The sequence below is a fragment of the Dromiciops gliroides genome, chromosome 3 (genome assembly GCF_019393635.1).
Source record: "Dromiciops gliroides isolate mDroGli1 chromosome 3, mDroGli1.pri, whole genome shotgun sequence".
Lineage (NCBI taxonomy): Eukaryota > Metazoa > Chordata > Mammalia > Microbiotheria > Microbiotheriidae > Dromiciops > Dromiciops gliroides.
Genome location: NC_057863.1, coordinates 263,672,178 through 263,803,492, shown reverse-complemented (window position 1 = coordinate 263,803,492; position 131,315 = coordinate 263,672,178). Strand labels below are relative to the sequence as shown.

The 131,315-nt window shown below is 35.9% G+C and overlaps 2 protein-coding genes, 1 long non-coding RNA gene and 1 other non-coding gene across 4 annotated transcripts; 3 read left to right on the top strand and 1 right to left on the bottom strand.

Annotated features, from left to right (window-relative positions):
• The first annotated feature begins 12,094 nt into the window (after window positions 1-12,094).
• LTN1 (listerin E3 ubiquitin protein ligase 1) lies at window positions 12,095-93,705 on the top strand. Its single transcript, XM_043992978.1, is given in 45 exon segments — window positions 12,095-12,224; window positions 22,228-22,432; window positions 23,132-23,230; window positions 23,777-23,822; window positions 23,825-23,898; window positions 23,900-24,007; window positions 26,480-26,532; window positions 31,263-31,300; window positions 31,303-31,450; window positions 31,944-32,017; window positions 32,020-32,105; window positions 32,607-32,797; window positions 33,775-33,784; window positions 34,812-34,901; window positions 34,903-34,961; window positions 35,595-35,949; window positions 35,951-36,019; window positions 36,021-36,339; window positions 36,342-36,404; window positions 36,407-36,429; window positions 37,550-37,591; window positions 42,040-42,229; window positions 43,037-43,215; window positions 43,217-43,277; window positions 44,459-44,521; window positions 44,524-44,611; window positions 45,420-45,567; window positions 45,871-46,057; window positions 55,486-55,661; window positions 57,453-57,530; window positions 57,532-57,557; window positions 62,272-62,330; window positions 62,333-62,413; window positions 67,505-67,640; window positions 67,840-67,852; window positions 67,854-67,982; window positions 78,068-78,269; window positions 81,180-81,417; window positions 82,806-82,880; window positions 88,432-88,618; window positions 88,915-89,086; window positions 91,042-91,262; window positions 91,957-92,151; window positions 92,397-92,564; window positions 93,041-93,705. Coding segments are annotated over 45 exon segments (5,334 nt in total). The 5' UTR covers window positions 12,095-12,177; the 3' UTR covers window positions 93,104-93,705.
• On the top strand, window positions 40,438-40,543 carry LOC122752116. Its single transcript, XR_006355915.1, has one exon. It is a non-coding gene; the product is annotated as a U6 spliceosomal RNA (small nuclear RNA).
• A 5,391-nt stretch (window positions 93,706-99,096) lies between the features above and the next one.
• N6AMT1 (N-6 adenine-specific DNA methyltransferase 1) lies at window positions 99,097-113,219 on the bottom strand. Its single transcript, XM_043996500.1, has 6 exons — window positions 113,071-113,219; window positions 106,949-107,035; window positions 106,370-106,460; window positions 104,811-104,894; window positions 102,987-103,128; window positions 99,097-99,225 (listed from the first exon to the last, which is right to left on the bottom strand). Exons 1-6 carry the CDS (start codon window positions 113,217-113,219, stop codon window positions 99,119-99,121), a joined length of 660 nt encoding a protein of 219 aa, XP_043852435.1. The 3' UTR covers window positions 99,097-99,118.
• Window positions 113,110-114,566, top strand: LOC122749914. Its single transcript, XR_006355723.1, has 2 exons — window positions 113,110-113,246; window positions 114,269-114,566. It is a non-coding gene; the product is annotated as an uncharacterized LOC122749914 (long non-coding RNA).
• The last annotated feature ends 16,749 nt before the right edge of the window (window positions 114,567-131,315 follow it).

The following is a 131,315-nucleotide window of genomic DNA, read 5'->3' as shown; positions in this document are numbered from 1 at the left end:
AATGGGGATAATGATAATCTTTACTTTCTAGGGTTGTTATAAGGATAAAATTAGTAAAGTGCTTAGCATAGCACCTGGAATGTAGTACATGCTTAATTAATGCTTGTTTTTTTCTTTCCTTCCTGTAGTAATTACTGAAAGAGAATAATATGTGGGACCTTTACAAAAGCTGACTATGTACAGATACATCTAACCTACACAAGCAAAAGCAGAAAGACAAAAGTACTTAACATCCTTTACTGAACATGGTTCAATAAAAATTATGTCCTAAAAGGGTCTTTGAAGAAATAATTAAAAATTAATTGAAGATGAAGTAACCAACCTAAAGAATTGGTGATTCAAAGAACAAATCATAGAAATAATGGAAAATTTCATCAGTCAAAATGACCACAACTTAGGAGAAGCAAGAAAATGGATATCTCTATATAAGGTTTTATCAACAAAACAGGAGGAAGAACAAATCAATGAAATGGTTATGCAACAAAATAGTTAGACATGTGAGAATTTTAAAAAACAACAACTTTGTTTTGCTTGACTATGCATATAGGTTACAAAGGCTTTCTTTTTTTCCCCCCTAATAGAAGGGATGGGAAAGGCAGAGGGATGGGGCAGAAAGAGTTTTTTAGAAAAGGAAAATAAAAAGAGAAAAGTCATTGAGGCTTCTTTCCCAAAAATATAGCAAAAAGAACAGAAAGAATCATAGAGAAGCACGATAACTTTGCAAGCTACAGGCTCAATTTATATACTTAGAAAAAGCAAGCTGTAGATAATAGATATCATCAGTTTCATGTAGGATGTGCAATCCCCTTTATGTTCTAATATGTATATATATATATATATATATATATATATATATATATATATATATATATATATATATATATATATATATATATGGAAACACCTATTTTATTTGGTGTTTTTAAGTTCAAAGTGAAAATAAACATTTTCAACAGGAGGGAAAAAAGTGAAGTTAGGTCTTCCTAATTTTAAAAAAAAAAGCTTACTTTCCCTTCTGTGCACAAATGGAGAGTGTACTCCAGTTTGAGGGGAGACTATCTTATAACAACTCTTTCTGCTATACCACCTTGGTAAAAATGCCCTTCAACAAATTCTTGATTAAATTCAACTGATTCTGATTGATAATGGGAAGAGAACTGGTGGAGACCTGTGTACTAGAATGTACATGTACTAGAAATTCCAACCTGTCAGGGTGACCCCTAAAGATCTAAGGAGCAGTCCAGTGCCTTTGGGAGACCTGGCTTGTAAGAGTGACCCAGTTAGGAGATTATGTCAGATGAGGTGTGGGGCTCCTTAAGGATTTGGTAGGCTGTAAAGAATTCAGAGGAGGACAAACAAGGTGGCAAAAGACTCCAAGTCCAGTTGAAGGACTGATTGATGTTTAGCCTAGAGAAGACACAGCTCAGAGAGGACATGATTGTTGTTGTCAAGTATTTTTGAACTGCTGTCAAGTGGAAGAGCAGCGGAAGTTGTCCTTCTTGTCTTCAGTAGACAGAACTAGGAGAAATGAGTGATAATTTCAAAGAGTCACATTTAGTCTTGATGTCAGGAAAAACTTTAAAATAATTAGAATGGTACATATATAAGTGAGGCAGTGTTAAATTGTGGACAATGACCTGGCCCCAGAGCCAGGAAGACCTGGGTTCAAGGCCTACTTCTGATGTATATTGACTCTGTGAACCTGGACAACTAACCTTTAGTATTTGGACCACGTGCAGAGTTGCAGAGTATTGCCAACCTTCATTGGCAGAGGGAGCTCCTCATCAAAGAGTTTCATTACTAGTGAAATCATAGGTCTAGTTCCTTTCCCTAAGTGAAATGGGTTGCCTTAAGATGGGAGGATGAGAGTTTTTCAAATATAGGGCACCCTTTTTTTTGAAGAATAACATCTATTTTATGTTTAATTTTATTTTTCTCAATTACATGTAAACAAAACATTTTTAACATTAATTTTTAAAAATTTTGAGGTCCAAACAATCTCCCTCCCTCTCCTTTCCCCTCCTTAAGATGACAAGCAATTTGATATAAAATATACATATGCAATTATGCAAAACATTTCCATATTATCCATGTTACAAAAGAAAATGAAAACCAAAGAAATCCAAGAATAATAATATAAAAAAGTTTAAAAAAAATACCCAGTATACTTCAATTTGCATTCAGACTCTATCAGTTCTTTCTCTGGAGATGGATAGCATTTTTTAGCATAAGTCTTTTAAAATTGTCTTAGATCATTGTACTGCTGAGAACAGCTAAGTTATTCACAGTTGATCATCATACAACATCACTGTTACTGTGTACAGTATTCTTTCTGCTTATTTCACTTTGCATCAGTTCATCTAAAGTCTTCCCAGATTTTTCTGAAAGCATCCTGCTCATCATTTCTTTTTTTTTTTTTAGCAACAAACATTTATTTTATTTTTTCCAGTTACATGTAAGGGTAGTTTTCAACATTCATTTTCTTTTGTTTTTTGGTGAGGCAATTGGGGTTAAGTGACTTGCCCAGGGTCACAGAGCTAGTAAGTGTTAAGTGTCTGAGGCCGGATTTGAACTCAGGTCCTCCTGAATCCAGGGCTGGTGCTCTATGCACTGCACCACCTAGCTGCCCCTACAACATTCATTTTCATAAAATTTAGAGTTCCAAATTTTTTACCCTCCTTCCCTCCCTTTCCTCCCCCCTCCAGAAGATTGCAATCAGGTTATATATGTACAATCCACAAGTGTTCTTTTTATCAGTTCTTTCTATGGGGGTGGACAGTAAGCTTCCTCATTAGTTCCTTGTGATTGTCTTAGATCATTGCATTGCTGAGAGTAATTAAGTCATTCACAATTGCTCATTGAACAATACTGCTGTCACTATGCACAATGTCCTCCCAGTTCTGCTCACTTCACTATACATCAATGTTCATTAGTCTTTCTAGGTTTTTCTGGGGTCATCCTGTTTGTCATTTCCTATAACACAAGACAATTCCACCACAATCATATAGCACAGCTTCTTCCATCATCCCTCAATTGATGGACATTCTCTTGATTCTCAATTCTTAGCCTCCACAAAGAGTTGCTATAAATATTTTTTGTACAATTTTTCCCCCTTTTCTCTTTTTCATGATTACTATTGTTAACTTCTATTCCCTTCCCCATAATATTTATTCTATTATCCCTCTGCTTTCATCCTATCATTCTTCAAAAGGGATTTGCTTCTGTTTGTCCCCTCCCCCAATCTGCCCTTCCTTCTTTTACCCCTCTCTCTTTATCTTCTTCCCCTCCTATTTTCCTGCAGGATTAGATAGATTACTCCAACCAATTGAATGTGTATATTATTCCCTCCTTGAGCCAATTCTAATGAGACTGAGGTCTTAGAGCCAATTCTGATGAGTGTTAAACTCATTTACTGCCCAGATTAAATAGATTACTGCACCCAGCTGGGTGTGTGTGTTAGTCCCTCCTTGAGGCAAATCTGATGAGTTTAAGGTCTTTGAGCCTTTTCTGATGAGTGTAAAATTCATTTACTACTGTGGTAAAAAGTGAAAGTTTTTAACAGTCAGTTAGCGATAACGGAAAGATGCCAGTTTTTTGAAGGACCACCCTTTCAGGGAGGAGACCATGACGAACCACCAGGTCCGTCTGCTAAGCACTCCACTTCCGGGGTGCGAGCTTAAAAGGCAAGGAGAGAACGGAAGCAAGGTCTTTTTTTGTCGGCTCTCCTTGTCTGCTGGTTGCATTGCACACACAGACGCTGATGGAGGTTCTACTCGGCCTGGTTCGCCGTAACAGCACGTGCTTAACGTGGCTCTCAGCTTCAGAGGTGGTCTTGGGTTTTTGGTGAGTTTTATATGGAATATAGACTAAGCTTAGATTTAAGACTATTTGTTTGTATTTCTACTTTCCTATCCTTCTAATCAACATCACCTTGTGACTACCATACAATAAAGGCTCTATCTAGAAAACCAGAAGCTTCTTCCATTTACTAGTCTGGGAGATAAATTAAGGGAAAGGTTAAGTAGGGGAGATTTATGATCTAATATCCAATTTTAATCTCACAAGGCTCTAACTAAAGCTCAGAGGCTCCTTTAACTTACTAGTCTGGGAGATAAATAAGGGAAAGGTTAAAAGGGGAGGTTAATGCTCTAGTATCCAATTTTAAATCTCACACTACCCTGGTCCTCTCCCATCTCTTCCCCCACTCCATAAGCCTTTTCCTGTTACTTTCATGTAGGATTTCACCTCTGCCCTTCCCCTCCCCCAATACATTCCCCTCATCCCTCAATTTAACCCTAAAGATGTCATCATGGGACAGTTAGGTGACACAGTGGACAAAGCACCACCCCTGGACCCAGGGGGATCCCAGCCAAAGACACAAGACAGTCACCCATTGTACAACCCCAGGCATGTCCCCCAACTCCAATTTTTTACAGTTCTCTAGGGTCTTGTATTTGAAAGTCAAATTTGCCATTCAGTTCAGGTCTTTTCATCACAAATATCTGAAATGCCTCTTTTTCATTAAAGTCCCATTTTTTCCTCTGAAAGATTGTGCTGAGTTTTGCTGGTTAGGTGATTCTTGGTTGTAATCCCAATTCCTTTGCCCTCTGGAATATCATATTCCATGCCCTCTGGTCCTTTAATGTAGAAGCTGCTAGATCTTTTGTTATCCTGACTGGGGCTCCACAGTACTTGAATTCTTTCTTTTTAGCAGCTTGCAATATTTTCTCCTTGACCTGAGAGCTCTGGAATTTGGCTATAATATTCCTAGGAGTTTTCCTTTTGGGATCTCTTTCTGGAGGTGATTGGTGGGTTCTTTCAATTTCTATTTTAGCTTCTTCTTCTAGAATTTCAGGGCAATTTTCCCAGACAATTTCTTGGAAGATGATGTCTAAGCTCTTTTGTTGATCATGATTTCCAGGTAGACCAATAATTTTCAAATTATCTCTCCTGGACCTATTTTCCAGGTCAGCAGTCTTTCCCAGAACATATTTCACATTGCCCTCTATTTTTTTATTCATTTGGATTTGCTTTATTTTGTCTTGGTTTCTCATAAAGTCACTAGCTTCCATTTGTTCAATCCTAATTGTTAGGCAATTATTTTCATCAGAGAGCTTTTCCATTTGGCTTTTCAAGCTGTTGACTTTTTTCTCATGTCTTTCCTGCATCACCCTCATTTCTCTTTCCATTTTTTCCTCTACCTCTCTAACTTTATCTTCAAAGTCCATTTTGAGCGCCTCTATGGCCTGAGACCAATTCATATTTTTATTGGAAGCTTTAGATATAGGGGCCCTGATGTTGACATCTTCCTCTGAGGGTGCACCTCTGTCTTCCTTGTCACTGAAGAAACTTTCTATGGTCCTCACCTTTCTCTGTCTGCTCATCTTGCCTTTCTTTTACTTGACTTTTAGCTCCTTAAAGTAGGGCACTGTTTCCAGGCTGCAGCATCCCAAGGTTCAGAAGTCCCAGGTGGTATGATTTAAGGAAGATCACGTTCTTCACTCACCTGGCCTTTTCCCTGGTTCATAGATGACCCCAGACCAACTTACTAATCAACCAGCTTTGTGTGTTGTGGTTGTCACCTCCTATGGGCGAGCCTGTGCCCCTCCCCCACCTGTGCCACTGCTACTCAAGCCTACCTCCTGGGTCTCAGCAGGGGTGAAAAATCCAAGTTCTGCCTCAGCACCAGCATAGACCCCTGTAGTCTCCCCCCTGCCCAGGGCTCAGCCCTCTCACAAGACTGTGAGCTTAGTTCCAGATGATACTGGTGCTTCAGCTGATTCAGAGGCTCTGGGCATCTCCTTCTCTGGTGAGGCCTTCCTGGGACTGGATCTGTGTCAGGGTGGCTGTGGGGTTGGGCTCCACTCCTGTTTCAGCACAGCAGCTCCCTCCTTCTGACCTTCCAAGCCATTCTTAGTTAGAAGATGATTTCAGCACATTCTTCTGTGAGTTTTGCTGCTCTGGGCATTTTCCTATGGTGTTATTTGGATGTTTTTTGGAGCGATCATGTCATGAGTTCAAGAGCTAACTGCCTTTCCTGCTCATCATTTCTTATAGCACAATAGTAGTCCACCACAGTCATATACCACAACTTGTTCAGCCATTCTCCAGTTGCTGGGTATCAATAGAGAACAATTTGAACAAAGGCACAACACTACAACAGTCTAATGTATATTGTGGGGCCTTCAGGTTGACTCAAGTTTATTTTCTGAACATGGAATGCCTTCATTCAACATCTATCTGCCTTTTGAATGCCTATTTAACATTTAAATATTACCTCCTTTAAGAAATATTTCCTTGGAAATAACCTGCTCTAGGGCTCAATGTAATGCATTTACCATGTAATGTTTATTAAATAGCTTATTTTGTTAATGTCTCTTTGCCCTACTAAATTGTATGCCCCTTAACAGCAGGGTTCATGTGCTATCTGGTCTTATCTTGCTCATATGTAGCAAAATGTTTGTCATATACTTAGCATTTAATAAATGTCTATCCATTATCTTATTGATTAATAGACTGATTAGCACAAAGCTTCTTAAACCGTGGGTTGTGATCCTATATGGGGTCACATCACTGAATGTGGGGGTTGTGAAAAATTTGGCAACAGTAAAAGATTATGAATATCAATCTTATATACCTATCTACCCAGAGTCCCGTAAAAATTACTTGGGCAAAAAGGGATTGCAAGTGGAAAAAGTTAAAGAAGCCCTGGATGAGGAGAAAATTTATGTGTGTGTGTGTATATGTGTATGTATATATGTGTGCGTGTGTGTATGTATATACAGACACATATGTATATATACCTGGCATGGGAATTAATGTTCATTATTTGCAGAAGTCACTTTTTTCTTATGGGGACCAAGTCACTTGGTGCTTAAGCATTCCCCAGTTGATAGGCATCTACTTTGTTTCCAGTTCTTTGCTAAAACAAAAAATTGTACTGCAAATGTTTTTGTATATATGAGTCCTTTCTCTTTCTTTGGAGTATATGCTTCACGATAGGAGCAGCTAGGTAGTGCAGTGGATAGAGCACTAGCCCTGAAGTTGGGAGCATCTGATTTCAAATCTCACCTCAGACATGTACAAGCTGTGTAACCCTGAACAAGTCACTTAACCCCAAATGCCTTAAAAACATCCAGGGTTATTCTCAGTCATCCTGATATATATCTTGCCACTAGACCTAGGTGACTCTGGAGGAGAGAATGGGGTTGATGACTTTGCATAACCTTCCCTCATTTAAATCTAATTCACTGCAAGTCATGACATCACCCAAATGTCATGGTCCACTTCCAGAATGAAGGACAATCACAACAACTCTGATGTCTCATAGTGGTATCTCCTAATCAAAGAGTCTAGTAGTGGGAATATTTACTACAGTCACTTGCCAGGATTTGACTAGTTTCTTAAAGATAATGAAAACAATGAGAACATATCAAAATTTTTGGGATGTAGCCAAAGCAGTACTTAGCAAAAAAAATATATATATTTCTAAATGTTTACAAGAGTTAAAAAAGAAAGAAAAGGCAGATCAATAAATTGGCAATTAAAAAAAAAACAAGAAGAAAAATATTAAAAAATGCCCAATTAAAGACCAAAATAGAAATACCAACTATCAAAGGTGAGATTAATAAATTGAGGTAAGAACCCCCCATTAAATTAACAAATAAAATTAGAAGCTACTTTTATGAAAAAAAATAAACATAAAAAACATCACAATAAAATAAATAAAACACTGTTTAATTTGATTAAAAAAAAAAGAAAACCAAATTACCAGTATAAAAAATGAAAAAGGGTTGGATGTACCACGTATGACTATAGAAGGAAATAGAAAACAACTTCAGTATTTTTGCCAAGGAAACTCCAAATGGGGTTATGAAGAGTCAAACACTACTAAAAGAACTGAACAACTACCATCACCACTAATTAAGATGAAATTAAAGCAATTATTAGGAGCTATGTTGCCCAACTATATGCCAATAAAACTGACATCTTAAGTGAAATGGATGAATATTTTTAAAAACATATAAATTGCCCAGATTAACAGAAGAGGAAATAAAATATTTAAATGACCCTATTTTAGAAAAAGAGGTTTAAGAGCCATAAATAAGCTCCTTAAGAAAAAAATCTCCAGCAATAAATGGTTTACATTTATGGAACCATTAATCCCAATACCATAAAAAAAAGTGAAAAAATGGAGAAATGAGTCCAATCAAATTTTTTATGACACAAATATAGTTGTGGGTTTTGTTGTTTGTTTGTTTGTTTTTTTGGTGGGACAGTGGGGGTTAAGTGACTTGTCCAGGGTCACATAGCTAGTAAGTGTCAAGAGTCTGAGGCCAGATTTGAACTCAGGTCCTCTGGAATCCAGGACTGGTGCTTTATTCACTGCGCCACCTAGCTGCCCCACAAATATAGTTTTGATACCTAAGTGAGGGAGAGCAAAAACAGATAAAACCATAAACCAATATGCCTAATAAATATTGATGCAAAAATTTTAAATAAAATACTAGAAAGGAGAATACAGCAATATATCACATGGATCATACACTATGACCAGGTAGAATTTATACTAGGAATAAAGGGCTGGTTAAATATTAGGAAATGTATAAATATAATCATGTTCATAAGAATGACCATATCAGTAACAAAACTGACAAAAATCATATGATTTTTGAAAAAAACCTTTTGACAAAATACAATAGCCATTACTATTAAAAAACACGAGAGAGCAAAGGAATCAAAGGAGCCTTTCTTAAAATGATAAGTATCTAAAAGCAAGAGCATACATTTTCTGTAACAGGGATATACTAAAAGCCTTCCTAATAAGATCAGGGGTGAAGCAAGGATGTGCATTATCACACTATCATTCAATATAGTATTAGAAATGCTAGCTGTAGCAATAAAACAAGAAAAAGAAATTGAAGGAATAAGAATAAGCAAAGAAGCAACAAAACTATCACTTGTTGTAGACAATAGGATGATATACTTAGAAAACCCTAGTGAATCAGCAAAAAAAAAAAAACCTACATTAAATAATTAACCACTTTAGCCAAGTTGCAGGATATAAAATAAACACACATATATCATCAGCATTCCTATATATTACCAACAAAATATAGCAAGAAGAGATAGAAAGAGAAATCCGAATCTACCTGGCAAACCTAGGAACAATATGAACACAATTACAAAACATGTTTTACACAAATAAAGACAGATCTAAACAACTAAAGAAAATTAATTGCTCATAGATAGGCTGAGCCAATATAACAAAAATGACAATTTAACCTAAATCTATTTACTTATTCAATGTCGTACCAATTAAACTACTAAAGAATTATTTTACAGAGCTAGAAGAAATGATAACAAAATTGATCTGAAAGAACAGAAGGTTGAGAATATCAACGGAATCAATGAAAAAATGTGAAGAAAGATGGCTGAGCACTTCCAGATTTCAAACTATCTCATGGTAATTATCAAAACAATCTGGTTCTGGCTAAAAAACAGAGTGGTATATAGGTAGAATAGATTAGGTACACAATACACAGTAGCAAATCACCATATTAATCTAGTGTGTGATAAACTTAAAGATCTCACCATTTGACAAAAATTTTGGGAAAACTGGAAAGTAGTTTGGCAGAAACAAAGTACACAGAACAACAACACACACCATATACCAAGATAAGGACAAAATAGATAAATTATTTAGACATAAAAGGCTGTATCATAAGCAAATTAGAGGAGTGGGGAAAATGTAACTGTCAGATCTATGGAGAAAGGAAGAGTTTCTGACTAAAACAAGAGATAGCAAGGATGATAGAAAGTAAAATAGATAATTTTGATTACATGAAAATTAAATTCTTTTTGCACAAATAAACCAATACAGTCAAAATTAGAAGGAAAGCAGGATACATTTTTTACAATAAGTTTCTCTGATAAAGGCCTTTTTTCTCAAATATATATAGTGAACTGAGTCAAAGTTATAAAAATAGGAGCCATTCCTCAACTGACAATTGGTCAAGAGATATGAACAGGCAATTTTCAGAAGAAATCAAAGTTATCTATAGTCATATGAAAAAAATCACTATTGATTATAGATATGCAAATTAAAACAATTCTGAGGTACCACCTTACACTTATCATATTGGCTAATATGATAGAGAAAGAAAATGACAAATGCTGGAGGGGATGTGGAAAAATAGGGACATTTACACTGTTGCTGGAGTTGTGAACTAGTCCAACCATTCTGGAGAACAATTTGGAACTATGACCAAAGGGCTATAAAACTGTGCATACCTTTTGATCCCAGCAAAGCCATTACAAAATTTGTTCAAATCACAGAAAAAGGAAAATGACCTATATGTATAAAAATGTTTATAGCATCTCTTTTTGTGGTGGCAAGGAATTGGAAATTCTTGGGGGGATGTTCATCAATCGGGGAATGGCTAAACAAATATATGACTATGATAGAATACTATTGTGCTATAAGAAATGACAAGCAGGACTTTTTCAGAAAAACCTGGGCAGATTATATGAACTGATGAAAAGTAAAGTGAGCAGAAGAGAATATTGTACACAGTAACAGCACTATTGTAATGATGATTAACCGTGAAGGACCTAGCTATTCATGTCAAGACAATAATACAACACAATTCCGAAGAACTTATGATGAAAAATGCTATTCAGGGGCAGCTAGGTGGCGCAGTGGATAGTGCACTGGCCTTGGAGTCAGGAGTAGCTGAGTTCAAATCCAGCCTCAGACACTTAACACTTACTAGCTGTGTGACCCTGGGCAAGTCACTTAACCCCAACTGCCTCACTAAAAAAAAAAAAAAATAAAAAAAAATGCTATTCGCCTTCAGAGAGAGAACTGATGAATTCTGATGGCAAATAGAAGTAATGTTTTCCCCAATTTTTTTGTCTTGCCTTTGGGGGGGTGTGTGTGGAGCAAAATGGCTCTTATGGAGTATGATTTCACATATATCATATTGCTTGCCTTCTTAATGAGTTGGGGAGGATCTGGAGGGAGGAATTTTGGAACTCAAAATATATTTTTTTAAATGTTCAAAATAAAAAAAAAAAGGCAGCACTTGCTTCAGCAAAGGGGAGCTCAGGGCCTGGAAAAGCAAAGTAACACACTGGACTGCTGCTGAGGCAGTTGGGGCTGTTCTGGAGTCATTTTACCATGTCAACTCTTTAGGCCTTGGGATCCCACTTGTAAAATAAGGATCATGGAGTAGTTTCAGTACTCTTTTATCTCTAAAGTTTTGTGACTGTGATATTGTGCCAGTGCTTTTCTTTGAAAAATTTTTATTATGAACTTAATTATCGACAAGAACATTTCTGTATGGAAAGGAGAAAGATTGCATATGAAACCTTAAACTTGTTATAGTTTTAAGAAGTATATTTAAAAGGATAGTAACAAAACCGACCTATCTGTGTCCTCTCCTGACTTTTTTGCTTTCTTCTGTTTATCTTTAAATGTCTTGTTGGTGCTTTTTTTTTTGTTCATCTCAATCATTACTCACTAACTTATCCCTTCCCTCAATAAAAGCCCTACATTTTAACCTTTAGTGAAGCAAAACAAATGAACATTCATCCTGTATGCCAGTACTTTTTCACCAGCGCTGTGCAGACGTTAAAAAGAAAGGAATAAAACCCACCACTGCACACTAGGTCCAGAGAACGTCCCAGGGCAGAAGCTCACGTGGCCAAAGGTAAGGGAGACCTAGGAATCTCGGAAGTGACGTATTTCTTTCTTGTCCCTACATTTCTTTCCCCTCCCCACCCCCCCCAGCCCCTGCCCCTGTCCCTGTCCCTGCCCCCTGCCCCTCCCCTCCTATCATACCCTAGCTACCTATCTTTGGGTTTCTATTGGATGAGAATGGTTATCTTGCCCCTGGGCAGGGCTTTACACTATGACGTTTCCTAGGGCAAAGGAGAGAAAGATAGGGATGGGGTTTCTAGAGGCAGGGGACGGGAGGCGGGAGGCGGGAGGAGGGAGGGGGGGAGGGAGGGAAGCGGGAGGAGGGAGGGGGGGAGGGGAAGGGAAGGGGGAAGGGAGTTTGCTCGGCAGCTCTCTTCCGGCGGGCGCTGCGTGCCCGGAAGTCGCTCTCCTTGCTGAGTGATTTGGTTCGCCGCGAAGTCTGGGTATCCTGGGGGCTTAGTGGACGGTGGCGGATGCCAATGGGGGGGAAGAACAAGCAGCGGACGAAGGGGAACCTGAGGTGAGTAGAGTGGAGGGCTTCGGAGAGGCGGGGCTCCCGCTTCCGGGAATCCGGAGACGGTTGGGCACCATCCCCTGTTTTCCACTTGGGTTGTTGCTCCGTCATTCCCAGCGCCCTGTTGGCACTGGAAGGAACTTTAGAGGCCATCTTAGGCCAAAAGTCCTCATTTACAGGAAAATGACATATCCGTGGCTTGTTCATGTTGCGGTCCTGGGGTCACTCGATTTCTGAGAGCTGGTTGCAAGTGAAGGCATAATCAGTCCCTTAGTTATCTTTTACAAACTCCACCCCCTGTTCCTCCCTTCCTCCTCCTTTCTAAGTTAGGAAATTGCACAGATTTTGCATCCTGAGTTTACCTTTCACAGCCAAACATCCTGAAAAAGTTTTTACACCCAATGCTACTTCCTCACAACTCTGCTCAACATCCTAGCATTCACTGCCAATACTTTCCCAAATAGCATTAATGACATATTCTCATTTTTCCTCGACTTTTTCCGCAGCAATTTACTATGTTGATTACCCAATTCTGGATACTCTTCTCCATTGCCTTTCAGAGAGACTAGTCTCCTTGGCTTGCTTCTTAGTACTACTACGAGTTGCTGGCATTTATATATTTAAATCCTTTATAGTTTGCAAAATCTTCACAGATTCACTTGGTGATTCTCATCATCCCATGGATTTAATTTTAATTTTTCCAGTGATGGTTCTCAAATCTACCTCCCCAGCCCTAACTTCTCTACTAATCTCAAATCTCCCAACTTCCTTTCAGACATCTCAAACTGGATGTCCAGTAGATGTCTGAAATTCAACAGGGGGCAGCTAAGTGACTCAGTGGATAGAGCACTGGTCCTGAAGTTGGGAGTAACCTGAGTTCAAGTCATCACCTCAGACACTTAATAGCTGTGTGGACCCCTGGGCAAGTCACTTAAACACCCCAATTGCTTTAAACATCTGGGCCCATCTCCAGTCTTCTTGATACATATATATTGCCACTGGACCCAGATGGTTCTGGAGGAAAGAGGGAGGCTGGTGACTTGCACAGCCCTCACCCTCACTTAACCTCAATTCACTTCAAGTCATGGACATCACCCGACTATCACCCCTACCCAATTTAATCTCTTCTAATCCCTATTACTGTTGAGGGCAGGTAACCATCCTCACTTCTCACGCTCTTACCACCGTCCTTAGCCTGACAGTTTACCTTTGGCAACATCCCTCTAATTAAGCAAAGCCCCTTTCTCTCCCCAGACTCTGGCCACCCACCCAGGTTTAGGCTCTCATCATCACATACTTGGAACTTATTGTAAATGTCTGCTGGTTGGTCTCCCTGCCTGTAATCTCTCCCACTCCAGTACATCCTCCCTTTATTCACCAAAGTTATTTTTCTATAGAGGCAGATCTGACCATGTCAAAACCAAGCACTTGGACACCTATTCAGTAAACTTAAGTTGCTATATAAAATCCTCTGGTTTTAAAACCTGGCCCCTTCCTACCTTTCCAGCCTTCTTTCACCTTATTCCTCTACATGTACTCTGCTATGCAGCGACAATGGGTCTTCTTGCTGTTCCCAAACAAGACACTCCATCTCTTGACTCTGTGCCTTTTCGCTGGCTGTTCTTCATGTCTGGAATGCTCTCCCTCCTCATCTCTATCTCCTGAATTTCTTTCAGGTCTCAGCTAAAGTCCCACATTCCTACAATAATCTTTTCCCAGTTCTTAGTGTCTTCCTTCTGAGATTATCTCCAATTTATCTTGCATATATTTTTTTGTCCATAGTTGTTTATGAGTAATCTCCCCCATTAGACTGTGGACCTGGGACTTTTTATTTTATTTTATTTATTTTTTTGGTGAGCGCAATTGGGGTTAAGTGACTTGCTCAGGGGTCACACAGCTAGTAAGTGTCAAGTGTCTGAGGCCGGATTTGAACTCAGGTACTCTTGACTCCAGGGCTGGTGCTCTATCCACTGTGCCACCACCTGCCCCTGTGCCTTTCTTCTTATCCCTAATGGTAGCCACAATACCTGGCACATTAGTAGGTGCTTAATAAATGCTTGTGACTTGACTTCAAATCCATTGCTCCTACCACTGTATCACGCTGGCGTTCTTCCTAGCTCTTTTTTTTTTTTTTTTTTTTGGTGGAGGCAGTTGGGGTTAAGTGACTTGCCCAGGGTCACACAGCCAGTAAGTGTTAAGTGTCTGAGGCCGGATTTGAACTCAGGTCCTCCTGACTCCAGGGCTGGTGCTCTATCCACTGTGCCACCTAGTTGCCCCGCTTCCTAGCTCTTTTAATAGTTTCTTATTTTTTCTGGCTCCACTTTTTTTGGTGGTTTCTCAAGGTTTTATTCTTATTGGTTTCTTTTCTCCATTTTTACTCACTTAGTCTAAGCCATTTATTTTTCTGGGTTCAATAATCATTTCTAGATAGATCATAATCTAGAAATGGTCTTAGAGATCATGATGTTGACCACCTTTATTTTATAGATGAAGAAACTGTAGTTTAGGTAATTCCAGCACTGAGCTCTAGACCCTTGTCTCCAACTATTTTTTTTGGGGGGGGGGCTGGGCAATGAGGGTTAAGTGACTTGTCCAGGGTCACACAGCTAGTAAGTGTTAAGCATCTGAGGCCAGATTTTAACTCAGGTCCTCCTGAATCCAGGGCCAGTGATTTATCCTTTGTGCCACCTAGCTGCACCATCCTGTCTCCAACTATTAACAGAACATCTCTGTGATAGCAACAGGATTTCCTGTCTCCCATTTAAATCCGCCAGTTGACAGTAGAAGTTCCCGTTTTCAAAAAAATAACTACTTAAAAGTAGCTTCTATTAAAAAATGTGAAAAATTCGTGTCTTGAAATTTTGATTTTCAAATACTACTTATTCAATGGTTTCAGCAATTTATAAGTAGCCTTCCATCTGACTTTAACAAGCTATATGATGAAAACACTGTATAACACTATGTATTTAAAACGTTGAGAACAGAAGATTTACCCTATAAGTTTTCAAGTATTTCAACGTCTGATATATACACTTCATACAATTTTCCTTCTCCTTGCTGAAGTGACTGTATTTTCTTTTTCATTCCTCATGAAGATACCTTGACATTAACAGCATTTGAATCTGAAAAATAAAGTCAAACCTTAGAAATATAAATTAGATTATACGTTAGTGCAGGTTGGATTCCGTCCTCCCCCCAATTTTGGGATGACATTTTGACTGAAATTTTTTTCAACCAAACCTTTTTACACACTGCTAATGTTTGAAGTTGATTTATGCACAGAGATGGGTGGCTAATCTCAAAAAATATTTTATCAAAGTTGTAACGATACTCTCTTACAGCAAATCAGTCCTGGTTTTCCCTTCAGTGAAGATCTTATATTCCAATCTTAATAGTATTTTGTTTTGTTTTGTTTTGTTTTTTGCTGGCCCAATGGGGGTTAAGTGACTTGCCCAGGTCAACAAACGAGCTAGTAAGTGTCAAGTGTCCTGAGGAGGCGGATTTGAACTCAGGTCTTCCTGAATCCAGGGCCAGTTGCTTATCCACTGCGCCAACCTAGCTGCTCCCCTTTAATCTTATTTGTAAAAACATTTTTTCCAGTTACATGTAAAGATAGTTTTTCAACATTTGTTTTTATAATATTTTGAGTTCCAAATTTTCTCTCCCTTTTTCCTTTACCTCTCTCCTCCCCAAGACAAAAAACAATCTGATGTAGGTTATATATGTAACAATCACATTAAACATATTTCTGCATTAGCCATGTGAAAAAAAGGAATCAGAACAAAAGGGAAAAACCTCAAAAAAGAAAAAAAAAAGTAGAAATGGGTATGGTTCAATCAGCATTCAGATTCCACAGTTCTTTTTTTTGGATGTGGAGAGCATTTTCTGTCATGAGTCCTTTGGAATTGTCTTGGATCATAGTATTGCTGAGAAGAGCTGAGTCTGTCACAGTTGATCATTGCACATTGTTGTTGTTACTGTGTACAGTGTTCTCCTGGTTCTTCCCATTTTACTCAGTATCAAGTTCACTTAAGTCTTTCCATGTTTTTCTGAAAATCCACCTGCTTATTATTTCTTATACATTCATATACCACAACTTGTGGGGTTCAGCCATTCCCCAATTGATGGGCATCCCCTCAATTTCCAATTCTTTGCCACCACAAAGAGAGCTGCTGTAAATATTTTTGTACATGGGAGTCCTTTTCCCTTTTTATGCAAGATCTTATATTCCTAAATGTGAAAGTGGATTGTCCTCAGTATTTTTTATCTAGTTTAAAGAGGTAGCATAGTACAGTGAAAAAAAACACTATATTTCAAAAACAGATCAACTATGAGGAGATATACTAGTTTAGGCAAGAGAAGATGAGGGCCTAAACTAGAGTGGTAGCAGTAAGTGGAGAAAAGGAGATGAGTGTGAGAGATATGGAAGTAAAATCAAGCAGAACTGGCAGCAGATGGGGTTTGTGAATGTTGAGAGACAAGAAAGAGTTGTTTAAGAATGACTGAAATGTCAACCCAGGTACCTAGCAAGATTGTGGTGTCCACAGCAGAAAGCAGGAAATTTAGAGGAGAGGGGAATTGTTAAGAGTAGGAAATAATGTTTAGATGTGTGTGATTTGAAATGCCTTCCAGATTTGTTTCTCCCTTTCTCTCTTCCTTCCTCTCTCCCTTCCTTTCAATCCTTCCTTTCATCCTCCTTTTTATCCTCCCTCCTTCCTTCCTTCCTTCCCTCCCTTCCTTTGTTGTTCAATTTATCTAGGTCTGAGAGAAGTAAATTTTGATGCCCACACTACTATGGGTTTACTATTTCTTCCTATAAAATTTAAATTAATTTTTCTTTACCTTTTCCTTTAAGAATTTAGATACCATGCTATTTGTCATGTATGTTAGTATTGATATTAATTCATTGTCTAGGATTCTTTTAAACAAAATATAATTTTCCTGTTTATCTCTTTTACTTGCCTACTTAATTAATTAATTAATTGACTTGCCAGCATTGAGGGGTTAAGTGACTTACCCAAGGTCACACAGCTAGTAAGTGTCAAGTGTCTGAAACCAGATTTTAACTCAGGCCCCTCCTGAATCCAGGGCCGTTGCTTTGCTCATCTCTTTTAATTAGGTTTGGGTTTTTTTGCTTTGTCTGAGAATAGGATTATTACCTCTTTTTTTTTTTTACTTTAACTGAAACCTAATAGATTCTGTTCCAGAACCTTATTTTAATTGTTTTCTGTTTCAGGTGTGTTTATGGTAAATGTATTGTTGAATTCTGGTTTCTAACACATTTTTCTATCCTCTTCCATTTTATGGTAGAGGTTCATGCCATTCAGTTTCAGTTATGATTTCTAACCGTATGTTTCTCTCCAACCTATTTCTATACTTAGTCCTTTTCTTTCACTATTCCATTTAAGAGTATGTTTTGCTTCTTATACCTCCCTTACTTAACCTCTCCCTCTTACTCTCACTTTTTTTCTTCACCCCATTTCTTCTTGTTGGCTAAGTTTTTTTTTTACCCAATTATGTGGTTTTTCTTCACCTCCTTTAACCAGTTCAGATGAGAGTAAAAGTTCAAATGTCATACCCTTTCTCTCCACTACCATGGACAGTAACTCAGCTGCATTGCTTCTTTCTGCTCTGTCATCTTGGCCCTTGCCCCTTGTTTTTGTTTTTGAATTTCTTTGAGGGTTTTTCCCTCAGAAGCAATTTTATTTTGAAGATTTTTTAGTGTTCCTTGTTATGGTTGCTTCTTTTAGTGTTTCTATTACAGTTTTTAAGGGAGATTTTGAGGAACTAGGTAGGTTGTCTTACATATCCATCATCCTTTATCTTTCCCACAAGTCTAGCAGAAGAGAGTTTCAGAAAGGAGAGGACAGTCAACTGGTCAAATGATTGCTTTGGACATATTGAGGAAGAGAAGTGAAAAATAAAATTTATTTTTGCTGAAAAGAATGTATAGATCTTTGCATTGTGCACAAACCAATTAGATCATCTTACTCTAGTTGGTGTTTAGTTTTTTATAGTGGTGTTCTCTTCAATTTAATTCAACAAGTATTTACTGACAACCCACAATGTGCCAGGCACTGTACAATTTCAACTAGGCCACAAATTCTACTGAATGTTAAATGGAGGAAATGCACTTGGTTTGTTTGTTGTTTTTTTTCACTTTGATAGTTTCTTCATTGTTTTAGTCTAACCAATAAGAGGTCCTAACAAACTTTTGTCTTTATGCTTAATTCTTTGGTATTATCAGTATCTGAGGTACATAATAGAAAAAAAAAAGATCTATTTCTTTGATGAATAGAAAACGTGAATGAAAGATTATTGTGACTATTATATGGGGATAGTGTTTCTACATAAGATTTGTTGGGACTATCCAGAAGAACTCTTTATTCCCAATAGGGTGTATTTGCAGTTTTGAGTATCTTGAGTTCTAGTTTTTTCACTGTATGCCAGGAAATAGTGTTTCTCATAAGATCTGGCAATGCAAGTCTCACTATTTTTCTCTTTAATGAAGAAAGAGCATGCAGATAATGGGGTGTTTAATCATCGAAAAAAGAAGGTTCACATTAGGTTATGCCTGTCTTTCAGATATTAATCAGCAAACCTTTATTGGACATACATGGTGTTTAGCGTGCTTTAATGCAGGGCTTCTTAAACTTTTTCTACTTGTGACCTCTTTTTGCCCAAGAAATCTTTTATAGAACCTCAAGTATATAACTATATAAAATAGGTATACAGAAACTTTTAACTGTTGTCAAATTTTTCACAACCCCCACATTCAGTTATGCCCATATGGGGTTATGACCTACAGTTTAAGAAACTTTGCTTTAGTGGATATTAGAAGAATTGCAAAAAGAAGTGAAATAAAATATGAGGAACTTATGTGGAAAGACAAATAGTCAAATTTTTTTTTGTTGGGTGAGGCAATTGGGGGTTAAGTGACTTGTCCAGGGTCACACAGCTAGTAAGTGTTAAGTGTCCTGAGGTCGGTTTTGAACTCAGGTCCTCCTGAATCCAGGCCAGTGCTTTATCCATTGCGCCACCTAGCTGCCCCATAATAGTCAATTTTTAAAATAAGTTTTTATTATTATTCATAAGCACAGTGTCCCATGTATTGCTTATGTTCCATTCCCGGATAGCTATCCCACGTCATAAATAGTATTATTTTAGAGAAAAAAAATGCCGGCACAGCTGATTGATACATTGAGAAACTCTGAAAACATTTGCAATGTGTAACACCTGGGGACATTCCCATCTCCATGAAGGAGTAGGTTGGGGGTAGATGAAAAATATTTCAAGACTCCATTGTCATAGTTGGAAGGGTTCTTAGATGGCATATGGTCTAAAACCTTTCCTTTTTTAGATGATGAAACTGAGGCACAAAAAAGGACTTAATATAACCCCATGTGATAATCAGCATGTACTTTAAATTGTATCAAGATAATTATAAGAGCTAAGTAATCAGTAGTGTGGAAGGTTAAAGAATTGGAAGATTCAAAAAAAATGTTACTGGAGTTAATAGAAATGACAGAACTAATCCCAAAAGCCTTCAGAGCAGGGAGACAAGGGAATTTTGAAAATTTTATAAAAAAGAAATTTATTTTCTTTTTGTGGGTTAAGTTTAAAGTGCATTTCTGGCATCTTTCTGTGACATCTGAATGAAATTCGCTAAGCTCCCTATGCCCTTTGAACTAGGTAAATATTCTGTGTTGTGGAACGTGGGAAGCAGATTTGTTTGTTTCCTTGGTGACAAAGATAGGCCAATCTTTTTATTATTTATTAGTTAACTATTTTCCGATTATATGTAAAAACAATTTTAACATTTGCATTTCAAATTCTCTCCTTCCTCCCCTCCCCATTGAGAAAACCAGCAACATGATATTGAATATATATGTGAAATCCTGCAAAAATGTAGGATTCCAATAAGAGGCCTGTTGCCTCCCTCCTATCCCCACAAAAAGAAGTCAAGAAAAAAGAAAGTGAAGAAAAAAAACACTTCAGTTTGTCACTCAGAATTCATCACTTCTCCCTCGGAGGTAGATAGCATTTCTTATTATGAGTTCTAGGAAATGTGTTAAATCATTGTCTTGATCAGAGTAGCCTGTGTTTTTCAGTTAGTCATCGTTGCAATATTGTTTCCTACTTACTGCTGTTACTTTGTACAATGTTCTTGTTCTGGTCACTTCACTTTGCCTCAGTTTATATAAATTTTCCCAGTTTTTCTGAAATGGTCCTTCTTGAAATTTATTAGAGTACAATAGTATTCCATCACAGTATACCACAACTTATTCAGCCATTCCCCAATTGATGGGCATCCCCTCAAGAATTTCTTATACTTTGCCACCACAAAAGAGCTGCTATAAACATTTTTGTATAAATAGGTCCTTTTTTTTTCTGTGTTCTATTTGGGATATAGACCTTGTCTTGCTGGATCAAAGGGTAAGCACGTTTTTTATAGTCCTTTAGGCATAGTTCCAAATTGTTCTCCAGAATAGTTAGACTAGTTCACAATTCCAAGCAACAGTGTATTTGTATTCCTATTTTTCCACATCCCCTCCATCATTTTTCATTTTCCTTTTCTATCATGTTAGCCACTCTTGATAGATGTAAGGTAGTAACAAAGTTGTTTTAATTTATATTTCTTTAATACTTCTTTAGAACATTTTTTCATGTGATTATTGTTAGCTTTGATTTATCTTCCGAAAACTGCCTTTTCATATCCTTTGACCATTTATCACTTGGGGGATGGCTCTTATTTTATAAATTTGACCCAGTTCCATATGTAATTGAGAAATAGGGGCTTTTATCAGAGAAACTTGGTATAAAATTTCTTGCTATGTTCCTGTTTTCCTTCTATTTTGACTACATTACTTTTGTGTAAAACCTTTTAAATTTCATGTAATACAAATTATCCATCTTCCCATGGTTCTTTCTACCTCTTTTTGGTCATATACTCTTTCCTTATCCATAGGCCTGATGGGTACATTTTTCCATTCTCCAGTTATTTACTTTGTATCACCCCATATGTCTAAATCATTTATCTAGTTTGACCGTATCTTGTTATATGGTGTAAGTTATTGGTCTATACCTAGTTTCTCCCAAACTGCTGTCCAGGTTGTCCCAACAAATTTTGTCAAATGGTGAGTTTTTCGCCTCCAAAGCTTGATCTTTGAGTTTAGCAAACATTATGTTACTTTGAGCTTTATTACTGTGTATTGTGTACTAATCTATTTTCACTGGTCCACTACTTAATTTCTTAGCCTGTACTAGATTTTTTTCCTGGTTAATGCTTTGTAATATAGCTGAAATCTAGTTTTGCTAGGCTGAGATAGGCCATTTTGTAGAGAAGTGTTCAATACCCTAGCTCTCGGGCTAAAAAAAAAAAAAAATTCTCAAGTGAATATTACTATGTTAACCAAAAAGCAGTATCACAAGTCGATGAGTCATTGCGTTGCAGTTAGATTTATTACAAGAAATGAACGTGCATGTGGAAACCCTGAGCCAGGGCAAAGAGTTCACAATCCAAACAGAAGCTTGCATATTTATGCAATGTACACAAAGAGAGGGGGAGAGAACAGATCTCCACTTAAATGGGAGAGTGGCAGGGGAAGAAAAATCATGAATAATTAAGAAGTAGCTACAGAAGTAGCATTTTTTTCCCCTGAAAAACTGCCAGACTATGAAGAAATGATGATCTGCTTTTCTAGAAGGGACCCAGCAGCCCAATCAGTATCCCATTCTAGTGCAGACTGACTGGCACCTGTCCTTACTCCCAAGGGCCACAGGGAGGGGAGCTTGGGGTGTAAATAACAAATTATGTCAGCTCAGGAAGAGGTTTGTCCTTCATATGTTCGGCCCTACTGCATACTCCAGCTCTAGTGTTTCTGGAATATGTGACAACTCAAAAAGACAAGTTCAAGGGACCCCTTAACAACTATGAAAACAATTTAAGAAATTTCTTTATTAGGTCTTACAAGACAACTCTTTGATCTGTCTTCTTTGCTTTTCATCAGCCCTCAAACAGTGGCCGCGCTGCAGAACTCCTTGCAAAAGAACGTGGAACGGTACCTGGATTTATTGGCTTTGGGACATCTCAGAGTGACCTAGGCTATGTTCCTGCTGTACAAGGTGCAGAAGATATAGATAGCCTAGTGGATTCTGATTTCCGGATGGTCCTACGAAAACTTTCCAAGAAAGATGTCACAACAAAATTAAAAGCAAGTTTACTTCTTTACCTAAAATTAGACAAGAAAGCGCTTTTATTAAAATAGTGTTTCTATTAGAAAAGTAAAAAGCATATCTTGTGTTAACCATGCTATTTGTTTTTTGGTTTTTTTTTTTTGGTTTGGGCAATGAGGGTTAAGTGACTTGCCCAAGGTCACACAGCTAGTAAGTGTCAAGTGTCCGAGGCTGGATTTGAACCCAGGTACTCCTGAATCCGGGGCCAGTGCTCTATCCACTGCGCCACCTAGCTGCCCCTCTAGCCATGCTATTTCTAAGGGAAATTAGATTAGTCTTACTTATTCTGAGTGATTTTTCTTAAGCATAGACTTCAGAAACATAGTAGCCAGTTCTGACTCCAGGTGATATATGATTTGGTTTGTTGCCGTGATTTAAAAAAAAATTATTAGGAATTTTGACTACTTTGATACATATTAGGAAATATAATTGTGAATTCAAATTATTTTAAAAGGATTTTTATAAAATGTCAAAAATTCCTTATATTAGTCTGTAAGGGAAATGTATTAAGGTATTTTCCAAGTGGCAGGGGTGAAAATTAATCATTTACATATTTAAATTACTTTGCCAAACTGAACAAAATAAGCATGATAAATATGCCATGGAAGTGTTTTGCAAATCATATGTTCCTACAAAGAGTAATTAGTAACCTTGCATATATTGATACTTTGCATTAGGCTATGCAAGAATTTGGGACAATGTGTGATGAAAGAGAGGCAGAGGTTGTAAAAGGTGTTCTTCCATACTGGCCAAGAATTTATTGCAAAATCTCTCTTGTAAGTACTAAAATACTTTTTTTGTTTTAAAATTACTATTTTCTTTTGTTTGCAGTGATGAATACAGTTAAGTTTGTGTGATCTCCCTTTGGTGAGGTTTTGAAAAGAATAGTGAATTCTGAGGAACATCATGAAAGCAAAGATCCTAAATACAGACTTACACAAATATTTTTTGTCCTTTAATATTCTTGTGGGATAAGTTACTTATTCTAAACCCTTATTTGTTTACTTCTTGAAGAATCAGGGAAATAAAATGTAAGTTGTTTTCTTATGTAAGCCTTGCAATAAACTAGGATCAGAGCAAGGAGTAGATTCCAGACTTGCTTTTTAAGCCATGTTTATACATCATCTAATAACTACTTAAAAGTGAAAAATTCAGACAAACCAAATACTTGCCCTGTAAGATCAAAAATACCTTGGTTATTTTCTTGAGTTTTTACTGGTGTTTAAAAAGAAACACCTCCAGTTATATATTAGTGGTGCATGTAGCTACAGTCTTAGGAGGATCAGGCAATTATTTTTTAACCATATTTGTATTTTCAATAGGATTATGACCGTCGAGTTCGAGAAGCCACACAACAAGCTTTTGAAAAACTATACTAAAAGTAAAGAAACATTTGGCACCTCATTTAAAAAGTCGTATGGGATATTGGCTAATAGCACAATGTTGATACTTATGCCCCAGCTGCAATTGCAGCAAAAATAGCATTTGATGCAGCTTTCCCTCGAAGCAAGCAGTCTGAAGCATTGGTATTTTGTAAAGATGAAATTGTTAATGTAAGTCAAAAAAAGTTTATATCTCTATTAAAGTGTGTGTCTCTGTCGTGTGTGTCTGTGTGTGTGATTTTATTGGTGTGGAAACTCCCTTAAATGATGATGATGGTGGGCAGCTGCTCTGCAATTTATAATCTTATCTGTTTGGGGGTACTGAGAGGTTAAGATATAGAGTCATAGATTTAGAACTGGAAGGAACCATATAGGTCACCAAGTCCAACCCCCTAATTTTATTGAGGAAAACTGAGGGCAGAGAAGTAAAATCCAAGAAGACAGAGCCAGTTTGTATCAAAGGTGGACTTGAAACCAAGTTTTCTTGACTTTAAAGCAGGCTTTCTGTCAATTTTGTATTTGTTATTTATAATTCAATTCAATAAGCACTTAATGATGTGCTTACTACATGTTGTTCTAGGCATTGGGGATATAAAAACAAAAATGAAACAATCTCTAATAATTTTACTTTTTTATATGGGGTCAGCAATATATCCTCAAAAAGTAACTGGAGGAGGGTAAGAGACTTGTTGGGAAAGCGGCTTGGAAGCATTGTATCTGCCCTGATCCTCAAAGGAAGGTAAGGATTCAGAGAAGTTGGAGGTAGGGTTCAAGGGAAGAAATACATTCCAGATATAGGAAGATACTTGTTTAAAAGTACAGAGTTAGAAAATAATTTTTTTTTGTGGGGGCTATGGGGGTAAGTGACTTGCCCAGAGTCACACAGCTAGTAAGTGTCCAAGTGTCTGAGGCCGATTTGGACTCATGTACTCCTGAATCCAGGCTGGTGCTTTATCTACTGTGCCACCTAACTGCCCCAAAAATAAATTAGCTGTTTATAAATTTGGTGTGTTTTGTTGTTGTTATTCTTGTTATCCCCCGGGGCAATGAGGTTAAGTGACTTGCCCATGGTCACACAGCTAGTAAGTGTCCAAGTGTCTGAAACTGGATTTAAGCTCAGGTCTTCCTGAATCTAGTGCAGGTGCTTTATCTACTGCGCCACCTAGCTGCCCCCAATAGTCCTTTTTAGTGAGACAGTTGGGGTAAGTGACTTGCCCAGGATCACACAGCTAGTAAGTGTTTAAGTGTCTGAGGCCTGGATTTGAACTCAGGTACTTCTGACTCCAGGGCCAGTGCTCTAACCACTGTGCCACCTAGCTGCCCCCCCAATAGTCTTTTTTTTTTTTTTTTGGAGGGGCAATGAGGTTATGTGACTTGCCCAAGGTCACACAGCTAGTAAGTGTCAAGTGTCTGAGGATAGTTTTGAACTCAGGTCCTCCTGAATCAGGACCAGTGCTTTATCCACTGCACCACCTAGCTGCCCCCCCAATAGTCTTTTGTTTGTTTGATTTTTGTTTTGTGTTGTTTTGTTTTGCGGGGCAATGGGGTTAAGTGACTTGCCCAGGGTCACACAGCTAGTAAGTGGTTAAGTGTCTGAGGCTGGATGTGAACTCGGGTACTCCTGAATCCAGGGCCAGCGCTTTAAAACCACTGCGCCATCTAGCTGCCCCATCCCAATATCTTTTAATAAAGAAAGAGACTGCTTTTTTTCTGGAGTATAGAAATTTTAATCATATAGTTATGCTCTATTGTTGTTTTTTTTATTTACATTGTTGTCACTGTTTTACTGGTTCTATATTAGCTTCTTGTGTCCTCCCTGATTTTCTTGTATGTGGTATATCTTAATATTCCATTGATGTATCACAGTGTGTTTATCCATTGCCCCAATTTGAGGGCCCCATTTTGTTTCATAAAAATATTGCTATGAATATTTGGATTTATAATAGAACCTTGCTTTCATAGGTAACTTTTCTACCTGATCAGTTCAGCCCTATTGTAAGCATTAGTTATTGTACTTGGCAGCATTTGTACAGGTTAAAAAAACCCACCAAAATATACAAGAAATAAAAGCAGTGATGCTCTTTACAAGCTATTGTGATTTTTAGAACTGTTTAGTTCTCTCACTTTTCCACTATCCATTATTGTTTCTGTGTCAGTATGCCTTTATCAGTTGTACCTGATAACTGCCTCCTGTGTAATGTGAAACTTTGGAATCCGGTCAACTCCAAAACACAATGAAATTTGTTAGAATTGAGTTAAGGGGCTTGAGATATCATTTTTGTGGATAAAATATATGATCTTTTGTTTATGGCCATGGTGAATATATTTTGCCTGTTTATAGACCTTTTTTTTTTCTTCTTCTTTCTGGGTTTTTAGCTATATTACAGATATTTGAGATGATTGACTAAGTGGCACCTGTGTAAATGTGCATTCTGCAATCTATAGAACCCCAGAAGAAAGAGAACCTCAAATCAGTTTTTGCTACCTTGTAGCATCTCTGGAATTAATTTTGCCAAGGAACAGGTTGAAAATCTTACTAAAAATGAGTGTTATAGGATGAACTATAACTTCCATATATCCATGTTATTTTCTGCCTTTCATTGGACTATGGCAAAATAAATCTATTTTTTTAACCTTGTGTAGGTACTACAGGATCATCTTCTAAAAGAAACACCAGATACACTTAGTGACCCACAGTAAGTTATACTATGTTCTATTTATCCCATATTAAAGGTCTACTTTTATTACTATGAGTCCACCTAGATGTAAGCAGTTATTTATTAGACAATTTAAGTTAAAGATGGCTTCTAAATGTGTGATTTTGTTTACTAGAGTTGCCATACCAAAGTAATTCAAGAACACAAATTATTTTCATCCAAGTATATTTTCTCTATTACTCTGCCACATATGGAAAACAAAAGATGATAATCTTTCTTTGTTTTTTTTTTGGTTTATACTTTTTGATGTTTTTGTTAATTAATTCTTTTTGTCTTGTTTTTCCATTATATGACTTAAATAGTTATCATTTCTGATCCTCATAATTGGAACCTCTTGAGAATGCAAGACCTAATTTCCATAGTCCTTGGAACCTTGTTTTGGAAAGAACTTCTAGTGAATCATATGCCTGTTTGTCTTCCTGCATTGTACAAAATCACCCATTACATTTTCACTACAAAATATTTTCCCTTGTGTTTTGATTTCAAAAATAACATATTTTAATTTGTTCCACCATCCTTCTTCCTTGGCCAAATGTAACAGCACCCCTTCTCCCACCTACTAGAGCTTATAGGGAATGATTAAAGAATCCTAAAGAACCCTATGAACATAACATGAAATTGTTTAAAGTGGCATCAGGTAGATCAGGCTTTTAGAGTCTTCATCAAAGAGATATTTTATCCCTAGATTCACAGTGATTTTAGTGTCAATGTTCATCCTGTCATCAGCAACTTTCTTAGTTTTCTAACTTTCTAGAATCCCTTATTTAGTAATATATTATTGGCAGACAAAGTGGTGATAAGAGAGGGATAGTGGAAATAAAGGTAGCATATTACTATTAGTAGAAATGGTATATTGTAATTTTAAAACTTTTATAATAATATGTATGATATATGTGTGTATAATATATACTGTATGTATAATGTATGATGGGAACAAATCCTATCCCGTTAAGTGTTTCCTATGTGCAAGACATTGTGCTGAGTACTGGGCATACAAAGATAAAATGGTAAACAGCCTCTGCCCTCAAGACATTTATCATCTACTAGGGATATAATATTTAAATGGATAAGTACTACACAAGAATTTGAGGAAAAGGGACGAAGTACTTCCATAGGCAGATATGGAAAGTCTTCTCATAGGAGGTAAGACATGAGTTTAGCCTTGAAGTAAACTAGGAATTCTAAGAGATAGACCTGAAGAGGGAATGCATGCTTAGTATGTTGTTAACATGTGCTGTTACATGGAAGTTAGCTGGAACATAAAATGCATGAAAGGGTAGTGATGTAGAGTAAGCCTAGAAATATAGGCTAGAGCCAGAGTGCAAAGGGGTTTAAATGGTAAGTTGAAGATTTAAAAATTTTATTTTTGGAGGCATAGGAAGCCATTAAAATAGGTTGAGTAGTGGAATTATGTGATTAAACTTGTGGTTTAGAAGGATTTATTTTGGTAGTTCTTTGGAGGATGGTTTGAAGAAGAATCTTAGAGCTGTAGAAGTCTAGTTTTTATAGGCTTTTGAAATAGTCATGGTGAGGGGTAATGAGGACCTGAATTAGGGTAACCAAGTGTATAGAGAGAAGGCAATAAATACATGATATCTTGTTGAAATAGAATCAATGAGACTTGGCAACAGTTTGGATATGGGAGATATAGAGTCAGTCATTTAACAAGCATTTATAACATGCCTGTTATGTTCCATGCAGTGTACAAAATGGGGGGAGATACAAAGGCAAAAAAACACCAAACACCCAATTCCTCCTCTTAAGGAGTTCATAATCTAATGGGAGAGACATCTTGCAAACACCTGTGTACCAACAAGATATATGCAGGATAAATTTGAAATGTAGTAATATTAAGGGAAATTGGGAAAGGGAGAGGGAAGAGTAAAGGATGACCCCAAGGTTGTGAAGATAGGAGAAGAGAGGGTGGTGATTCCTCTCACAGAAATAGGAAAGTTCAGGCGAAGTGTGTATTTCAAGGGGAAGACAATGAATTTTACTGAAGGACTGGAAGGATTGTGATGTGTCCTCTACAGTTAAAAGGAAAGTAGGAGTAGGGAAGGATTTATGGGGAAAGATAATTGAGCTCAGCTTTGGACATGTTGAGTTTAAGATGTCTGTTGGACATAAAATTCGAGATGTCTTAAAAGGCAGTTTGGAAATGTAATATTGGAAGTCATCAAAGAGATTGGGCAGGATAGATAAATTTGAGAAACATGAACATAGAGATCATAATTAAATCCTTGGGAGATCATCACAGATATGGTACAGACATGTTCAGTTTGAGACACCTGCAGTATATCCATTTGTAAATGTTAAGCTAACATTTGGTGATACAAGACCAGAACTTGGGACAGACACTAGGGCTAAATATATAACTCTGAGAGCCATCTGCAGAGATGATATTTGAACCTCTGATGATCTCCCATGTGGTAATCTCCCACAGATTTAATTAGCATCTCTGTATTCATATTACTCAGATTTCTGTCCCACTCTCTCTGCTGACCTCCAATCTTGCTTTTAGGCATCTCAAATTGGATGTCGGTTGTACATCTTAAACTTAACATGTCGAAAACTGAACAAGTTTCCCCCCCAAACCTGCCCCGGCTCCCACCTTCCTTATTACTCTAGAGAACATCACAATCTTCCCAGTCCCTCAGGCTTGAAATGTAGGAGTCACTCTTGACTCCTCACTGTCTCTACCCCTCCCCCCCACCCCCCCCCATATCCAATCTCTTGCCCAGTTTTGGTCGATTTCATCTTTGCAATCACACCCCCTTTTCTGTTCCGATGTTGCCCACTACTCTGGGGCAGGCCCTCAGTCAACCGTAAAACCATACTACCTGCATCAGTTGGTTGGTGGGGTTTCCCTTCTTCAGTGTCTCACCCTACTTCAATCCTAACTTCATTCAGCTACTAAAGTGATTTCCTAAATTGGATAATCCAATGATGTTACTCCCCCCTGCACAGTAATGTCCAGAATCTCCCTAGTACACTTCTGGATCAAATACAGTTTCCTTTACTGCATTCAAAGTCCCTTATAACCTAGCTGCCTCCTATCTTTCCAGCCTTCCTGCCACATACTCTTTGATCCAGTGACACTGACTGAATAAGGACACTCAGCTCTTTGAATATGACATTTTCTTTGGTTGTTCCCTATACCTGAGCTCCTTGAGGGCAGGACTGGTCTTTTGCATCTTTTATATCCCTAGTATATCCTTGGTACTTAGCACAGTGCCTGACACATCTTAGTGAGGGAACTGAGGGTATTAGAATAGAAAGTGGTTGTGGATATTGAGGGAACCACATTGACTCAATCTTGTGACTTAATTTTGGAGTTAGTTCAATTTCCTTTCCTTATTCAGTTATGGATTTAGTCCAGTTTTCTGTCTTAATGTAGAAAACTCTTCAATTAGGGGAATCATGAGAGGACTTTATTGCACTGTTTAGAGCTTACTCTGTATGGCTAGGAAGTTGGGACCACTACACCTACTGTTTAGAGGACCCTTAACTAAAGACCTGGGTTATGCTGATTAGGAACTCAGTTAAATCCAAAGACTGTGCAAGATGTTTTCTCACAATTTCACATCCCAACCCATATTCTTGTCTGAAAAACTGGCCTCATACTCATCAAATCAGTTATTGTTTTCCATGTTCCTTTAATTGTATACAGCCACTTGTGGGGAATGGGACACCTGTTTTTCTGATTTCAGGAATTGTACCCTGTTCATTCTTTCCTCACCCCTACTTGGACAGAACCTAATCTTCCCTCCAATTAGAAATCAGATCATCTAATTTTGTACCCTGGGTTAATCATTTTCTTTTAATTAATGGGCCTTATTTGATTACTTTGGTTTTGTTTTTTAAGTGAGGCATTTTGGGGGTTGTGACTTGCCCAGGGTTACAGCTAGTAAGTGGTTAAGTGTCTGAGGCCGGATTTGAACTTCGGGTCCTCCTGAATCCGGGCCGGTGCTCTATCCACTGCGCCACCTAGCTGCCCTGATTACTTGTTTTTAATGAATAAAAGTCTGTCTCCCTCTGTATTTGGGGTCTGGTGGCCAAAGCTGTGGAAGGCTACAGCCCAGTTTTGTTGGGCAGTTGGGCACACATTGATTAATAAATTGATATGCTTGAAAGTTTGAATGTTTGTTTCCCCAGTCATTTCATTTTTTATTCACCACAGTAGGGTCTTAATAAATGTTTATTGATTGATTGATTATTCTCACTGAGAGAAAAGAAGAGAAATCTTTGGAGGTCAACCACAGTTAGAGGGTATACAGTGGATGATCCACGCATGTTGGCCAGCCAAGTACTGAAGGTTTTGAATCATCTAGGCCAGCCAAGCCTCTGAATATAAATTTTCATTTATCAGTAAATCTTTAACACCTATATTATGTAAGGCACTATGGCAAAAATTACATATATTATGTATAGGCTTATACAGTACATTCTGTCTCCCTTAGAATGTAGGTCCTTGAAGACAAGAATTAGCTCACTTTTTTCTTAGTATTTTTACCTTAGCACATTGCCTGATAGAGTAAATAGGGATACTTAATATATGCTTGTTGATGATTAATTTGGTAGTTGCTGTAATGATTTTATAATAAGCATTGTGTCTTGATACAAATAACTGTTACTTTTATTATTTGTTTTGTACATATTTAATACATTTTCCATTACCTCCCACCCTTTACTACCCCTTTCAAATTAAGAACCGTTCCAGCAGAAGAAAGAGAAGCCAAATATTTACGAATTTAACTTCTTCCCTGTTGGCTTTAAAGAAACTGCTTTGCATGTTGCCTCCTAGTGAGATTGCCTCTCTAGAGGAGAAACTCAAACCTCTTCTATCACAGAACAAATTTTGGAAGTATGGAAAGCATAGTTCACCCCAGGTATTTTTGTCCTTTTAAAATTTTAATACACATCTTCTCTCTTTTTACAGAATACCTTAAGTAAATGCCTACTTACATTTTCTCTGATCAGATTGATTGTTTATTTGAACTAAAATCTGTTTTTGTTTTTTTTTTTGTGAAGAATGCTTTTGCGTTGGTAAAATATATTGACATTTTACACACCTAATTTTCATAGGGCTCCATATATCTGTTCACAAGAACCCAGAGCCATTCATATTTTCCTGTACTGTTCTGGGAAATCAGAATTAATTAAAATTCTGATTATAGGGTTTGGAAATTGTTGTTCTTCAATGTGCATATTAATTGCTGTTTACTTTTTAACCATAATCAACAAACCTTATCCATGTATTTTAACTTGGATATTTAGATGTATAAACAGAAAAATGGAAAAAAAAACTAGGCCTTAGTTTTAACATAGCTTTTAAGTATTCATTAAATTTATATTATTTCTCCTTGTTTTCCTTTTTTAGGTTCGTTCAGCTTTTTTGAGTTAATTTCTGCCTTTTGCCAGTATATTCCTCAGTCTGTGAAAGCTGAATCATCCAAAGTATCTCCGCAGTTCTTGTTAATATTGATGAAAATGATCCAATGGTTTGTCCACCTCTTTGGGAAGCAGTGCTTTACATACTTACTACCATTGAGGTAGTAAGAGAATTTCATAATTATCTTGTCCCTTGTTCATCAATGGATCAATATCTACCTTTAAACATAAAAAAGTCCATTTTGAAATACTATAAGATGGTAGAAGAAACTTCGTCTAAATCTTGGTACAAATTTTAACCTGAATTAGAAATGAAATTCACAAAACTTGTATTTAATTTAATTTCATACTTAAAGCAGCAACCATTAATACCTAATAACTTGCAGCCGAACAAGGCAGCATATATGAGTCTTGAAAGGTAGAGTTGAGTTCTCATTTTCAGTAAGTAGCCCTAATAGAATTATTTTAAACCAAATGTTTGTCCATATGAATTCTGATCAATACTGATTTATGTTACAATTTGACTATATCATGGCTATGACTAATGCTTATGGTATGACTCTATCTGAGTTGTTGTTTTTTAATTTCATTTTATAAAGGTGGGAAGGAAGGGATAAATGGAATGATTCATTGTATCTCTATTTTTTGTTTGTTTTTGGTAGGACTGTTGGAGTCATGTAAATGCAAAAAAAAATGTGTTTCCCAAGCTATCAACTATTCTTAGTGAAGGAGGAGGAGGCCTAGCTACAGTTATATATCCTTATCTCTTGCCTTTTATTAGCAAGATCCCTAGTGCTACTACAGACTTGAACTTGGAATTCTTCAGAAATTTTTTCAGTTATATAACTAAAGGGTAAGATATCCTAAATCTTTATTGTTAAAGTACAAACAATTTTCTTTGGAAATAGAGAAGTAGAAAAAGAAATACATGTCTCCATATATAAAATGACATAGACAGTAGTAATATTTTTGTGTCTTGGACTATATGTGTAAATTTACAGGTGGTTTTTTTTTTTTTGGCTGGATGAGGGAGCACCTCATAGTTAATATACCTTATTGTTGGTAAGTATTCGGTGATACAGTATGGGAGCCTAACAAATGACTTACTGATCATTATTGAACCAAGAGTTAGAAGAGTTCTAATCCTAGTCCTATCACTGTGGTATCTTAGGCAAATCACTTAACTCTTCTGTGTTTCATTTCCTCTTCTTTAAAAAGAGGTTGAATTGGATAATCCTTTAATAGTCTGTAATCTTCTACACTTATACTATAGCTTTGGAGGTGTAGTGGATAGAATGATAAACTTGGAGTTAGGAAGACTTGAGTTCAAATCCTGTGTTGTACACTTGATAGTTATGTGACTCTGGACAAATCACTTAAACTTTCCCAACATCAGTTTCCTCATCTTTCAGAAGAGGTGGTTTAGCCTCAGTGGCAAGGTCTCTTACATCTCTAAATCTGTGATCCTATGATTAAGATTCTTCAAGTCTTTTTATATTCTAGTCAGTATAGTGGGAGTGTTGAATTTGGAATCATTGTTACCTGTGATTTTGAGTAAGTCACTTGACTTTTCTGGGCTTCGATGTTCTCATCTGTAAAATGAGGAGTTTTGAGGGTAGATGTAATCTGAGATCCTTTCCAAACTCTGTATTGTCTGATGTTAATATGTATCTATTGGATTTTTTTTAACCACAGTCTAATAATTCTTTTTGGGGGGAATTTTCAAAATAGCAGGTTACACAAAACAATGAAATCAATCACTTTGACAAATGGATTAGTTTGGTAACATTTTGAGGAATAGCACCCCAATGTAAACAAATCTTAATTAAGTGTTTCATCAGTATAACAAGTTTTTAAAGTGATGATTTCTCAAATAATGAGAACTCAATTCATTGTAGTGGTAATTAACCTAAGTTCTTTATTTTAATTTATTTTCTTTAAATTTTTCTTTTTTTATTTGTGCAGGAGTCACCACTAATTTGTATATGAGTTAGTTTGTGAGGCATTGTTGTTTAGTGGGAAAAGCACTCAGTGATTTGAAGGAAGAAGTTTTCCAATTCTAGCTTTATCATTTTAAAGTTTTGCAAGTGATTTCAGGCAAATCATTTAAGCCTTAGTTTCTCTTTAAAATGGGAATTAAAATACTTCAATTATCTACCCATTCAGGAGTGTGAATATAAAATGGGAAAATGCTTTGCAAATCTAAAATGTTACCTAAATATTAACATTAATGGAAATTAATGTTTTTTCAAAAAATTTTTTCTCCAAAATTTCTCTTTCTGTAGTTTTAAATTGTTATTACTTCCTTTTAAGACACTCAGCATAAATGAAAAATATTTAAGTTCATTGAATATGTCTTATTAGCTATGTGAAACATGAAATAAATGCAGTTAATCTTTTGGGGCATTAGTTTCATCATCAGTAAAGTGGAGGGAGTTGAGCGAAAGTGTCACTTCAAACTTGAACTGACTATGATTTCTAAGTACTTCTCATTTGTTTAGTAGTTTTAAGAATGTATCATTCTAGGGGCAGCTAGATGGCGCAGTGGATAGATGCACTGGCCCTGGAGTCAGGAGTACCTGAGTTCAAATCCGGGCCTCAGACACTTAACACTTAACTAGCTGTGTGACCTTGGGCAAGTCACTTACACCCCTATTGCCTCACTAAAAAAAAGAAAAAAAAAAAGAAAAAAAAAAATAATGTATCATTCCGTTGTTGGTCGAATGTTTTTCTCTAGTGCCATATTTTTATGCCATAATGTTTCTTATTCTCAGGTAACTATATGAGTATGAGATAAGTGAGTAGTCATTACTGCAAAATTATTGTTCCTTATCATTTTATTATTTTTAGACTATCAAAAACCCCAGAACGAATCCCTAACCAGCCGTTCAGAGCGCTCAGCAGTAATATCTGCATTTTTTGAATGTTTACGATTATAATGCATACAAAATTTAGGTTGTAAAAGAGATTCGTGTAAAAATGCAGAAGATGCTTATCAATGATCAGGTATTACAAAAGTAATAAAACTTATTTTAAAAATGTTTTACTTTTTAAGATGATGTTTATAATTTTTAACTTATCCTTACTTATTAAGAGATTAAATTAGTTAGATAAATGTAGAATTCTACAGTTATTATGTTGAAGCCTAAAATTATGGTGAAGCTGAGAATTAACCATACGTTGTATCTATCAGTGATCAGCCAATAGTGAAGTTAAAAGGTTTGATAGATTAGACATGCAATGAAACATACAACGAAACCTGCATTATTTTTTCAAATCTAAGAGAGGCCATGTTGTTTAATGAAAAAATAGAGAGCTGGCCCCAGAATCAGAAAAATGTGTTGGGTATGTGATCCTGAATAAATCATTTAACCTTTCATTACCCCCAGGTCGAATTAGTAGATGGAAATTCTTACTAGGAGCTCCCTACACTGAAGGAAAAATTACAGGTCTGGTTTAAAAAAAAAAGTTACAGAAGTAATTCAAACAGACTCTATATTATAACTGTAGGATCTTTAACTTTCAGAATTCGTTAGGAAAAATACATTTTTCAACAACTCCTATGTATTTTTATAATTTGTCAGGAATATATTACGTAAATTCTTTCACCTGAAAAAAAATTATGCTCTTTTTTTTTGCTTCATTTTTAGTTTGATCCCTTTTGTTGATACAGCGCTGAAAGAGCCAAGACTACAGAATGAACAGCTCTTTGATCAGTTAGCAGAAACACTAAATTCCTGGGAAACTAAAGCAGAAACCCAAGGAGATGTTTCAGTAGTTGCTACTTTGAAGGTTGTGCTGAAAACTTTTGGACTGAGTCTATCAGAAATTTGTCTTGAGAAAATTAATGCAGAAGAAACTGATGGGAAATCTATTATTGGGCATATCTACCTTATTAGAAGTTCTTCAGAGGGCGGAAGACTCATGAAACAAAGGAGAAAAAAGGTTTCCAAGGTCAGATTTATAGATGAAGTACCTGAAAATAGCACAGGAGAACAAATCGGAAGAGAACAAAATAGATCTATTTTCAGAAGAGGAGAATATTGAAGAGTCTGAATTGTGTTGGGATGTAGAATCTTCCAGTACCTGTATCTCCTCTAAGGCAAGGACCTTTGTATGACCTAGTTTGTAAACTTGCAGAACAGAGTATTATACATATCGGTGAACTGAAGTCAGAACTAGCATTAAGCTTTTTGTCTTCTCTTCTCAACTCTTTCTCTTCATGCCAAGTATTCCAAGTTCTGCTGGAACTTAGGCAAAGGAAAAATAATGCCAGTGAAAGCCTCACTCGCACTACCTCAAGAAATAGCAAAACCTATTCCGTGACAATCCTGCAATACAATTTCCGATATCATAGACTAATGAAATTGGCTTGGTGTGAAGATAAGAAGCAAAATCTGATTTTCTGGTTGATATTTTGTACAGCATCCTCTATTGCTGTGAAACTACTACAGAAAGAAAAATTTACTGGATGATTTAACAAAGGTATCTACTAAGTTGACTCTTACTTCTTGACACTTAGTAGATGTATATAGGTTATGGGCAAGTCACTTAACCTTCCTGAGCCCCAGTTTTTTTACCTTACGGTATGCTTGTAAGCATTAAGTGAGATAATGTTAGCACTTTGTAAGATATCAGATATTATTATTGCCCTTTTTTTGCTATTAGACTGGCATGTCATTCCATGAGCACTTTAAAAGTAGATGGATTGAGGGGGGGCAGCTAGGTGGTGCAGTGGATAAAGCACCGGTCCTGGATTCAGGAGGACCTGAGTTCAAATCCCGGCTCAGACACTTAACACTTACAAGCTGTGTGACCCTGGGCAAGTCTACTTAACCCCCAATTGTCTCACCAAAAAAAAAAGTACATGGATTAAGTTGAAATTCAGAGTTGGGTTTATTGTTTTTTTTTGATTACTCTATATTTTCATAATCAAGTCATTTATTAAGTCAAGGTTTCATTAATGTGCCTTCTGTGTGCCAGGAACTGTGTTAAGCACTGGAACACGGTTACCCATTTTTTGGCTAAGGCTATAAATTAAAGAATATGATATTGATCGTCATTGGGAAATTATACAAATGTGGGATATCTGTTAAAAAGACAGACTTAATAGCTGTCATCAAATAGCTGAGGGGCTTGCTCATGTGCAGGAGGGATTAAATTTGTTTTGCTTGGTTGTGAAGAGTAGAACTAAGAACTAGAGATAGAAACTTCACAATTAGAGCCAACCAAAAATGGAATGGGTGGGGGTGGCTTCTGTATGTAGTTATCTTTTACTAGAAATATTAAAGCAGATAGGGTTAGATATATACTTACAGAGAAGTTGTAGAACTTAGTTGGTTTATGAGGTTCCTTTCAATTTCACAATTCTCTGATTTCGTATGAGAATTTGGCAACAAATTCTTAGTTACTGCCTTCAGTCTATAGATTATGAATGGTTTCTTTCAGTTTAGGAAACCTCAATTGTCAGTCTTCTAACTTTAATAAGTGACTTTTGTAGTTTAATTAATTTTAATTCTCCTTTGTGCCATAGCAATTTTGACATTTCATAAGTTGTTTTGTCCTATTTGTGGATTGTAACTAACTTTTTTTCCCCCTCATTCAGTTGGATCTGAAATGGAATATTCTTCTTCGGATTATACAAAAGGTATTTTCTTTATTATTTTATGGTTAATTTTTTGTAATTTTAGAACAAATAAGTTTCCTTCAGACTTAAGAGTTGATAAGTCAGTGTGCAGTATGTCTGTTCCCATATTTATTTACCCATGTGGTATTGTGGCACATTTTGGCATTGCTAAATCTTTCCTCTCATAATTCAGGAACATATTTCCTGCCACTGAATTCACTAGTGGTAGATCTCGTTATTTTTATTTTTTTTTTTTGTAATTTGTCCCAGCCAGGCTTTAAGTAGAAATAAATGGAGAGTATGTTTTGAGAAATCCAGTGTGACTTTGAGGGGTGGGGGTGGGGATTTATTTTCTTAGTAGCAGTATGCAGCTTTTTAAAAAAAAATTAAATTTCAATTTCAATCAAAAATATTTTATTTCCTTACCATCACCTTCTCCATTGGGAGGAAAAAAACAAACACCTTATAGCAAATCTGTTTTGTCAAGTAAAATAAATTCCCTTGTTGGCCATGTCCAGAAATTATTGTGTGTTTTTTTAAAAATTCACTTTCATTTTTTACACTAAGACAGCAGTATTATTAATCTTTTTTAATTAAAATGTATGTCAGCTAGCAATTATTTTGTTTTTCTTTCTTTTCCTACCTTTCCCCCACCCAATGAAAAACAAAACAGGAATCTTTGTAACATATACATAATCAAACAAAACAAACTCCATATTGGCTAGGTCCCAAAAGGATATGTCTCTCATTCTGGCATCCTGAATCCATCCTCTTTAGTACTGAAGTAGATAGTTTGCTTCATCATCAGCCCTTTGGAGTTGTGCTTGGTCATTACATTGATAAAAAAAATTCTGTCAAAGTTGTTTTTGAATCAGTAAATTTTTAATAAGGGAGTATAATCACTATAATTATAATTTGCTCTAATCCCTTCATTTTCATTCTGTATGGAAAAGGTTTATGAGTGATAGTGTGACTTAGCGGATAGAGAGCCAGTCTTGAAGGCAGGAAAAACCTACATTCAAGTCCCACTTCTGACAAATACTAGCTGGGTGCTCTTGAGCACAACATTTAACCTCTCAGTTCTTCCGCAGGTACCTCTTTAAAACTACAAGGTGCACCAAAGTTAGAAAGAAAGCAGAAAGCTGGGAAACAATTTCTTACAGCCAGTGTTTCTGATAAAGGTCTCATTTCTCAAATATATAGAGAACTGAATCAAATTTATAAGAATATAAATCATTCCCAATTGAGAATCACACAACTACTAGGTCCAAAGAGATCATCAAAAAAGGGGAAAGGACCCAGATGTACAAAAAGATTTTAAGCAGCTTCTCTTTGTGGTAGCAAAGAATTGGAAATTATGGGGATGCCCAGTGTATCTGATAGAGGCCACATTTCTCAAATATATAGAGAACTGAATCAAATTTATAAGAATACAAGTCATTCCCCAATTGAGAAATGATCAAAGGATATGAACAGGCAATTTTCAGATGAAGAAATCAAAGCTATCTATAGTCATATGAAAAAAAATTTCTAAGTCACTATTCATTAGAGAAATAAAAATTAAAACAACTCTGAGATACCACGTCACACCTATCAGATTGGCTAATATGACAAAACAGGAAAATTATCAATGTTTGGAGAAAATGTGGGAAAATTGGAACACAGTGAATTGTTGGTGGAATTTTAAACTGATCCAACCTTTCTAGAGAACAATTTGGCACTGTGCCCAAAGGGCTATAAAACTGCATACCCTTTGACCCAGCAATACCACTACTAGGTCTGTATCCCAAAGAGATAATAAAGGGAAAAGGACCCACATGTACAAAAATATTTGTAGCTGCCCTTTTTGTGGCAGCAAAGAATTGGAAATCGAGGGGATGGCTGAACATGTTGTGGTATATGAATGTAATGGAATAATATTGTGCTATAAGAAATGATGAATAGGCAGATTTCAGAAAAACCTGGACTTAAATGAACTGATGCTGAATGAAGTGAGGACATTATACATAGTAACAGCAATATTATATGATTATCAGCTGTGATAGACTTAGCTCTTCTCAGCAATACAATGATCCAAGATAATTCCAAAAGCCTCATGATAGAAAATGCTGTCCACATTCAGAGAAAGAACTATGGATTCTGAATGCAAATGGAGGCATACTATTTTCACTCTTTTGTGTCTATTTTCCTTTCTCATGGTTTTTCCCTTTTGTCTGATTTTTCTTTTACAATGGACTAAAGTGGCAATTTGTTTAACATGATTGTACTATATAACCTATGTCAGATTCCTTGTTATCTTGGGTAGAGGTAAGGGAAAGGAGAGAGGGAGAAAAATGTGCAACTCATAATCTTACAAAAATGAATGTTGAAAACCATCTTTACATGCAATTGGGAAGGAATAAAATACTAAGGGGGAAAAAAGACTATGAGTTGCAAAAAAAGGTGCAGATTGAGTATCTTTGTCACTAGAGAAATGATTTCCTGTCCTTCCTTTACAGTGTCTAAGCATGATTTAAAAAAAAATTTTGTTGTTGCTCTCCTAAAATTCTTCTTTTTCATAATGTTTTTGTTTTAACTGTGAGATTTAAATTTCTAAGCAGTTAAAAAACGTTTTTTTTTAGATTTGCTCATTAGACAAGTAGCCTAGTTTTCATGTTACATTATATATATTCAACATCAAGCTTCAAATTAAAAAAAATTAAATTCACTAGTTAAATGGGATTACCCATAAGTTAAAGAGGATTCTAAAATAAGCTTTTTTAGAACAAAAAGTTTTTGAATATTAGAGGCAAAAGGGACATTAGAAGTTATCCAGTTCAATTCTCTCATTTTACATATGAGGAAATAGAGGCCAAGAAGTTACTTAAGTGCTCACTTCGGCAGCACATATACTAAATTGGAACGATACAGAGAAGATTAGCATGGCCCCTGAACAAGGATGACACGCAAATTCGTGAAGCGTTCCATATTTAAAAAAAAAAAAAAGAAGTTATTTAAGATTATATAGAAAGTTAGTGGCAAAGCCAGAAACAGAACATGTTAAGCTTTGCTTTTTTTTGCTACTTACCCCCATTTAAAAAATAAATTATTTCCAAAGAATGATTTGTAAGGTATTTCCCAATCCGCACTTGGTTTTTTGGATGTTTTTGTCTTTTTTTTCCAGATTGCTTTGAAATGAACCAAGTTGCAATTTCCCTTCTTCCTCAATCCCCAAAACAAAAGGAGCATGAGGAACATGGATCAGCATGTTTCTGGAATGGATTGATGGATTTTTTTTTCCTTGAAGATCGGTCATTTGCAGTTAGACATCTGGGCTCAATAACATGCTTCTGGGCCTAAGTTTTTCTTTTTCTTTTTTTCTTCTTCTTTTCTTTTTTTCATGGCAATGTAATTTCAGTCTTTAATACAAAAGTAACTTGCCACTATTATACATCAAGTGCTCTTTAATTTTACTAAAATTGATTTTAGTAATTTTAGTAAAATTAAAGAACCAGAAAATAACATTTGTTAGGTTTTTTTGTTGGAAATTCATTCCTCAAGATTTTTATGAAGGTTAAAGTATGCATAGCACAGTGCTGAGCTCTGGGGAATACAAAGGAATTATAAAACAGCCCTTATTTTGAAGAACCTTACAATCTGTTTGGGAAGAAGACATATATTTGGAACATGGAAGTATAGAATATTACATGAATAAATTCCTAAATGAGTGGTCCAGACAGAATTTTTCAGAGAGAGGAGTGTCATCAGTGTCTGGAGTAGTTGCAGAATATTTTAATCACTAGACTTTGTATGGGAGGTGGGTCACATTAGAGAATAGCATGAACAGAGGTGAGAGTATGACATTAGACAAACCTAAATGGAACAGAGGCTATGTGTTTAAAAAATAATGGGACGGGGCAGCTAGGTGGTGCAGTGGATAGAGCACCGGCCCTGGAGTCGGGAGTACCTGAGTTCAAATCTGGCCTCAGCCACTTAACACTTACTAGCTGTGTGACCCTGGGCAAGTCACTTAACCCCAATTGCCTCACTAAAAAAAAAAAAAAAACGGGACACAAAAGTTTGAAAGGTTGGTTGGGGTTAATTGAGGAGTTTGGAATGTAGGGGAAGATAATGTGGTCTTATTGGCCTTGAAGTCAAAAGACCTGCATTCACATTCTGCCTCAGATACTTAGAGAATGAATGCTCATAGGCAAGTCATTTAATCTACCCAAACATTAGTTTCATCATCAGTAGAATGGGCATGGTATATTTATGGGTACTACTTACCTTGCTAGGTTGCTGTGAAGAATACTTTAAAGTACTATATAGATGATACATACTATTTTTCTTCAGATAAAGGTGAATAATCAAAGGTTTCTAGGCAAGGGACTAACATTAAATAGCATTTTAGGAAAACTAATGAATTAAATAAACTTGAATACTGTTGGTATAAATCTTGCTAATGCTTACCTTTACTTTTATACTTTCAGGCATATTCAAGTTCCGATAAATACTTATTAGTATCTACTTGGCTAAAGGGAGATATCCTAGGTGAAAAACTGGTAACTTTGGCTGATCATTTGTGTAATAAGGATCTGGAAGTTGCAGTATCTTCAGAATCCTTTACCTCAGAAAGATGGACCCTATTAAGTTTGGTATTATCTCAGCATGCTAAAAATGGTATGTTCATTTGTGGGTATATCTTGCCAATTGGGGATGACTTTTTGGAGAAACTAAAATTGCCGAGGTTCAGCTTTGGTTATTATTGTTCAGTCATGTCCAACTCTTCCTGACCCAATGGACCATAGCATTCCAGGTCCTTCTATCTCCCACTGCCTCTGGAAGTTTGTCCAAGTTCATCTTTGTTTCCATAACACTGTATCCATCTCATCCTCTGCTGTCCCCTTTTCCTTTTTGCCTTCAGTCTTTCCCAAGATCAGGGTCTTTTCCAATGAGTCCCATCTTCTCATTGTGTGGCCAAAGTATTTTAGCTTCAGCTTCAGTACTTGCCATTCAAGTGAATTCCCTGAATTAATTTCTATAAGAATTGACTCTTTTAATCTCCTTGTTGTCCAAGGGACTCTCAAAATTCTTCTCCAGAACAACTCAAAAGTATCAATTCTATGGCTCTCAGTTTTTCCTTGTAGTACAACTCTTGTCCATATATTGCTACTGGAAAAACCATAGTTTTGATTATATGAAATTTTGTCAGCAAAATTTCTGCTTATTAGTATGCTGTCCAGATGGGGTTGCTAGGCCAATGATGGGTTAATTTGCTTGTCCGTGTGTTAAATAGTGGTTGTCAGAGGCATGACTTTAAAAATTGCAGTCTTCCATCTGCCATGTCATGCTACCTATGTATTTGGAGAATTCTTCTGTTGAATAATAATAATAATAAAATACCATTAATAAAAGTTTATAATAGGGGTGCTTGAAAATTCAGTGATAATATTTATAACATTCTATTTCTTTTTAATTTTTCCATAGATTACTTAATTGGAGAAGCTTATGTTGAAAGAATTATTAGTAAACTTAATGCAGCTCTATCCAAAGTAAAGAATATTTCAGAAGCTGGAAATACTGAGTCACCAGTATCTTTCATCTGTGATGTGGCCTCTAACTTTTTCATCTCTGTGAAAGGATGTTGTTTAATGCCATCATCTGAAAGAGTTGTTATTAACCATCTTTCAGCTGTGTGCTCAGAACCAGGATTTTACACACTTATCAGGTATCAATACACATACGTCTGAATAGTTATTTTTAAAATTCTATTCTTAGGAAACTCACCTTTGGACACTGAGAAGTACATTTGCACATGTTCTCATTATTTTAATGTGGAAATTAAAACATTGTTTTAGAAGGTTAGAAATGTCCACCATCTTCTGTTTTAGAGATAAAACATCTAAATAATCAGTCTGATTATTCTTCCATGAGAACGTACATAGATTCCTTGAGAAATCAATTGTTTCACTTCTGGTTTTTGTACGCAGCATTTCATATAGTGCTTTGCATATATTTACTTAAAGTTGATTGATTATTTGATAATGAATGTCAGGATAGGAAAGGATTTTGACGTACTATGTAGGCTATCCCCATGACTTTATACCTAAAATATTTCAGAAAATGGCATTCCTGTTGTTGGTTAAAACATTTACCTCCCTCAATTTGACATTAGAAACAACCCTGGAGAAGTGAAGTAAATTCCCAAAGGTCATATAACTGATAAGTGCTGAAATAAGGACTAAAAAAAACCAGGTGGTCTTATTCTCTTTACTTATTTGCAGCACCATACTGTCTCATCTTGTCTAATAATTAAAAGATAAAATAAAATCAACTTTTGGTATCATATCCAGATTGTCTGTTGTAAAAACTATTTTCTAAACCCTTGATGTAGTGGAGAGGTGTCAGGCTTGCTGCCTGCAAGCTGTAGAGTGCATGAACCACATTAAAATGTAATTGGAAGGTGTTTAACAAAATTAATAAAGATACAATGTAAATTATATTAATTTGTGGTTTTCTAAGTCAGCATGCTGTCCTCAGGGATCTGTTTCTGAGTTTGACACCACTGCTCTAATATAGTCTCATGTATGAAAGGAAAAGGAATATATACTTTTTAAAGACCTCATTATCACCCTCTCTGGAAATGGTGGTAATATTTTTCTCACCTTTAAAAGCAAAGACTTGTATGAACTCTAAGCAGGAAATCATATCAGTTTGTATTTGTTATGTGCTTACTTGTATTTGTCTCATTCAGAAATTCTTTGCTTGATAGTTGAATGTTTATTTTACATTTTCTGTTTAAATGATGCTTTTAAAACTGAAACCTAATGTAAACTAAGGCCAAATTCAGATGACTAAAGTATTTGGACATCTTGTGTTATAAATTCCATATTACCTGCTTGATTTTAGACTTTCTTGTTTGTAAACTGAAGCATACTTGGTTATGTGGCTTACATTCACTGGTTCTTCAGTTTGAAATGCAGATAAGCAGAGCACCTTCCTGCACTCATCTGCTCTTTGGCTCAAGAACCAAATTCAATCTGTATCCTTGGATGTCAAAAGGTAAATTTTTTTATACTCTTTAATTAGTCTTTTTTTGCATGTAATCCTTGTCAAAGCAGTGAACTTTATTCATTTGTGTATGTGCTTGTATATTAGTACAGAGTTAATATAAGTTTCTTCAATGATGATTCTTGCTAATGAGTGTTAAATGCTTCTATGCCTGTCCCTTTAAGGACATTGGAAGAAATTTATCTTTGCAAATGTCATAAATGTATCTTAGGACAGGTTTAGAAGAAGTCAGCTGTTATTGGGAGCACCCTTTGGTATTCTAGTCCCAGTATCTCTGAAATGGAAATTTTTCCAGGAAACAGGTATAACTAGAGACAAACTGGGATGAGATCTATTCTAGAGGTCAGCTAGAGAATAGCCCTAAACTCCAAGGGTGAAAAGGTGAGGTGATATTTTCCTTGTCAGGATGAAATTCTTTTCTTTTCTTTTCTTTTTTTTTTTTTTTTGGTGGGCAGTGAGGATTAAGTGACTTGCCCAGGGTCACACAGAGCTAGTAAGTTTCAAGTGTCTGAGGTCAGATTTGAATTCAGGTCCTCCTGAATCCAGGGCTGGTGCTTTATCTACTGTGCCACCTAGCTGCCCAAGATAAATTCTTAAATACATGGTACTGTTCCAAGAGGAGTGAATAAAGCATGAGATTTAAAATGAAAAGACCTTTATTATATTTCTTATCCATGAATTTATATGATGTGGGGAAAATAACTTACCTCTTTATTGTTCTAGTTCAATAAAGATTTTATGTTATACAAATGTCCTCAAATGAAAGTAACAGTCTAACTACAACATATTTTTTTTTTAGCCTTCAAGTTATGATGTCCATTGTTGATGACTTACTAAATAATCTTCTAGGAGCTTGCAGTTCACCTTTTCTTCTGAGACTTTATGTTGAAAATATAATGCCAAGTGATAATGAATGGGAAAATATGAGGCATTCTCTTTCTACACAGGTTTGTTAGAGACTAAAAGACTCCTTCTTTAAGCTTTGTTTCCTTTAGAGCTCTTTTAATGATTATTTGGATTTCATTCAAGCTAGCATCTTCCACTTACTATATAATCTGGGAAGAGTAGTTAAGACTTTCCATTTCCTCTTTGACTCTTAATGTACACCTTTGTTATAATTTTGGTGTTTTATTATTGCAGTGCATATCCCCTGAGCATATATTTTTTTTTCAGTTTGAGACTTAACATTACCTGTTTAAGGTACAGCAGTAGAATTTCTTTCTCTCACTTTTTTTTTTTTAAATTGACAGTGGTTGCATAAACCTCTTTTGGAAGGACAGTTGAGTTTGAACTATGAGCACTCCAGAATGGATTTCAAAGAACATAGTACAATGAAACTTCCAAACCATTTGTGTACTACAGCATTATTAAGCAAAATAGTTTTGTTGACTTTGAAGGAGGAAATAATTCTTGAAAATAATAAGACTGAAAAAATAAGTAAGTATTGCTTTGGGTTTTTGTTGTTGTTGTTGTTGATGTTGTTGTTTTTTGTGGGACATTGAGGGTTAAGTGACTTGCCCAGGGTCACACAGCTAGTAAGTGTCAAGTGTCTGAGGTTAGATTTGAACTCAGGTCCTCCTGAATCCAGGGCCGGTGCTTTATCCACTGCACCACCTAGCTGCCCCCTAAGTGTGGCTTTGTGATGAAAATAAGGATCCTGGCTTACATAAATATGTGAAAATAGATAGTAAACACTACAATTTTAGATCTTTGGATGCAACATTATTTTAGTGATTAGGGAAGTGAAAAATATAAGTGATAGATATTAAATCAAATGGAAACATTGGTATTTTATTAGAATATTATAAGCAACTAAGCATAAAGCAGGTTTATCTTGGTCTTATCCAAGGAGGAATTAGTTATGTGATTACCAAAAGGGACCTCATCATAATAAATGTTTAATGAATTGAATTGTTGAGTTCCATGACACACCTGGTATAGAAAATGATATATGAGATTTTAGTGTTCAGTCAGGAATTCTGTACTTTTTTTTTGAACACTGCCAATATTTTCTTAGTGATAACAGTTTTCTGCTTCAGATTCTTGTTCTTAAAATTTCAGCAAATGCTGGTTTCTCGATTTTTAAAAAAGTAGATAGAGATCTGAATAACAACATGGATGGGTATTTTTTCTGGGTAGGGCTTTTGCAAAATTGGTTGGATTAAAAATTTGGAGGGCTTATATAGATCTGTTCTTAATTCTTTCTTCCAGAGGGGGATTTTTGAAAAATGGCAGAATAAGGAGAAAATTACATGGCTCTCCTAAATTTCTCCACAAATAATGTCTTAAAGTGAACTTTAGAAGGGCAGAGATAATTAAAAGTAGGGGTAAAGCAGTTATCTAGCCTAAAATAGCTCAAGTGATAGACATTAGGAAAGACCAGACTGATGGTCTGGCTTAATTGAAGTGTAGATATCTTGGGGCAGATATCACCAATCAACAAGCCTCAAGCCCTGAGGGCAACTGTATATATAGGTGACACCCTCAGCTTTGGGAACTTTTGCCCCAAGGACAGTGTGTGGAGTCACACAATGTAGGGATCAGATGGCTAATTAGGGGAAGATTCTAAGACATTATCCCTCACACCTTGAGATTAGAGCTTGACTTTAACATAAAGTTAACAGTCAATAAGTAAGCTGAAGAAAATGAGTAAAGAAAACAGAAAGTACCCAACCATTGATAGCTATTATGGTGATAGAGAAGATCAGGGTTCAAACTCTGAATAAGTGAAGTCAAAATAGCCCCTTCTAAAGCATCAAAGAAAAAACAAATAAATAAAATGTTTACAAGCCCAAAAAAAGCTCTTGGAAGAACTTAAAGAGGGAGGATTTTAAAAATGATATGAGAGAAGTTGAAGAAAAATTGGGGAAAAAATTAGTAATGCTAGAAAATTATGAAAAGGAAGTCAACTAATTTGAAAAAGATGCAAAAATTTACAGAAGAAAGTAATTACTTAAAAAATTGGATGAGCAGAAGCTAATGACTTCATAAGATACCAAAAAATAATAAAACCGAAAGAATGAAAAAATAAAAGAAAATGTGAAATAAATCATTACAAAAATAAGTGACCTGGAAAACATGTCAAGGAGAGACAATATAAGAATTGTTGGTCTATATAAAAGTTATGATTTAAAAAAAGAGTCTATAGCCAAATTCCAGAGCTCTCAGGTCAAGGAGAAAATATTACAAGCTGCCAAAAAGAAAGAATTCAATTACTGTGGAGCCCCAGTCAGGATAGCACAAGATCTAGTAGCTTCTACATTGAAGGACCGGAGGGCATGGAATATGATATTACAAAGGACAAAGGAGATGGGATTATAACCAAGAATCACCTACCCAGCAAAACTCAGCATAATCTTTCAGTGGAAAAAAATGGGACTTTAATGAAAAAGAAGACTTTCAGATATTTGTGAGGAAAAGACCTGAACTGAATGGCAAATTTGACTTTCAAAAAAGAGTCTAGACATTATACTTCAAGAAATTACTAAGGAAAATATTCCTGAAGTTCTAGAGCTAGAGGGTAAAATAGAAATTGAAAAAAATCCACTGATATCACCGGAAAGAGATCCCAAAATGAAAACTTAGGAACATTATAGCTAAGTTTTGAAGTTCCCAGGTCAAGGAGAAAATTCTATAATCAACTAGAAACAATTTAAATATTGTAGAGCCCAGTCAGGATAACACAAGATTTAGCAACTTCTACATTAAAAGACTAAATGTCATGGAACATGATATTCTGAAGAGCAAAGGAGCTGGTTTTAAGAATATCTTATCTAGCAAAGCTGGGTGTAATCCTGCATAAAAATATTAATATTTAATGAATTTAAGGACTTTTAGGTTTTCTTGAGGAAAATTGACCTACAAGAACCAGATAAAATTAAAGCCAAACATAAAGGTTAAAGCTAAAATGGTTAAAGGCAATAGAGAAGCTACATTATGTTAAAAGGTACTTAGTGAAATAATATCATTAACGCTATATGCACCAGATGGTGTAGCATTCAAATTTTTTAAAGGAATAGCTAGATGAATTACAGGTGAAAATGCATAGCAAAACTATTACTGTGGGGGAACTTTAATCTGCCCCTCTCAGAACTAGATAAATCTATGAAGAAAATAAGAAAGAAGTCATGATGATAGACAGAATTTTAGATAAGCTAGATATGATATATATCTGGAGAGAACTGAATGGAAATAGAAAATAATATACCTTTTCCTCAATGGTATATAGTACCTTTAAAAAAATTGATAACATAGTATGGTGTAAAAACTATAGATAAATCCATAAAAGCAGAAATATTAAATGCATCCTTTTCAGATCATCATGCGATAAAAAAATGTATTTAATAGGATACCATGGAAACACAGATTAAAAATTAATTGGATATATATATGTATATGTATATAGATATATAGATATAACCTATATCAGATTGCCTGCTGTCTAGGGGAGGGGGGAGGGAGGGGGAGGGAGGGAGAAAAATCTGAAATTCTAAAGCTTGTATAAATGAAAGTTGAGAACTATCTTTACATGTAACAGAAAAATAAAATACCTTATATGAAAAAAAAATTAATTGGAGACTAACCTAATTTTAAAGAATGAGTGAGTTAAAGAATAAGGCTTAGAAACAAAACATAATTTTATTAAAGAGAATGATAATAATCAGACAATCTACCAAAACTCAAAGGATGCAGCAAAAGCAATAATCAGGAGAATTTATATTTCTAGATTCTTATGTCAGTAAGATAGAGAAAGAGCAGGCTAATGAATTGGCTATGCATTTTAAAAACTAGAAGAACAAAACTTCCCTCCCCCCAATTAAATACCAAATTGGAAATCCTAAAAAATTAAAGGTGAGAATAATAAAATTGAATGTAAGGAAACCATTGAATTAATAAATACAACTAGGAGTTGGTTTTATGAAAAAAAACACCAACAATAAAATATTGGTTAATATTATTTAAAAAGTGAGCTCTAGGGGGTAGCTAGGTGGTGCAGTGGATAGAGCACTGGCCCTGGATTCAGGAGGACCTGAGTTCATATCCGGCCTCAGACACTTAATACTTACTAGCCGTGTGACCCTGGGCAAGTCACTTAACCCCAATTGCCTCACCCAAAAAAACCCCAAAAAAACTGAGCTCTACCTGCCATGACAAACCCAGGATCCATATGAACAGAACTATAAAACATTTTTCACACCAATAAAGTTAGATTTAAACAATTGGAAAAATATAATTGCTCATGGGTAGACTGAGCCAATATAATAAAAATGACAGCCCTGCCTAAGTTAATTTATTTATTTAGTGCCACATCAACCCAAACTATCAAAAAAACATTTTCTAGATCTAGAAAAAATAACAAAATTCATCTGTAAGAAAAAAAGCTTAATGATGGAAAACAAATGCTAATCCACTCTTTGTGGAGTTGTGAATGGATCCAACAATTTTGGAGAGCAATTTGAAAGTATGCCCAAAGAGCTATAAAACTGTGCATACCCTTTGATCCAGCAATATCACTGCTAGGTTATATCCCAAAGACATTCCAAAAAAGAGAAAAAGACCCGTTTGTACAAAAATATTTATAGCAGCTCTTTTTGTGGGGGCCAAGAATTGGAAATCAAAGGAATGCCTATCCATTGGGGAAAGGCTAAACAAGCTGTGTCATATGGTTGTGATGGAATATTATTGCACTATAAAAAATGACAAGCGGGATGATTTCAGAAAGACCTGGAAAGATTTGTATGAACTGATATATAGTGAGTGAGCAGACCAGAAGAATGTTTTGCACAATGATAGCAATATTGTTTGATGAACTGTGAATGACTTAACTATGCTCAGCATATTATCTACCTCCAAAGAAAGAATTGATATTGATTGAACACAGACTGAAGCATGCAATATTTCATTTTCTTTCATTTTTTTATTCAAGTTTTCTTATATACAATGACTAATAGTTGCACATGTATAACCTATACCTGATTCTCAAGAAGGGGAGAGGGGAGGGAGGGAAGGAAGGATAGAATTTGGAACTCAAAACTTTAAATTAAAATGTTTATTATTAAAAAGACAGAGGAGATGGGGGCAGCTAGGTGGCGCAGTGGATAAAGCACCGGCCCCAGATTCAGGAGTACTTGAGTTCAAATCCGGCCTCAGACACTTGACACTTACTAGCTGTGTGACTCTGGGAAAGTCACTTAACCCCCATTGCTCTGCAAAAAAAAAAAAAAGAGAGGGGGGGGGGGAGAAGAAGAGGAAAAAAAGAAGAAGAAAGAAGAAATAACCAGTATCAAAAATTAAAAGGGTCAAAATAACTAATGAAGATGAAATCAACGCAATTATTGGGAGTTATTTTGCCCCATTTTATGGCAGTAAATTTAACAATTTAAATGAGAAGGAAGAATAACTACAAGAATATAAACTGCCTACATTAACAGCAGAGTAAATAGAATTTCTAAATAATCTATTTTAGAAAAAGAAATTAAACAGGCCAGAAATGAGTATCCTAAAAAAAAAAAAAGCATCAGGAGCAGATGAATTCACAAGAATTCTTAAAGATCAGCTAATTCCAATATTAAATAAATTATCTGGAATAATAGGCAAAAAAGGAATCCTACCAGATTGGGGGGGGCGGGGCAATGGGGGTTAAGTGACTTGCCCAGGGTCACACAGCTAGTAAGTGTCAAGTGTCTGAGGCTGGATTTGAACTCAGTTACTCCTGAATCTGGGGCTGGTGCTTTATCCACTGCACCACCTAGCTGCCCCCAGACCCCTTTTTTGAAACAGATATAGTATTGATACCTAAACTATTAAGAGCAAAAATGGAGAAAGAAGATTATAATGAATATGGATACAAAAATCTTAAATAAAATACTTGCTAGGAGACTACAACAAAATATCACAAAGATTTTACATTGTGACCAAGTGGGGTTTATAACAGGAATGCCTTAACATAAGATGTAACATAATTGATTACATCAATAACAAAAGTAAGAAAAATCATGATTATATCAATAGATGAGGAAAAGCTTTTTGACAAATACAACACTATTCCAATTAAAACACTTGAAAGTATAGGTGTAAATAGATTTTTTTCCTTAAAATGATAAGAATCATGTGTCTAAAACCACCAGCAAGCATTACTTTTGAAATGGGGATAAGCTAGAAGCTTTCCCAATAAAATCAGGAATGAAACAATGATTCCCATTATCACCAGTATAATTCATAATTTTATTAGAAATGCTAGCAATAACAATAAGAAAAGAAAAGGACATTGAAGGAATCAGAATGGATAATTGTTTAATAAAACAACCTCTTTTTGCAGTTAATATTATGATATACTTGGAATCTCCCAAATAGTCAACTAAAAAGTAATTGTAACAATTTTAGCAAAGTTATAGGATATAACCCTCCCCCCCAAATCATCAGCATTTCTATAATCACCAAGAAAATGCTGCAAGTAGAGATAGTAAGATAACCCATTAAAAAAAGCCACATAGACAACATAAAATACCTTGGAGTATACCTACAAAGACAAACCTAGGAACTACATGAACATAATTATAAAATACTTTGTATAAATAAAGTCAGATTTTAAATCATTGGAGAAATATTAATCATTCATGCATGGACAGAGCCAATATAATAAAAATGACAATTCTACCTAAACTAATCTACTTATTCAGTGCCATTCTAATTAAATTATCAAAAAATTATTTCATTGAACTAGAAAAAAATAATTCATTTGGAAGAATAAAAAGTCAAGAATTTAAAAGGAATCAATGGGGAAATATGTAAAGGAAGAGGTTTAGCAGTACCAGATTTTATTTTGTTTTTGTTATTTTTTTGTGTGGGGCAATGAGGGTTAAGTGACTTGCCTAGGGCCACACAGCTAGTAAGTTTCAAGTGTCTGAGGTCAGATTTGAACTCAGGTCCTCTTAAATCCAGGGCCGGTGCTTTATCCACTGTGCCATCTAGTTGCTCCCACGGTATCAGATTTTAAGCTGTACTATAAGGTTGTAATTATCAAAATTATCTGCTACTGGCTAACAAATAGAAAGGTAGATCAGTGGAAAAGAATAGATGTACAATACACAGTAGTAAATGATTTTAGTGTTTGACAAATGTAAAGATTTAAGCTTGGGGATAAAAATTCAGTATTTGGAAAACAAAGTTGTTGGGGAAAACTGCAAAGCAGTCTAACAGAAAGTGGGTATAGACTGATATCTGGCACCATTTATCAAGATAAGGTCAAAATAAATTCATAACTGAGATACAAAGGGAAATATGTTATAAGTAAATTAGAAGAACATGGAACACATTACTGATCTGATTTATGGATAGAAGAATTTATGAATAAACAAGAGAAGATAGCATTCTGAGATTTAAAGTGGATAATTTTGATTGTATTAAATTAAAAACATTTTATATAAATAAAACTAATATAGACTGTGAGAATAGTATTACCAGGGGACCCTTGCTGAGAGAACATGGGGGGACCTTTCTAAGGTTGATTCAGTGTCGGGAAGTTACCTCACATCAACATGAGACCACCCTCAACCAATCAGCTTGAAGCAGTGTGTAAGGATGTTCATTTTGTTAGTTGGTGGTTGGAACCTCATCGTGGTAGAAGAACCAGGCCAGGTTGAACTCTGATCTCTCCTCTAGGGTAGATAGGTTTTCCTATTCTTTCGGAGACACCTATTCTCTCTTTGCTAACCTCTGATATACTTTACTAAATGCTAATGCCTAAACTGTAGCTGAAGCTTCTAATTTATAAGTAAATCCTAGCTAGCTTTCCTCACACAGAGGACAGGTGAGGTGACCCCACACATTTAGTTTTACCTGTCTCAAGATAAAATTAGAAGGAAAATTGGTGAAAAATTTTTATAGATGGTTTCTTGGATAAAGGTCTCATATCTAATATATAGAGAAATTTGTCCACTTTATAAAAATGAGTCATTCTCTGGGGCAACTAGGTGGTGCAGTGGATAAAGCACCAGCCCTGGATTCAGGAGTTCCTGAGTTCAAATCTGGCTTCAGACACTTGACACTGGCTGTGTGACCCTGGGCAAGTCACTTAACCCCCATTGCCCTGCCAAAAAAAAAAAAAAGAGTCATTCTCTGACTTATAAGTGGTCAAAGGATATCAAGAGGCAGTTTTTGGATGAAGAATTCAAAGCTATCTATAGTTACATGAAAAAATGTTCTAAATTACTATTGACTAGAGAAATATAAATTAAAACAACTTTGAGATATGATCTCACCTGTCAGATTGGCTAAAATTCATAGAAGGTGAAGATGACAAATGTTGGAGAAGATGTGGAAAAATTGTGACACTAATACACTCTTGGTGGACCTATGAGACCATTTTGGAGAGCAATCTGGAATTATGCCCAAAGAGTTATAAAACTTTATATATATCCTTTGACCCAGTAGTAGCACTATTAAGTTTGTGATCCAGGAAAAAAGAACCTTTGTTCTAAATAATTATAGCAGTTCTCTATCTCCTTTTTTTACATGTTATCTTTTAAATAGTATCTTTTCCCCCCAGTTACATATAAGATAGTTTTCACCATTCATTGTTATAAGATTTTTGAGTTCCAGATTTTTCTTCCTCCCGCCCCCCCTCCCCAACACAGCAAGCAATCTGATATAGGTTATGTATGTGTAATCATGTAAACATATTTCCACATTAGTTGTGTTATGATAGAAGAATCAAAACAAAAGGGAAAAACCACATAAAAGAATAAACAAAAAAACAACAAATAAAGTGAAAATAGTATGCTTAGACCTGCAGTCAGATTCCATAGTTATTTTTCTGGATGTGGGGATTATTTTCCATCATGAGTCTTTTGGAATTGGCCTGGATTGTTATATTTATAGCAGCTCTCTTTGTGGGATGTCCATTTATTGGGGAATGGTTAAACAAGTTGTATACAATTGTGATGGAATACTGCTGTGTCTGTATGAAATGATATGTAGATTGATTTTAGAGAAACATGGAAAGACTTGCATGAAATAATGATGTGAAATGAGCAGAAACAAGAGAACATTATATACAATAACAATATTGTGTGAACAATAATTGTGATTGAGCTATTCTTAGTATTATAAATATTCAGATCAACTACCAAGGACCTATGAAGGAAGATTCTATTCACCTCTGGAGAAAAGTGATAAATAGAAGTATGCATAGTATGATTTTTACATATAGATAGATATTAAAATGTGTTCAGTGGTGGCCTTCTTTAGTTGGGGGTGGAGTGTTGAAAGAGGGAGGGATATAATTTGGAACTTAAAGTGTATCAAAAAAAATTAAATTTAAAAAAATTCTTTTTTCCATATAACTTTGAGGATACTGAGAGGAGAGTAAGCATGTATTGTGTAAAGAATAAGAAGTTGAGTGGCAGCCAGATGGTACGGTGGATAAAGCACCAGCCCTGGATTCAGGAGGACCTGAGTTCAAATCTGGCCTCAGACACTTGACACTTACTAGCTGTGTGACTCTGGGCAAATGACTTAACCCTCATTGCCCTGCAAAAAAAAAAAAAAGGTGAAACATAGGTGGTACAGATTGCTAATTATTCAAAGTAAAAAAGTCAGGGCAAGGAGAAGTACCTAGCACTCATTCTTTGCTTATTGAGTGGACTTCTCCAAACACAAAAATAAGACTTTATCTTTGAATCCATAGTTCTGAGATATCCATTTGAACTTATCCTTGGTCTGTATTTGCACTGCATGTGGTCCTTATGATATTTGATAGGAGTAGCCAGAAGACTCAGTGTTGGGAAGTGAGATTGGGCAAATGGAAATGGTTGCAGTGTTCATGCATGGTACATATTTTAGTCTGATCTCATCCTTTTCATTAGTTGCAGAATTGCTCTATTCATTGCAGTGGTGTGAAGAATTAGAAAATCCATATAGCATGCTAGTTGAATTTCAAGAGATGCTTCAAGGAATGGGTATTACTTATGACAATTTATGTGTAGTAAACAAGATACCTGGACTGCTTCAATTCATATTTATGAGGTAAGAAGCCATTTTAGTTCCTTGCTTCTTTATGATGTAGGCTGTTAGGAGATGTGGAGGTGATTTCATCTTGTTGCCTTTTTCACCAAGAAAACTGATGTACATTTTTCTACTTGGAGATTGGTAGTAACTGTGTTGAAGATAATACTTCAGTGTAGGTAGAAAAATGTGAATTTTCACTAGTCAATCCTAGCTCTATAACTCTGGGAAGTCACTTACTAAAAATTAGGATAATAAGATTTCCATTGCCTAATTCAGTGTTATTTAGAAAAATCATAAATTATATATGAAGCTTTTTGTAAATCTTGGAAGTGAGATTATATATGTGTATGCATATGTATATTTATTTTAGTCACAGTTTTTTTCCTTTTAAAATACTCCCCAGATTTCTCCCAATCTATATCTTTATTCTTACGGAAAAATAATATTTCATTGTTTTCCTGTATCACAGTTTGTTTAGTCATTCCTTAATTGATGGCCACCTGCATAGTAAATGTATCCTTAGGCATAACCTTTAACTTCCATTTTACTACTTCCTATAGCACTTGGAAGTTTTAGATCCTTTTTGGAATTTAGAGTGTTAGCTGTTATAAACAGTAGGAGTAGTTTACTAATGAGGACACCAGAAGCTTAAGGAAATACTTTTGGCTGTGGCAATGGAGAAATAGACAGAAATGCAGATGTAGGGTAATTAGATACCCTCTCTGGAAACCTCAAAAAAACCCATTTAATTGACATATTTGGTTATTCCCACTTTGTATGTAAACAAACCCTCCCTACCACAGTACCTTCTCATAAGAAACAAAACAAAACTAATACAGCTTAAATATTTCAAATAATTTTGTTTTTGTCATTTAGTATTTGTTAACAAAAGGAAGGATCTATCTTTATGCATTTGAAACCAACATTGTTACCTTTAACCTGAATGTTATTGTCTTCTAGTATTCATTTAAATTATTGTTATTATTGTGTGTATTGTTTGCTGGTTATGCATTAATTTGTACTGTTTTTCCTGTATTGTCATTACTTTCATATATTACATGTAGTTATGCCATTCTTCATCAGTTGTTGAGCACACACTTTGTTTCTTGCTTTTTGCCTTTTTTTTTTTTAAAAGGACACAAACACAAATTGTATTGAAATACATTAATCAACCTACTTTTTAAAGTTCATGAACCTGGGGCAGCTAGGTGGCACAGTGGATAAAGCACCAGCCCTGAATTCAGCAGGACTTGAGTTCAAATCTAGCCTCAGACACTTGACACTTACTAGCTGTGTGACCCTGGGCAAGTCACTTAACCCTCATTGCCCTGCAAAAAAATTTTTAAAAGATAATAAATAAAAATAAAGTTCATGAACCCCAAGTTGAGAACACCTGGTTTAAGGTAATCCCTTCATTTGGCAGAAGAGGAAACTGAAGCCATGGCATTTGCTTGAGGTCACATTTGATAAATATCAGAATCAGAACTAGAACTCAGAGCTCTTTACTCCTAGCCCAGCAGCTTTTTGCTTTTAAAAATATTACTGTTGTGGATATTTTGGTAAATATGCGACCTTTCTCTAGTTGGTTAGTATCTTTTATACCTCTATTAGCAATGAATTTGTGTGCCAACCTTCTCACAACCTCTTTAGCACAGACTTTTTCTTTCTTTGCCAAGTTAAAGCATGTGAGGGGTCAGAGTTGTTTTATTTGCATTTTGAAAGAGACATAATATTTCACAAAGGTGGCCCTTATAGCCAGTTTTTAAAACCAGTAATAAATTTTAGATAACATATTTTCTTATAATTTCCTTCTGTTTTCTTTTAGGTCAGAGACACTGGTGCACTTTGGGCTCTAACTATGTCTAAACTGTTGCATTCTAAGAACATTTTACCTGATGAAGTTTAAACAGCTTTATAGGACTACAGAAGGGTATTTTAATTGATCATAATTTATAATTTCTCTTTGGCAATCACATTACCCTTTGACTGTACCTTTGACTGAAATGAACTAATGAACTTATGTAGTTTTAGGAAAAGACCAGTTGTATTTTTAAAATTTTAGCATTTTTGGTTTTTTTGTTTGTTTTTTTTTAGTGAGGCAATTGGGGTTAAGTGACTTGCCCAGGGTCACACAAGCTAGTAAGTGTTAAGTGTCTGAGGCTGGATTTGAACTCAGGTACTCCTGACTCCCAGGCCGGTGCTCTATCCACTGTGCCACCTAGCTGCCCCCAATTTTAGCATTTTTGTAAAGGATACTCTTTTTTTTCCTCAAGTGCTTTTAAACTGAATTCTATTTGAGAAAGTGACTATTTGGTTTTGGCATCACTTTGTGCTTGTCTAAACAGTGCATTTCAAAAGTCTGTTCTCTTACTTTGAACCAAAACTCCCCCTCAGTTTTTGTCTTGAAGTTACTAATTTTTTAAAGGTAGGGCAAATGAACTTTTCTTTGGTTTGTTAAAGTAGTAGAAGCAGATCTTCATTATGCTTTGCTCTTAAAAAAAAGAACATTGTATTAAATAAACCAGTTCCTCAGAGCTGTTTAAGAAAGTTAGGCAACAAATGTTTAGAACTACCTTGGCAATAGTATCCAAGTGGCTTTTTAATAATTGAATTAAACTCTTAATTGAAAGTATTTCTAGTTATATACCAAGAGATGTAATGAAATCAAAAGTTGAAATACTGAAGAGCAAATCATATCAAAGAAGCTGTGTAGTGTTTTGGAAAGATCACCACTACCTCCTTTCTCTGTTTGCCTCAATTGCAAGTATTCTCCCCTTTTCAAACTATTTCTAGAGAACTTTGTATATTTTGCTTTAGTCATGCACTAATTGTTAAACTTTTTTTCTGTACATGTTGAAGCCCCTGATTGGTATTATTATTATTACTACTACAATTATTTAAAGAAATACTTTTTCTAGTTTCAGTATAGTATACTATCAGTTTTTTCAGTTAATAATGTCCATTATTGACCCTTTCCTTAGTTAGTCTTTCCAAATCCTGCTTTTGATTAAAACTTAGATTTCACTTGATGACACATTTTTCTTTTCTTGAAACCCTTTCCAATGAAGGTTACTCTGTCCTTCAATTCAAAGAGAGAGGAAAAATGATAAGCGTACTTCTCACACTCCTTCCAGATATTGCTTTTGCCCTGTCACTCAAGAACCATTTGTTTTTCAAGTCCGCACTGTCTCATATGCTACCCTATCCTAATTGCAGCCATCTAAGGACTTCCGTTAGTACTGAAGTACCAAGCTCACAGTATTCCTGTAGCTTTTCTCTTCTTAACTCACTTCTTTGCTCTACGAACCTCCCAGTCTGATTCTCCTCAATTTCATCATGCACATTCCATGCCCCTCACTTTTTATTTATTTTTTTTTTTTTGTGAGGCAATTGGGGTTAAATGACTCGCGCGGGTCACACAGCTAGTAAATGTTAAGTGTCTGAGGTCGGATTTGAACTCAGGTACTCCTGACTCCAGGGCTGGTGCTCTATCCACTGCGTCACCTAACTGCCCCGACCATCACTTCTGTTACAACTTTACTGCCAACAATCATATGGCCATATCTTAGTCCTCATCACCACTTCTAAGTGCTGCTTTAAGTTCCCCCAACTCAGAATTTGTATTTTCCCTCTATTTTCTTTCTTCCTTACTATCTCAGAGGAGATAATCCTTGTTAAGGTGAATTCTATCTGGTTTTTTGATCCCATTTTTTTCTCCTCTGATCTTGCTCTGTTATTAATATTAATCCCTTTCCAGGGCAGCTAGGTAGCGCAGTGGATAGAGCACTGGCCCTGGAGTCAGTAGGACCTGAGTTCAAATCCGGACTTACTAGCTGTGTGACCTGGGCAAGTCACTTAACCCCAATTGCCTCACCCCCCAAAAATAAAATAAATATATGAATCCCTTTCCCTTGTTGTGTCTGAATTGTCCCTCTCTACTAGCAACTTCTCTTTTGTCTGTAAAGATGTTTCCTGAACCTTTCCCTGCTGTAAAACTTCATTACAACCTTCTGTCTTGCCTCTTTCATCAACTACTAAACATATTAAAACAGAGCCATTTGATTTTTACATTACTTCCTACCCTTTCTCTCTCTTTTTTTTTTTTTGTCTTTTTTTTTTCAGGGCAATGGGGGTTAAGTGACTTGCCCAGGGTCACACAGCTAGTAAGTGTCAAGTATCTGAGGCCGGATTTGAACTCAAGTACTCCTGAATCCAGGGCCAGTGCTTTATCCACTGCGCCACCTAGCTGCCCCCACCTACCATTCTCTTAATGCCGTTATTACTTAATCCATCTTTTATGATTTGATCTCATGACACCATATATTTGGTATTTTTTTTGTTAAGGCTATTAGTCACTTAATTGTTGACTTCTGTTATCTTTTTGCAGTTGTAATCCTCTACATCTCTGTAGTGTTGCAGTAACCATACATCTTCCTACTTAATTATGTCTCTTGGCTTCCACAACAGTGAACTCATCTGTTTCTTTCCTAATTTCTCCTGAGTGCTATTTCTCCTTTTTCTCCTGCCTCCATAGTGCATATACTTTCTAGGATCTATTATTGATTTTTAAAAAATTCTCTATAGTAATGATATCAATTCGCTGGCTTTAGTTATTTAGTTTATTTAGTGAATGACTTACTTTTTCCCAAGCTCAGACTCACACTCTGAACTGCCCTACTAGAAAATTCCATGTGGATAGTTCATCATTTGTCAAGTTCTGTGATTATAATTCTATAACAGTTCTAAGGCTATCACCTACTTTATATTCTCATTGCTACTGGTCATAGTTTAGGTCAGGAATCAACACACTATTGCTTTAGGACTACCCCATATGAGTGAGCAACGGTTGGCTTTTACATTTTAAAATACAATGAAACAGGGGGCAGTTAGGTGTGCAGTGGATGGAGCGCTGGCCCTGGATTCACGAGGATCTGGGTTCATGTCTGGCCTCAGACACTTGACACTTACTAGCTGTGTGACCCGGGCGAGTCATTTAACCCCAATTGCCCCACTAAAAAAAATAAATAAATAAAAGTGAGGGGCATGAAATGTGCATGATGAAATTGGGCAAGTCACTTGGCTTCTCATTGCCCCCCCCCCAAAAAAAATACAGTTAAACAGTCAAACTTTATTTTTACTGTTAAAAACTATTTTTAGGTCAGGAGCTATACAAAACAGGTGGTAGGCTGGAATTGGGCTACAGGACACCTCTATTGCCTCTTGCACAGTGTATTACAGTAACTAAATGATTTCTTCATCTCCCAAGTTCTTGCTGTTCAAGTAATCCTATAGAACATTATAAAATCTTCAGTCTTCCTGTACAACAATATCAAGTCAGAGTTCCTAAAGTAGAGCTTTGACCATGTCTTTTTTTTTTTTGATCATGTCATTCTTGCTTAGAAACCTTCAGTGTCTATTGAATAAATTAAAAACTCCTTATTTTCATCTTCAGGATACTTCACGTTTGGTGTTATCTTTGATTAGCCTATCCTATACCTTTTTTTTTTTTTTCAGCCAACCAAATTACTCTTTGTTCTCTGAACATGTCTGAGGCTTTTTATACCTCCATACCTTCCCAAGTCATTCTAAATGCCTGGTATTATCAACATGTTTCCCATATTTCCACAGTTAAAATCTAAACTTTTTGTTCAAGACCAAATGAAAGACCTTTTTAAGAACCCTTCCTCCCTTTCCTCTCCTCCCCTACTTGTAAATGATTTTTACTTCCTCTTTGATTTCTCATGAAAGCCATCAATTCATGCCTAGTGTGGTGAGGGAAACTGTTACCCAGAAGTGTGAGGCCAGTGAGCTCAGGAGTTGTGAGATTCAATGGATTATGTTTATAGGGAAGCCACACTAACACAACTAAAACATCAGTGTTTTATACCCCAGGAATGGGAGACATCAGGCTGCCAAAAGAGGGGTGAACTGGCCTGGCTTGGAAACAGCTGGTCAAATCTCCATGCTGATCAGTATTAACTGTTTTTCAAGGAATGTCTTCTGTAGGGGATTGTTTTCTACTGTATGTATGAATACAAATGTAGCTCTAAAATTTTTAAAAATCAAGGTCCCTGACCCCAAGAAGTTGAAAATGTTTTAGAGATAGGAATCAGACAGATTTACAAATAATTATAATACAAAATAAAATTCAGGGCAGCTAGGTGGCACAGTGGATAAAGCAGAAGTCCTGGATTCAGGAAGACCTGAGTTCAAATCCGGCCTCAGACACTTGACACTTACTAGCTGTATGACCCTGGGCAAGTCACTTAACCCTTATTGCCCCACAAAAAAAAAGGAAAAAATCCATAATTCATAAGAGGAACTAATACATAAGTGGGTTACTCTAGTTAGGGTGTCAGTAAGATAGGGAGACCACTATTGAAAGCACAAACAAAAGAAAAACAGCTGATTGTCAGTAATAAAGAAGAATATATCCTTTAGCTTTGACAGTGTAGTATTCGCATTGACCATTGTATTTGGCCAGACTTTTGTTGCATCTCTCTTGATGAATTATATGATTTGAGTTGAATAGCCTAAATAAGAGGAATGGATATTGGGATTTTTCTGAATTAACTATACAAATGTACAGTAGAAGTGTTATTCTAATAATCCTTCTATTATATCTTTTTCCCTCTTGTGGACAGGTTCTTTCCAGTAACAGAAGGTAGTTTGCATACTGTTCAGAGTCTCTCTCCATTTTTGCCTTAGAAGATAAGGAAGAACTAGTTAACCAATGTACAGCTAGACTTTTGACATGCACAAAGAAAGATCTTTGTAACATTGATGGTAAGTTACTTTTAAAAAACTATTTCCATGTTTTATCTGTACTCCATTGGGTAGTTATGGTGGGAGGTAATATTTATTTTTATAATTAAAAATTACAAGTAGAAGACATGATGTGCAAATAACAGGGCACAGTATGTTGCTCAAAGATGATCATTTGTCACTATTCCTGTTGTACAGTCGTGCCTCTGCTTTTATACCATCATAAGGAAGGCTTATAGCCACAGGGGACCCTTATTCCAGTCCTTTGTTTATGAACATACAGGGTGGGCAAAAATCACAAAAGGGGTTTGATGTTTTAATAACTTTTTGAAAATAATTTTTTCTTCTTTTTCACCATTTATGAAATTGATTTTTCACACATAAATAAATTCATTTCCTATAGATACTATATATGATGCTATGGTATTGTAAATTAAATAAAAAAATAAAGGAGTTATTAAATATATGTGACTTTTGGCCCACCCCGTATAATAAATACCTTGTCTAATATATTGTAGAGCTTGGAGGTTCCCTATGTTTATCTCTTGATCCTCTGATTTTATAGATGAGAAAACCCAAAGAGTTCAGTGACTTTGAGAACCCACATGACAAAATCACAAAATTTCACAGTTGGAAGGATTTCCAGTGATTCTCTCCGGTTCTACTCAGAGCCAAAAATTCTCCACTGTAGCACATGCAGCAGCTAGTCATTTCAAACTTTATTTGTAGACTTCTAATGAATGGGATCCTACTACTTGCTACATCATACCATTCCACTTATGGATAGCTTTAATTGTGAAGACATTTTTGTCTTAAGATCAAAACTAAGTTTGCCTCTGCAATTTCTGCTCATTGCTTATGGTTCTGTGAAATAGCTAGCTTTGTCTTCTTCAATCTTCTTTCTCTAAGTTAAATATTCCCTATACTGTAAATCCTCATAAGGTATTAATGAGTCCCTTTTTCACTGTTGTTTTCTTGTGTATGTTTTCCAGTTGAGAAATCCTCCATTAACTGGTGTTCTTAGAACCAAACACAGTATTCTTGGTGTGTTCTGACCAGTGCAGAGTTACAAGCAAACCTCTTATCTCCTTATTTCTAGAAGTTTTGCTTCTCTTAATGTAGCCCAATTTCACACTAGTTTTTTTTTTTGGCTTCCATATTTACACTCTTAACTCATTGAGCTTATATTCCACCAGATTTTTTCAGACAATCTGCTGTTTATCTGATCATGCACCTCCCATATTATGCTCTTGTTTGTTTTTTTGTTTTTGCAGGGCAATGAGGGTTAAGTGACTTGCCCAGGGTCACACAGCTAGCTGTGTCAAGTGTCTGAGGCTGGATTTGAACTCAGGTCCTCCTGAATCCAAGGCCAGTTCTTTATCTACTGTGCCACCTAGCTGCCCCCCATATTGTACTCTTGAAGCTGATTTTTTTTTTTAAATCCACTTGAAAGACTTTGATCTATTCCTATTATGTTTTGTTCTGTTCTGTTCAGCCTAATGTTCTATAGATTCCTGGGGCATTCTACTAGAGTTGTCCTGTCAGGTTTTGTTTTTTTTTTTTAATTCTGATTTAAACTGCCTAACTTGTTCTGACTTATTCTAGCTTGGCAGGCACCAAAAAAAATGGGTATTTCCATATACATAGTAGAGCAGAAAATAGTATTGTCCATAAAATTGCAGATTGCTATTAAGTACATCTTGCTCTTTTAAGTATATGAGTTTAATCTGTAGGTTTCATGTTCAGCTTGCTTCTTTTTCATCTTCTTTCTGTTATTTATTTTTTTCTTTAAAGAAAAAATCCCCAATGGCCCCTTTTTTTCCCTACCCACATTCTTATTCCCAAGTCTTACCCATTGGAAAACAATAATTGGAAAAGGAAATGTTGGTAAGTTATGACATTATTAATGAAGTTATGCTGCTTTTTATAATTATTGCTTTCTTTTTCTATAAATTGTTTAATAATACTTTGTCAAATTTGTTCCACTGAAATTCTTTATATGCTTTGCACATTCTTTTCTATTCTTGAAAACTAGTGCATTTTAAGGGGCAGCTAGGTGGTGCAATGGTAAAGTACCTGCCCTACATTCAGGAGGTCCTGAGTTACAAATCTGGCCTCAGACACTTGACACTTACTAGCTGTATGTATCTAGGCAAGTCACTTAACCCTCATTGCCTGCAAAAAAAAAAAAAGAAAGAAAGAAAGAAAGAAAGAAAGAAAGAAAGAAAGAAAGAAAGAAAGAAAGAAAGAAAGAAAGGAAGGAAGGAAGGAAGGAAGGAAGGAAGGAAGGAAGGAAGGAAGGAAGGAAGGAAGGAAGGAAGGAAGGAAGAAAGGAAGAAAGGAAGAAAGGAAGAAAGGAAGAAAGAAAGAAAGAAAGAAAGAAAGAAAGAAAGAAAGAAAGAAAGAAAGAAAGAAAGAAAGAAAGAGAACTAGTGCATTTGGCCTTTCCAGTCAGTTCTGCATAGCCCTTTCCTTTCTCTATTATCTTTCAGATATCATTGACATTGGCTCAGCAATAACATCTTCCAGTTCTTTCAGTATTAAGGATATCATTCATCTGGGACAGGACACTTGAATTGGTTAAGGGCAAAGAGATTCTCTCTTAATTATATCTTCACTTAGACATTTTCCTTCTTTTTATCATTCAAAGGTCATTCTCCTTGTCAGAGAAGTAAATTTATAATTGAGTAGTTCTATCTTGTCTTGTCTTCTTTTCCCCCACTTAAACAGCATAATTGTCCCTGCCCCCCCCCAAAACCCCCATAACTATTTTTTTGTTGTCCTTGGCTTTCCTTGATACTTTTAGTTCATTTAGAACTTTAATACTCTGAGATATATTTTGTTGTATGTATGTATGTTAAAGATATATGTGTATATATAAACTATATATTTATTATATATAAATCAAGCAAAAGCATTTGACACAGTGATGGTATGGGTATGTGGGTGGGTGTGGTCACTGTGTCAAATGCATTTGCTTAATTTCTTTTATGCATTTTTTTGGTATGAGAGGGTTTTTCTATTTCCCTCTTTAATGCATTATGTAAAATACTCCAATATTTCTTTACACAACATATATATTGTATATGTATATCTATATATAGCAAAGTCTATCTGTATATATATTTGTAAAGAAATATAAGGTAGTATTTACATTAATCCATTAAAAGGGGAAATAGAAAAACCTACTTCTCTTATACCAAAGAAATTAAGCAAATGTGATTGACACAGTGACCACCTCTGACAATATATTCAGTATTTTGCCCTCTTCCGTCCCACACTTCTCTGCCATAAGGAAGGATGCATATTTTCATTATTTCTTTCCCTATAATTTTTACTTACACTTCAGCTTCCTTTTTAGCATTCTTTTAATTTACATTGTTGTAGTCCTTGTGTTTATTGTTCTTTTGGTTCTGCTTATCTGTTCATCCAAAGTTTTCCATGCTTCTCTGAATTTCTCACATTAGTTGCCTTGACATTTATATAGTATCATTCCATACTTTTATGTTTATGAATAGCTTTTAAAAATCTAGATTGATTTGTGAGATGTCTGTGCATCTACATCAGTTGTTTCATACGCCTTTACCTCCTCATTGCAGGTTTTTCCTGTGTTTGCTGAATTTCATTAAAGTGCATCCTATTCCTTTTGGGTTACTTTTGTCAGTAAAATTTTAGTCTATAGAAATCTACATATTCTTCTCCTGAACCTTTTGAGATCTGCTCTTTTGAAAAATCCAGGGCATATTATCAGTCTGGCTTTCTTCTCTATCACAAGCTCTAGAAGGAAGTTGAAACCTTTCCCTCTAAATTTTCATCCATTCCCAGTCCCTCCTTCCCCCAGCTTTGTTGAAACAAAAGGAAAATTCTCCCCATTGGTTTCTCTACCTTCTGAAGGATGAGATTATCAGTAATTCAGATGAAGAAATTATCAGCTGCTCTCCTTTTGGTAGAAGGAGAACTCCAGCATATGTCTGAGTTATTGATAATCCTCTAATACTAGACTATCCTCTTTGCAAGACTAGCGATCATTTGTACCCATATGAATGATCAAAAGTAGTTAGTAGTCATCTGTCTTGACAATTTTTTGAGAACTTTTTTGTTATATAGTGCTGTACATTGCCCTGAAAAGACAACAGAGCTCTATTCCCTATATCAGGTTAATTGACATAATAGCTGCCTACATTTCCCAATCAGTATTGAATTTTCAAACCACCACTACCATTTATTCCCCTGTCTCTTACAGATAATCACTTAGCAGTACCTTGAACTTGATCATTCCTTTTTGGATATGTAGATGCTGTTTCCTCAGAGCATTGAACTTTGTATTTTAGTCCTAATTATACAGGTCTCATGATTGCTAGTTTATAGGCATTTCTCACTGTATCACGCGGTATCCTCAAAGCTTAACCCATTTTTTCCCTTGTTAACTGTTGTTGACATGATGGGAAGGAAAAGAAAAACATACTGTGCTTCTTTTTACTTGATAGTTCCAATCCATTCAGCGTTTCTCCTTCTATTGATTAGCTATTAGGTTGGGTAATAAGAATTGAATTTCATTTATGTGCACAGAAATTTACCATGAAGCATTTTTTTATGCTTGCCATATAGGTGGTGATATAAAGGAAAGTGACATTTGGAAGATAGAGGAAAATAGAGGAAATGTTTTTAAAATTTTTATACATTTCCCTCTTACTTTGACAGATGAGGAAACTAAATCCCAAAGGCAGATAGGTTGGCTAAATAGTTTCTTATTTATTTTTTCTTTAAGTTAAAGCTGAGAGTTAGCATGATATAGAAAATAGAGAGCCAGGAGCCAACCTCCAAGTCAGAACACTGGGTTCAAGTTCCACCTCTGACACAAGACTAAGCTACAGAAAAGGTGTTGACCTGAGTTGGTAGTAGGAGTTTCCTCACTTAGGAGTTCCTTGTATCAGTGAAATCTTAAGTCGAGTTTCTGTTCCTATCCCTAAGTCCAAAAAAGTTGTTTGATTCTTTATGTAAGTGCTCTTTAGATTTCTTGTAATAATTATTCAAAAAGAAATTGATCCTTTAAAAGAATAGATGTCCTATTACATAATAGCTATATCATTTTCACATTGGCTTTTGCTTTAGGAAGTTTTGGATATCTTTCCATTTTGAATTCTTGTCTGAAAAAGGGAAGCATCGATGGTAGAGAGAAACTCTATGGAATACTAAAAATTATAATGTCATGGAGAAGTGACCATGAAGATATTTTTCTTTTCAGTTGGTATGGTCATGCACTTATCCTATATTTTGTCCTTTTTTATATATAAAGTATATTTCTAAAATAGCTTGTTAAACTAACAGTATATAGAACTTTAAATCAAAGATAATTACTCAAAAGGCTAATGACAAGGTTGAATGAATTATCTTTACTTTTTTGCCAGTTATAGAATATTTTTAATCCCTTTGTGTTTTTGGTGCAGCAGTTTGAAAGAAGACAAGTCCTCAGCTACGTGGTTTAATATAGAATAATCCGTTTACTTTCTTATTACTGAAGTATTCTTCATCTCTTCTGGTGGATAGTGACTGGGACTTCATCATGTGCTCAATGTTGGCTTGGTTAGAGGTAATATGATTTCCTTTGTTTCCACATAAGCATTTAATTCCTAATTCTTATGAAAATGATTTTGAAGGAACTCAAAACATTTCATACCTGTAAAAATAATAGTTTGTTATTTATAGACCTTTACATCCAGTATCTCACTTTATCTGCACAGAGTAGTTCTATAAGGTAAGTGTACTATTCCCATTTACAAATGAAAAAACAAGGTCACTGTCATTAAATGACTTTCTAAAATTCACAAATCTATTAAGACTAAAATGTAGGACTTCTTGTTTCACTTGTAGCGTTATTTCCATTATATTGCCTTGTCCTTCACTATTATGCATCAGTTGTTATGTCAATTAGTTAATAAAATGAAGGATAAGAAATTGCCAGCAAACCACATATTCTAACATTATATTATATGTATATTCTTACTTATCTTCAAGTGCTGCAATGAGGAGAGTTCTTTACAGCTTTGTTCTGTAAAGCAAGAGCCTTTTCACATCATACTTTTCAGCTTCCAGAAGATTCATAAAGTGGAATTGCAAGTCCCCTATATAAATATATGAGTGATGGTCAACCAACCAATTAATGAGTATTTATTGTTTTAGTCTTGTTTTTAATAGGCACTATGCTAGGTGCTGGGGTACAAATAAAAAGAACAAAAGAATCATTATTAATAAATACAGAATAAATACAAAGGAGTAAGGGAGAGTACTAGCAATGGGGGAAATCAGAAAAGGCTTTATGTAGAAGATGGTACTTAAACTGTGTCTTGAAGGAAGTGAGGGATACTTTAAGATGGAGGTGAAGAGGAAGTACATTCCAGGCTGGAGGAATGGCCTTATAAAATAACACAGAAAGGGAAGATTGAATGTGTGTGATAAATAGAACCCACTTTGGTGATAAGGTTAGAAAGAAAAAGTAGGAGTCTCATTGTGAATATGAAGGGCTTTAAAAGCCAGAGTGCTGGGCTTGGTGGTGCACACCTGAAATCTCTGCTACTACCTAAGGAGCACTGAGGATACTGAAGGTGGTGGATTGTTTGAGCTCAGGAGTTCTGAGATGCAGTGGAGCTAAGCTGATCAGTGGTCCTAACTCTGACACAAATGTGGGAATCTCCAGGGGAAAGGGTTAGGAGAAGCAACAAGGCTGGCTAATAAGGGTGAACTGGACCCATGTTCAGATTGGAGCAGCTCAAAACTCTGCAGATCAGCAGTGGGATCTAGAGCCCCATGAGTGGCCATTGCACTTCTATCCTGGTCAAGATAGGGAAGTCCCATTCGTAACCCTTCCAGGCACCCCCCAAACGCCTAGCGGGAATTTAATGTTTTATCTTAGAGATATTAAGGGACGCAGTATTGTTTATTGAGATAGGGGAGTTACATGGATCTATATGATCTTAAAGAAAATAATTTTATTAGCTGAGTGGGAGTAGGAATGGACGTGGGAGAACCTTGAGGTTGTGAAGTAGTTAGGACACCATTGAAATATCTAGGTCAGTGATGTTGAAGGCCCTGAACAGAGATGCAGTTAAATATGAGGACGTTGTAGAGGAGAAATGGCAAAACTTGGAAATTGATTTCTGAAATGGGGTGGTGTGGCTGCTGCCAAGGGGGAATGAAGAATAGAGGATAATGCATGAGGTTATGAACCTGGAAGGGTGGTAATGCCTTTATAGAAAACAGACATTTGGAATGAAGGGTTAGATTTGGGGAAAAAGAATGAATACACTCTGAACACCTTGAATTTGAGATTCAACATCTTGGTTTGAAATATCTAGTATGTATTTGGTGATGTGGGTCTGAAATTCAGGGTAAAGATTAGATTACAAAATGTAGATCTGTGACTCATTCAGTATAAGAGGTGATATTTTACTGAGAGGAGCTGTTAAGAGTTACTGAAGAAAAAGTATAGAAGAAGGATATAAGAGGCCCCAGCACATCTTTTTGTATATGATGATACATGAATATGCAAAGGATTTGAAAATCCATCATTATATGAAACTTAAGTATAGCAATTCTCTCCAGATCATTGCTTGTCTCTGACTAACTTAGTAGATGAGCCTCTGAAATTGCCTGAGGCACCTTAGAAGTTAATACCAGTGTTTTTCTATATAACTAGTAAATGTTAGAAGTGGAATTTAAAGAGTACTCTGTTTTGTACCATTCTACATTATGATATATACAAGAAAATTTTAAAAGGGCCCACTTTTCCTTTTGTTCCCTTGAGTCACTTGGGTTTGGTTTCACTTAAGTTCAAGATTATTGCTTCTCAAACAAAAAAATTTCTCCCTTTAAATGTTATGTAAATTTGCATTACCACTAAATTTGACTGTATGTGAAAGAATTCTGAAAGAAACCACATTCCAAAAAATCTTTCTGGGGCAGCTAGATGGTGCAGTGGATAGAGCAGCGGCCCTGGAGTCAGGAGTACCTGAGTTCAAATCTGGCCTCAGACACTTAATACTTACTAGCTGTGTGACCCTGGGCAAGTCACTTAATCCCAATTGCCTCACTTAAAACAAAACAAAACAAAACAAAAAAACCCTTTCTTATGTTAATTTTATTCTACTTTTTTCATTACTGTGTTCTCTCCACTCCTGCCCCTTGGGTTGGCATTCTGTGGCCTCCCAACCCCCTATTAAAAAAAAAAAAACTTAAAAAAAAATCCTTCAAGTGAAAGCAGAACAAAAAATCTGGAGAGACTACTACCACTGTGGCCTGATTGGGAGGAGACCTTTGCCCCACTCTGCCTACCTGCCCCCATATCCAGCACCTACATATTCTTCTGCCCCGCCATGGTCAAGTATGTCGAGTCTGTACCCAGCCCCAACTTGTCACCCATTCTCTTCTGTCTGTGTCTGTGTCAGGCCCTGATATGTCTGCCATCCCTCCCTACTCCTGGTGTTCTTTCTGTTATTGCTTCTCTGTCCCTGGCTGCTACCTGTCCAGCAAATTTGCTTTATATAAACATCTCTTTAAGTAGAGATCTGCTTGAAAAATCTATTTGTAGCAAGAACTGTCTATATAAATGTAACCCATGTGTCAAAAAAGTCTTTCTCACAGAGACTGTCAGTGTCTCTTTAAAATCACAAGATGTTTGGAAAAATAGCTCATGTTGGCCTTTTTGAAGTGACAGTTGAGAAATGTTTTACTAAGAAGTGCTTCTCCCTAAGGAGTCAGAAAGAAGGTGATGTGTTTTTGAGCTCTAAGGAGCTCTGAGGACTTTGTGGAGAAGACAAAGAGGGAAGAAAATGACGTGAAACTTCTTCTATATCAAAACTGTTGTAAGTGATGTGTTACAAAGAAATCTTACAAAATTGAGGAGCTTGCAAATACTGTATATTTTTTAATTTTAATTTTTTATGTTAAACACCAAAAAGTGAGCATTTTTCACTTACAAAGGACAGAAGAAGATAATTTTTGGTTTTGTTTATGCAAAACCTTTTTAATTTAATGTATTCAAAATTATCCACTCTGTATTTCATTATGTTCTCTATCTAATTTTTGGTAATCAATTCTTCCCCTCTCCATAAATCAACGTGTAGCAGCCATCCAGTTTGTCTGTTACTTTCTGATTTTCCTTCTTTCTTCTTTAACTACTACTGTGACCTTTTTTCCCCCAATCCTATCACTAGCTCCTTTCTCTCTTTTAATCTCTACCCTGCTCCCTTTCCCCCAGTTGAAAAGAAGAAAAGCAAAATAACTTTCTAACCAATATTTATAGACAAGCAAAACAAATCTACACATTGGCCATACCTGAAAATTTTTGACTTATTCTTCCCCTTGAGTTTATTACCTCTGTCAGGAGATGAGCAGCTTGCTTCATCATCTGCTCTTTAGAGTCATAGTTGCTCATTACATTGATCAGAATTCTTCAGTTTTTCAAATTCATTTTTCTTTAGCATATTGTTTTTATTTTATAAATGTTTTCCTGGTTCTGTTCCTTTTATTCTACATAAGTTCATACAAGTCTTCACAAGTTTCTTTGAACCATCCCTTTGGCAATTCTTATGAAGCAACAATATTCCTTTACATTCATACACCATCATGTTTTCAGCTATTCTCCATTTTGGAGGGATTAATGTTTTTTGGAAAGACTGTTTTTTTGTAATTATCAAAGTGAGGCCAAAGAAAGAAGGACCAGTTAGCTTACTTCCCAAGAGACTGAATTTAATTCTTATATTGAGGAGAAATATAAGGAATTTTAAGTTATTTCTCTGAGATCTGGAATAAACTGGACAATGTGAGGACCAGGTTGTCAGAAAAATGAAGAGTAGCTATCTATTATATTGAGGGTTCAAGGTAACTGGCTGTATGTTCCCCATGGACAAATATTGTAAATCATATGCTAGTCTTCATATTTGTTATAGGTTTCATTGCTGAGTAAGTTGTATATATTTAGTAATTTTAATATTTATTCATTGAGAGACAAGGAAAGAAGTTTCTACAGAGTATTTATTAATAAATACTTAATGACTATATGACCCTGGGCAAGTCACTTAACCCTCATTCCCCATCCCCACCAAAAAAAGTAAAAAAAAAACACTTAATGAATTGAGGTAACAGCTTGAGCTAATTAACGAGAGAATGCAAGTTTAATAGGAAATTAATTTTATCCCTAGATTTCAAAGAGGGAGGGGTGTCAAAGGGAGAAGTCTTCGCACTTCACTCTTCACACTTTCAATATGTAAGAAAAAAAGGGAAAACCCTTGAATATTAAATCTATAGTACTACTTAATAGGAAGTTTCTTTTTAATGTAAAATATAATTTTTCTTGGGACTGAACAGTACTATGAATTTTGAAATCACAGTTAAGAAATGTGACACATATTATCCCTTATTTCAGATTCTATGGCTTGGTGGGAAAAGCATCACTTTGGAGGCAGGAAATTAAAGGTTCTAATCCTGTCACTTAATAGTTCTGTGACCAAAGGGGTATGATGCCAGATGGCAGTGTAGCGGGAAGAAGTACAGCAGCCTCCTCACCAAAAGTCCTGTAAATAGATCTAGAAAATGCACTAGACCAAATCTTGGTGGAGAAATCCAAGAAAAAGTCACAGTGAGTCATTTTTCCAGCCCAGGTGTCAGCATCACGCTGTAACTTCATGTGGGATGCAGAAACAAGTGCCAACTGGCAGCATTGTTGCTCACTACCCAGACCCAGGTTACAACTCTTCAAAGAGGAAGGCACCTGTGCCCTAAGGGTGGCAGTAAAATGGTGAGGAGTTGTTGAGAATTCCCTCTAGGCTGGGCAGTGTCCAAAAGCAAGAAACAGTAGTGTGGCTCAGACTTGGGGAGCAGAGCAGGGTCTTAGTTCTAACTTCAAGCCCATTTTGAATCTTGCAGTGGTAGAAATCCCAAATCAAAAGGAAAGTTGTAGTTTGAAATAGCAGTGCTTTTCAACTGACAGGTAAGGTTTGAGTCCAATAGTAGTCTGTTGTTACTTAGACCCAAACCTAGTCAAAAATTTGCAGAGCTCAGACCACAGCGTTATTCATTAGACTTTACTCTACATCAGACCCCTTTGGGAGCACTGATAATTTTCAGGTCTTCAGCCTGAGCTGTCTCTGAGATACTGGAATAACAAAACTCAGTACCCCAAGAAAGTAGCAATACAGGACCAGCCCAGACTCTATGCCACACTGCGCTAAATACTGGGAATATAAATATAAAAATAGTCACTGTTCCTCGGGTTGGGGAAGTGGTAGAGAGAGCAACAGCACATAAAAAGAATCTGAAAAATTGTGGGGGGGAAAAGGTAAATGGTTTGAGGAAGGCAATGGAGTAGCAATGAAGAGATGTCTGATTTGGGTATCTTTCTTAAATGGCAGTTCTGGGAAGAGTCCTCTTACTTCCAGTTTAAGAGAGGGGAGTGCCAGGGGGCAGAGAGTACTGATGAAGTGTGATTTCTAGAACTGAAGTGATCTTGCAGGATGAAGAGTTTCCTGCTGTATGACAGAGAAGTCTAGAGGAGTGAAGCCTGTTGCTCAGAGACTAGCCCTATCATAAAACCTGAAGTAAAGAAACAATTTGGAAGAATGAAATAACCAAAAAAAGAATCACCATAAAAAAGCTATATGGCAATGACATTTAGTACACAAACCCAAAAGAAGAGATCATTCCAAAGGATCTGTAAGCAAACTTCAAAGAAATACTCAGCTTGGGCATAAATACAACTAAAGTTCCTGAATACATGAAGAGTTTTTAAAAAAGAGTGTTAAATGCTTTAATAAATGAAATGAGAATAATATAGGAAAAAATTGGAAAAGAAATGAGAGCTATGGAAGAAAGATTTGGAAAGGAAATTAGTAGCTTGGCATAAGAGGTATAAAATCTTTCCCAACCAGCAAATTCCCTGAAAATTAGAATGGACCTCATGGAAGTCAGTGACTCCAGAAGACAACAAGAAATATTAAAACCGTCAAAAGACTGAAAAAAATAAAATAAAATGTAAGGTATCATAAGAAAAAAACAATGTACCTGGAAACATATAAGGAGAAAAACATTTTAGAATCTTTGGAATAACTAAAAGCCATTAACAGAAAAAGACTTTAGACATCATATTTTAAGAAATCATAGGAGAAAACCTCCCAGATCTCTTAGAAGACAAAGTTGAAATAAAAAGAATCCACCAGTCACATCCTGAAGGAAACTCCAAAGTGAAAACTGAGGAAAATAATTGCACAAATTCTCAATTCCCAGATCAAAGGAAAAAATACTGCAAGTATGCAGAAAGAATTCAAGTGCTGAGGAGCCACTCACAATTTAACAACTGTCATCGTGCTGAGACTATAGAACTTGTAATAACGTTTTCCATAAGGCAAAAGATACAGGTTTACTGCCAAGAATAACATACCCAGAAAAACTGACATAAATCTACAGGGGGGAAAAATGGATTTTTAATGAACTAGAGGACTTCCAAACATTCCTGATGAAAATATCAGCTGCTGTGTAGTAACTTCAGAGGTCAGACATAGGAAGTAAGAGAAACATAAGAAAGTAAACGTGAATGAACAATGATAAGGAACTAAAGGATAGACTCCTTACATACAAATATGGGGAGATGATACATACTTCCCCATATAAACCCTATCTTCATCAGGGTCATAGAAAGAATCTAATTAAGGGCAGCTAGGTGGCGCAGAGGATAAAGCACCAGCCCTGGATTCAGGAGGACCTGAGTTCAAATCCAGCCTCAGACATTTGACACTTACTAGCTATGTGACCCTGGGCAAGTCACTTAACCCTCGTTGCCCCCCCCCCAAAAAAAGAGTCTAATTAGATAGAAGGCCTGAGATTGGCTCCATGATGTCTTGATGATCTTAAGAGAAGAATGCAAAGAGAGAGAAAGAAGAATACATTAGGGGGAAAAGGAAAGAAAAATTAGAGACAATAATCTTACATAATCAGGGTGTGCAAGTAGATATCTATACAAATAAGGAATAAGAGAGGGAAGGGACAAGGAAGCCAAGATGGCAAAATAGAGGTAGCAACTCAGCTGATATCTCCCAACTTTTTCCTCGAAACAACTTTAAAATGACATGTCAAATCGAATTTTGGAATGGCATAGCCGACAAAAAGGTCAGGATAAGATGTTTTTGCATCCCAAGACAACTTAGGAGGTCTGCAGAAGAGGGCTGTGACACTAGTTTGAGGGCCAGCCCAGAGCAAACACGGTGGCAACAACAGCAGCATTAACAAGAACAACTTCAAGAGCTCTCAGCCCAGAGAAACTGGTTAGAAAAAGATTATAGTGACTCTGAGCTGATACTGGGACCAGTATCTGGAACTGTACAATCACATTAAACATTTCTGTGTTAGTCATGGTGAAAGAAGAATCAGAACACAAGGGAAAAACCTCAATAAATAAAAAAAAATAACCAAAAAGTAGGAACAGTCATAGTTCAATCTATATTCAGAATCCACAGTTCTTTTTTCTGGTTGTGAAGAACATTTTCCATCATGAGTTCTTTGCAATTGTCTTGGATCATTGCACTGCTGAGAAGAGCCAAGTCTATCACAGTTGATCATCATACAATGTTGCTGTAACTGTGTAAAATGTTCTTCTGGTTCTCACTTCACTCAGCATCAGTCCACTTAAGTCTTTCCAGGTTTTTCTGAAATCAGCCTGCTCATTATTTCTTATAGTACAATAGTATTCCATTGCATTCATATACCACAACTTGTTCAGCCATTCCCCAATTGATGGGCATTCCCTCGATTTCCAATTCTTTGCCACCACAAAAAGAGCTTCTATAAATATTTTTGTACATGTGGTTCCTTTCCCCTTTTCTATTATCTCTTTAGGATACAGACCTAGTAGGGGTATTACTGGGTCAAAGGGTTTGCACAGCCCCATAGCCCTTTGGGCATAGTTCCAAATTGCTTGCCAAAATGGTTGTATCAGTTTACAACTCCACCAACAATATATTATTGTTCCAATTTTTTCATAGCTTCTCCAACATTTGTTATTTTCTTTTTTTGTCATATTAGCCAATCTGATAGGTGTCAGGTGGTACCTCAAAGTTGTTTTAATTTGCATTTCTAATCAATATTGATTTAGAGCATATTTTTATATGGCGATAGAGGAAAGTAGACTTTTGAGGAACGATAGGATAGGATAAAAAGAGAGAAGGATAAACAGAAGAAACCACCTTGAGGTACTACATCACACATATCAGATTGGGTAATATGACAAAAAAGAAAAAAGGACAAATGCTGGAGGGGAAATGGAAAGATAGGTACACTAAATAATCACTGTTGATGGAATCGTGACCTGATCTAACCATTCTAGAGGACAATTTAGAACTATGTGCAGAGGATTATAAAATTGTACATGACCTTTGATCCAGCAATAACACTACTAGGTCTGTATCTCAAAGAGATCAAAGGAAAAAGCACTATGTGTATGAAAATATAGTTGCTCTTTTTGTGATGGCAAAGAATTGGAAATTGAGGGGTGTTCATCATTTGGAGAATGGCTGAACAAGCTAAGCTGTAATATATGATTGTGATGGAATATTATTGTGAAAAAAGAAATAATGAGCAGAATGGTTTCAGAAAAACCTGCAAAGACCTAATGAACTGATAAAGAGTAAAGTGAGCAGAAATAAAGTTTTTTTTTTTTTTAAGGAATAAGGAGGGGAGAAGTTGACACATGAACCTCATTCTGATCTGAACTAGTCAAAGGAGGCAAGAATAAGTATAACATTCATGCGAGTTGCATACAGAACTCTTTTACTCAGCAGGGAAAAAGGAGGAAGAGGGAGAAGGGAAAATTGCAGGGTTAAAAAAAGGATATATTCATCCCAAAACTAACAAACTAAACGATAATTACCTAGCTCTTTATAGTTTCTTTTTGAGGTGGCAAAGAATGGGAATGAGAGGGGAGTAGGTGCCACTAAAATTGGAAAAATGGCTGAAGAAATTATCATATTAATGTTATGGATTACTATTATGGTATAAGAATGATGGCAAGAACATAGGACACTTGCATGGACTAAGGCAGAGTAAAGTGAATTGAACCAGGAGAACAATTCATACATTGAATGACTTAGGAACTCTGATTGGCATAATGTCACCCACAATTTCAGAGGAGTAATGATGAAACATTTACTGCTTCTAGGTAGATAAAAGACGAAGTATAGAATCTCTCTCACACACACATATCTATACATATATAGGTATAGGTGTATGTGTTTTTGTTTTTCATTTCGGACATGGCCAATGTAGAAATTTGTTTTGCCTGAATACATAGATTTCTAATAGGATTTATTTCCTTTTGTCCTCAAGGGGGTGGAACTTAGAGGGCAGGGGGAGTTGGAGGGGAAGGGAGAAAAAGTGCACTTTTGCTGGTTGAAGAAATATTTAATTTAAAAAAAATAGCTGTGTGATCCTGGGTAAGTTACTTCTTTGAGCCTCAGTTTTCCCAGCTTTAAGAAATATTTTGCATATTCTTTTTCATAGGATTACTATTGAATGAGACAATATTCTTGAAATGCTTTATAAAGCCATAAAGTATAATGTAAATGTTAACGTTATTGCATCTGGTTTTAGTAATTAGAAGTTTGCTTAATTAATTCTACCTGACTTTTTTTCCAGACAACAAGTGAAAATCATGCACTGTATCCTATTCCACTTGTGCAACTGTTTGCCTGTGTTAGCTGTGATTTGGCTTGTACTCTGAGTGCTTATTTCAGTTCCATAAACAGCAACCTTCCTGTAAACCTTATCAGTGAATGGCATGAATTTTTTTCTGAAGGCATACACAATTTACTTTTACCTCTTTTGGTGAAGATTACAGGCAAGTAAAAGTGAAGTGTCCTGTTCTTGAAATGTAGCTTGATATTAATGAGATTTAATTTATAAAGTTATCTATAATTTATGGCTATAGATTTATCTATGAAAATTCAAACTAAAACAAATTGAAATGGTATTCTAAATGTTTGAAGTGGTATGGGAAGGGTATGATGAAGAATGCTGAGACCTGAGGTATAAATTATAGCAAGTTGTGTTGCTTTTTATAGCATTCAGAAAATATAATAATAATTTATAACATAGGAGTTGAACATTACCTTACAGAAAATTCTTCCTAAAACAATTGCAAGAAGAGAGAATAGGAGAAATAAGCCCTTTTATTTTTTCCCCCAAATTTAGTATTTTTAACATTCTTTTAAAAATTTTGATTTCTAAATTTTCTCCTTTTCTCCCAGCCTTCCCTACCCACTGTGAAATCATGGCAATGATGAATAATTCCCTATTAGCCTTTCAAAAAGAAGGCAAAAAATAGTGAAAATTATACTTTAATTTACACTCAGAGTCATCAGTTCCCTCCAGTGGTGGATAGCATTTTTTCATCATGAGTCCTTAGAGTGTCTTAAATCATTGTATTGATCAGAGTAGCCAAGGTCCTTGATCATCATTATAACAATGTGGTTACTGTGCACAATGATCTGGTTCTTCTCACTTCACAAGCCTTTTATTTTTAACATGACAAAAATACTTACCTCTCCTACTTAAATGGTTTTTGTTTGTTTACTAAGGATGACATAAATAGTTGCATTAGTTCTAAATTCAAAGGTTGGCTTGACTTGACCACTTATGCCATGGATGTGTTAGTCTTGTTTGAATTTTCACAGAAATGCTGTGAAAAAATCTCTTGCTGTCAGTGGCTAGTCAGTAGCCACCGTGTGGTACATGGCTTTTTCAAATCACTTTCATTTCTTTTGAGTCTACAGAATATGAGTAGGTCCTTGTTAAGAAAAAGAAAAGGAGGTAGAGGGACAGTCTGAAGCAAAGAACTTTGGTGTTATCCCAGAGGGTGCATGTGGCATTTGGTTGTTCAGGAAATTTCAAATTTTCTATGCCTTATATACTCCAGGAGGGCCTACTCTTAGGAGTGTGTGTTTTGTTTTTGTTTTTTCAAATAAAGCACATATTGGTATATAATTGTTAGTTGAGTGGGAGAGAGGAGGATGTTACAAGGTTGAATTTTTTTTTTTGGTGAGCCGTTGGGGTTTAAGTGACTCTGCTCAGGGGCACACAGCTAGTAAGTGTTAAGTGTCTGAGGCCACAGATTGAACTCAGGTACTACTCACTGAATTCAGGGCCAGAGTACTCTTTATCCACTGTGCCATCTAGCTGCTCCAATAGGTTGATTTTTTAAAAATATAGGTTAGGGGCAGCTAGATGGCGCAGTGGATAGAGCACCAGCCCTGGATTCAGGAGTACCTGAGTTCAAATCCGGCCTCAGACACTTAACACTTACTAGCTGTGTGACCATGGGCAAGTCACTTAACCCCAATTGCCTTACTAAAAAAAATATATATATATACGTTAGAACTTCTAGGTCTATATCCCAAAGACAGCCAGAAAAGAGGGGAAAGGACCTATTTGTACAAAAATATTTATAGCAGCTCTTTTTGTGGTGGCTAAGAATTGGAAATCAAAGGGATGCAGTGTGCCTATCAATTGGGGAATGGTTAAACAAGGTGTGGTATATGATTCTGATGGAATGTTGTTGTACTGTAAGAAATGATGAGCAGTGGGGCAGCTAGGTGGCGCAGTAGATAGAGTACCGGCCCTGGATTCAGTAGGACCTAAGTTCAAATCCGGCCTCGGACACTTAACACTTACTAGCTGTGTGGGGACCCATGGGAAGTCACTTAACCCCAATTGCCTCACAAAAATAAATAAAATAAAAATTAAAAAAAAAAAAATGATGAGCAGGATGCCTTTTGGAACAACTTTGAAAGATTCTACACGAACTGATGCCAAAGTGCAAGTGAGCAGAACCAGGAGAACATTGGCACACAGATAATCGCAAATATTGTACATGAAGAACCTGTGAGATGACTTATGCTATTCTCAGCAAATACATTGATCCAAGATCATCCCAAAGACTAATGATGACCCATACTATACCACCTCCAGATACTGAGTATTATTGATAGAGACTGAATCATGCTATTTTTCCACTTCATTTCTTATTTTCTTTTATTCGAGTCTTGTAGCAGATGACTAATATTGGAAACTGTTTTTAACATGGATAGTTGCCATGTAGTATAACCATACACACACATATAGCTCTTAGGAAGGGGGAGGGAGGGAAGGAAGAAGGAAAAGAATTTGGAAATGGAAACTTTAAAAAATATTTTAAAATGTAATTGGGGAAAAAATAAAATTATAACAAAAAAGTCATAGGGTGTGGAGGTGAGCAATACAGAGTATGTTAGGGCTTTTAAAAGATATGAATGAGGCATTGATTAAGCACTTAGTAGTGCAAAACTTTGTGCTATTCACACCAATGGAAAAAACTGGCCTTGCCTCTACTTATTAATAAAAAAAAGATATAGCTTGGGGGAAAAATGAATAATAAATGAATATACGTGTGTGTATGCGGGGGAGATTACATCAGAATATTTTGATGGGGGACAAAAATTATTGCAAAATTAAGTTGAATAATATTCATCTGAAGTCTTAATTAGAATATTTTAATTTAGTACAGAACTTTTTAAAAAAAGAATCAATAGCTTAAAAACACAGTCGAGGGTCATAATATTGTATTTGTATCTCTAGGTAACAAAACTCATTTTATGTTCATTTATTTTGTATTAATAAAATTCCACAGCTGTCAATTTATTTTCTCTCAAGCATTAATTATAGTAACTGCCTCATGGGATCTTTTTGTTTTGTTTTGTTTTTCTTTTATTAGAGGAAAGCAAGGATACAACTGAAACATCTTTTCAGAATTCAGTGCTGATACCTTTGGGCGAAACATTAACATACATCTCAAAGGATCAACTGCTCAATAACAAACTCGCCATTAGACTAATACCTGACCAAAAGACAAACCTTCCTGAACGTCTCCAGACTTTGTTAAATACACTCGCCCCATTACTTCACTTCAGAGCTAGACCTGTGCAAATTGCCGTTTATCATATGTTATATAAGTAAGAATTCAATGTATTGATTATGTTAGGTTTTGTTTAGTTTTCAACCTTTGAAAAATGTGCATGTGTGTATCATTAGTTTTTCCTTCATTAAAAAAGTTGGATAACTCAGATCAGGTTTAGTGAAAATTTAGAGAATTTAAATTTATTTGGTCTAGAGGAAACTTCATACAATAAATTTATTTAGAAGGTATATTAAGTGGAAGAAGAGGTGCTGTATTTCTAATACAGTGCTAATTTCTATAAAGTAGTTCATTTTAGAAATTAGTTCCAATTTTTAGGGAAGTTGCATTGAGATCTGTACTATGTCAATGTGAATTTTAAGTATTTAAGTGAAGATATTTTAAATGATTAAAATAGCTAGAATTTTTATAGTGCTTTAAGCACTTTACAGATATCTCATTTTATCCTCCCAACAATCCTGGGAGGTAGGTGCTATTATTATTCACATTTTATAGATGAGGAAAGTAGTTTTTAAGTGACTTTCCCAGAGTCACACAACTAGTAAGTGTCTGAGGCCAGATTTGAAATAGTTTTCCATACTTCAGGTCGAGCAGCATATCTGCTGCACCCTTTAGATGTTCCTGCTTTTAAAATCATAGAATTATTTATAAAATTAATCATAGAATTATTCTAGAAATGGAAGGAGCCTTAGAGTTGTTCATCTAATCCTTTCCCTTCTTTTGACTAATGAGGTATTTTGAATCAAAGGCTTACTTTTAAGCACACATTAATTTCTTTGTAATGTTGTTGCTTAATAGTTCTTTAAAATAAATATTTTTCTAAGCAAATTATTTGAAAAAGCAAACTTAATGATGTTAAGATGAATAAATACTGAATTACATGGCCTTAAACTATATTCACATTGACTATGAGTTAATATTTAGTAGCAAAGATGTTGTGTTTTTATGGTTTTAAAAGAATATTTGTTTTCTCTTTTAATTTTAAAATATGCTGATATATTTTGTTTTAAATAGCAGATACTTCCCAACAAAATGTAAATGAACTACTTTGAAAAGTAAATTTCCAAAAAATTGTTAATAGAGAAGGGTTTGTGGGGTGGGAGAGAGATGTCCTTTCACTTTAATAGGAAAAGTAAAAACAAAGTTTTATTGCCTCTCAGGGTTGACCTTATTTACATTTTTTACTGTATTCATTGTGAAAATAATATTGGTTATTCAGCTTTCTTCATTGTAAATCATGTCATACAAGTTCTAGTTGTATGGTATCTTAAGCTACATTATGTGCATTTGCATAGTTTGGAAAATTTATCCCTAAGGATTATTTAAATTTACTGTTCTAATCTAAAATAGAAGTTGTTAATCTTGTGTATGAGTACAAGTAATCGTACAGAAAAAAAAAAATTTAATGCTTCTTCCATCCCTTAGGTTGATGCCTGAATTGCCAAGATTTGATGATGATGATCTTAAATCTTATGTTGATGAAGAAGAAGAACCTGCCTTGTGAGATTTTAAAAATTTTATCTTAATTGTACTCGAATCCTTTTAATGTCTTATAGTTGCTTTTAAAATTCCCATTCAATAAGTTATTGTTCTTAATATTTTGCAAATAGATCACATCGGTATAATTTATAAGGTTTTGTGTCCTAGGGTTTGTGACCCATTATAACTCTTACCTTGGATTTGGAACTTTGCTTCTTAATTTAGTTCAGAAATTTCTTTATAGGTTAACAGAAATTTGGCTAGATTTTGTTGTTGTCCTAGACATGAGATTTCATTAAGTGTACATAAATCTGGGTTCCTCTGTAGAGGAAGTCCCTTTAATAGTGCACAGAGGCTACCTTCTAACAAACCGCTGTCTTTAGCAGTTGTCAGGGTTGCTGAGAAGCTTCCATCACTGTCCAGTGTCACATAGCCAATATGTGTCAGAGGCAGAACTTGACTCCCAAGTTTTCCTGAATCCAAAACCGGTTCTTGATTCACTGTACCACAGTCTCTTCGCTAGCCTTATGTAAATTCCTTAGATCAAATGAACTAGTATTAATTAAATACCTACTACTTACAAGGCATTGATACTGAAGATATAGATTAATAGAAGAAAAGGACTGTCCCCTAGCCCTCAAGAAGCTTAGAATATAGCTGCAAGATAAACAGAAGCATAAAAAAGTTAAGATAATTAAATAGTTTAATAAAAGTTCAAAAAAATTACCAAGTGAATTACAAAGTAACTTCTGAAAATTTAGAGGAGTAAATCATAGCCTCATAGAATCATAGATAAACGGCTACACACAGCTTCAGAGACCATCTACTGTAATCCTCTCATTTTACAGATGAGGAATCTGCATACCAGCGAGGCACATAAGTGTCAAAGCTGAGATTTGAACCCCGGTTTTTTGTTTGTTTGTTTGTTTTTTCAGTGAGGCAGTTGGGGTTAAGTGACTTGCCCAGGGTCACACAGCTAGTAAGTGTTAAGTGTCTGAGGCCAGATTTGAACTCAGGTCCTCCTGACTCCAGGGCCGGTGCTCTATCCACTGCGCCATCTAGCTGCCCCATGAACCCCCATTCTTTGACTCCAGAGCCAGTACTATTTCTGTTGTGTACCTCAGGTACATCAGTAGTAAGAAAGATATTACAAGAGAGGGAGAAATTGAGCATCTTGAATGCCTGGCAAAGGAGTTGTAGAGACATAGAGTTTTAGAGAATAAATGAAATATCTAGTCCAGACTTCTCATTTTACCGATGTGAAAACCAAGGATAGAAAGGTTGTAATTTACCTAAAGGCATCTACACAGCTAATTAGTGGAACCCAGGTTGGTTTTTTTTTGGGGGGGAGGGGTGTTGTGGGGTTTTTTTTGGTGAGGCAATTTGGGTTAAGTGACTTGCCCAGGGTCACACAGCTAGTAAGTGTTAAGTGTCTGAGGCCAGATTTGAACTCAGGTCCTCCTGAATCCAAGGCTGGTGCTCTATCCACTGCACCACCTAGCTGCCCCTGTTTTGTTTTGTTTTTACTTCAGTCTTTAGTCCTTCAATAAAGGACTGCCTTTCTTTCATCTTACTGTATAAAGTTATCTGGACTCACTGAAAAATTTTTAATAAAGGTATGATGTGATTATAGTGGTACTTTAGAAAGAATTTTCAGGATGAAAATTGGAGTAGGGAGAGGGAGGTGGGGAGAAAAATTGAAGGTGAGGTCAGGTTTTAACTGCAGTAGTTTAATTATTAAGTAAGATAGGCTGTTTAGTATTGGAAATAATAATAAGGAAGGGAAATTTTCTACTTTAATTATATCACTCTTTTTACTGTCATATTTAACCTGAATTTCTCTCTGGTAGTATAGCTTGATATTTTACTACTCTTCAATACAAATTTTCCACTTAAATGAAGTTAGTCTCCTTCATATACAATATGCCAAGTTCATTTGCATTTTTTCATTCTTTCCTCTCTCTATTAGTTTCTTTGTTTTTTTGGTGCAGAATGTTCTTTTTACTCTGCTTATCCAGATTCTTCTAGACACGAGTACAACTCTTCTAAGAATTTATCTCTAACTACTTCATACTTTTCAGAATTATTTAAAACATAGTTTTTATACCACATAGCTTAATAGTTAATTTATAAACTGTATTGTTTTCTAAATTTCTTTTTTGTCCAGAAATTTTTTCTTCCAAGCTAGATTTCATTAAAGACAAGTATTGAGTTTTATATTTTATTTTATATCCCCCAAAGTGCTCAGCACATAGTGGGTGTTCTATAAATACAAATACACACACATATATATATATATATATATATATTTTTTTTTGTTATAATAGTATCAACTTCAATTAAATAACTTTTTTTATTCTTTTGCAATAAAGAATATTAATTTAATCGGTAGTAAGTAAATATTGAGATCTTTATGTATATTTTTGAATATAGTCATAGGTCCCAACATCCTTAGAATTATAGAATGATAGAGTTGAAGGAACCTTATACTGGTCCAACTACCTCATTTTACAGATGAAGAGAACTGAGGCCCAGAGAGGTGAACAGATTTAATCCCAAATCACATAGTAGCCTAGATTCTTAGTCTGGTACTACTTTTGCTTATTAAGTAACACTGTCTTTGAAACCTCTTTGAACTCCATATGTAAAATAAGGATGTAAACCAACTATTTGTTTTTGTTTTTGTTTTTGTTTTTTTGTGGGGCAATGAGGGTTAACTGACTTGCTCAGGGTCACACAGCTAGTAAGTGTCAAGTGTCTGAGGCCAGATTTGAACTCAGGTCCTCCTGAATCCAAGGCCAGTGCTTTATCCACTGTGCCACCTTAGCTGCCCCCCAACTATGGTTTTTTAATTCTTTTTTTTTGGTGAGGCAGTTGGGGTTAAGTGACTTGCCCAGGGTCACACAGCTAGTAAGCGTCAAGCGTCTTGAGGCCGGCTTTGAACTCAGGTCCTCCTGAATCCAGGGCAGGTGCTCTATCCACTGTGCCACCTAGCTGCCCCCCAACTATGGTTTTGTTTTGTTTTTTTTTTTTGCAGGGCAATGGGGGTTAAGTGACTTGCCCAGGGTCACACAGCTAGTAAGTGTTAAGTGTCTGAGGCTGGATTTGAACTCAGGTACTTCTGAATCCAGGGCCAGTGCTTTATCCACAGTGCCACCTAGCTGCTTCCCAACTATGGTTCTTTAATGAACATTAAAAACACTAGACAATCATAGGATCATAGACAAAAGGGATTTTAGAACTATAAATGGGAGGGAATTGAGGGGTCATGTGGTCCCAACACCTTTTTAGGATTAAAGAAACAATGGAGGGGTGGCTAGGTGGTGCAGTGGATAAAGCACCGGCCCTGGATTCAGGAGTACCTGAGTTCAAATCTGGCCTCAGACACTTGACACTTACTAGCTGTGTGACCCTGGGCAAGTCACTTAAACCCCATTGCCCTGCCAAAAAAAAAAAAAGAAACAAACAAACAATGGAGATTAAATGACTCCCCATGTGTCATACAGATTCTCAGTGGTGGTTTTGTCATCTTTTTTTTTTTTTGGTTGGGCAATGAGGGTTAAGTGACTTGCCCAGGGTCACACAGTGTCAAGTGTCTGAGGCTGGATTTGAACTCAGGTCCTCCTGAATCCAGGGCCAGTGCTTTATCCACTGTGCCACCTAGCTGCCCCTTGTCTTCTCTTTCTGAAACCACCTAAAATGACTTCATATTTAATAAGAGGGAAGGGAATAAGCATTCATATAGACCTACTATGTGTTAAGCATTTTACAAATATTATCTAATTCAATCTTCATAACAATCCTGCAAGATATTATTCCCCTTTTACAGATGCTGAAATGGAAGCAGAGGTCAAGTGATTTGCCCAGGGTTACACAGCTAGTTTCTGAGGTTGGATTTGAACTCAGGTCTTTCTGACTGAAGGTCCAGGGCTCTAGGAACTTAGCCACCTAGCTGCTTCTTATCTAATTAGATACCCTGATACTTAATATTAAAAGACTTCAAAGGGAATGAATGAAAACGGGATTTATTTGCTTACTATGTTCCATTCACTATCCTAAGGGCAGAGGTAGAGCTTACTTCTTTAGATTGAATATATAGAAACCTCTTCCTTTCGCACATTATCATATCTTCATTTTTGTTGCAAGTGAATCAAGAATTGGCCTTAAAGAGCAGCTAGACATTATTTGGTAGTTTCTTCATCAGACTCATACTTACTTGACTATACATGTTGTATGGCCCCCGTAGAATGTAAACTCCCTGAGGGCAGGGATTATATCATTTTTGAATAGTAATATGTGTTACACATAGTAGGCCCTTAATATTTGCTTGTTACATTGAATTCAATTTAATCACCTGAGAAATTTATTTTTGTGTTTCTTTCATAGGGCTGGTATTTATTTCTTTAATAATGTGTTCACAATTGGGAAATCAGTCCTCTTCATTCCCTTCTCACTCCTACCCCCACCTCCACCCCCAACCCCCAATTAACCCCAAAAAAGGAGGGAGAGCAATAAATATCTGAAATCCTGAAAGTTGTGTCTTTGTGGTAGGAAGGCATGGCACACTTAATATGATATAGTGGAGAAAACAGTAAATTTAAAGAGGTGTCATTGGATATTAGGAGTTCTCTCATCTCTAAATTCCAACATTCTTCTAGACTAAGGAAGATGGGAGCCAGGAGTAGGACAAAATTTATTTCATCCATTCTCCTTTCACATTGAGAAAAACATTGCCAGTGAATTGGCCAGCATTGATCTTGGAGAGGAATAAAGTTTGAATCTTTCTCAATCTCAGTGAATATTAAGTCTGAGAGGAGGTTTCCAACTATTTGCTCTATGATAAAAATAAGATAATTTTTTCATATGTATAACCTTATATAAAAATTCCATTCCTCATCCTGATAATGGGTTTTCTGAGTCTGTGCCAGTGAGTAATAAACTTTGGCATTTCTGGGCAAGCTAGAAATGCTATGTGTACAGGCCTACTTATGGTTTTTATGTCTGTCATTTGAGGGCCAGCCAACCTAAGTTATGTAAGGCTTATAAATAACTTACTTGCATTGATGAATTTTTTGATTGTAACAGCTCCAGAAGACTATCCATCAAATTATAGGAGGGTTGTGATCTATGTCAGTGGAAGAGTGCACACTAACCACGTCATGAATCCTTAAATAACTGAAATATGTTATTCTCCTTGTGATAATTATCACAATAATGCAATACTAATGGCCATTATAAAAGACACTGTTTTCCTTTCACTATTTTAAGGGGTTAGGTATCAAGACTATTATTTTCCCTTCTTTAAAGCTTCCATACAGTTCAAAAGGAAATAACCTTATTAAGGTGATGAAAGTTTTGGTTTGGAACTAACTAGTCTCCAAACTTGCATAAATTGCCCTTCAGTTTGCATAATTGCTTTATCTCTTGAGTTTAAAAATATAACTTGAGGAGACCTAAGAGCCAAGAAATATGAAGGATTTAAATAATGGCAAATTTGGTAGCAAATTGGTTTATAGAAAGATTTAAATTTTATAAAATAATTCATAATCTATAATTTATCATTAATTCCTAGGTCACCACCTATAGCTTTAATGACTGTCCTTGGCGTCTTGGAAGATTTGCTAGAAAATATTCTGGAGTGTTACCCTGTTGGAGAGTTTGTAGTTATTCAGCCATTGAGTGAGGAGTTCTGCTATGTTTTGGGGTATCTCCTCACATGGAAATTAATACTTACTTTTTTCAAAGCAGCTACATCTCAGGTATGTCCAAAATTATTACCTCTGAGTTATTTCATAAGATCATAGATCTAGAGCTGAGGAAAAACTTCCCATCTAGCCTCAGCCCCCTCATTTTGCAGATGAGAAGACTCAAGTTCATGGAGGTTTAAGTGACTAGCCTCAGGTCACACACAAGTGGTCAGTGTTGGAGGTGGGATTTGAACCCAAATACTTTGAGTGACTTTTTCCCCACTGTTAAGATAACTCACTTTTATCTGTTTTTGTTTCCCATTGTAATTTAATCTGTAATTACTAATAAATAATTTTGTCTCCATCAGCTTCGTGCCCTTTATTCATTGTACCTCAGAAGAACAAAGAGTTTGAATAAGCTTCTGTATCACCTGTTCAGACTTATGCCAGAAATACCCACCTATGTAGGGCCAGCCATTGAGCTCTCAAATAAGGAAACTAAAACATTCTTTACAGAAGAGCTCCACTTACATGTTAGAGGTCAGTAAAGTATATTGTTTTTATTCTCTGTTCTTTTATGAAACTAGCTTCAGATTTAGGATTGAAATATGCTTTTTTCCAGAGAAAGACCTTACATTTTTTTTATTATAAAAGTATTTTATTATTTTCTAGTTACAAGTAGAGCTAGTTTTCAACATTTGTTTTTATAAGATTTCTAGTTTCAAATTTTTCTCCCTTCCTACCTCCCCCTCCTTTCCCCCCTCCCCAAGACAGCTAAGTAATCCGATATAGGTTATATATGTACAATAACATTAAACATATTTCTGCATTAGTCATGTTACAAGAGAAGAATCAGAGCAAAAAGGAAAAACAACAACACCAAAAACAAGAGAAATAGTATGGTTCAATCTGCATCTAGATTCCATTGTTCTTTTTTTCTGGATTTGGAGAGCAGTTTCCATCATGAGTCCTTTGGAACTATCTTGGACCATTGTATTGCTGAGAAGAATCAAGTCTATCACAGTTGATCAACACATAGAAAGACCTTACATTTTGGGGAAACAGCTTTTTCTTTAGTTTCAAAATAAGACAAATCATAATTGCTGACAGAAAACTGACAGAATTTCTCATCTAGGATAGGAGATACCTATGATACTTGGTTCTATACAGAGTCTGGGATTGAGATGGTTATTGAATGTGGTAAATTCTGAACTCTTTGGCATGCTAAACCTGCAATATTTTATGAGGTAAGAGCTAGGTGTGGTGGTGGTAGATACCTATAATCCCCACTTCCAAGGAGGCAAATGCTCATAAAATGTCTTGAATTGGGAGTTCTGAGCTTCAGTGGGCTAATAAGCCAGTCAGGTGTTGGCATTAAATCTAGCGTCAAAATGGCAAGCCTCTGGGAGTGGGTGTTAGGATTGAATCAGGTGCTCTAAGGAAGGGAGAACTGGCATAGGTTAGAAAAGGAGCAGGTCTCCCCTGCCTGATCACTAGTGTCATTGGGCCCATGAGTAGGCACAGCATTTCTAGCCCAAGCTAAATAAGTAGACAACTAATCTTAAAAAAAAAAAAAATTACTAGATATACTAAAAATGACCCCCATATACCTAGATATATGGCTAGATGAGTGATCTTTGGGGAATAAGATGTATTGCCAAAACCTATGGAACTAATGAGAAACTTAAAAGCATGCCAAACAGTAGGGATCTAAATATGAAATTAGGCACAGATAGTCACCTGAAATTATAAATAGGTAGGGGAAAAAGAGATGTAAGACATGCCAGAGAAAATATTCCACTTCTCTGTTAGATGTATGTTTTCATTTCATGTGTCACAAAAGTGTTCTTTTCCTATTCTCACTTAATTGATATTTTTCACCTATACCCATTTGAAAAAAAACAAAACAAAACTTCACCAGTTTGGTAGATAGTTGAGTCATATTTAAAATGCAAGATATTGAGACGGTCTTATTGAAGCAGTACTAATGCCTTTTGCATGCCATTTAGCTCCTTTAATTACAATTACTAGAAATTTAAATCTTTTTTTTTAATGGATCTGTGATTTTCTCATGTATGGACTCCCCAATGTGAAAAACCAGCTAAAATAACAAATGTCCTCTGAATTAGTAGGTAAACACAGGAGGCATCTCTACTAGGAGATAAATGTATTGGCGCATCTTAGTTGCCAAACATTAAATTTGGCTTTTACATGGTTCTTGTTTGTTTTTGGTTTTTTGCAGGGCAATGGGGGTTAAGTGACTTGCCCAGGGTCACACAGCTAGTAAGAGTCAAGTGTCTAAGGCTGGATTTGAACTCAGGTCCTCCTGAATCCAGGGCTGGCGCTTTATCCACTGCGCCACCTAGCTGCCCCTACATGGTTTGTTGTGAAGACAAAAACATCAGCTGACAATACGGGGAGCTAGATTTTCTGAAATGAACATCTTCTAGATGTGTGTGTATATAGATAGATAACTAAGACTTTTTCTCCTCCAGAGACAGGAACCCTTTCATCTCAGATTCCCCACTTGGCTTGTTCTGTCTATCAAATCACATTAAAAGATTTGCCAGCTATGGTTAGACTTTGGTGGAATAGCTGCGAGAAGCGTGTTTTCAATGTTGTAGATAAATTTACAAGCAAGTATGTGAGTAATATGCTTTCCTTTCAAGAAATAGCCTCTGTGCAAACAAGTACACAGCTATTTAACGGCATGACGGTTAGTATTATCTTTTAACTTCTAATATTATCTATATCTCTAATTGTAGTTTTAAAATTTAAGTTGAACTTTTGTGAACATTACTTTTGTCTTGTTTTTAAAATGAAAGACTGTTTTTGTGAGCATATCATAACTAGAATATAATATTGATTATAGTGGAAAATCAGTACCTCATTCATTCATATAATAAATTGAGTACAATGTAAAAGGCTTTGTTACATCCTATGTTTCTGGGCTTCATATCTGGACATTACCAGCTCCACAATTCTACCTATTAATAATTTCTTCTTCCCTCAAGGCCTAGCTTTCCTAATCCTTTCAAGCTCAAAATAGCCTCTTCTTTTTAAATGTCATATCATATGGTCTGGATATCTCCCTATCCTTTATATAATATGTGGATCTCCCATTAGACTTATAAGATCCTTAAAAGCAGGAACTATTTTTTATGTTCCCCAGCACTTGTCATGGTGACTTGCATACAGCATAATAATATAATATTTACAAAGTTATATGATTAAATATCTATTAAATACTTCTTGCATAGTATATTGACATTTGAGTCTGTCATCAAAGAACTATATAAATGGCAAGTACATTTAACCCTATGATTTATTTATATATTTACATTCATGTGTATTGATTTTTCTTAAGTAAAGAATAATGGTTTGAAGATTGCTGGGTTTTTTTCTTCCAGGTAAGAGCTCGCTCTACCACAAGAGAAGTCATCGCTACCTACTCAGTTGATGACATATTTATTGAACTTATCATTCAGCTTCCTTTGAATTATCCACTTGGCTCAATAACAGTGGAAAGTGGAAAAAGAGTTGGAGTGGCTGTTCAGCAGTGGCGTAACTGGATGCTACAGTTAAGCACATACCTCACTCATCAGGTGAATTTCAATTTCGTGTCTATTAGCTTTCCAAAGTAAATTAGAACTTCTTTTAATGGAGAAAATCCATCAGCTCCCAAAAAGTGGGAAGCCATTTGAAAAGCAAACAGTTTACAAAACTTAGAGTTATGATTATAGCTAAGCATATTCAATTATCTAAATCTTAATTTGTGAGGTCTAACTTGAAAAATAACACCAGTGACATGATATGTATACTGACATTGTACTTTTCTTTTTTTTGCTAGAATGGAAGTATTATGGAAGGCTTAGCATTATGGAAAAATAATGTGGACAAACGTTTTGAGGGTGTTGAAGATTGCATGATCTGTTTCTCAGTCATTCATGGTTTCAACTATTCTCTTCCCAAGAAAGCTTGCAGAACATGCAAGAAAAAATTCCATTCAGCCTGTTTGGTAAGACTAGGAAAAAAAGTTCAAGAATACTGTAAAGGATGTAGTATTTCAGATAAAAACAAAAATGTTGTCAGTATTACCTCAGATTTCTTAAATTTAATTAATGAAGTGGAGTCATATATAGTTCTAGTAGACTGGTAGTATTATTGAACTTTATAGCTATTTCATCAATTATTTATTTTACTATTTCAAGTGACTAGTCCAAAAGAATCAACAAAGAAAAGGTATCTTATACATTTTAGTTGTATTTTGTTTGTATGCTTATGTAGATTTTGTTATCTATTTTCACTTAGTAGGAAGTTTCATATTAGAGATGAAAGTGATAGTCCTACATATTTTTAAGTCTTGATACGTGATGCAGTCTGTGACAGTAATGTAGAGCAAATCTCTTTATTATCTTGATTTTCGGTCTAGAAGAAAGCAACTTTAGTTTTTATTGTCTTTAATTTTTTTTTTTTAATATTTATCTTTTGCAGTACAAATGGTTTACGTCTAGCAACAAATCTACTTGTCCACTTTGCCGGGAAACATTTTTTTGAGGAGATTGTTTCATTCAGAGATTACTGAAGTTGCTCTGTCACTCCCATCAAACATTTTAAGTGCTGAAGAAACCATTTTCATATGACCATTATTTCTGAAGAGGATCACCAGAAAATTCCATTGGTTTTTATGATGATCCTAAAATCAGGTTTACTTGCCTCGATATTGTTTTGTAAAGCATTTGGAAGCTTTCCTTTGGCATAAAATATTGGCAAATTTACAATGTAAAAAACTCAGTTTATTTTAATTTGAATATTAAATAAATTTGAAAATAACGAATTATAGAATTTGTCTACACGGGAATATTACTTAATTGTAGCATGCTGACAAACTTGGTATTCAGATTCCAAATATGTGAGACATATCAAAGGAGGCATTTGAAAAGGATTACAGATAATTGTAAGACTAAAAATAGTTCTAATTATGCTAATATAATTTTGGGGCAGCTAGGTGGTGTGGTAGATAGAATGCCAGGACTGGACTTGGGAAGGCTCCTCTTAATGAGTTCAGATCTTGCCTCAGACACATACTGTGTGACCCTGGTTAAGTCACTGAACTCTTGTTTGCCTCAGTTTCCTCATCTAAAATTAACTGGAGAAGGAAATGACAAACTACTCCATTATTTTTGCCAAGAAACCCCCAAATGGGGTTACAAAGAATCAGATATAACTGAAACCGCTGAACAACAAAAAATATAACTTTAAGTTTAAATTTTAAAATAGGCAGCTATTTTAAACTTTATTTTTCTGTTCTAAATCCTTTTGTTGGTGGAGGGGAAGAATTTCATAGATGAAATATATTTGTCAGTGGAAATAAGCAGTATGCTTTCAGAGGCTTTGAGGATGGGACATCTCTCAACAATGAATTCATCCTTTCAATCTCTCATCTCCTTTGTGTTTAATTTTTTTAATTGAATTGAATTTAAAGAAGCTTTTTTGAAATCCAAGATTACAAAATGGAGGAAAATTAAGAGGTGTTATAATGTGACCTCCGTTTTGTCAAGTTTTCTTTTACCTACCAAAAACTGGGACCAAGGTATAAAAAAATAAAATTTAAAAACCTACTAATTTTGTCAACTTTTAGCAGCATAAGTTATTTAAAACAAAAAGAATCAAAGTGCATAAGATGTCTTCAGGCATTTGTGAAATACTCGTATACATTATGACTTCAAAAAATCAATCTCATTTCTGTCATAATTAAAGTTCAGGAGTCAAAATATCAATAACACATTGGTAATAAACATATATAAGATATAGCACTTTTACAACCACAACTCTATTATAGTCTGAAAATGGATGTTATATTTGGGGAAAGAATTCTCCCAGAATCTTTACTGATCTTCTGTTTGACTTCAGGAGTCAAAGTAATTTTTAAAAATAACTTTCCTGAGATTCATTGTTCACAGTTCATTTATGGGATGAATAGAAAACATCTACTTTTTATGGCTATAACAAAAATGTAGTGGTTTTACTTTTTAGACCAATGCTTGTTAGTGTATCATCTTACTCTGTAAAGATAAAAAGTATTTTTCTAATCAAGAATAACATTTCTATAATTGTGTTAAAGTGTTTACTGTTGAAAGTTTTAGGTTATTTGTATAAACACAACATTTAAATTTCATAGTACTAAAAGTCCATCCAAAAATTGGTCCAAAGAACTAAAACCCAAATGTTCTTAGTGTGGGAAAGAAATTACATTATACACTGTAAGCCACTTTGTCATATCAATGGCATGAAATGCCATCAATCCTATGTCCATTTTAGAAAGGATAGGCCTGTTGGAAAATATTTTTTAAATTAAATGTTAGTATTTTTTCCAATTAACTAGTTTATTTTCCCTCCTCAGTCTCCCACAAATCAATAATTATAAAAATGATTTAAAAAACAACACCCCACCCCCAACCTTCTAATTTAAATCCATTGCCTCTCTTGCAGAATATGGGTAGTAATGTGCTTTCTTTTTGGTCCTCTAAAATAATGGTTTGGCATCCATAAAATATTCAAATCCAGCTACACATACTGGTGCTGTGATCCTGGAAAAATCACTTACCCTTTCAGTGCTCTCGATAACTCTCAAGATTCTAAATTGCAGAAGATGGTGTTAACCTGCATTCATAGAATTTGCTCATCCTGGAGTTCCCTATAACATTGAAATCATAGGTCTAGACTCTATCTCTGTCCTATCACTCAAATCCCTTATAAACTATGAAGAAAAACCCACAATAACATTTAAAAAAGATGTGATTTCAGGAGAGGAAAAATTGTTTTGCAGTTTTAAAAATTCTTTTTCTAATGAAAGTACATTTATATATGTCAGGGAACAGGAATGGTTAAATTTAATTCAGGTGATTATTACATATACTAGTGTGGACAAGAATCCCTTAGAAAAAAATGGAGTAATAACCCTCATAGTTAATAAAAGGGTGAAAAAAGCAGTACTACTGGGGTATAATCTCAAAAATGCCAGAAAAATGTGTTGAATACAAGGCAAACCATTCAACAACAGTAATACAAATTTATGCACCAACTATTGATGCCAAAGAAGCCAAAGCTGATCAGTTCTATGAAAAACTAGATATTCTAGATTTAACACCAAAAAACAAAAACAAAACCTACATTCATCACTTTAGCAATGCTAAAGTAAGAAATCAAAAGATGATTGGCATAACAGGCCACTTTGGCCTTGGAGTACAAGATGATGCCGGGTAGAGACTAATAAGAGTTTTGTCAAAATAACTCACAAGTCATAGCACATACTTTTTCAACGACTCCATAGGTGACTCTACACATGGACATCACCAGATGGCTGATAGCAAAATCAGACTGATTACATACTTTGCAGCCAAAGATAGAGAAGCTCTACCCAGTCAGTTAAAACAAGAGCTGGAGCTGACTGTAGCCCCAATCATGAGCTGCTTATTGCAAAATTCAGACTTAAATTGAACAAAGTAGGGAAAATCATTAGACCATATAGGTATGGCCTAAATAACATCCCTTATGAATTTGAAGTAGAGATGATAGATTTAAGCAATTAGATCTTGCTAAAGTGCCGGAAGAAGTATGGACAGAGGTTTGTAATACTGTACAGGAGGCAGCAACAAAAACCATTTTAAAGAAAAAGAGCAATAAAGCAAAATGGCTGTCTGAGGCTTTACAAAAAGCTGAAGAAAGAAAGTGAAAAGTATAAAGGAGAAAGGGAAGGATATACCCAACTGAATACAGAATTCCAGAGAATGGCATGGAAAAATAAGGTTTTCTCAAATTAGAAATGTAAAGAAATAGGACACTAGAATGGTAAAGACATCTCTTGAAGAAAATTAGAGATATCAAGGGAATGTTTCAAAAATGGGCATGATAAAAGACAAAAAACAATAGGGACTTAAGAAGAGGTAGCAAGAATATTCAGAAGAACTATATATACAAGATCTTAATATTAACAGTTACCACAATAGTGTGGTTGCTGATCAAGAGCCAGACATCCTGGGCAATAAAGGCAAGTGGATCCTAGGAAGCATTGCAAACAGGAAGGCTAGTGGAGGTGGTGGAATTCCAGCTGAGCTATTTAAAATCCTAAAGATGATGCTGTTAAAAGTGCTGCACTTGGGGTGGCTAGGTGGCGCAGTGGATAAAGCACTGGCCCTGGATTCAGGAGTACCTGAGTTCAAATCTGGCCTCAGACACTTGACACTTACTAGCTGTGTGACCCTGGGCAAGTCACTTAACGCCCACTGCCCTGCAAAAAAAACAAAACACCCCCAAACAAACAAACAAAAAAGTGCTGCACTCAGTACACTGGCAAGTTTGGAAAACTCAACAGTGGCCACTGGATTGGACAATATCACAGAACGTTCAAGCTACTAGAACAATTGTGCTCACTTCACATACCAGCAAGATTATACTTAAGATTCTTCAAGTTAGGGTTCAGCAATATGTGAATTGAGAATTAACAGAAGTAGAGGCTGGTTTTCAAAGAAGCAGAGGAACCAGAGACCAAATTGCCAACACTGGCTGTATCATGGAGAAAGCAAGGGAGTTCTAGAAAAACATCTTGTTTGTTCTTTGTTCTTGAAGAGGACCATGACATCCAAGTGATGTCATGACTTGCAGTGAATCGGATTTTAAGTGGGGGAGGGCTGTGCAAGGTCACCAAACTCATCTCTTCTCCAGAGGCATCTGGGTCCAGTGGCAAGATATATCAAGATGACTGGAGATGGTCCCAGAAGTTTGAGGCAATCAGGGTTAAGTGACTTGTCATGGATCACACAGCTAGTAAGTATCTGAGGTGATATTTGAATTCAGGTCCTCCCAACTTCAGAGTCAGTGCTTTATTCACTGGGCCACCTAGCTACCCCAAAGAAAAACATCTACTTCTGCTTCATTGACTACACTAAAGCCTTCGACTGTGTAGACCACAACAAAATGTGCTAAGTCTTCAAAGAGATGGGAGTACCAGATCATCTCACTTGTCTTCTGAGGAACCTGTATGTGGGCCAAGAAGTGACGGAACTAAAAGGAGTGTGACAAGACTGTATTGTCACCTTATTTATTTAACTTATATGCAGAATACATCATATGAATTTTCAGGCTGGATGAATCAAAAACCAAAATTAAAGTTGCTGGGAGAAACAGCAACAATCTCAGATATGCAAACGATATCACTTTGATGGCATAAAGTGAAGAGGAATTAAGAAGCCTCTTGATAAGGGTGAAAGAAGAGAATGTAAAAGCTGGTTCTATCACTTCCTGGCACATAGAGGGAGAAGAAATGGAAGCAGTGTCAGATTTTATATTCTTGGGATCACAGATTACTACAGATGGTCAATGCAGCCATGAAATTAAAAGATGCTTGCTCCTTAGAAGGAAAGCTACGGTGAATCTGCAGAGACATCATCTTGTCAACAAAGGTCCATATAGTCAAAGCTATGCTTTTTCCACTAGCAGCATCTGGCTGTGAGAGTTGTACTACAAGAAAAGCTAAGTATTGCAGAATGAACACTTTCAAATTGTGCTGGAGAAGACTTCAGAGTCCCTTGGATAGCAAGGAAATCAAAGTAGTCAATACTTAAAAGAAATTAATTCAGACTATTCACTGGAAGGTCAAATACTGAAGAGGAAGCTTAAATACTTTGGTCATATAATGAAAAGACAGGACTCATTGGAAAAAACCCTGATGCTGAGAAAGATTGAAAGCAAAAGGTAAAGGGAACAGCAAAGGATGAGATGGATAGATATTATAATGAAAGTCACACATACATATACACAAAAAGCTTGGACAGACTTTAGGAGATAAGAGAGGTGAGAAGGACTTGGTGTGATATGGTTCATGGGGGTCATAAAGAGCTGAACATGACTGAATGACAACAACAAACAACATTTATACAACTCAATAGTGACACTGGCTATGACATACATTTTTATTAATGTTTATGAACACTGTTCAATAAACCACTCTGACTTAGCTTAAAGCCCAGAGAAGCTTTTTTTGAAAAGTCACAGGGTTTATTTTGAAAAGCACTGATTTTAACTTAGTTTACCTACATTTAAAAAACACTTCAAATCTTTACCTGGTTCTTGGAATAGCTTTGGCTTTAAAAGTACATTAGTGGAACAGCTAGCTGGCTCAGTGGATAGCACACTGGGCTTGGAGTCAGGAAGACTCCCCTTCTTAATTTCAAATCTCAGACACTAGGTGTGTGATCCTGGGAAAGTTAGTTTGCCTCAGTTTCCTCATCTGTAAAATGAGCTGGAGAAGGAAATGACAAAGCATCTCTGTCAAGAAAACCTCAAAATGGGTCAGAAAATCAGACATGACTGAAGAAAAAAAAAAAACAAACACAAAATTGAACAAACCTTTAGTGGATAAAACACCAGTCCTGGACTCAGGAGGACATGAGTTCAAATCCAGCCTCAGATACTTGCCACTTACTAATGTGACCCTGGGCAAGTCACTTAGCCCTCACTGCCCCACCAAAAAAAAAAAGTATACAAGTGACTGAACATTTCACAATACATATATTAGAACTTGTTGAACTTTAGGACTGAAAGAATTTCTCTTCCTGCTTGTCTGGAAAGTACAGTTATGCCCTGTAAACCATATTTCTTCATTGTTTCCATAATTTCATCTGAAATAAAAATGAAATGTAAAATCACATTAACTGTTTTGGTAAAGTTTACCTAACTGTGGTGTTTGCTGAAAAAAGTATAACAAGATTATAATTACAGGATATTTTAAAAACACCTTTATCTGGCAAAATGACCTTAGATTTTACTAGCTTTAAAAGTCTTTGTTAAGTTATATAGCTTACTTTTATGGTGGTAGTTAGCTTAAGATATGAAAAGGAATAAAATTTTTACCATCTTGACTATTGACTATTGCATGTAAGATACTCATACAAAAATACAAATATAGTACCAGTTTTATACATATAGGCTCATTTGTATTTGTCTTTGTTTCATTTAAGTGAGCATCTAACTGTTCATTAATCTCTCCATATTAGCTACGTTATTCCTCAAAAGACAGATTTGCTCTTTTGCTAGGGCCATGCTTTTAAAGCCTTCTCAACATGGTATATATAAATTGGCAGAGCTTCTATTCTCCTGGTATATCCTTCAAGAAAAGGGTCACCTGGGACAGCTAGGTGGTGCAGTGGATAAAGCGCCAGCCCTGGATTCAGGAGGACCCAAGTTCAAAGCTGGCCTCAGACACTTGACACTTACTAGCTGTGTGAACCTGGGCAAGTCGCTTAACCCCCATTGCCTCTCAAAAAAAACAAACCATGAAAAGGGTCACCTCCATGAGGAAATGAAGCATATATGTAGTACTCTGTTGCAGAGATATGGCATGGAAAATATATATATTTTTACACATTATATATATTTTGTAATATATATTTATTATAATTTATAAATATTTCTAAAATGTACATATTTATATTATATATATATGTATATATGTGTATATCTATATATCTATATCTATCTATCTATATATATATATATATATATCCAAAATGTTAAGTGGATCCCTTGTAGTGAACTCATGACAAGAGTTACACAGGATAGGTTATGATCTTGATCAATTGAGGGAACTTCAAAATTGAGATCATAGACCCATTCAAACATTCCATTGAAAATACAGCAGTGAAGAAATATTTAGTGATAGTAAATGGGGCTCCTTATTAGTTTTCAATCTCTGTGCTAAGAAAACAGTGTCTGCTTCTGGTAATAAAAAAAATCTCAATTTTACTGGAATAGAATGTGTAATTTGTTTTTGAAGAAATGGTCCCTTAGAAAGTATTGAATAAGCTAACTAATTTCAAACATAAGGAGCATATTTGAATTTGAGATATGAAAAAATGAATGTACACGTCTGTTACGGAAGAGTGTTAAGATCTCCCTTTATTTCATTGGTATGGGAAACTACTGTGTGGAAAATCTCCACCAAAACAGAGCAGCAACTAGTTTTTCACTGATGACCTTATAAAATTGCCATGTATCAGAACACTAGCTCTGCTAGTGCTGGTCCTAGGGTCAAGGGGACTTGAGTTCACATCTCACCTCAGTCATTAGCTGTGTGACCCTGGGCAAGTCACTTAACCCCAACTGTCTCAAACATCTGAGGCCATCTCCAGTTGTCCTGATATATATCTTGTCACTGGACCCAGATGGCTCTGGAGGAAAGAGTGAGGGTAGTGACCCTTCACAGACCTCCTTCACTTAAATCCAATTCAGTACAAGTAAAGACATCACCCTGATGTCATGGTCCTCTTTGAGAATGAAGGACAAACAATAACAACAATGAAAATGCCTGGGGGTACTTTAAGTGGCTGTCACAGTCACAGGGCAAATCTGTATCAGAAGTAGGACGTGAACCTAGGTTTTTCTGACAGCAAAGTCAGCTTTCTATCTCTTTTATTTTGTTGCTTCTTATATGCTCACTGTTTTATAATTTTAATTTTGAAATTTTACTTTTTACATTAAAAAAAAAAATCGAGTTCTGAATTCTCTTCTTCCCTCCCCCAGCCATTGAGAAAGTGAGCAATATGATACCTATTATACATGTGAAGTCATGCAAACATTTCTATATTAGCCATGTTGCAAAAAAAAAAAAAAAAAGCAAGAAAAAAAGGAAGTGAAAAATGATATGCTTCAATCTGAGAGTTCATCAGTTCTCTGGAATTGAAAAGCATTTTTCATCATTAGTCATTCCACATTGTCTTGGAGCATTGTATTGATCACAGTAGTTAAAGCTTTCCCAGCTCATTACTGTTACAATATTGCTATTACTGTGTACAATGTACTGTGTCCTGGTTCTCCTTACTTCATGAACTCTGTATCAGTTCATGTAGGTCTTTGTAGGTTTTTCTGAAATCTTCCTGCTCATTTCTTATAGTACAATAATACTCCATCACAATCATATACCACTTGTTCAGCCATTCTCAATTTATGGGCATCCTCCAATTCTTTGCCACCACAAAAAGAGCTGATAGATTTTTGTACATATAGGTGCTTTTCCTTTTTCCTTTGATCTCTGGGATACAGACCCAGTAGTAGTATTGCTTAGGTCAAAGTTTTATAGCACTTTGGGCTTAGTTTCAAAATTTTCTCCAGAATGGTTGAACCAGTTCACTACTTCACCCACAGCACACTTCTTTTCCCACATTCTCTCTAGGGTTTGTCATTTTCCTTTTCTGTCATGTTAGCCAATATGACAAGCGTGAGGTAGTTCCTCAGAGTTGTTTTGATTTGTATTTCTTCAATTAGCAATTTAGAGCATTTTTTCACATGACTAATGATAGCTTTGATTCCTTTTGCCTATTCATATCCTTTGACTATTAATTGGGGAACGACTTTTTTTTTTTTTAATAAATTTGGCTTCCCTAAATATCTGAGAAATAATGCCTTCATCAGAGAAACTTGCTATAAAAAAACTTCCCCCCAATTTCCTGATTTCCTTCAAATATTGGCTACACTGGTTTTGTTTGTACAAAAACTTTAATTCTGTTGTAATCAAAACTGTCTATTTCATCTCCTGTGATTCTTGCTATTTTTTAATCATAAACTTTAACCTTATTCATACATCTGAGGAATAAATTTTTTCCATGCTCTCCTAATTTGCTTATGATTTCACCCCTTATGCCTAAATCATGGACCCATTTTGACCTTATCTTAGTCTATGTCTAGCTTCTGTCAGGCATTCTGGAAAGCATTCCAGTTTTTCCAGCTGTTTTTGTCAAACCATAGATTCTGCCTCAAAAGTTTGGATCTTTGGGTTTATCAAACATTAACTTATTACTGTGGCCATTTACTACTGTATGTTGTGTACTCAATCTATTCCACTGATCCAGCACTCCATCTTTTAGTCAGTACCAGACACTTTTGATGATTACTGCTTTGTGATATAATTTGAAGTTTGGTATGGCAAGTCTGGCTTTCTTCACATTTTCTTTAACCGATTCCCTTGATATTCTTGACCTAAGGTCATTGTTAATAGAATAATTAGGGAGTTCAAATTCAAGGTAGGGAAAAAACACATAGGTAAACAATAACTGATCAGTTGTATAAAAAAGGATTTAATAAATGCATGGTCAGGATGACTTAGAGGTGGGAAGTTCATTGTAATAAGGATGTGGTACTTGGGAAAAGTTATACACATTTTTATGTCTAAGTAGCAATAAACACATTTGAGAAACTCAGGCAAAATGAATTTTGCTTTAAAATGATTAAAATAAAACTACCTAATATCCAATTGAACAGCATGTATTAAAAACCTACTATATCCTGTCCCTTTCCAGTGTTAATATCCCATTATCTTATGCTTTGAAAACTTTGTTACATAATTTCAGATAAGTTAATCACTGAAAGATAAACTAAATTTTATTACCTGGATTGTTTTCTTTAATGGTAACTAAATAGAAAAATCCTTCTGGTGATAGTAGGTCTGCTGCCAAAGGGAAGAATCTGTCCATGACTTCTCGGCCATTTCTGCCACCAGCCCAAGCTGCCTCTATTCCATGACTTCCTACCTGTGTTACCAGTTGAAAAGAATCTTTTTATTTTTATTTAATTAAAATGATGTCTGTGAACGTGACTTGACACAGTATAAACATTCTTTCTCTGTACTTCCCTACCCTTTTTACTAAGAAGAGGAGGCATGTTTTCACCATCTTAGCACTCTGGGACCAAGATTAGCCATTGTGATTAATCAGTTCAAATCCCTTCAAATCCCTGCATCCTTTACTTTGTACCTATTCATACAATTCTTCCCATATTTTCCTGATCATGTATACTAGGCTTTGAAACTCTGCCTTGGGTTTGAGCATCACTCTCTTCTATGTTGCTAACCCCAGACCATACTTCATCCTAGAAATTTTGCTAAATGTCCTTCTGCCATATGCATATGCCTTCTACCATCTACATTTCACCTTTGCTACTGAGAGCAGTAATCAGACCAATACTATCTAACTACAGGCATTTAGCACAGTGCATGGCATGTAGTAGGCATTTAATTGCTTTTATTCAATTATTCTATGGTTCTATTCACCATCTCTGAAATTCCGCATGCATAACTACCTTCATGGCCACCATTCCCCTATGTATGTTGTCTTCCCCTATTAGAATACAATATAAGTGTCCAAAGGGTAACTATTTCTCACTTGAATCTGTATTTTCAGCATCTAACAGTGGCTGATACACAGTGTCCCCTGACAAATTTAAGTTACTGTTGTTCTGTATGATAAATCAAAGATATGATAAATCTGTCCCCTGCCTTAATCTTAATTTCGAAATGTGGAATCTTGTCATTTTTTTTTCCTGAAAACCATGAAATATGTATGAAGACCTTGCCTAGGTAGGGAGAATTTCAGTTAGTGGGGGTAACTTAGCCATTTGAATCTTCCCCCAACCTGCAATACTTTTGTGAATGTGTACAAATTGTCTCTGATAAACCTAAAACCAAAGAATAGTAAGTTTTGTTTTTTTAAACTAAGAGAGCTTCATCATGGATAACTTCAATTTTATCATTAAAATAGGAGGCAAGGTCATCTGTTGAATAAAGCAAACTAGGGGTAGAACCAGGGTCTTGAGAAGAGAGAATAAAGTTCATAGTGGATCAGCCACTATAAAGTGTGTGGCAGTCAATCATAAATGAATAAACAGTTGCTGTGTAGCAGTGAAGGACCAGATGAGATAAAAAAAAAACATGAACTGTTTAACTTCTTCCAAAAAGAGGTAGGAATTTGCTAGCCAAAGCAATAGAGTCAGTCTTCAATTGACTGAAGTAGGGGATGAGGGCCAATGACAGCTAGAAAGTCATATGGTGAAGGAGGTCATTAATTTTATACTTTACAATCCTTATGAGGGGGGTTGGTGCTATAAATAGGAGGAAAGGGAGGTTCATGTAGTAAAGGAGTCCTAAAGTCTCAGGGAGCATAAGGCAGTGGTAACCTCTTTATTCTTCCATCTCTTACCACCGCAGTTTTAATGAGGACCAATATGGGGCAGCATTGGGAGCTGCACTTCTTCCTTTTGCTGCAGTATCAGTTTTTACCCATTTAACCATGTAATGATGGAAGAAGGAGTAGGTGCCATTTCCATTTATGTTACTCCATACTGAAGAGAGGTGAATGATGACATAATACAATTCATTTAATATTAGTCAATATAACCTAAAGATAACAGTCATTTTTCATTTTCATACATCTCTTACCTCTTCAGAAGGCGTTACGACATAGGGTGGGTTAAATACCAGAAGATCAACTTTTCTGAATAACCTTGGTAGCAATCCTTTGGCCTGGATACAAATCAAAATTGTCAATTAGACTTTGTGGTTAAATGTTAGTGCCTTTGATAATGTCACTTGTATTCTAACAGAAGAAATATGTTTATTGTACTGCAAAGCATGGCAGGCATGGATGCTAAAACATCTTAAAATCTTACACATTCTAAAGTTTCACATGAATTTACACAAAATACAGATTTTTTTTTTTGGAGCATGAAAACTGGTTCATCAAAATAAGCATAAAATATCTGAGCATGTTACTTCTGTTCAACAATCCAGACAGTGTATTTTGGTATATTTTTATAAAATTAAGTAAAGGGTAGGCAGAATGCACAGATTATAGCAAGTTGGAGACAGAAATAGTTGCATTTCATAAATTCTTAAAACCCAGTACAATTTTCTGATGAAGAACTACAAAAAAAAAGGTCCCTTTTTGAGTCAATAAATTCAGTTTAACTAGATGGGATATATGTGTGTGTGTGTGTGCGCGCGCGCGTGTATCTACATATATATGGAATTCATTGAGAAAGAATTTATGCTTCTAGAATTTCTGTGCCATCTGTTTTTATATTAGTCCAGATTTTTTTTTCTAAATCAAAGTAATGCTTCCTTAACAATGACTGCCCTACAACATTTCATTTAACTGTTACATTCACTGTCAAAGCCTGACTCAGAAATTATGAAATAGTATACACCAAAGATTGACTGTCAAAATTCTAAAAGTTTTCTAAATTCTAATTAAATTTTTAAACCTAAAACTGTTAAGCAGTCATTAGATAATTTTAAAAAAAGACAACATGCTTATTCAGAAAGACTGTTAAATTTCTTTCCTTGGAGATCCTTAAGAAGAGATTCATGTTGTACAGTATAGGACAGATATCATTTTGCCTTTTTAAAAAAATAATGGTTAGCCTTTTTTTTTTTTTTTTTGCAGGGCAATGAAGGTTAATTGACTTGCCCAGCTAGTAAGTGTGAAGTGTCTGAGGCTGGATTTGAACTCAGGTACTCCTGAATCCAGGACCAGTGCTTTATCCACTGTGCCACCTAGCTGCCCTGGGTTAGCCTTTTTTTTTTAAATTACTTAGGGTTAAGTATTTTCTATATACTACTTAAGAAGGAAAAGACTTTACATTTTAGGAAGACTTCCATCCAAAACTGTTAAAAAAAATTCTTTTAACAGTACTTAAAGGATAAAGACTCAACTATCTGTAAAATTTGGCTATTTAGGACAACTATTCTTTTTTTATAAACTACTTTACATGTTGTCTTATTTAGTCCTTACAATAACAATGTGAAAGATTGCAGCTTGAGCACTGACAAGTTAAATAACTCCCATAGTCAAGTATCAGAAGTAAAATTTGAACCCAGATCTTCCTGATCCTATCTACTACAACTGGCTCTTATGTCTCACTATGCCAACCTACACCTTTTTAAAAGTTGGGGGGAATTTTTTATTTACCAGTAGTGGAAAAGGACTACTATCTCACCAAATCTGTAATTATTGGCTGAATGTGAACTTTGTTACACAGTGCTGTCTCCAAGGTACAGTCAGCTGCTTTGGGGTTGATATCAGTACACCTATAAAAAGATTAAAAAAACAACAAAACAACCCTTTGAGAAACAAATAGAACCTTACAAATAAATGGCGAAATCTATGACAGAAATCGAAAAATGTTTAATTTTTAGTGAGTAAAGAAAGTATAAGAAAAAAAGATAATACTATAATAATGGGCAAGAAAAATGTTGCACATTTGTGACTTTTTTAATCCTGAGAATTGGTATACAATTGTTTAGAATTGTGGAATATTAAAGCTGAAAGAGACTTTATATATCATTTCTTTTAAACAAAATTAAAAAATAGAGATGAGTTAACTAAGACCCAAATTAGTGTATAGTTTTAATTGTCAGAAAAGACAAACTATTTGATCTCATGTCCCTTATGTATTTAACTATTGCATTTAAAAATCAAATATGTATCATAAATGTCAACACAAATTTTATTGAAATAACCATACTTCAATTAATTACTCTTAGTGCACTATTTGGTATAATACAATTATACTTACATATATAAAGCCTGAGGGCCAATAATTGAAGCCAGGAATGCAGATACGATGCCCGATCCTGATCCTATTTCAAGGCATATCTCTACTCTGAATTAAAAATGTTGTATTTAGTAAAATAAAATCAAAATGGAGTCTACTAAATGTAACCCACTAGTTTTAGCATAAATTTTTCCAGTCCATAAATTTTAGTTGTTCTTCTTTTTAAAATTATTTTCATTGTTTTCTCTCGCATCACTAGAGTGTATCATCCCTTCTCCTGCCCCCATACCCCCACCCCTCCAAGCCATCCCATATGACAAAGATTAGAGTCTTTTTTGCTTTTTTCAGGAAGGGGATGAAAATCAGTGCAACTGACTGATACATTGAAAAAGTTCAAAAACATGTGTGCTGTGTTACACCTGTGGATCTCCCACCTACACAAAGGTATATCTTCTCATATCTTTTCATTTCAGTCCTACTTATAATTTTGTTACATTTAGTTTTAGTTTTTGAATGTGTCATTATTGCTTCCATTTACACTGTTGTAGTCACTGTGTATACTGTTTCTTTAGCTCTGCTTCACTTTGCATCAGTTCACATCTTTCCATGCTTCTCTGTATTCATCACATGCATCATGTCTTAGAGCATAGTAATATTCCAATGCATTCATGTACCACAACTTGTTTAGTCATTTCTCAATTGATGCTCATCGACTTTGTTTCCAATGCTTAACTATCACAAAAAGTGCTGCTATAAATATTTTGGAATACATGAGGATTTATTTCTTATCGATAGCTTCCCTGAAGTATAAGACTAGTATTGGGGTCTTTGGTTCAAAGGTATGTTCATTTTAGTCACTTTAGCATAATTCCAAATTGTTTTCCAAAATGGTTGTACCATTTCATAGCTCCAACAAAAAATAATGTATTAATGTACCTATCTTCCAATAACACCTCAGAGGTTGTTGCTGTTTTTGTCTATTTTGCTAATTTGCAAGGTGTGAGGTAGAACCTCAAAATTGTTTTGAATTTCTTATTAGTGAATTAGAGCCTAGCTTCTTAAACTTTGGTTTGCATAACTATATTCCGATCATTCTTTTTTTGTTTCCTTCTGGATTTGTTGTGATGCCAGTCTCTCTCTCTATTTTTAAATTATTTTTGTTTGTTTTTGTGGGGCAATGGGGGTTAAGTGACTTGCCCAGGGTCACACAGCTAATAAGTGTCAAGTGTCTGAGGCCATATTTGAACTCAGTACTCCTGAATCCAGGGCTGGTGCTTTATCCACTGCACCACCTAGCTGCCCCTACAGTCTCTATATTTTTAAAACTATGGTGTGTTGTAGTATGATTTATACCTCCTACTAGGAAGGTTCTAGCTGCTACAATATCATAAATAATCAGAATAACAAAATCATTTCCTCACATGGCATGAATATAGCTTATGTTTGTAAGCTATTCTGGGGATACAAGATAGTATTGATTCATTTTGTAATTTAGTAAATCCAAAAGTTCCATGGAGAGAGGTAAAAAGCCAATAGATTATGGCTGGATAGGGGGTTTTAGAATTCCTGAACATGGAAGTGGTACCATATGGATGATGGCAAGATAAAGAGTAGGTTCATCTTTGTGTATGGCTGAGGTAAGGTGGAGGAGTAGCCCATGGGAAGATAGCAGGTTAAAGAATTGAATGGTTAGGGCATTTGAGGAAGAATTAATAGAAGTATGAGGGCAGGAGTTGGGTAGGAGAGAAAAATTGTAAGCCAGGTATCAAACTCATTGAGGAAGGAAGGAGAATGACCTGTCGGTCTGTAGACAACTGATAACAAGATTTTGATTGATATGAATAGCATGAACCTCCATGGAAGAAAGGCTACTTAGTGATGGATGAAGGGTAGAGCCTAGAAAAAGCAGTATTGTTCAAGAAATTCAAACTATAATAATAAGTCGAGAAAAATAAATTGAACAAATAAGCCTGGACAATGAGAAAAAATAAATTTTTTTGCAGATAATTTGATGATTTACTTAGAGTACCTTAAAGAGTCAGCTAAAAAACTAATCAAAAGAGTTATCGACTTCAGCAAAGTTGTTGGAAATTAAACAGACCTACACAAATCACCAGAATTTATGAATGTTACCAACAAAACCCACAGAAAGAGAAATTCCATTTCATACAAATAAAGACATATCTAAATACCTGGAGAGATTAATTGTTCATGGGTAAGCAGAGCCAACATAATAAAAATGACAATACTGCCTATGTTAAGTGACTTATTCAGTGTCATATCACACTAACAGAATTACTTTATAGAGCTAGAAAAAAATAACAAAATAAATCTGGACCAACAAAAAGTCAAGAATTTCAAAGGAATCAATGAAAAAAATGCAAAGGAAAAGGGTCTAGCAGTATTAGATCTCAAATTATACCACAAAGCTGTATCATTAAAGCAATTTAGTACTTGAGAAGAAATAGAGTGGTTGAGCAATGAAACAGATTAGGTACAAAATATACACAATCAAAGGAGCACAGTAACTCAGTTTATGATCAACCCAAAGATCCCAACTGTTGTGGCAAGAATTTACCTTTAATAAAAACTCTTGGGAAAATTAGAAAATAGTCTGGTAGAAACAAGGCATAGACCATATTCCAAGATGAGCACGGGTATCCCTCTTCAGCTTTCTTTGGTATATTCTCCACCCTCACCCCGCCCCCCCCCCCCCATTACATTTAAGCTCCCTGACTATAGGAACTATCACTTTTTCTTATTTGCATCTCCAGGGCCTTGCACTTAGTAGGTTCTTTTGGGGGGGGGCAGTGAGGTGGGGCAATGAGGGTTAAGTGACTTGGCCAGGATCACACAGCTAGTAAGTATCAAGTGTCTGAGGCTGGACTTGAACTCAGGTCTTCCTGAATCCAGGGCCAGTGCTTTATCCACTGTGCCACCTAGCTACCCCACTTAGTAGATTCTTAATAAAAGTTTAGTGAGTTGAATATGGGTACATGGTTAAGACATAAAGGCCAAAATCATTAAAAAAAATAGTGAGGCATATAAGAACTTACCTATAAGATCTATGATTAGGAGAAGAGGTTATGACCACATGAGATAGAGGTTTACATGAGATAAAATGGCTAATTTTGATAAAATAAAATTAAAACCATTTGTAAAAACAAAATTGATGCAGCTAAAATTAAAATAAAATCAGAAAACTGGGGTGAAATCTATGCAGTAAGTTTCTCTGATAAAGGTCTACTTTTAAAAACATATGGGGGGGGCAGCTAGGTGGTGCAGTGGAGTCAGGAGTACCTGAGTTCAAATCTGGCCTCAGACACTTAACACTTACTAGCTGTGTGACCCTGGGCAAGTCACTTAACCCCAATTGCCTCACTAAAAACAAAACAAAACAAAACAAAAACATATAGGAGGGGCAGCTAAGTGGCGCAGTGGATAAAGCACTGGCCCTGGATTCAGGAGGACCTGAGTTCAAATTCGGCCTCAGACACTTGACATTTACTAGCTGTGTGACCCTGGGCAAGTCACTTAAGCCCAAGTGCCTCACCAAAAGAAAAAACAAAAACATATAGGACGGGCAGCTAAGTGGCACAGTGGATAAGGCCACCAGCCTTGGATTCAGGAGGACCTGAGTTCAAACCCAGCCTCAGACACTTACTAGCTGTGTGACCCTGGGCAAGTCACTTAACCCTCATTGCCCTGGAAAAAAAAACCACACACAAACAAACATATAGGAAACTGTGAAGGGTAAAACTAAATGTGTGTGGTCACCTGTTCCCAGTGTGGTGAAAGCTAACTAGGACAACAGTTTAACAGTTTAGATATTAAACATTTATTAAAATATATTAGAGGTTGGGGCAGCTAGATGGCACAGTGGTTAAAGCACCGGCCCTGGATTCAGGAGTACCTGAGTTCAAATCCGGCCTCAGACACTTGACACTTACTAGCTGTGTGACCCTGGGCAAATCACTTAACCCCCATTGCCTGCAAAAAAAAAAAATCCCAAAACAAACAAAACAAAACAAAACAAAAATATATTAGAGGTTAACAAAGAGAGAACAAGTGTCTCTAAAATAATAGGAAAACTACCTCAACCACTCCTGGTTCAGCTGCCAATCCCATGAGGTTCCAACCACCAAAACTGACAAAACCAACTGCCTTACACACTGCTTCAAGCTAATTGGTTGAGGGTGGTCTCATGCTCAGCAGGGATAATAATATTCTAGCAAAACTAAGATAAAGAGCTATCCCCCCCATTGATAAATGATCAAAGGATATGAATAGGCAATTTTCTTTCTTTTTAAAAAATTTTCTTTTTTGGGGGTAGTATTTTATTTTCCAATTACATGTAAAGATTGTTTTCAACATTCATTTTTGTAAGGTTTTGAGCTCCTATTTTTCCCTCCCTCCTCCCCAAGACAGAAACCAATATGATATATATATGCATATATATAAATCATGTTATAAATATTTCCATATTAGTCATGTTATAGAAGAAGAATCAGAACAAAAGGGAAAACCACAAGAAAGAAAAAATAACAACAAATAAAGTGAAAATAGTATACTTTGATCTGCATTCAAACTCCATAGTTCTTTTTCATGGAGAGCATTTCCCAACATAAGTCTTTTGGAATTGCCTTGGATCATTGTATTTATTGCTGAGAAGAGTTAAGTCTTTCACAGCTGATCATCACACAATGTTGCTGTTACTGTATACAATGTTTTCCTGCATCTGCTCACTTCACTCAGAATCAGTTCATGTAAGTCTTTCCAGGTTTTTCTGAAATCTGCCACCACAAAAAGAGCTGCTATATTTTTGTATATGTGGGCCTAATATGTTCAGAGGAAAAAAATCAAAGCTATCAAATCATATTAAAAATGCTTTGTATCACTAATAATTAGTGAAACACAAATTAAAACAACTCTGAGGTACCACTTCCCACCTACCATATTAGCTAACAAGACAGAAAAGGAAAATAAATTCTGGAGGGACTGTGGGAAAGTAGGTACACTAATGCCTAGCGTCTTAAACTATAGGTCAAGACCCCATATGGGGTTGGATAACTGAATGTGGGGGACGCTAAAAATTTGGCAACAGCAAAAGGTTATGCATACTTATTTTATATACCTACCCAGGGTCCCATAAAAATTTCTCAGAGAAAAGGGGTTATTATTATTATATGAAGTCATGGAGAGCCTCCCCCCAACCCCCACATCATTAGAAAAGTTCATTAGGAAGAAGAGATTTAGGTACTAGGGAAGGTGACTTGTGTAAGCTGAATGTGGGCATTTTAGCGAGGCTAAACTAAACATATCAACATCACACAAAACAAACTTCAAACCTAATACTCTTTAACCTAGTATTATTTCCACGAGGAATCATAGTTATTTTTTATTTGTTTTTGCGGGAGTGCGGTGTATAAAGTCAATGCTATCATATTTCATCAGATTGCTCCTGACACCGAAAATAAATTCCAAGTCACAATTCTTCGTAGTTGGAGGGAGCTACACTACATGTTTAAAAAAATTTTAAAGTCTAAGGCCCCTTCACTAAGGAACAAAAAACGCTTCAAAATACATATAATAGAGGTTTTCAAGTTCCTACTTCAGGACCCAGGGTAGCTCGATGGCAGCGGATAGTGTCAGGGTCTGGAGTCGGGAAGACTCATTTTCATGAGTTCAAATCCAGCCCCTAACACGTACTGGCTGTGTGACCCTGGGCAAGTCACTTCACCCTGTTTGCCTCAGTTTCCTCATCTGTAAAACGATCTGGATAAGAAAATAGCAAACCACTCCAGTACCTTTGCCAAGAAAACCTCAAATGGGGTCACGACCAAAGAACTTGGACGCAACTGAAAAAAACCCCAATACAACTGAACAACAGGACTTCAGGAGCCAAAGACGAAGGAGTCCGGCAAGGTCAGCATTAAGTACGATTCCGAAGAAAAAAACACTAGAACACACCTCGCACTCGCGGCCGCCCCGCCCCTACCCTCCTCTAGCTCTGGTATCGCCTCCCACCCCACCCTGACCCCGCCCCTTCCGGCCCAGCGTCCCGTCTCCGCTTGTGGTCGTCACTTCTTTCTCTGCCCTTTCCTCCTCCTCCTCCTCTTCCTTTCCGTCCCCCGCCCTCTCACCCCATGAGCTCCGTGGCAGTTGCCTCTAGCGCGTCCAGCAACAAGAACGTGTCTTCGGCCGGTTCGTATACGTCCCGGAAAGCACCCTGTCCCACGTGTCGGTGCAATGGAGTAGAAAAACGTGGCGGGGCCCAGCCCCCCTCGGCCATCTCCGCCGCGCTCTTGGGGTCGAGCTCGTAAGTCTCGGGAGCGCGCCCGTCCCCTCGGAGCATGCGCAGAGCCGCCCCCGAGCCGGGCTTTCCTGTTTATCTATTGTCCATCTTCTTGCCATAAATAGCCCATTGTTTAGCTGTCAACCTTCTGAGCCCTCAGGGTCTTTATCTGGTCCGTTCCTCTCGCCGAGGAGTGTCCAAAGCTACATCACCCCCTGAAGATTCTAAGGGTACCCCCACCATTGGGCTCCCTCCCCCCAAGATTATCAGTTTGGAACAATTTTGTCACCCAAGCCATAAATAACTTAGATATGCATTTACCACAGCTGTTTGATTGGTACAAAACAAACATCCCCAGTCCCCAAAGTACCTACAAAGTCCAAAGAAAATTGTACCAAAGCATAGAGATCCAGTGTGGCCAAGGGTTACCTTCTAGCGCCTCTTTTCTTTACTTTTTTTTTTCTTCGAGGCAATAAGGTTAGGTGACTTGCCTGTGGTCACACAGCTAATAAGTGTCAAATGTCAGAGGTCAAATTTGAACTCAGGTCCTTCTGAATCCAGGGCCGGTGCTTTACCCACTACGCCGCCGCCTAGCTGTCCCCACTAACGCCTCTTTTCTAGAAGTCCTTTTCTCCCATTTGTGGGATGCTCAAGTTGCCCATGAATCTTAGGTTTGCGCCTTAAGTTTCTTTCCTGGGTACTTTGTGGCTACATGAATTTATATTTTCATCAAGTATGCCTTTGGTTCCTACTGTGTACATTGTCCTTAGCTGACCTTAAGTGGACAGTGGGCTCATAAGAAGTACAACATCCTACGGATCCTTTGAAGTTTGCAGGGTCCTCGTCTGGCCAAAATCTGGGTGGAGGAGAGGAGGAAGGAGACCTATGTCAAGGCTATAGCCAAGGCTTCTCTTTCCTCAAGCGTTTTTCTGGAATGCCAATGCTTGTTACAATCTCCTGAATGATTCCTGTTCTAAACTAGAACAGTTCTAAAACTGTGCTAAACTGTTCTAAAGCCGTGAGTCACTCTCCCCTTATTGGTGCAGATTGGTTTGGCAGACCTGAATAAGGATCAGAGGAAAGGAGAGAAGAGAGATCTGAACTTTTCTGGCTTCCAGCATGGAGAGAGGATGCAGGATCCCAAATCCCTCTTCAGGTCCACAAAAGGAGAAAGATTTCGGGAACAAGCTGAGGTGTAGCAGTACAAACATATCCCTATTCCCATCTTGCTACACTAGAGACTTGAGAAGAATTTCCCCTTGGATGAGATTTGAGACTCTTAGATAAATGAAGTTTTTCTGATTTCTATTTTCTGTTTGTTTGAATAAATGTATTCATTTGCTATTTTCTATGTGTATTCGTTGTAGAACTGGCATTTGGTGGTTTGGGAGTCAAGACTTGAATAGGAACCTTGGAACACCCCTTCACCATTAAGGAATAGTGATCAGGAGTCTAGCTTGAACCTAAATATTACATTCCCTAGTCTAGTAATAGTTAAGGGACCAGATATAATTCTAGCCTGATACCTGCTCTCTCTGAGGAGAGCTGAGTAGCCAAGCATTGCTTCCAGTCTCCTATTTGCTTTTTTTTTTTTATTTTTTATTTTCCCTATTTGCTTTCATCTGAAATCTTTTGCTTTCCCACTTCTTTCAACTTCTTTCTCTCACTGAGTCTTTGCTTCCCACCAATGGCGTAGCCTCCTTGGCCATTCTTTGTAGTACTGGAAGTACTTTCACTCATTACCCCCAATTCACTGTTTGAGGTGGAAGAATCAGAAGACTCCTTGTTCCCCATTGCCAGGTTCTCCCCTTACCACTATTACTCAGTAAAGTCTCCTTTGAGGTCCCTTTGTGGAGCATGTCAACACCAATCAGAGACATGCTAAAAAACCAGATTGGGGTTGTTACAAGAGTCACAGAGATTGCTGTCTACCACCACAATGTCCAAATTGATACTGGACCAACTTCTCAGTTTCCTGACACAGCTTCATACACACACACACAACTTCCTTTGGCCCTAGTGTCTTCCTTGAAAAAGCTTCTTCCCCACCCCACACCCCTCTGAAACCTGATTGGCACCAGCTTCTCTGACATAGTTTACTGGCCAAGACCCAATAAAAAGTCATGTGGACCCTGTGCCTTTCAGATCTGGTGAGTGTGGGGATACCACATCATGTCATGTAGATCTACTGCTCAGACACTTTCCATGAGGAAGTGAGGGAGGCTGCATCTACTAAATATGCCCCTTCTCTCCGTATTTCTTCATGCCTGGACTATTGTAATAGCCTGCTGTTTTCTTCCTTCCACAAGTGTCTCCCCAGCCCATTCCGTCCTCCAAGTGGTCACCAAAATGAGAAAGTAAGGAAAGTATTCCCTACCAGTGGTGGTTCTTATGCCACAAGGCCTTATTGCTACTAGATCAAGGGATCAATTTACATTTGTGTTATTAGTCCCTCTCTGCTTATAGATTCTCCTGTTTATGGAAACAGACTTCCTTAAGGATACAGTTTCAATTTGCCTATATTACATCTGTGACTTTCTAATGGAGGCACTGCTGTATGGAAGTAAGAAGTTTCTCCCTCTGTCACAAGGATTCTATCTGTGTTTCTCTAATTATCACATGCATCATTTCTTACAGTACAATAATATTCCATTACATTCATGTTCCACAATTTGTTTAGCCATGCCAGAGTGAGTGAGCATCTACTTTATTTATAATTATTTTCTCTTACAAAAAGTGCTCTTTTAAATATTTTGGCCTATGTTGGGGCTCTATATCAATAGTTTCTTGTGGTAAAAGGTCAGTAATGGAGTTTCTCGTTCAAAGGGTAGACAAAACTTAGTCAACTTTATTTGTATAATTCCAAATTACTTTCTAGAACAACTTCTCCATGTTGAAGCTCCACCACAGCCGCTCCAGCATTGACAACTGATATTTTTGTCATCTTTGCCAATTTGCAGACTGTGAAGTGAAGTGTTGGGGTTATTTTCATTTGAATTTCTGATATTATTATTAATTAGGAGCATTCTTTCACGTGATTGGGAATACTTGGCCATTCTTTTAAGAATTTGTTGGTCCTGTTCTCCTTCAATGGAGGAGTTTAGACCTCTATCCTCCAATCACAGGAGCAGAGGGTAATGATGAAGCATGAATAACAAGGTTGATTGGATCTTGGAAGATGATGAAATTTCCCCCTGATGAGTTTACTAAAGATATGATGTCCAAAGAAAGTTCAAAGAAGTCCAAAATGAATGCTACAGAAAAGAAAAAAAAAGGCAAAAGAAAGGAGAGAGAATTTTTCCAGTTGAACACTTCATTTCTTATCTTAGTAACATAGATTGTATTTGAGCAGAAGCCTTTCAGTTTCATGTATTCAAAGTTATTTTGCCTTTTCTAATTACCTCTATCTCTTATTGGTTAATAATATACCTCCTATTCTATTGATTAAGACAAACCCCTTACTATATGAAAACAATTACAAAATACCTTTCACACAAATAAAAACATATAAACAAGTGGAGAAATATTAATTGCTCTGGGGTAAATCAAGCCAGTATAATAGAAATGATAGTTCTACCTAAATTAATTTACTTATTTAGTGCCATACCAATTAAACTACCAAAAATGATTTTATAGAGCTAGAAAAATAATAAGAAAATTCATCTGAAAGAGCAAAAGGTCAAGAATATCAAGGAACTCAATGAAAAAATGTGAAGGAAGTTGATATGGCAGTACTAGATTTCAAACTATATTACAAAATTGTAATCATAAAATTAATTTGGTACTGGCCAAGAAATAGAATGTGGATTAGTGTAATAGATTAGGTATACAGTACTCATTGTAAATGATCATTGTAATCTAGTATTTGATAAACCCCAAAATTCAAACTTTGGTGGCAAGAACTCACTATTTGACAAAAATTGCTTTGAAAACTGTAAATTTATTTGGCAGAACCTAGGTATAGACCAACATCTCATACCCTATACCTAGATGGGTACATGATTTAGACATAAAGGGTATTATCATAAACAAATTAGGGGTTCATGGAAAGTTCTACCTATGAGAACTATGGATAGAGGAAGAATTTATGACCAAACAAGAGATAGAAAAGGTCATGGGAAGTAAAATGGATAATTTTGGTTACATGAAATTAAAAGTTTTTGCACAAATAAAACCAATGCAGCACTGATTAGAAGAAAACTTACAGCTAGTTTCTCCAATAAAGGCCTCATTTCTCAAATATATAGAAAATTGAGCCAAATTTATAAAAATAAGAGCCATTCCTCAACTGGTAAATGGTTAAAGGATATGAACAGGCAGTTTTCAGAAGAACAAATTAAAGCTATCAATAGTCATATGAAAAAAGCTCTAAACCAGGGCTTCTTAAACTTTTTCCACTTGCGACCCCTTTTTGCTCGAGAAATTTTTATGTGACCTGGGTTTTATAGGTATCTAAAATAGGCATACAAAACCTTTTACTGTTGCCAAATATTTTGCAACCCCCACATTCAGTTATGTGACTCTATGTGGGGTTACTACCCACAGTTTAAGAAGCTAGGCTCTAAACCACTATTGATTAGAGAAATACAAATTAAAGCACCTCTGAAGTACTACCTCACACCTCTCAGATTGACTAACATGACAGAGAAGGAAAATTACAGATGCTCAAGGGGATAGGGAAAAATAGGGACACTAAAATGCACTAATGTAGAGTTGTGAACTGGTCCAACCATTCTGAAGAACACTTTGGAGGTATGGCAAAAAAACTGTGTATATTGTTTTACCACTTCCAAGTCTATATCACAAAGAGATCTATATGTACAAAAAATATTTATAGTAGTTCTTTTTTGTGGTAGCAAAGAAAAAGAAATTCTTGAGGAGATGCTCATTAATCAGGGAATGGCTGAACAAACTGTGGAATATGATTGCAGTAGATACTATTGTTCTATAAGAAATGATGAGGAGGATGTTTTCACAAAAACCTAGGAAGATTTATATGAACCAAAGGAGAATGAAGTTATACTTGTCTCATAAAATGATTCTGGTAGAGCACTTTCTCAATTTTTCAGAATAATTTGGAAAATATAGGTATTTATTTCATAAAATTCCCCTGTGAATCCATTAGGATGATGATTTTGGGGGGGATGTAATTTAGCCAAATTTATTTCTTTTCTGAGATGGGGTTATTTAAGATTTCTCTGTGGCCTTCCTTTATTTTGAATATTTTATATTTTTAAGGTATTTCCCTATTTCTTTTGTGTTCTCAGTTTTTTTGTTTTTGTTGTTTTTTTGCTTTTTGCAGGGCAATGAGGGTTAAGTGATTTGCCCAGGGTCACACAGCTAGTTGTGTCAAGTGTCTGAGGCTGGATTTGAACTCAGGTCCTCCTGAATCCAAGGCCAGTGCTTTATCCACTGCGCCATCTAGCTGCCCCGTGTTCTCGGTTTTGCTAGCATATAACTATGCATAATTATTCTAATTATTTTTTATTTCCTCTGGTTTTGTTGTGATTTCCTTGCTCATTTGTGATTTCCTTGCTTATTTGTTATTTTAGTGATTTGATTTTCTGTCTTAAAAAATAAGGTTAGCCAAAGATTTATTAATTCTTATTAGCCTTTTTGAAGAGCCATATTTTAGTTTTACTTATCATTTCTATGGGACTTTTTGGTTTCCAATTTATTTATTTATCCTCTTATTTTTATTTATTTAATTTATTTTTTAATTTTTAGTGAGGCAATTGGGGTTAAGTGACTTGCCCAGGGTCACACAGCTAGTAAGTGTTAAGTGTCTGAGACCAGATTTGAACTCAGGTACTCCTGACTCCAGGGCTGGTGCTCTATCCACTGCACCACCTAGCTGCCCCTATCCTCTTATTTTTACTATTTCCTCTTTTGTGCTTGAGGTTTGTGTATTTGTTGGCTTTCTAATTTCTTAAATGCACATTCAGTTCATTAATCTTTTCTTTTTCTTTTTTGTTAGTGTATATTTTTAGGAATATGATTTTTCCCTGAGGACTGCTTTATCTGAATTTCAGAAATTTTGGTATGTTGTTTCATCATTATCATTTTCTTTCACAGAAATTATTGTTTCTATTATTCTTAGATCCACTCAGTATTTAGGCTTTCATTGTTTTGTTTTGTTTTATTTGTTTTAGTGAGGCAATTGGGGTTAAGTGACTTGCCCAGGGTCACACAGCTAGTAAGTGTTAAGTGTCTGATGCCGGATTTGAACGCAGGTACTCCTGACTCCAGGGCCAGTGCTCTGTCCACTGCGCCACCTAGCTGCCCCATGGCTTTCATTGTTAAGACTCCATTTGGGTCTGTCATTTTGTTTGTGATCTTTGACCCAATAAATATTTTTATTGAGTTATGATCTGTAAAAGATGTCTTTACTATTTCTTCCTTTTTACATTTGTTTGCAGTATCTTGGTGCCACATTATATGGTCAATTTTTGTAAAAGTTTCATTTGTTGAGAAAAATGTATATGCTTTTGCAGACCTATTTAGAAGATGCCACGAGTCCTTTAACTCTAGATCCTCCAGCAGTTTTTTCAGTTTCATGTTATCCCTTTAGTTTATCTTTTTGTTAGACTTATCAGAACTGAGAGGAGGATACTGAAGTCTCTTTTCACTATGATGTTACTGTAGTTATTGTCTTCTTATAGGTTAATTAGTGTGTCCTTTATTAATTTGGATGTTAAGGCATTTGAAGAGCATAAGTTTGTTACTGATAATGGTTTGTTGTTCATTGTTCATTCAGAATAATGCAGTTTTCTTTCCTTTTTATTTTTTGAATATTTGGTTTTTTTATGTCTTATTGTAGCTCAGTTAACGTTCCCTTTATGATTTTGGATGCTAAGGCATCTGAAGTGCATAAGTTTATCACCAATACAGAATTGATTTGTCATGTATTGTTCCTTTCAGCATGATATAGTTAATTTGTTTATTCTTTTATTTTTTGAATGTTTGTTTTTACTTTATCAGATGGCATGATTGCAACTCCTGATTTTTTTAGTTGTTTGATGCATAGTAAATTAATATCCATATCTTCCATTTTATTTTGTGTATATCTTTGTTTTTGAAATGTATTTCTTGTAAGAAACAGATTGTAGAGTTTTATTTCCTTATCTAATCTGTCCCTCGTTTTCCTTTTATTGGGTTGTTTAATCCATTCACACTTAATATTATGAGAGGTGGGTTTATATTCAATTTGTCTCTAAGATTGTTTTTTTTTCAAGTTATAATTTTTCCCTTTTTCTACTGTAAACACAGTATTATATTTCTTCAGTTACTTTAGATTATTCTTTTTTTTTTTTTTTTTTGGTAAGGCAATTGGAGTTAATGGACTTGCCCAGAGTCACACAGCTAGTAAGTGTTAAGTGTCTGAGGTCGGATTTGAACTCAGGTATTCCTGAATCCAGGGCTGGTGCTCTATCCACTGCGCCACCTAGCTGCCCTAGATTATTCTTTTTTACGAAGCTATTTTAATAGCTTTTTAAATAAGTGATTCCCACTAGCTCTTTTCCTCTCACTTCCCATACCCTCTTGTCATTTTTTTTTTACCCTTTTCTTTTTGGGGTTTAGCTTGTTATTTCATTCTTTTTTTCTGCATTTATCTGATTATTCATTCAATTTTCATCCATCACATCAGTTCTCCCTTTCTCTCTTCTTCTTCAACTAATCCTGCTCATAATTTATTTAAATTTAATTTTTCTTTTTGGTGAGGGGCAATGGGGGGGGGTGGTTAAGTGACTTGCCCAGGGTCACACAGCTAGTTAAGTGTCAAGTGTCTGAAGCCGGATTTGAACTCAGGTCGTCCTGAATCCAGGGCCTGTGCTTTATCCACTGCGCCACCTAGCTGCTGCTAAATTTAATTTTTTGTGTGCCTCTTTCCAGAGATGCTTTTTCTCACTCTTTTCTTTATCCATCTTCTCTTTCTGTCTACTGTAAGCCCTCTTTCTCTGGTTCCTGACCCTTATAATTATTTAGGCCATCTCTTCTCTGTATTCTTCACAGAACCAAAACTTCCAAGATATCCATTCTGGGCTCTTGTGTTAAGGCACTGCAAGGAAATGGATAAGAGGTCCCTAGGTTTGGGGGTAGGTTTTGTTATAGGTCCATATGTGTTGGGTCCTTCAGTTGGCTAGTGCAGCCTTGCTCCTGATAGCACGGTGTTCAGTGGGGAGGGGGTTGCTGAGAAAGCACAGGTTAAGTGTTGGTTCATGGTTTTTAAAAAAGCCTTATTTTCCATTCTGGGTGTCCTAGACCATGGAGACAGAGGTAGTTGTTTTATCTTTGGGGAACAATTTCTCATTTGGAGGGATCTGAGAGGATAAGGAGATGAGAGTCCTCTGTACTGTTCATCTTATGACCCAGAATTCCTGAACTTTTTTTTGAATTGATAACTGTATTTTAACTGCCTTGATAATCCTATGTATTTTATTTTATGCGTTAAAGCATGTCATTATAAGATGTCATCCAGGATGCCAAAGGAATTCATGACACAAAAAAGGTTAAGTTCCCCTGCACTAGATGAGGTACATTCCAAATTGAAATCTTTAACCTCTATGCCTCCTTCTATCTTTAAAATGTTATGATCTTGTATGTTTTTAAAAAATATCTTCAGGGCACACAGCAGATTCCCTACTGACCTCTTCTTGCTGAAATTTAGAGCCTTACCACTAGATGGGGATGTTGCCTCATTAAATGATAGACCTCATACGTAATGGTATCTCCAGATATTGGAGATTGCTGAAATCCTACAAATATTCAACCAATACAGGATGTCCCTCATTCTCTTAATAAAAGAAGGTAAAATTAAATATAATTGTTCCAGCATAAATATTGGACATTAATATATGTTCTATTATGTATTCTACAAAAGATGTTTTTAACAGTTCAGTCATTGAGTTATGTCTGACAAAGATCCTGGAGCGGTTTTCCATTTCATTCTCCATTGTATCCCCATTTTACAGATAAGGAACTGAGGCAAATAAGGTTTAAGCAATTTGACCAGGGTCAGTAAATATCTGAGGCTGTATTTGAACTCAGATCTTCCTGACTTTGAATCCAGTGCTCTATCCATTGCACCACTTATCTGTCCCCCCAAAATCTACTATATTATACTATCTATAAAACATATGCTATACCATAAAATTATTATACAAAATATAATACACTTAGGTTATATTTGTAATAGAGATTATATTTATAACATACTTAGGTCATATTTATAACATAATATATATGTGAAATATAGTATGTTAGTAATTTATGGAAATGTAACAGGCTCTGTAACTACTCCATCATCCCTATTTGCATGGGCAAATCAGGTCTTCAAAACTCAGCAGATAGACCTGTGCTCAAGGTTTTATGGATAGCCCTGAGGATTAAGAAGCACAGGCCCTGGAGTCAGGAGGACCTGAGTTCAAATCTGGCCTCAGACATTTGACACTTACTAGCTGTGTGACCCTGGGCAAGTCACTTAACCCCAATTGCCTCACAAAAACAAAAACAAAAACAAAAAAAGAAGAAGAAGCAATTACCTAATTCTGTAGCCCACAAGCCAGTCAGTCAATAAACATTTATTAAGTGTCATCTAGGTGCAAGACACTGCTAAGCACTGGGGTACAAAAGGAGGAAAAAGACAGTAGCTGCCTTTAAGGAGCTCCCAGTTTAATGGGGGAGATAATAAACAAAAATGTACAAATAAGCTATATGCAAGATAAGTAATATATAACAGAGGGAGAGCATTAGGCTTAAAAGGGACCAGGAAAGGTTTCCTGTAGAAGATGGGATTTAGTTGGGACTTACAGGGAGCCGGAAAGCTGGCAGGCAAGATAAGGAGGAGAGCCTTCCCACATGTGGGACAGCAGAGAAAATGCCTGGAGCTGAGAAATAGAGTTTCTTCTTCATGAAAGAGCAAGGAGACCAGTATCACTGGATGGAAGAGTCTATGTCAGGAATAAGATTATAGAGATTGGAAAGATAGAGAGTATGACTCTATCATGAAGGCTTGTGGAGGCCAAATAGAATTCAAATATGATTGGAATGACGCCACCTGCTGGAGACTTACTGTAGGAAAGCTCCAGCATGAGAAGAGGGCCTCTGAGGGCCGGACCACGCGGCTTTTCTTTGGCATCAGGAAGTGACATTGGCTGGTGGAAGGAAGAAGGGGGAGGCTGGCGCTCTGACTCACTCTCTTTTCCTGAGGTCTCTGGTGGAGAAGGGAGCTAGAAATGAGCTCTCCCTTTAATAGATATATGAATCTAGGCCTTTCTCTCTCTCTTCACCAAATTCTTATTCTCCTTAATAAATGCTTAAAAGTCTAACTCTTGCTAAAGCTTATAATTTATTGGCAACCACTCACTAGATATTTTAGACAGTATAGCTAGAATTTTAGCCCTTACATTCTGGAGGCAACACGGAGCTACTGGAGTTTAATTGAGTGGCAGGAGTGGGGTAACATGGCTGGATTTCTGCAGCAGAAAAATCACTTTAGTGACTAGAGGATGGATTAAACTAGAGAAAGATTTGATTCAGGCAGATTGACCAGCAGGCACCCTACCACCAGTGTGCTTCCCCTTGATTATTAGTCAACCAATTAAATTTTTAAAACGTGTATTTACTATATAGTTGTTTGGTCGACACAAAACATTTTCCTAAAAGTGTCTGACAGTCTCTTATCAATGCATAAAAAATCCAGAGGTAAGTGAACTCTGACTTAGAGAATACATTTGGCAAAGGGGAAATACAGCTCTTTTGCTGGAGTGTTCAAGATATTTCCTCTAGTTCTTAATCATAACCGACAAGATGGCGGACTAGATAATTTCTCCAATCCACATGACCTCTCAAATCTCTCCAAAATAGAAATACATACCAGAAATAAAGCAATTTCAGCTGTCTCCATAGTCTAGGACACCAGGAAACCAAACAAGGTAAAAACTACATGAATTAACCCCTAATTTATGCTCACTCAGTACCCCCTCCTCCACTGACCACCACAATCCCAATAGGAAGCAAGCACAAGCTGACTAATCCATACCCCAGCTTCACCTCCTCCACCTGTCAGATGCCACAGAGGTCCAAATTCCAAGAAGCAGAATTTATTCTGGCTGTGATAACCTTGAAGTAATGTTCTGTTTTGGAACAGAGCTCATTGGTGTGGAGGAACAGAAGTGATGGGGCAGGGGAGACAGGGTATTGGAAGGTGTCCAAGCTTGTAATAGAGCTTTACTTGTCACCCAACACCCCCTCCTCTTAGTGCTGAGGAGATCCAAACTGTACTGCAGAAATTTACTTGCTTTGATAGTAGTACAGTAACAGCACTCTGCCATTGAAGCAGAGATTTGAGTGATAGAGGGAATAGGGCATGTGCATATGTAGAGACCTAGGGCATGCCACTAAACCCGAGGGATAGAGCTTTGAATCCTCCTGGAGCCACATGTGACCCCCTGGAAATCACTCAGGGCAATACCTAGGTCAGCAAATCATGGAATAATGTGTTCTGAACAGCAACAGAGCTCAAGATGCAGTCCAAGGTATCCTACCCTGCAAATATGAACTTAAACATAAATGAAAAAACATGTACATTCAATCATAAAGAAAGAGATACTTGAAACATTTTTGGAAAGAAAACCAGACCTGAAGGGACTTTTCCCTTCTCACACACACAACCCAACCCAAACAATAGAAATAGAAGTGCCAGAAAATAATGATTCAATGGCAGCTGGGTAGTTCAGTGGATAGAGCACTGGGCCTCAAGTCAGGAGGATTCAACTTCCTGAGTTCAAATCTGCCCTCACACACTTAATGGGAGATGGGAACCTTCCAAAGGCTATTTTAAAACAAGTTTTTATTGATATTTCCTATTTCTTATATCACACAGTTATCCCAAGTATCCCTCTTCCTCCTCCTTCTCCCCCTCCCAGAAAGCCATCCCATATGACAGTAGTTTTTTAGAGAGGAAAAATAAATCAACATAACTGATGGATACATTAAAAAAGTTTAAAAATACATTCATCGTATAACACCTCTCACCTTAATGAAGGGGTGAACTGGGAGTATCTTTTCATATGTCTTCATTTAAATCGTGCTTAATCTTTTTAGTTTTTTTGATGTAGTTGTAACCATAGTTACGGTTTTCTTGGTTCTGCTTATTTCACTTTGCATCACCTCATATAGATCTTTTCATGGTTCTCTCTGTTCATCACATACATAATTTTTTTATAGCACAGTAATACATTCCATTAAGTTCATGTACTACAATTTGTTTAGCTATCTACTTTGTTTCCAATTTTTAGCTATCACAAAAAGTCCTGCTATAAAGATTTTGGAGTATATGGAGACTTTCTTCTTATCAATCCTAATTATCAATGGCTTCAAAGGATATGGACACAACAATATTTTTTAAATTATATTTTAAATTTATGGAATAAAACAAGCATTTCTATACCATAGTACAATAAAAAAGATGATTGTACATGGAATTGCAAATGTACTATGCACAACTTGCTATTCCTTTCTTTTTTTTTTTTTTTTTTGGTGAGGCAATTGGGGTTAAGTGACTTGCCCAGGGTCACACAGCTAGTAAGTGTCAAGTGTCTGAGGCCGGATTTGAACTCAGGTATTCCTGAATCCAGGGCCAGTGCTCTATACACTGTGCCATCTAGCTGTCCCTATTCCTTTCAAAGATATAACAAAATTATCATGTAAATTTCTTTTTTTCTTCCTTACCTCTCCCTCCACCCTAGAGATGGCTACCATTAGACCCAATAGGTGTGTGTTTATATGTACATATGTGCATATATATATATATGTGTGTGTGTGTGTATGTGTGTACATGTGCATGTATATGCACACACATATTAATTATATGTAAATTATTTTATAGATGCTTCTATTTATCAGTTCTTTCCCTGCATGCGGCTAGCATCTTTCTTCATAAGTCCTTCATAGTCCCATATAGTTCTTAAAACAACATTGCTGTTACTGTATACAATGTTCTCTTGGTTCTGCTCATTTTGCTTTTCATTATTTCATGCAAGTTTTTCCATGTTTTTTCTAAAATCATTGAGCTCATGATTTCTTATAGCACAGTAGTATTCTGCCACAATTATATACCACAAGTTGTGTAACCATTCCCCAACTGATAGGCATCCCTGCAACTTCCAGTTCTTTGCTACCACAAAGAGAGCCGTTATAAACATTTTAGAACATATAGGTTCTTTTCCTTTTTTCCTAATTATCTTCAGAAATACACCAAAGTAGTGCTATTTTTATCCACTGGGGAATGATTCATATTCTTATAGATTGTAAATTCTGTACATATTTTAGATATAAAACCTTTATCTGATAAACTGTCTATAAAAATGTTTTCCCCAATTTTTCTGCTTCTGATCTTGGTGATATCTGTTTTATTTTTACAAAAACGTTTTAATTTCATGTAATTGAAATTATCTGTTTTATACCTAACTTTGCTCCTTATCTCTTGTTTATTCATAAATTGCCTATCCATAAGTGTGATAATATGTTCTGTGTTCTGTGTTCTAATTTTCTTGTAAAATCTCTCTTTATATCTAGGTCATTTATCCATTTTGACCTTGTCTTGGTAAATGGTATAAAATATTGGTCTATGCTCAGTTATTTTTACTCAATATTTTCCTTCTCAGCCTCTCTTTTCACCCTATCCCTGTTATATTATCTTCTCCCTATACCCTCATATCTTATTTTACCCAACCCTCTAAAAATCCCCCCTTATTTACTATTATCTATACACTCCACCCTCCTAATCTTAATCTATACACCCTTTGAAAAATCCCTCCCTAATCCTATCTCACCTTTCTAGAAGTTTAGAAAATTTCCAAACCTTTTCAAATGTTTAAGTTGTTTCTTCTTCAACCCAGATGATAATAAGGTTCTAATATTACCACCTGTCCACCTCCACCTGCTTCCTTTGTATTAGTTATTCCTTTCACTCCCTGTTTTCATGAGATAATTTCTCCTTTTAACCTTTTTTTACCCAATTTTGTTTTTTAGAATCACTCTATCATACACAACAGCTCCAACCTTTCTTTCAAACTACCTTTGTAATGATAAGTTTTAAGAATACTATTAACTAATAATAACTAATATTAATAACATTTTCATATATTATAAGTAAACAGTTTGACTTTAATCAGTACATTATAATTAATCTTAAATGATTTCCTTATGTTTTTTCTGGATCTCTTATATCAGATTTTCCATTGAGTTCTGGTCTTTTTGTTACAAATACCTGAAAGTCTTTCAGGTCATCAGATTTCCTTTTTTTTTTTTTTCATTCAGGATTATATTCAACTTTGCTAGATAAGTTATTCTTGGATGCAACCCTACCTCCTTTACTCTTCAAAATATAATGTTCCAAGACCTATGGTCTGTTGGTGTAAAAGTTGCTATGTCTTGTCAAATCCTGATTGTTTTTCTGTAGTATTTAAATTTTTTTGCCTTGTTGCTTGCAATATTTTCTCCTTAACCTGGGAATTTTGAAACTTGTCTATGACATTCTTGTAAGTTTTCCTAGGATCTCTTTCAGGTGGATTCTTTCTATTTCTATTTCACTTTAACTTCTAGTTCTAGAATTTCAGGTCAATTTTCCTTAATAATTTCTTGTAATATTGTATCCAGATTCTTTTTAAAAAATATATTTCAAGTAGTCTGACAGTTTTTATATTGTTTCTCCTCAATCTGTTCTCCAGATCAGTTGTTTTTCTTGTGAGCTATTTCAGATTTTCTTCTAGTTTTTTCTAGTTTTATTACATCATGGTGTCTTATAATCTTATTTGATTCCACTTGCCCAATTCTAGTTTTTAAGAAGTTATTTTTTTCCTTCAGAGTTTGTATTGCCTTTTCTAATTGCTTAACTTTCTTTTTATAATTTTCTTAGATTGCTTTTTTTTCCTAATTTTTCTCCATTTGAATTTCTTTTTATTTTCTTCCTTATGATTTTGTATCTCTTTTTCCAATTGGTTAATTTTCTTTTCATAATTTTCTTGAATTGCTTGTTTTCTCTTATTTGATCTTTGAATCTCTTTTTAAGTTATTCCAAGATTTCGTTGTAGGCTTATGACCATTTGACATTATTCTTTAGGGTAGGAGTGGCTTTTTTTTTTTAACCTCACTGTCTTCCTTTGAATATGAACCTAGATCTTCTTTTACACCAGAGTAGCTATCAGTGGTTGGGTTCTTTTTCTTTTGCTTACTCATTTTTATTTTTAGTGTCTTATTTTTTTAGCAGCTTGGTATTATTTTTATCAAGTTTTAATCCCAAAATGTGGATAAGGTTGCCCTAAGCCTCTGGTTCTACTTACTATTGTTTTCTGAATTCTGTCATGGGGCTCAACCTCAGGGACTCCTCTCTTCCTCCCCTAAGCCCCAGGCACACTCTCCAGAAAATGTTCTTGCTCCCTGCAGTACTTCACTCACCTGGCTTGTGCTTGCTCCTCCTCCCTCACAGCCATAGCTGGGGATCATAGGTCAGCACCTCTAGGCCTGACTTGTAGAAATAGCAAGTGGTCCTTCATTCTTCTCTCATTCAGGGTCTGCTGTTCTTTAGATGAAAAGTTTGTGATGTGAAAGTTCCTGAGGTGAAATTTCTTGAAGCCTCCTCTGCTTGACTGTTTGTTGATTCAGTGGAGGCAGCCTGGAGGTGTTTACACTTCACTCAGGCCAAACCTCAGCCCTGGAGTCTTCTCTGAGGTTCTCTCAAAATGTCTCAGGACAACTGCTTTACCCCTTTATTTTTGCTGCTCTATATTCATTTTATGGCAATTTTGTGTCTGTTTGTAGAGGAAATCTGGAGAGCCTGGAACCTTCTGATCTACTCTACCATCTTCCCAGAATGTACCCTACCTAGCAATATTATTTTAAGTACAACTTAGAGTGACTATTATTTTGACTATTATAAATACAGAAATTAAAGATAAAGGACATATAAGGAGATATCTGCATCCAGAGAAAGAATTGATAAATAGAAATATATAAAAAATAGTTTTACACACACACACAAATATATATATATTTGTATATGTATATATATGTATATATATACACCTATGTATGTCTAATGATAGCCATCTCTGGGGGGAGTTGAGGGGGGGAAGAGAAGAAAAAAGGAAAAAAAGAAATTTACATGATAATTTTGTTATGTATTTGGAGGGAATAGCAAGTTGTACTTGGTAAATTTGAAGTTTCATGTGCAATCATCTTTTTTATCATACTGTGTTATGGAAATGCTTATTTCATTCCCTGAACTGAAAATAAAATAACTTTAAAAAAAGGATATGGACATTTTAGTCACTTATTTGCATAATTCCAGATTGCTTTCCAAAATGGTTGTGCCATTTCACAGCTCTACCAACAGAGTTTTATTGTGTCAGGATATCCTTCTTTAACCCCTCTGATATTGACTGTTGCCTTTTTTTTTTTTTTTGCCAATTTGTAGGCTGTGAAGTGAAACCACAGGGCTGTTTTGATTTGAATTTCTTTTATTATTAGTGATTTGAAGCATTTTTTATGTGGTTTTGAATACTATACAGTTTTTCTTTGGAGTACTGTTCATATCCTTTGGCCATATATCTATTGAGCAATGGCTATTAGTCATATATATACATATATATATAAATGTAAATATATATATATTTGTTATTTATATATCTTGGATATAAAACCATTATTGGAGAAATTTGATACAAAGATTTTTTTTCCCATTCAGCAATTTTTCTTCTTATCCTAGATTCATTAGTGTTATCTGTGCTAAAGTTTTTCAGTTTCAAGTAATCAGTTATCTTTTGTAAATCCTTCTATCTCTTATTTGCTTAAGAATACATCTCATACTCATAGCTGTGACAGATATATGCTCTATTTCTAATTTTTTATAATATAATCTTTAATATTAAGGTCATAAATCCATTTAAACTGTATTATAGAATATGTTAAGTGTTGTTCTGTCTAATTTCTTCCAGACTACTCTCCAGTAGTGTTTATCAACTTAACTGTTTGAAAATCATATTATGAATTTTTATAGAGAATTTTCCCCTAAGTAACGTTTTCTACTTCATCAAACACTGAGTTTTTGAGGTCCATTGTTTCTGAATTTCCTTTGTCGCATAATAATAATAGGTAACATTTATATTGCACTTACTATGTGCTGTGCACTGTGCTAAGTGCTTTATAATTAATATCTTGTGCTTCTCCAAACAATCCTGGGAGGTAGGTACTCTTATCCACATTTTATAGATGAGGAAACTGAGGCAAAGAGAGATTAAATGATTTGTCTAGGCTTATATGGCTAATAAACGTCTGAGAACCAGATATTTTACCTTCCCCCAACTTACCATTTATGATCTTTTAAAGATTACTCATAGTGGTTTGGCAATTACATTTTTTAGTTCTTTATATAAAGTCTTACTGGGATTCTTATCTTGAACTCATAAAGGGAAGTAAGGTGCTCTGGAGTATATGGCCTAGGGGGGAACCATGGTCAATACTTAGGAAGACACTTTGACAATTGAGTGAAAGATGTACTCATCAGTGGGGAGAGACTTTAGGTAGGGACACTAACCAGAAGGTTGTTGCAGTAGTCCAAGTGTGAGGTGATGAGCACTTGTATCAGAGTGGTTATGTTAGCAGAGAGATGGTAGAGTGATGAGATTTGGCTATAAATTAGATATGTGAGGCAAATACAAATGAGTAGTTGAGGATGACACTGAGGTTATTAGTGTGGGTGATTGGAAACTGGTGGTACCATCAAGGGTAATAGTGAAGCTAGGAAGAGGAGGGTTTGAGAGGAAGCAAAGGTGAATTTTGTTTTGGACCTATTGATTTTGAGATGTTTATTGGACTTTGAGAAGACTCATAAGCATTTGGTGATGAAGTTCTTCAGGGTTTTTTTATTTTTCTCATTTTGTAATCCTTAGAGATTCTTTCTAGGTTTCCTTTGATGATATATTTTATATAAGTCACCAGGTTTTATGAGTGTCGGGAAGTTCTTCACTTTCTACAATTCTCTTGGAAGATAGACACGTCAGCCTGACAAATAATTACTTTGGTACTCCTCAG

Excerpts from the sequence above, each read along its gene's own strand:
- N6AMT1 (XM_043996500.1), bottom strand. The coding sequence starts at position 113,219 with ATGGCCGAGGGGGGCTGGGCCCCGCCACGTTTTTCTACTCCATTGCAC. Across the intron at positions 106,461-106,948 it reads GGCCCTCAGGCTTTATATAT|GTGTACTGATATCAACCCCA; the intron begins GTAAGTATAATT and ends ATCTTTTTATAG. Across the intron at positions 104,895-106,369 it reads AGCCAATAATTACAGATTTG|GCCAAAGGATTGCTACCAAG; the intron begins GTGAGATAGTAG and ends ATTTGTATCCAG.